The sequence below is a fragment of the Choloepus didactylus genome, chromosome 21 (genome assembly GCF_015220235.1).
Source record: "Choloepus didactylus isolate mChoDid1 chromosome 21, mChoDid1.pri, whole genome shotgun sequence".
Classification (NCBI taxonomy): Eukaryota; Metazoa; Chordata; class Mammalia; order Pilosa; family Megalonychidae; genus Choloepus; species Choloepus didactylus.
The window spans coordinates 1,203,213-1,325,967 of NC_051327.1; the positions used below are offsets into that span (position 1 = coordinate 1,203,213).

General features: G+C 42.2%; 1 protein-coding gene and 1 pseudogene across 1 annotated transcript; one reads left to right on the top strand and one right to left on the bottom strand.

Moving 5' to 3' along the window:
- Positions 1–17,712: 17,712 nt before the first annotated feature.
- Positions 17,713–121,591, bottom strand: CACNG3 (calcium voltage-gated channel auxiliary subunit gamma 3). The gene is made up of 4 exons (XM_037815287.1): positions 120,816–121,591; positions 28,206–28,289; positions 23,144–23,284; positions 17,713–18,757 (listed from the first exon to the last, which is right to left on the bottom strand). Exons 1-4 carry the CDS (start codon positions 121,024–121,026, stop codon positions 18,246–18,248), a joined length of 948 nt encoding a protein of 315 aa, XP_037671215.1. The 5' UTR covers positions 121,027–121,591; the 3' UTR covers positions 17,713–18,245.
- Positions 34,833–35,212, top strand: LOC119518206 (annotated as a pseudogene).
- Positions 121,592–122,755: the final 1,164 nt, after the last annotated feature.

Consider the following 122,755-nt stretch of genomic DNA (forward strand, 5'->3'; position numbering starts at 1 on the left):
TCTGGGCTAGGTTCAGAAGGCCTGGATGTATGTTTCTAGAGAAAGTGATTGATCAAAGAAATAGAGAGAATGCACTTCTGGCAAATTAGAAAGAATTGCATGCTAAGATATGCCTAGAAATATGGAGAATGTATTTCTGGCTGGACAAAAGAAAGCTCTTTATTTGGCAAATATTTATTAAGAACCTGCTATGGGCCAGTTACTTCTTTTAGTGCCAGGGTTATGGCAGGAAATTACAGACCTCATGGAGTTGTGTCCCAGCTTAAGGATAATGGGGGAGCAAGGGACCAGAGGAAAATGTAAGCATGTTTGGGGCTGAAGAATTTTAGACATGAGCAATGAACATGATTAGAATTCTTCAAAGTAGAATTGCAGGAAGTGATGAAAGGCTCTGGATCCCTGATCTTGGCTAGAAAAGGGAAGAGAGAAATACTGAGAGCCCATCCTCAGGGACCATGGAGAGGAGTGTAGAGGGGTTCTCCCCAGCTCCTGGGCAGGGGTTGGGGAGGGATTAGAGTGAGCAAGGGGAATGTCACCTAGTTCGGTAACTGGGAATAGGTTCTTCAAGGAGATGTACTGAAGCATTGTGGGGAGAAGGGTTGTGTGAGCTCTCAAGCAAGCTTGCCTCCTGGGATCCTGGTGCTTAGTGGGATCCAAGGTTTTAGGATACAGGAAGACACAGAATAATGTACTGCTTATAGGTGTGTGGTTTGAAATCAAGTAGACCTGGGTTCAAGTTGGGGTCTGCCACTTGCTGTATGTGTGACCTTGAGAAAGTTTTCAACTTTCTCCTCAGATTAAGCCTTCAGTTTCTTCATGTTTAAAATGGGGACAGTGTGATAGCTTGTTGTATGGATTTCACAGGAAGATGCACACACATATGTGTGTGTGTGTGTGTGTGTGTGTATACGTGCCTGGCATTTTCATTATCCTTACACACTGTTTGCAAAACATCTCCCTCCTCTCCGTGGTCTGATTCCAGCTGAATCTTGAGAGCCTCTGCAAGGAGACTTGCCTCTTCCTCCTCACTGTTGTGGCTCCTGTCCAGATGTCCAGGGCTGCTAAGGGTCCACTCAGCTGGGCAGGGGCTCCTGGCTGCCTCTCTGTGTCCTTGCACTGTGAGGCCTCTTTTCACTTTGTTTTTAAATATTTCCCGAAGCTCTAATTGCTACACTTCCTCAAATGTTTTTAATACAGGCAATCAGTGACTACTGCAATTAGGAAGACCTAATTACCATCAGCATTCTTCTCTTTCTCTCAGAAACCACCACTGGAACAGTCACAAATAAACCTTAATGAAGACCAAAGATCTTTTCTCCAGTCTGAAGCCATTTGTAATCATGATCTCTTATTGTCAAAGCCGGCAGGCAGAGGAGTCCTTTGAAGGACTGTTACATATTCAGCAGCAGCGGAGGCAGCGTCAGCAGCGGCAGCGGTAGTGGCAGCAGCGGTAGTGGCAGTGGCAGTGGCAGCAGCGGCAGGAGAGAGGTGTGGGGGCCTGGGAGGCTGTGGCCTGTGCAGGCGGCTGGGAGGGCTTGCTCTCAACCTCTTGCTCTTGTGTTCTTATTTATTTATTTGGTAGATAAATTCCTAAAGCTACTCTTTTTTTCCCTCCAGCTTCTTAGTGTATGGTTTTTTTCTTCAACTTTTAATCTTTTTTGAACTTTTAATTTTGAAATAATTTTGAAATAATTTTTAAAAATAATTTGCAAAAATAGTTCAAACCTCATACAGAGAACTCCAAAATACCCCCCACCCAGGTACCCAGATCCACCAAATTTTAACATTCTATCTATCCATCTCCATCTCAATCTCTCTCTCTCTCCCCTAAACATTTGAGATAGGTTGTATTCATTAGGCTCCTTAAACATTGTCACTTGTTAAAAACAAGTTGTTGATGTATAGCATATGAATGGTTATATGCACAAATCTTAAGTGTAAAATTTGATGACTTTTAAAATATATGAAGACCTCATATAGCCAGCATTTAGATCAACAGATAGAATGTTTCCAACATCCTGGAAGGCTGTTTCATGCCCTTCTGTGGTGTTTCAGTCAGGGTTGAGTTAAATAAGCAGAATCATGAGTGTTATTGAATAAGAAATTATAAGAATTAGACCTTAGACAATTGTGAGTGGAACTGGAGAATTAACAGTCCAGGTAAGGAAGTAGGGGATCAGAGAAAAGGTGTTCAGCAGCTGTCCTGAATCACTGACTGGGTGAACCAGTCAGCACTTGCAAGGAAGTCTGGAAGCTGGTCACCTGCAGCTGCAGGAGCGGGAGCACAAAGGGGGCTGGCATGGAACCATGGAAGTTGTTGGCTCTTCATAGCTCCTGCCTCTGTGAATCCACAGTGAAGCATCTGGTGGTGGATTGGGGTCACTGTTGATCAGTAAGTCCAGCATCCAGGAAGAAGAGTTAGACACAGCCTGGGGAAGAGCGAGGGCAAACCAGAACCTGCCAGCACCTCTGTACCTGTCTCTCACGTCCTCGAACCAACAACCAACAATGACATTTAGAGCACAATGGCTGCTGCTTCATACCCACTTCCCACATCTCACACAACTTCAGCTTTGGCAACTCAACCTGGATCCATACACAGAAGGGAATTCTGGGAAACCCAGCCCCCAGTGTAACCAAGGTGACAGAAGAATCCAGCGCATATAGAAAAATGTTTGTGTCCATAAATATGACTCGTGGGTTGTGTCCTCCAGCTGCAAGACTATAGCCCCCTTGAGACTCTTGATATTCTGGTTCCATGACACCTAATACAATGCCTTTCACATGATTGGTGAGGGGAAGTGATCTCCAGCCACTCCTCATTCCTGTCTCCATCTCTTTCCAAGAGAGTGAATACTGATAGAATTGGGTCAAATTCAGTTATTATGAATCAACTTGGAATTCACAAGGGCTGTAGAGGTAAGACCAGTGGTTCCAACGTTGGCTATACAATGGAACCATCTGGAGAGCTTTACGAACTGCTGAGGCCTGGGTCCCACCCCCAGAGACTCTGATATGATTGGTCTGGGCCCTGGGATTACAAACATCTCTTCAGATGACTCTAATGGCAGCCAAGGTTGAGAACCACTGCTCTTACCTCTTTTCTCCTCAGCACTCATTGCTTTTGCCTCAATGACCAATTGGGTTTAAGAGCTGGGACCAAGGTGGGTGTGAGAGGCTTCCCTTACGCCTTAATTAAGCCCAAGTCACCTTTTCTCAGTTGGCCAGAGATTCCTGCATGGGCTAAAATTCTCCCCTCCTTTTACCCCACAGTTGTGAGGGGAATCCACATGGTCCTGGGAGAAACCGAGCATCTGGATCAGGGTACTCAGCATAGGCTGTATATAAAATCCCTTGGGACTTAAAAAAAGTAGGCTTGCCTGGGTCCTACCTAAGGCCAGTTGAATCACTCTCAGGTAGAGGAGTGGATCCTGGCATAGGTATTTTTATTTTATATGATTTTGCATATTTTACAGATTGAAAAATTGAATTATAATATATTACAATAAAGTACACAAATCTTAAGTGTACAACTCAATGAATTTTTACATAAATATATGAACTGTGTGTCACCACCTAGATGAAACTATTGAACGTTCCTAACTCCCCTTTATGGCCTTCCCAGGCAGTAACCCCTCCTACCCCACCAGAATAGGGTACCACTCTTCTGACTTCTAACACCCTATGTTATTTTTGCCTGTTCTTGAACTTCATATAAATAGAGCCATACAGAATGTACTCTTTTGGATCCACCTTCTTTTCCTCAACATAATGACTGTGAAATTCATCCATGTTGTTGGGGGCAGTGGTAATTCATTCAGTTGTATGAATATACCACAATTTATTGATCTGTTCTATTGGTGATGGAAATTTGGTAGTCATACTGAAAGCTTCTACAAACATTTTGTCCATATTAATTAGTCCATATTAATTTTTGTGTGTGTGTGTACTTGTTTTTCCTAGGCATATACTTAGTGGAATTGTTGGGTTATAGGGCAAGTATATGCTTATGTTCATAGGTGCTTTTGTGTTTTTTTTGTAAAGGCCCTAAAGTGGTTCTAATGTTTAGCCAGAGTTGAGAATCACTGATCTGGATGGGTAAGTAAAGGTACTTCCAATAAATGTGGGGTTGTGTCATAATAAAATCCATGTTAAGAAAGGGGTAGCTGTGTCTTTAGTGTAATAAAGCCAGATTTGTTACTTCTCAAGGAATAAGGACAAAGGTCAAGTCATAAAAGATGAACACATTTTTCAGCCAGTAAGCCTAAAAGAGGGTGGTTTTCAAAAGGAAACTAACCTCATATCTGATTTCCATTTCAGTAGGAGAAAACAATCCACAGCCTGAATAGAAAAATCCACACCCCCATCTTTCCTTGTACCCTTTTTGTGAAATCAGGACTCTTCTCTTTACCTTAAAAAAACAGAAGAAAGTAATTAAAGCTCACCCTCCCCACCAGCAGAAAGAGCAGAGGAGAAATCTTCTCATATCCAGACACCTGAGATGGCAGATTTTGCCACACATGGGAGCCAGGGAGATTGGGGCTTTTTTATTATGGGGGTGGGGGAAGGCACATCCCTGCTGAAGGAAAGAATCTGTGGACCATTGGACAGATTTCAGAGTTGGAAGGAAAATAAAGGGAGTGTTAGTGGACAAAGGAGAGGAATTTCTCTAAGCCTTAGGCATTTCTGCTTGGACTGAAAGAACACACATTTGTTTCCCTCTCTCTTGCTTCAATTTACACCTGAATGGTTTACCTCCATCCATGTCTTTGTTTCTAGCCTCTTAGAAAGGGGCAGATGGGTTGTAATCTCTGGAGCAAGGTCCCTCAGGCAGATGAAATCATAACACCTAAGGCTGTCTCTGAAGATAACCCAGCTTTGTTCTATGCAGCAGATACCAGGCCAGAAATTAGAGTTATTTCTCTGCCTTAGCGGGATGGGTAACAGAAGGGCATGTGAACACTCCTAGGAAGAGGAAATCTCCTATGAGTCACAAAAGGCCTTTTTGTTGCGATTCTCTGGGCCCCTCTGGAGGAATCAAGCTCTATTCTCTGGGAAGGGAAAGTAAGAGCAGTTGGACTTTAAGGATCAAATAGGAAAAGCTTCCAGGAGTCTGTGGGACTTCCTAGAAACAATCCAGGCTACTGCTACCTTTAAAATGTGGATAGCTCCATTGTCGTGGAAAAGCATAATGAGAGAACGTTTTTCATTTTTAACTTTTTATTGTAGTAACATAAACAACTCAAAACAGTGTTGTGTTATCATCACCAACAGAGAACTTTTTAGTGCCTAAAGGAGATGCTCTTGGATGAATCCCTGGGCTGGATAGGATAGTGGTCAGGGGTCAGCAAGGGGTGACTACCTGAACCCCACCAGCCACAGAACTTCTGGGATGCCTGGTACCTTGGGGTGGGATGGTGATGGCTCCAAGATGCAGCCTGGTGTATGGCACTCTTGGGTGAGTTCAGCCCTGTTGGAGTGGAAGCATTCTTTGGAACTGTCATCTCTTGAAGGGTGATACTGATTAGTGCAGGGAGCTGGACCCCTGAGACATCATGACAGCTGGGGAGAGATGAAGGATATTCTACATCAAATGGCCAACCATGTGTGACCATGAAGGATGGATGTTGACAATGCGCAGGTAGAACACCAAGGCATGGAAGTGGTTTTCCTACCCCCTTTGAAGCCTACCCAATGACCCCATCTGTCCTTTCCTCCAAATCTGCTACCCCTCCCCAACAAATAATAAATCCTGGTCCCCCTAGTCTGTTCCACATGTAAAATCTGCCATCTCAGGTGTCTACCGAATAAAAGAAGATTTCTCCACTGCTCGCTTTGCTGGTGGGGAGGGATAAGCCCTGATCTCTATTTCTCATGGTTTCTCAAGGTGGAGAGAAGGAAGGGTCCTCTTTTTCCAGCTGGGAAAAAGGTGGTAGTCCCACTCCGGTTGTTACTTCTTTTCTCCAAAAACAAATGAAATCAGATACTATTGGCTTTCCTAAGGATTGATTTCCTATTGAAGACCACCCCTATTTAGTCGACCTAAAAAAACTATACAGGGGAACATGTTAAAAAAAGGAGAGAGGTATGGGCTTAAGCCAGCTTTAAGTTATTTGGGAGAAATAAAAGACATAACTGTACTTGCTCTTACCCAATGTTGTGAAATATTTAAAATCCAATGAGGCTAATACTAATACAATTATTGAGAAATATGAAAGTGTTAACATTTCAGAAGCCTGATGCCACCAGGGCCTAATATTAATCAAGAGGAAGCACAATATTCAAAAGGAATTGGAATGAACTGGGCAGCTTTAAACCTCCTTTGTGCTTCAAAGCAGACTCCGACATTATCTTCTCAAGGTGGAATGGCCTCCATTTGCATAATGTCTTTCTTTTTGTTCCTTCCGTTGTCCCAACTAATTGCTTCAGACCGCTCAACCTCTGCTATTTCCCCTTTCTTTCTTGACAATAATGATTTATGGTCCTTTTCCCTCTTGATGTGCAAAATGTTGATAATTTGAGACACTTCAGAGACACATGACTTAGCTTGAATCTCCCACATCTGGGATGGTGATATTGACCATGTAGTGCCAGATAAAGGATCAGGGAAGGGGAGAGACACCCCAGCTCCCTCTGGCTTCCTTTTTAATGGAAGCGTCTCCTTCTGTGATGGGAGAGCAAGGGTTTAAAGAAAATATTGTAATATTTGGATTTTAAAATCTGCCTGGAAGTTCCCATTCTTGAAATAGGGTTGGGGTGGGGATTGCCCACATCCTTGTGGTAAATAAAATCTCCTAAACTTATGTGTTTTCTGCCTTCTCAAAATTGTCCTGGGACCTCAAGGGTCAAGAATACTTGGATTGGGGGCAGATGGGGCTAGTATTTGGTAACTACATAATAAGTTATTGTTCATTAAGCACCGACTGTGTTAAGGGCCATGCAGGCATGGTCTTGGTTTAATCCTCAACTAATGAGGTGTTTTCTGTTGTTAACCCCCATTTGCAGCCAAGGAAAATGAGGCTCTTCCAGGCAGATGTAGGTTTTCCTATGGTAGTTTTGGCCACATGACTTGTTTGGATGAATGAAACATCATTCATCAGGAATGATGTGTATCACTTATAGGTAGAAAGAGTTTAGAGCCAATCTATCACTCTTTCTTTTGTCCTTGTCATTTTGACCAACAATGTTCACAAGGTGGAGCTTCTATCAGCTTGAGTCTCCTAGAGTGGGCAGCATGAGCAGAGCCCCAGTGTACCATGCTGGACACATAGCATGTGTTTTCAGTTGCTGATACCTCAGGGTTGTTTGTTCCCACCATATAACCCAACCTATCCTGATTACCCCATTTTACAGAAGAGGAAACTGAGGCCAGAGGGGTTAAGTAACTTGCTTAGTACATGGCAGTAAGAAGGAACGATGTCGTGAAACATATGATAACATGGATGAACCTTGAAGACATAATGCTGAGCAAAATAAGCCAGGCACAAAAAGAGAAATATTATATGCTATCACTAATGTGAACTTTGAAAAATGTAAAACAAATGGTTTATAATGTAGAATGTAGGGGAACTAGCGATAGAGAGCAATTAAGGAAGGGGGAGCGATAATCCAATAAGAACAGATGAGCTATCGTGGGTAAATTTAACATTCTGGGAATGCCCAGGAATGACTATGGTTTGTTAATTTCTAATGGGTATAGTAGAACAAGTTCACAGAAATGTTGCTATATTAAGTTACTTTCTTGGGGTAGAGCAGGAACTGTTGGAAGTAAAGTAGTTATCTTAGGTTAGTTGTCTTTTTCTTACTCCCTTGTTAGGGTCTGTTTGAAATGTTCTTTTATTGCATGTTTTTTTTAAATTTTTTAAATTTTTTATACAGTTGATTTAAAAAAAAAGAGTTAATTAAAAAAAAAAAAAAAAAAAAAACAAGGAAAAAAATACACCGACCCCCCTTGAGGAGCTGGTGGGGAATGCAGGGGTATTGGCCTGCCCCACCTCTATGGTTGCTAACGTGCTCACAGACATAGGGGAATGGTGGTTTGATGGGTTGAGCCCTCTACCACAGGACTTGCCCTTGGGAAGATTGTTGACGCAAAGGAGAAGCTAGGCCTCCCTGTACTTGTGCCTAAGAGTCTCCTCCCAAATGCCTCTTTGTTGTTCAGATGTGGCCCTCTCTCTCTAGCTAAGCCAACTTGGCAAGTGAATCACTGCCCTCCCCCCTACGTGGGATATGACACCCAGGGGAGTGAATCTCCCTGGCAACGTGGAATATGACCCCCGGGGAGGAATGTAGAACTGGCGTCGTGGGATGAAGAATATCTTCTTGACCAAAAGGGGGAAATGAAAGGAATTGAAATAAACTTCAGTGGCAGAGAGATTCCAAAACCAGCCGAGAGGTCACTCTGGTGGGCACTCTTTTGCACAATATGGACAACCCTTTTTAGGTTCTAATGAATTGGGGTAGCTGGCAGTAGATACCTGAAACTATCAATCTACAACCCAGAACCCATGAATCTTGAAGATGATTGTATAGAAATATAGGTTATGAGGGGTGACAGTGGAATTGGGAAAGCCATAAGGACCACACTCCCCTTTGTCTAGTTTATGGATGGATGAGTGGAAAATGGGGGAAGGAAAAAAACAAACAACAAACAAACAAAGGCACCCAGTTTCTTTTTTACTTTAATTGCTCTTTTTTTGCTTTAATTATTATTCTTGTTATTTTTGTGTGTGTGGTAATGAAGGGGTCAGGGATTGATTTTGGTGATGAATGCACAACTATGTAATGGTACTGTAAACAATCGAAAGTACAATTTGTTTTGTATGACTGCATGGTATGTGAATATATCTCAATAAAATGAATAAAAAAAAAAAAAAACAGGTAACAGGGCTGTCTCCCAGAACCCAAAAGGATGAATACAGTAAGTCCTCCTCAACAATCAGAAGCTGGGAATTGAATATAATCAGCAATCTCTGTTCTTCCTTTATAAAAAAAAAAAAAAAGTCACACAACTAATAAATGGTGGAAACAGAATTCAAACTCAACCAGTCCTTGTTGTCTAGCAACCTCAAATGACTCAGGTTGCCATCCCTTCTAAGGTCTACTTTTAGAACTAGAGAAAGTTCCCCATCCTTAGATCAGTGGTTCTCAATTAGGAACAACTTTTGGCCTTCCCCTCCCCAGGGACATTTGGCAATGTCTGGAGACATTTTTGATTGTCGTATCTGGGGGAGTTGTTGCTACTAGGTTCTCTTGGATAGAAGCCAGGGATGCTGCCAAATGTCCTACAATGCACAGGACAGCCCCGCCCCTCTTCCCCCCACCCCCCATAACAAAGAATTATCCTTTCCTAAACGTCAATAATGCCACTGTTGAGAAACCCTGCTATAGCCTAAATTCCTCTGTTGCTTAAGATAGACACAGTTGGTTTCTTTTGCTTGCAACCAGAAGACTTGGATGGGTTGTTATGAATTAGTTAATTAATTAATTGAAAACAGTGAGGTGTCAGTTCTGGGAATGGTCTTATTTGACATTTGTCTAACCGATCTGGAGGAGTGAGTGGTGATAGCTCCACATTTGCTGATGACACTTAGCTGTGCCAGGTAGTGAAATGCCAAGCCACTGGTGATAAGCCGCAGGAAGATATCACCAGGCTGTGTGAGTGGGCAGAGGAGTTGCCAAGGATGAGCTTCAGTGTGGGCAAGTACAAGGTGCTGTGTTTGGCAAAAAATAATCCAAGCTATACTTAGAGGTTGCAAGAGGATGGAATGGGATAGAAGAAAATGAATAAAAATTTAAAGGACCCCAGATAGTCCTACTTGATTATAAGACTCACTTGAGCTCTACCTAACAGTACAGATGCCGAGGCCCCTGCCCCGGAGATTCTTGATCAAGAGGTCTGCATTTCTACTATTCAGAACTGCTATTTATTTTCTGCAGAATTGCAGACCCAGTGTTGCCAGATTTTCTGATTTTTAAGAGAAGCCAGAAATCCTAGCTTATATGTATAGGTTATGTGTAAATTCCCTGTTTTTGGTAACTTTTAATTTTGATGTAATTTCAAACCTATAGACAAAATTGCAAGAAAGGTAAAAGAGCTCCTATATACCCTTTGCCTAGATTCACCAGCTGTTAACATTTTGCCCTATTTGCTTTATCATTTTAAGTTACCAAGTTTTAAAAACACCCTATGGATCAAGAAGTTTGTGACTTCTGATGCCTGGACCCACCTCAAACCAAATTAAGTAATCTCAGGGGTGGGACCTGAGTGTTTGTATTTTTTAAAATTTCCTCTAGGTGAGGCTAATGTTCCGTTAGGGCTGATAATTGGCCAGCCTTGGTTTTACATGGTAATTCCATTCCCTTTACTTGTGGTTAGCTTAGGGGTAGACATGGGACCCAATTCTGGCCAGTGAAAATTAGAGGAAAGTTTAATGGAGTGCTTCTGCAAAAGTGTCTTCGCTCATAAGAGACACAAGAAAGTAACAGTTATCCTTCTGCTGTATGTTGTATCTGGATATAATGAGATACTGGCCTATGGAAGCATGGAAAAATGGAAATAACTTGGGTCCTTGAATTTATCTTTAAGCTGCTGAATTAACTAAACTTGGGGCAGATTTCTTTTCATGGTGGGTACATTTTTCTTGTTTAAGCTGTATGATGGTGATGGCTATCATTTGTCTCTTTAAAGAACTCCCCAGCATGGATGACATTCTTCAGCACCCCTTCCCCTGGCATCTAGGTGGAACTCTATAACTAGTTTTCACTAATGGAATGTGACCTGAAGTGTGTTATTTCTGATGATTAAGTTTAGGTACATGATCTTTCACCTTCTCACCACCACCACCCCATCTTCCTCCCATCTACCAGGTGGCTGGCACCAGGACAACTTTGAAGCCACAAGTTGGCAGAGCTACAAGACAGAATCACTGTTTGGAGGAGAGCTGCTCAGCCAGGAGCATCTTCATTGGGCTTTGCATGAGCAAGAAATAAACATTTACTGTATTCAGCCCCTGATATTTGATGATTTATTTGTTATGAAAGTATAGCCTAGTCTACCCTAACTAATACAAGCTAATTAAGTCAGAGTTGCCTGTTACTTGCAGCCAAAATCATCTTACCTAAAGTCCTAAAGAAGGACCCATTATATCCAGATCACCATCTCAAAACTGGACTTTGTTTGTTTGTTTTCCATTTTGTTTTGTTTTGTTTGCTTGTTTTTTAATTTTCAAAGAAGCAATCAGCACTGTGTGAACTTATCCTAATATCCAGGAGTTGCTTGCTTTCAGCCTGGTAACTTGGCCTTGCCATTGCTTTTATGGTGGCTTTGATAATTTATCAAATTTTTGATAATTTGATAATCCTCAGGCACTGCCACTTGGTTTCTGGTTCTCTCTCTGTCTTCACTCTTTTCTGAACTGAACTTGCTTTGAGGTTTTGTTCTCCTTTTTATAAACATCCTGACTATTACACATGCCAGTCTAGCCCAGATGCCCTGCTGTCCCTGAGAGGGACTCTCAGCTGCCCTCACACAGTTGCATGTTCTCCGGTTTTAGAAGTTTATGAAGGTGCAAGTACTAGTCACTGTTCATTTGGTAATTAGGAACAGAAACCCACTCAGGTTTACTCAAAGAAAGGGGAGACTGTTGAAGGGATGCAGAGAAGGTGTCCCAGGGATCTGAGAACTGTATCTCCCTTGTGAGGTTTCTGCTTTCCCCTAAACAGTTCTTAACGCATTCTAATTCTTTCCTTCCTTCATTCAGATATTTCAGCTCCTACTAAGTGAATGGCTCTATAGTAGGCATGGAGGATACAGTAGAGAACCAAATAGTCAAAGGACCCTGCTCTCAAAGAACTTGGGCTCTACTGGAAAAGTCTGCAATAAATAAATAAAACAGATACACACAAACTAAAGTATTTCAGTTTTGAGCTGTCAAGGAAATAAGTATGGACCATACTAAAGAATAAGGGGGACACCTACTTTAAAGAGTTGGGTGAAGAAAGTCCTCCGAAGAGGAGACATGTCAGCTGAGACCAAAGGATAGGAAGTAGCCAGTCGTATGAAGAGCTAGAAGAAATTTCAAGCAGAGGGAATAGCAGGTGCAAAAACGTTGAGGCAGTAACATGTTTGGTTTTTCCAAGGAACTAACTGAAAAGGAAGGACAACAAGACTGGAGTGTAGAGAGCAAGATGAAAATAGCATAGAATAAGGTTGGGTAGGTCAGCACGCACGTGATGATGCAAGACTGTCAAGACAATTGCAAAAATTTGGATTTTGTTTAAGCAAGGAGAAGCCATTGCAGGATTGTCCTCTCTTTACCAAACAGTTCCTCATAACTTCAGCTTGCAGTTGGCTCATTGTGGCTGTCTTGGTTCCAAGCCTACCTCATATCCTTTCCATTCTATCACAATTGCCTTCTGCATCTCTTAGTTAAAATTCTCAGTAGAGATCATCTAATTCACCCCATGTGTCTTTTGGAGTCTGTATTAGTTAGGGTTCTCTATGGAAACAGAATCAATGAGAGGTGTCTCTGACTATCAAATTTGTAAAAGTGACTCACACAACTGTGGGTATGCACGAGTCCAAATTCTGTAGAGCAGTCAGCAAACTGTCAACTCCAAGGAAGATGTCCAATGAACTCCTCAGGAAACAAACCAGCAACTTCGATGAACTCCTCAGGAAATGCTTCACTGGGCAGCCAAAGAAGAAGTGAAGGTCCTCTATCTGTCTCGCTTATAAGTCTTCAACTGATTAATTGGATTAAATCCAGCCAATTGCATTCTCTCATTGTGGAAGACATGCCCTTCGGTGAGTCATCAGTAACAGCTGCAGCCAATTGACTGATGATTTAATAAACCAGCCTGTTGGTTTATTAACCAGCCACTAATGTCCTCACAGCAATTGTTAGGCCAGTGTTTGCTTGACCAGACAGCTGGGTACAATCACCTGGCCAAGTTGACACATGAACCTAACCATCACAGAGTCCAATCAAAAATCCTAGGCCATTGGTCACCCATGAATGGATTGATTGACATTTTATCAGGCACAATCTGTGATCCAATTATCTGTGGCTGTAGATAGGGTCATGTCAGAACATGGTCATGTCTGCCAAGTAAGGACTGTGGATGAAAAATGCAATGATACACATGCTTAAGGAACTATTTCAGAGATAAGATTTAGGAAACTTGTATTTAACTGGGTGTCTAATGTATTAAACTTCTAAAACTATATATTAAATTAGGTGTAATTTGTCTGTGGTAGATTGAATTATGTACCCTGTGGTAGGTTGAATTATACACCCCAGAACAACAGGTTCTTAATCTTAATCTCAAACCTGTGGGTTTGAACCCATTATAAATAGGACTTTTTGAAGATGTTATTATTAGTTGACTTGTGACCAACTGAGTCAGGATGGGTCTTAATCCTATTACCGGGGGCCTTATAAGGAAAAAGCCATGGGGAGGAGCCAGAAGCAAGAGGTCAGCAGGAACCCAGAAGAGAAAGGAGAGGACATCACCCTATGACGGGAAAGCCAGAGACTGCTGGCAGCCAGAATGCTACCAACCTGGGGAGGAAGCAAGACTTTTAGCCTCTGAAACTGTGAGCCAATAAATTCCCATTGTTTAAGCCAAACCATTGTGCAGCATTTATGATAGCAGCACTGGCAAAAAGACAGTGTCCCTGATTTTAACTTTTCATTGGCTTCTGAATCCACTTGGGGTCAAAATCTAAAACCTTATCCTGCCTATAATGCTTATTTTCTGGCTCCAGCTTTCCTTTGAGGTCTCATCTGATGTCGCTCTTCCTCTCACTCCATGTCCTCCAGCATTATAGGTTTTCTTTGGGTCTCTCTTTTCTTTTGGTCTCAGGGCCTTTGCACATGTTATCCCCCCCCCCACCCCCCACACTTCCCTGCTTTTATTTGGGTAACTCTGACTTTTCCTTTAGGTCTGATTCTAAAGGCCACCTCCTCAGAGAAGACGTCCTTGACCCTTCATCAAAATTAGGGACCCCCATTTATATTCCTCAGCGCTTTTTGCACTGTATGTTCCCTTCATGTGATGGTTCAAAATTTAAATGATGTTGATTTGTGGGTTTACTTGTTTAGTATTTGTTTCCCCCACTAGAGTAAGAGTTCCAGGGGATAGTGGTCTTATCTGTTGAGTTTTTGGCTGTTTCTGGCACAGAGTGGGTGTTTGATATATAAGTGCTGGATGAATGAATGCATTAATTAATTAGTGCTAAAATGTGATAGATATGTGGCCTCAGGAGTCAATAAAGACTTCATGGAAGACATGACGCTTGGTCTTGGCCTTGGAGGATAGACAGGGTTTGGAGAGGACAAGAGGAAGTATTTCAGGCAGGGATAAACTTTATCAACAAAGGCAGGGAATTGTGAGTAAAGTTAGCCAGTATAGAGTGTGGACACCAGCCTGGTTAGAGATGTGTGGTTGATGAGATCGGGAAAGGTGGGAAAGGGCTCAAGTGGGAAAAGGTAAATCTGAGAAATATAATGAGTATGAATAATTATAGCTAACACTTATGTGGTGCTAACCATATTTCAAGCACTGTTCTATTGGGGATTGAATCATGTCCCCCATAAAGACATGTTCAAGTCTTAATCTTCATTCCTTCATTTGTGAATAGGATCTTCAAAGAGCCTATTTGGATGAGGTCAAATTCAATCAGGGCAGGCCTTATTCCACATGACTAGACTCCTTATAAGAGAGAGGAAATTCAGAGTCAGTGAGAGAAAGCCACAAAAGAAGACCAAGGAAACATGTCGCCATGTGACAGAAGCGGGCATGCAAGTAAAGGATCCCCAAGGATTGCAGTAAGTCAGCACCAGAATGCTGCAGACTCTAAGAGAAAGCATGGCCTATGATATCTTGATTTTGGACTTCAAACCTCTAAAACCATCAGCCAAACTAAGACAAGTGCATTATGAAGATAAACTCATTTAATCCTCACAAAGAACCTGTGGAATATGTACTGTTTCGTGCCCAATTTACATAAGAGCAGCTGAGTCCCAGGGAGATTACCTTGCCAAAGATCTCATGGCTGGTAATGTGGAGCTGGGATTGAACCCAGGCAGACACAGCTGCAGAGCCTGGGTACTCGAATGCTATTGCCAAACTGCCTCTCTTCTCCCCAACAGTATAAAGGTAGAGGCATGACTTGGCAGAGACCAGCTCTGGGGGTTGCACAGTAGAGAAGCACAAAGGAGAAACCAAAGGGTTGTGGTCTTGGGGACTGCTGTTGCTGGTCCAGAAATGAGTGTGCTGGGAAAGAGAGCTATATTTGGTGGAAAAGGAGATGGAGAACTCAGGGATGGAGCTACACATTGGATAGCCATGAACAGCAAAGCTTAGTAAGTAGTTGTTGCATGGGTTTTGGAGTCAGACAGGTGTGAGTTCCATGACCTGTTTTACTGTCTACTTGCAAGTTTCAATATCTGCACAATGGGTTTAACAATAGTACCTACCACAAAGGTTAAGATTAAATGAGACAAAATAAGAAGTTCATGGCACAATGCTTGGCACACAAGGGGGGCGGGGGCTTATTGAATGTGAATACTCTTCATTTTGGATGATAGGGATTGGCCAGGATACTGGCTGTGGCCTTGGAGTGGTTATATTAATATTTTTTTATGCCGGTAATGTGTCCAGCTGAGCAGTTCTCAAGCAGAGGCACTCTGAGGGCCCAAGCAGGGAGCACATAGAGATGGTACAGGGAGTCTTTCCAGGGCTCAGGTGCCCATTTCTCTCCTCCAGATGCCTGGCCTTCATGGAATGGCTCAATACTTGGCCTCCAGAGCCAGTTAAGCTCCTGGGACTTTTCTCTCCATCCAGATCAGCTCCCCACATACCATGTTTTTGACAGTCTCCCAAGGTGGCAGGCTGCTGTTTCTGCCTCTTCACAGTATTCATCACCTATTTGCTCCAGTTCTTAGATCCTCCCCCCTCCGAGGGTGACTGGAGCAGCTTTTTCCAAGGCGTGGGATGAGATGATTTGACATGGCACACAGCCGCAGCATTATAGATCATCAAATTGCATAGTGAGAAAGTTATTCCCTTTCGAGTTCTCCTTTGATCCTTCTGATTAAGTCAAAGAAAATGGCTTCTGTGGTGCTAGAATATCTTTGACACCTCTCTGACACTGAGATAACATCTTTTATATTTTTTTGTATTTTTTTTTTACAAAATGCAGGTGGCCTTCAGTTCAAGATAGGCGACACATAGAATGTAGTGCAATTGCTTTATTTTCATTGCATTTAGTTTTCCAGTTATCATTTGTTATGGCAGGTAATTCCAGTTTTCTTCTTACAGTGGTGATATAAAAGTTTCCTTCTAATGTATATTTACTGAAGTAGAAAGTGAATAATTTAAAGAAAAACATTAGGTAAATAATCATCAACGTGGTACATGGATAGGAACAATTTCACAGGGATTGTACTCAAATAACTAAGGTTTAGAAAGCGCTGGTCTGGTGGGGAAGCCACTCACCTTAGGAAGCAGAAGGTTTGGATATGGATGTCAATTCTTGGATATCAGTGATAGCTCACTAATCATCTAAGACACTTCTTTGACTCTCTACTTCCTCACCTGCCAAAATGGAAATCCCTACTTCACATGGTTGTTTTCAGGATTCAATGAGATAATTTGATGTATGTGAGCATAATTTGCATGGAATGACTTTTAAGTGTTAAAACAAAATGAAATAAATTGTTTCTAGTCTGCCCCATGCTATAAAATTCACCACATGAGTGTGGACAATGGGAATGAATGATTCCCATTAATGAGAATACAATCTGGGCAAGTCAGGAAACCTCTCTTGCCTCAGTTTCCTCATCGGTGAAATGGGGATATTAATAGTATCTTCTTCATGGAGTCACTGGGAGGATAAAATGAATCAATGTGTCTGTGGCACTAGAACATGGCCTGGCACAGAGCAGTGTTAATAAGTATTAGCTCTTAAGACCATAACCCTGCCCCCTCTTGGGTGGCTGCAGCCCTAAGTGGGAAAGCTCTTTGGAAGTGTGAAGTGCTGGGTGTAAACCAAAAATGCTTGTGAAATTGAATGTTGGCAGAGGTGACATCTATTTCTCATGCTGTCTAATGTCAAATATTCAAATATCCTTCCACTCTCTCTTACCAGAGTCCTCAGATCCTGTGCAAAGTAGATTCTCCCCCTCCCCTGCCCTCAACATAGAATAGTTATCATTCGGCTTTTATCTTCCTGCAACAATGCTCACTCTGCCAAAGAAGCCATCCAAAATGTTAAAAAATATATTATGATTATTTACAATGTGCTAGTCATTTTGCATGTGATATTTTATTTAAACCTCACCACACTATGGAATTGAGTACTATTATCATGTTCCATTTCATAGGTAGGAGACCAAGGCTTAAAAGTCAGGTCCTAGGGCTACTGAGTGCTGGAGCCAGATTTTTGACACCAGCAATCACATGCTCGCCACCGGCCACTCTCCAGGGACTCTGACGTTTGTGGGGAAGACCCTGCTGCTTTCAGGGGTGCAGGGAGATCCCTCTGAGTGGCTAGAGTGTAGCTGAGCACAGCTTAACTTCCGAGAGAGAGACAGAGATAGAGAGAGAGAGAGAGAGAGAGAGAGAGATGAGCCAGTTTGAAGGCAAGGGAGTGAGTTCATGCAGGAAACACCCAGAAGAAACAAAACACCCCCACTCAGTTGGTTACAAGGCAAAACCTTTAATAATATGAGTGCTTATTACATTAGCTGCTTTGGGGCTCTGACATCTTTGATTTCTGGTCATGTTTTTCTAAAATGTAAAGGTGGATACCTCCCTCAGGGCCACCTAGGTGGTTGGTTTCCTGAGGATTTGTGTGGGTGGACAATGGGTACATCTACGCACGCCCTGATGGGGATTCGGGAATCCCCCCAGCCACCACCCTTGACTTTTAGTGAAGTCCTCTTCCAAGGAGGGAAGAATGTGGAGGTCCTTCCAGTAAAGAAGGAAGAAAGGAAAACATCTGGCACAGATACACAGAGAGGAATGACATTAAGGGATTGGCTTGGAGAGTCAGGAATGGAGGGGCCGGGACTTGGGGAGTGAGGGGTAAAGTGTGGGAAAGGGCCGAGTCCATTTGGTTTCATTCTTTATAAAAAGTAATACCATCACTAGGACCATGCCATGCAACCTCAGAGGCATCTCTGTACACTTCCCCAAGGACTGCACTGGCCGCGGGGCAGAGGTCAGAGGTCAGTTCAGACCGGCGTGGTGCGCCTGTTGGCCGGATTATTATGCAGTGAATCTTTGAACTCTTTGGGAGTGGAATTGTGGAACTGTAGAAAAGTGTGGTCCCGGTCAGAGTTGAGGAGGGTCCCCATGGTGATCTTTGAGGGGTCCCGGGAGAGGGTGAACATTGAGATGTCAGTGGAGGGGATGGTGTGGAAGCCTTTGCTGATGGGGGACAGGTCTCGGGATCTGGGTTCTGTGGAGCGAGAGCTTGATCGCCTCCGGAATCTATACCTATAGGGTGGAAGGCGGGCAAAAGTAGACTTCTTCAGGAACTCCGAGTGGGATTTGGCACGTAACTGCTGATGTTTTTCAATATAGATGTGCACAGCCACCACTCCCACAATTTCTGCAATGATGAATGAGAAGGCTCCGAAATAGAAGGACCAGCCATAAGAGTAGCTTTTTTTGGAGTCACGTTGCCCAGGGTCTCCAGCATTTGCTGATATATAAACTATGATGCCGATGATGTTGCTTAAGCCTATGAGAAGGGAAGAGAAAAACCATATCTTTCATAAGCCTTAGAGGTAACTGCAACTTTTAGTCTTGAAATATCTACAGAAAAATTGAGGTAACAGGGAGAGAGGAAAATGGGTTACAGATGGGAAATCCAACCCCAGTGCTCCTATAAGTTCTGTCTCCTGGGAAATGAAGAACTCGGCTGCTCAGTCCCAGGCATTATGTACTAAGAATACATCCTATTCCTACAGTAAAACTGGGCAGAACTCAGAATGCATTTATTTTCCCTTTAGAAGCAATTTATTCTATCAACACTTAATCTTCGGCACTAAGTCATGAGGATAGTAAAATGAACAATATACAGGTCTCTGCCCTTGAGAGACTGACATGTAAATGCAATTACAACAAAATACAGTAGGAGCTGCTCCAGAGACATACATAAAATGGTTCAGGAGCAAAGGGAGAGAAAAAGACTAAGCCACCTCACTTTGAATATAAGGTGACATTAAAACTGGGTCTTGAAAATTCAATAGGGGAGGATCAGGAGATGAGAGCTTATTGCCCTGAAGTGTGAGAGAGGGACTTGAGAATGACTTACTAGGGTTCTAGTGTGGATGATTGGGAGGTTGGTGGCCTCTTGTGCCAGTAGAGAGATCAGAATTAGAGAAAATGAGAGATTTGGGTATACTGAGTAGTTGGAAGTGCTTTGGAGAGTGGAAATGGAGCTGCCCAGTGGACACACATGGATCTGGAGATGCAGTTGAAGAACTCAAGAACACATAGGGAATGGATGGTAGCTTACTGAGTCTTTTTATCTGCAAAGAGCCAGATAATGCTCTAGATGAGGAATTGAGGACCCTGAAGCTGATGTCTCCTGTGGTCAAAGGCTTCAGACTTAACTTCCCCAAGTGCCAACTGAATAACATTGGAAAAGCTGCTCAGCCCTTTGGAAAGGAATTGATTCCCTAAGGAGTAATGAGAAGAAACCACATAATCTGACAGCACAGGGGCTATGTTCTTCTTCAGCCACCTTTCACAAATTATTGCTCTGAAGGGGAAATGTCCCATGTGGTCCCTTTGTTTCAAAGGTCTCCATCAGGGCTTGGTTCCAATAATGATTCATGGAGGGTGGTAAATAACTGTTGGCTATTTACCTGGTGGCAAATAACTATTGGTAAATAGCTATACCAATAGTTGGTAAATAACTATTTCCAGGGGCCTCCTGAGTACCCCATTTCTTGGATATCCCAGATTCTTCCCAGAGACCCTCAAGATCTACTCCTAAATGGTTAAAGCTTGGCATAGCTAGGGCTACAGGACTCTGCTCCAGTGCTACCATTTGAATTGGCTGGTGCAAATACATTAAGGGTTATTAACATTTTGAATATGACTTCTGCCCAAATTCCATGTAGGGCTTGCCCTTGAAGACAGGGCTGGGGTCTGCCCTGTCTCTTATTGGCATTCCCCAGCATAAGCATTCAGCAGGTGGACAGTGAGTCCTAATTGCTTAGTTGTTTCTTCACATGGTGATTGACACAACCAGTCCTGTGTCAGGCTGTAAGAAACCACAGGATGAAAAATGGCTTCTCTTCCTGGAGTGTCAATTTGGCTTGAAGATTAGTAGAGAAGAAACTTTTTTTATATATATTAAAATGAATGTAGATACAATAAGGAGGAGAAAGCAGAATTCATATGAATTTTGAAATGTCTTTGAATTCAAAAGACATTTCAGCAAGCTGAAGGCTGCTTCTAACGATGCCCTCTGACTCCCCAGGGAAGTATTTTCTCTCTCCTCCCTACCAGCAGGAAAATTTTGGCGGCAAAGTTTGAGAAGCCCCAAAAGGTGGTCTTGAAAAGGGTTTAAAAAAAAGAAGTTCAAAGACGGGTTCAGATGTTAGACCAGGTTAAAGGAGGAAGGCAGCCCAGTCAGCTGTTATTTATGGGATGCTTACTGTATGCCAGGCACTGTGCAAAGTCTTTAAGTGCAAATCTCAATTAATCATTGCAACAGCCAGCTTTTTAAAAAATTGCCTCCATTTTACAGATGAGAAAACCAAGACACAGAGAAGATAAGTAATTTCTCAAGTCTACAGCTAGGAAATGGTGGAGGTGGGATTTGAACCCAGGACTGTCTCTTGGCTCCAGGTGGATTTAGATTTCAGTCACAAGGCATAGGAAGAGCAAGATGTGAGTGGGCAATCACGTTGTCTCAGCCCAGACCATAAGCTCTCTGAGAGCAGGGACCAGGTTCATCTGATTCATTGCTATGGCCCCACCCCAACTCCTAGATCAGAGCTCGACCCATAGCAAAAACACAGTGTATACTTGTTGAATGAATGAGTGAATGAATTGGGTTGGCATGAGAATTAAGTGGTACAATGTGTATAATAACAGCTACTATGTATTGAGCACTTACTATATACCAAGCACCACTCTAAGCAACTCAGTTAAGGCTCATAACAGCTTCAGGAGGTGGGTCCATTTTTATCCCCACTTTTCAGATGAAGAGACTGAGGCACAGAGAGGTTGAGTGACTTGTCTGAGGTTACACAGTTGGGAAGTAGTACAGCCAAAATTTGTACCAGGCAGCCTGACTTCAGAACCCATCCTCCTAAGCATTATGCACAATGCCTGGGACATAGTGGGTGTTCAGAAAAGGGCTGTTGACTGTTTGCCTGAAACCACAGAAGCTTAGTGCAGCTGAGCACAAAAAGAGCCTTAGAGAGTATGGAATCCTCCAATCGTTTCATTTTACAGGTGGAAAAACTGAGGCTCCCAGGGTCCCTCGGAGAGATAAGTGGAGGGTCTTAGATTAGATCCCCACCCTCATCAGGGCTCTCAGTTTCCCAGTTTCCCTGTGTCTAATCAGCCCACCATCTCTCTCTTGTGAGAAGAAAGTTGCTGGTGACAAATTCTTCCTTGACAGTCCCCTTGGGGGACAAAATAATGATCTCCTTTTTGTGGGAAACCCTCCTGTCAAGCCCAACACAAGCATCCTCTGGGTCAGTCAGAGCCCAGGAGATCTGTTTCCAAGCCACCAGCGACCAGAATGTGCCTCAAAGCCCTACATGTCCGGGGTTTGCCGGTTTGTGGACTGTCCATACGGAGCACGGTCAGAGGCCCCACTGCCTTTGGGCTAACAACATCCCCCACGGCAAGATGGAACTTTCTCCCTGGTCTGCTGCTTGAATCACTTCCCAGAGACTCAGAGCTGGGTGCAGTCCAACTGCCTCCTTTTACAGAAGGGGGAGTAGAGTGGGGAAGGAACCTGAGCAAGTTCTTAGAGGGGGCCAGGATGCTGCACCTCAGACTTCTGAACTATATTGCTAATGCATCTCTACTACTAAAAAGTAGTATTGTGCTTTCCCGTACCTGGCATTCTGTTTCCTCACAGCGACCCTATGAAGTAGGAACCATTATTATTTCCCATTTTACAGGTGAGGAAACCAAGGTAGGGGGAGTTAATAATGTCCCCAATGGTAGAACTAGAATTCAAATCCAGGAGGACTGGGTGTAACCCCACATTCTCACTTACCATTTTATACCCTCCTTGTTCTCATCCCAATAGATATTCCACCATTATTATACGAAGTTTGAATGTCACCAACAAGAATCAAGATCCCTGCCCCACCCTGATCTTTGCTTCTCTGAAGTTTTCATCTGGCTGAGAGGGGTGGGGAGAGGTGGTAAAGAGATAAAAGGAGGGATGGAAACCCAGAGGAAAAAGAGGAAGGTGAGGAAAGCAGAGGGAGGAGGGAGATAAAGGGAGAAGAGGGTCGGCAGAGAACAGGAACCCCTCTCCAAAGATTGTCTCTTAGCTCCCTTGCTACCCTGTGACTTCTTCTGGCCAAGGCAGCTATTGGTTATAAAGTCTTCCCTGAGAGCATCTGGGGCTGCTGGCCTTCCTTTGTTCCCAGAGATGCTTTGGAAGGTGCAAGGATTTGAGCACTTGAAAGGATGCTAACAATGGTTAACTAGCAAACACATATCTCAAAGTGCCAGAGATAGTGTATTAACAAGTCCAAGTGAACAGAAAGTTGAAAGTTAGACTCCTTAAAAACACACTGCATCAGTCTCTCATGCACACACACACACACAAACCATGATGTGCCCTCCTTCCCTGTATGTGCAAGCACATCCTTAAACACCCTCTTGTTAATCAGTCTTTCACCCTTCCAGCTGACCCTGCCATCCTCCCTCTTCCTCCTCTTTTCTTCATGCCATCCTCTTCTAGAGTTTCAGTATCTTCAGTTCTAATTAAAGTTTCTTGGCCCTTATTCTTGAATAGAAGTTGAATATGTTACTGCTCTTCTCCTGGAGGGAAACCTGGATAGCACTGCTTTGTCCACATGGCCCTGGCTGTGGTTTGGTGCTTGGGGAGATCTCAGGGCTGGGGCCACACACTCACCTGCGGAAACAAAAAAGATGCCCGCGCTGAGGATGACATTGTGCCTGCTGCGGTGGAACTCGCTGGCTGCCACACAGAGCCCGCCAAAGAACAGCAGCGTGACGCTGAGGATGGGGAAGACACTGGAGGCTCTCACAGCCCCTGTGGAGAGAAGGAGAGGGTTCTGCCTGCCCCCAAGACCCACGCATCTGTGGGGAAACAGCACATAAGTGGGAGAACCGAGCCCACACTGGCCACTGATGTGCATGAGTGACTGGGGCAGTGATCAGGACCCTGGGTTTAGAAGCTCCTCCTCCCCTCACTTAGGGTTTAATCCTCTGCAATCACCGTCTTGAGAATCTTAGCAATTTATCTTTGATTTTGTGTTTTGTAAGTGAAGTCTGATGGGACAATGGAGCATGCACTGGGGGCTTGGAGCCTTGACCTACATGAGATTCCCTCCCCAACCTCCCCATCTCCCCACCTCCTCCAGACAGGTTCTCAGTTGTCCACTTCCCTGCCTGCCCACAGTGACTGCTGCTGCCTTCTGCTTCTGGCAGGGGCCTGGGCATGGATGCAGGGTGAGTCAGGGTCAGGCGCAAGCCCCAGGTGCGGTGCCTATAAGGGTCTGTACTCACCCTAGGAGTACTCCCATGCCCAAGGGAGTATGACATTAAATAGCACGTAAAAAACACTGTGACAGGTCAGGGGAGAGATGGCAGAAGAGAGGAAAAACTTCTCCTCTGCCCCTCCCTGCTTTTTGGGCAAGGGTCCAGGGATTTTCATTTCTCATTGGGCCCAACGTGTAGCCAGCCTTGCATCCAGGGGCTTCCATCAAACTCATCTATTTACTGAAAGGCAGAATCTTTCCCAACACACACCTAGATTTGCTGAGTATGGGGTCTGGCAATTAATATGAGTTTAATACCCATTTATTTGCTGAATGAACAAATGAATTTATTTACTCATTGAAAAAAAAATATTTATTGAGCACCTACTAGATGCCAGGCACTGTGCTGGGTGCTGGGGATACAACTAGAGGAACTACCTGAAATGTTTCACAACCAGAAGGGGACAGGCCCAGCCTTTTGGAATGCACACTGGCCAGAGGGCTGAAGTGGGATCCTGGAGGACCCTTATGTTAACTCTTCATTAACATGAAGGGCCCTCTTCATTAATATGGGGAACTGCATGTTGACTCTTTAGTTGCTGGATCATGGAGAGGCCTGAAGTTCCTGGGGGCAGGACCTCATGGTGGGACACCTACTATTTATCAACCAATATGAGAGTATTTCTCTATTCTAAAATCTGCTGTGTCCAGACCAGAGTAGATCAGCTGAATGTGAATTCTGTATTCAGCGATGTACAAAAGAGCCAGAGACCTTGACCTCAATGGAGCTGACAAAATAGAAATAACAGGCAAGACCAGTGGCATACTTTGTGGAGCCTTGTGCAAGACAAAAATGTGAGATTCCTTGTTTCAAAATTATGAAGAATTTCAAGAAGGCAATAGCAGAGCATTAAGCCAAGCAGGGCCCTGTGTGATGGAAAGGTTTGCAATAACCCAGAGGAGAGATGACGGTGTCTTGGGCTTGGGTGGGTGAGAAGTGGTTGAATTTGGGATATATTTTGAAGGTAAAGCTAACAGAACTTGCTGATGGGTTGGCTGTGGGGTGTGAAGCTTGAAAGGACTTGACAATGACTCCAGTATCTGGTGCTTAAGCAACTGAGTGCCTGGAGGTGCCCTTGACTGAAATAGGGCCCGTGGGAAGAGCAGGTGGTGTGTACTGGGGGGAAGGATAGCCAAGTTCACTTTTGGCCACGTTGAGTTCAAAGCTTGATTTACTTACTCAGTGTCAAGGCTTTGACCCAAACTCAACTGTGTTTTGCTGTTTATCCATCTCAAGATGTTTCTATTTGCACAGCAGTGCTCAAACTCCAACTGCAAAGTTCTTTCCACAACCCCATGACTTTTTTTTTCAGTTTCATGAAAAAATTTCCTGACAGTTTGGAAACTGATGTAGCCAATAAAAATTAAGTGGGAGGGATGATGGAGGAGAATGGTGTGTGTGTGTGTTGGGTGTGGGGAGTGGGAGCTGAGAGTCCTCAAGGTGAGGTGGGTGCAGTAAGGTGGGATAACGAGGTTGGAAACTCTCTTCCTTGAGAAATCGAGAAATTGGAGGGAGAGTCTTTGCTTTTGTTTAAAGGTGGCCATCCCAAATCACCCAACATGGGGGTCTAGGCAAACCAGGGTCCTAGATAATTGTCCTCCTTCCCACTCCTGGGCTGCATTGGTGACTTTGGGGAGGTGCTTCAAACTACTTAGAAACCCCGATGGGAGAAGTGAGACTTGGGGGAGGGAAACCTGGCTGTTCTGGGCCGTCCTGGTTTCCTGCCTGCCAGTTCCAGCCCAGGAGTGCTGGGCCAGGCCAGCATCGGAGCCGCCCTGCCCTGCAGATCTCTGCTACCACACAGGCTTGCAGAAGGCAGGGCTGGCTCTGTGGTTCCCTCAGCCCCCATGTCGCAAGGACAATCCCCTCCAAGTAGGCCATAGGTCCTCAGTGGGTCATGGACTTTGCTATGGGCATAGGAAATTTATAATTTCTAAATATTTTCATCTCTGACCTGTGGGCTTCCATTTGGACCCTTGGCCTGGGTCCCACACATTTTAGGGGTGGGTCTGCCTCCAGTGGTTTTAAGCTCCCATTTGGAACTTGTCAACAAACCTTTAAAGGGATAATTTGCTTTGTGTATTGACAGGAATTGTTTGAAGAGTCTATGTAGTAAGTTTAATCAATTAAAAGAGAATGGCTGATTTTCTTTTCCTTTATTTCAAAGGATAGCTACCTTTTGAAATGTGCCAGAAGGAAATGATTTGAATGTTTGAAGCTGTTGAATCATGTTGGTTGTAAAAGTGTATGTTTAAAACCTTTGTGTGGCTATGATATATGTAAATGTGGTTGTTTCCCATGTGGCAACTAATTGATGGTCAGACCCCATTCTTTATGCCACAAAAGAGATGTGAGCAGATCCTGTAGGCTCTGGTTACAGGTGTCTGCCACAGACAGGACATTTTATGCAGTCATGCTCTCCTAAGCTAATTAGAATCTACCCTGTATACCTATTTTAGCCCAGCGGACTCTCTGGGTTTCAAGGGGTGGGGGTAGGAAAATTTGGTGGAGTGTCATTCCACCCCTGGTGTCTGAACAGGACTTTGTGGAGTCCAGAGCTATTTTATTAGGAGTCTCTAGTCAACAGAACCAGTGGACTAGTAAAGATTCTGCTAGAGATTTAAGCTGTAGCTCACTCCAAACAGCAGTTGAGAAAGAGGAAACAGCAGAAAAATCAATGTGCCGAATCCCGGTCCCACTTAGGTTGTGGTCACAATGGGAACCAGCAGCACACACTCGTCTGTGCGGGAGATCCCTGCAGAAACATGCTCTTGGCCCTACGTGGCTGGGCCAGGGATTCCAAAATTCCCAGCAGGAAATCCCTGGGGTGGTGAAGCTGCCTCCTTAACCAGAATCTGATTCTGTGGTTATTGATGAAATACAGATAGAACATGGGACGGGGGGTGAGGTAGGGTGAAAGAAAGGAGGCATCCCCTCCTTCTGGGGGAGAGGGGGGTGAGGCAAGGAATGTGCTGGAAAAGGAACAACCTCCTTGAAGAGCTCAAAATCAGTGCTGCACGTTGTGAAATAGAAGTCACAGTTCTGTTTAGTCTCCAACAGGGCAAACAGCAAAATGTTTCATTACAGTAGGAAAGAAAAACCAAGAAAAACCATGGGTACTTTGGTGGCAACCCACTGGTGTGACTTCAAAGTCATTGTCTTTGAAGAGGTCCAAGTAATCTGTGTCATGCCCAATCTTCTCAAGCTAGATTTATAAATGTGCCCTTTATTCCCCGCACCAAATATTTTTGAACTGCTGGTGTGAGGGATTTGGATAAATTCTAAGTGGAAGGATAAGGAATGGAAAGAGAAATGCTAAGTTAATGATTAGAGGCTCAGATATAGACTCACCAGCCCATTTGCAGACTAGCAGACATGAGCCACCCAAAGACGGAGCTCAAAATTATTTTAATCTTAAAAACACTCTTATTGAGCTATGAGTTACAAACATCATCTGAACAGGATAATTTCTTATGGGTTTTTATTTATAATAGCAGTTTTTAAAACCTTAAGTTTCACATTCCGTTTTATTAAATTAGTCAATGCCTTAAAACTTTCTAGTGAACTTGACACACATTCTTATTGAAGAAATTACATTTAAATCCCAAACCAAGTTTTCTCTGTGCCTGGATAGACATAAGGCCCATGCCTTCTCCAGTCATGTGCAACAAATAGGAGCTAACACATATTGCTCCATTACTGAGTGTTGGGCCTGGGGCTAAGTGCAATGTGCATTAGCTTATTTAATTTTCATGACCTTGCCAGATAGATAATAATACAATCTCCATTTTGGACCCAGAAGAAGAAAATTAAGAGACAGATAAAGCAACTTGCCCAAGATCCAACCCAGCTACTGGGTGTCAGCTCAGTGTAGAAGCCCTGAGTGACCAGACGCCAGGACTCTTGCTTGAATCTGCCACACACAACTGCCACATGCGTCAGTCCGGTGTCATATGCAGGTTATTGACCTTGGGGAAAAACTAAGGAGATACTAGCCCTGCCCCAATAAGATGGAAATTGAAGGGAAGTCAATTCTTTGGATTGTTTTCTATTCTCCCAGGCCTTGCCACTTAGGGCCTTGCCCATTAGCACTTCAAATCAACCCTCTGGGGGAGGGTGAAAACTCGTATTCAATTTGAAGAAAAGTCTTTGGAGTTTCTTCTGAGGAGACTAAAAAGAACCTTTTAGTTTTGACTCATCAACTTTTTTTTTCTTTCCCATTTCTATTCATTGACAAAGAGACTTAGATATTAGAGCCACTCATATGTCTCTGTCTAGTATCACACCACGCTCCCTTCCACTTATTCAGTCCTAGGGATGGGTATTGAGAAGCCTCAGACTCAGAGGAGCTGGGAGATGGCTGGCTCCTCTTCCCTTCCCCCCAGGGGAGACCCGAGAAAGTGGGGACTTACGCAGCAGATACTCAGCTGTATCTTGTTCATAGTCAGCATCTTCAGGGAAGTGATCGATTTTCTTGCACACTCCTCGGAAAGCCCCTGTGGAAACAAATATGGTCCTGAGCCGGGGAAGGGGCAGAGCCCCTGGGGCCCAGCTTGGATCCTCACCCTCCACAGTGAAGATCCAAGACTAGTAGAGGGAATTGAAAAAAAAAAAAAAAAGGAAAAAAGAAAAAGACTGAAATTTTCTGCTTCTATGCTTCTATGGCAAGGTGTTTAGATCTGCTTAGAAGCATGAATAGCTATGAAGCATAATCACCCATATGAGGACCGTATTTTCTTTTATTTCCCCCAATCAGTAAAGGAAAAAGGGAAAAATAGGAAGAATTTAAGTATATTGATTTATCTTCCCAGTCTACACATAAGGAAAATGGGTATCAGAATTTTGCTTGCAAGCACACAGGTAGAGCCCGAGTTCCAATCCAGATCTGCTGAATCCTAAGTGCAGACTCCAGGCATCCAGGAATAGCCTGCCTCCCCCAATAATGCTTGTATCTGACAACTGGGCCCTCCCCATCCCCTTCTCCCTTCTCTCAGGATCACAGCTCACTGTTTTTTGCTGTGTGGCTCACCCCTTCAAGAGTCACAGGATTGCTATAGGCACACCTTGGATGGACTGACTATCAGCATTTTGCATCCTTTCCCTTCTTCTACATCAGCTTGACTTAACTGTTTGTGGGTGTTTGAAAATCAGTAGGTGTTTGTTAAATAGCCAATTAACCAATCTTTGGGGCAGTTAATGGCTCTGCCATTTCCTATAAATGACGGTTTCAGAACTTCTTACCCCAACATAACATAGAATTATGCATTAGCCTCCTTGTTCCTGTCTGGGAAGTCGGCATGGGGGTGAGGAGCAGTGTGGTGTCATGGAAAATGAACACAATTCATAATCAGAGCTGGACTTGTATTTCAGAGCAGTCTTTGTAAGAATTAAATAAGATCGTATATGAAGATGAGCTCATATTTGCAAAGCACTAGGCACATCATAATAATAGCTGTCACTTATCAGATGCATGGGCCAGGCACAAAGCTGAAACTTTAAATTCCTATCTCATTTAATCTTGTCCACTGCCTAGGAGGTAAGGTTATTAATATTGACATTTGATGATGAAGCAACTGAGGATCACAGAAGAGATTACGATATCACAGCTGGCAAATGGTAGAACTGATATTTGAACCCAGGCTCGAAAGCCTATGCTTTTCACCATTTCACTACGAATGGTAGCCTTTACTGTTTTGCTTATTATTTACAATAAGAATGCCTTATATTTAACCCTTAAGCAGGGCTCCAAGCCAGTGGTGTTTCATAATGAATAAGATGGAGTATATAAGTGTCCCCTTGGTTCTGATTATTACTCACAGGCAAAGAATGGACTAAGAAGCAAGAAGGAGGTCCTGGAAAGAGGACTTAAGGACATTCTTGAAAGAAAGACGAACTGATGACTTCTTCTCTGATGTTGCAAAGAGGCCTCTGTTTTTTCTTATTCAGATTTTAGAGTTACATCCACACATTCCTGTTTGTTTTTAAGACCCAACCCTTCTGGTTGGCTGGCTTATGAGATAACAGATAAGTAACGCATTAAGCACTCACTGTACACGAGGCATCATTCTAAGCAATTTACATGTTTTATCTTCTTTATCTCTCAAAACAGCCTTGTGAGGTAACTGGTATTCATGTCCTTAATTTACAGATGAGGAAACAGCTTTAGCAAAGTAAACGACTTGCTCAAGGACACAACTAGTAAGTGATGCACACTCAAGCATCAGTCTGGCCGGCTCCAAAGCCAAAGTTCTTAACCACTATTATGAGTTGCACTTTCCTTACCCAGTTCTAGAGTTGTAAGTAAACCCCCTTGTCAGGCAGCTTTATGATAATTTTTTGGTCCATCCACTGCTATTGACGGTGGCAATCAAGTGGACCAGTGGATTTTCTATCTACCATGGTTTTTCCATGAGTTACATTAGGGATCATGGGACAGGGCAAGGGAGCGGTGGTGGGACCATCACATTATTTTCTGTTTCACATACTCCACAGAAGACTTCATAGGAAGAAAAGGTTCAGCTGAAGATGAAATGTGAGCACTACTGAAACAAACTAGTCAATCATTGTGGGAATAAGGAACTGTAGGCTGTAGGCTTGCCTGCATCTGCTGTGGAATGGAGCTTACCCAAGGTGGCCAAAGGCAGCTTGAAAATGGAACTTAGAACCAGAAAACACCAGTCAGGCCTGGAGAAACACTCGCCAGATTTTAATGGTCCTAAAATATGGGGTAGCCCGCAGTCTAAATCTAGCCTGCCACCTGTTTTTGTACAGCCCATGAGCTAAGAATGGCTTTTACATATCCAAATGGTTGGAAAAAAAAATCAAAAGAACATTATTTTGTGACTTGTAGAAAAATACGTAAAATTCAAATTTTAGTGTCCACAAATAAAGTTTTATTGGAGCACAGCCACACATATTTTCTATGGTTGCTTTTGCCATATGGGTAGCTGCGATAGAGACTGCAAAACTGAAAATATTTACTATCCAGCCCATTAAGAAAAATTTTGTTGACCCATGGTCTAAAGGTGTCCATCTGTGAGGTAGCAAAAGCTGTGAGGGTAAAAGTGGAAAACAAAGGGACGTTTGGGCTTTCCTGGGATCAGAGGTCATTCTAATCCAGGTTGGTGTTCCTAAAGCAGATGATGTCAGTCCTCCAGGGCAAATCTGGGTTGCAGAATGTTTTGTTTTGTTTTGTTTTATGGTGTTTTTTCCTTTTTTCTTTCTTTCTTTCTTTTTTTTTTTTTTTTTTTTTACCAGCAGTGATTTATTGTATAGTTTGTTGTATTTTTAAAAATTAAATGTTGTTGAAATTTAAAAATCAGAATATTTTGCACATAAACATGGATTTGCAGATTTTTGGAAAAAATAAGGATGTGAGCTCTCCAGTTGGCAAAAGTCCCCACCTGGCCACACATTACTTGCCTGGCTCTGAAGACATTTGAGTTTGCAACACCGGAATCAAAATGTGTTTAGTAGGAGCCCAGTCTTTGGAGTCATACTTAGGTATGAATCCTGACTCAGCCACTTACTAATTGTGGGAAGTATGGTGAATTACTTTCCAACCTCAGTTTCTTCTTCTATATAGAATGGAGATAACAATAACCTCACAGAATTGTCATGAGGATTAATTGAGGCAGTAATAGTAGTTTCAGTGCTAGTCGCTCTTCTAAGCACCTTATGTATAACCTTTTTAGTCAGGCAGTGATGTAAAGCACTTAGTACTGTTCCTGGCATACAGTAAGAACTCAATAAATTATAGCTATTAAGCCATTGTTTCTGGTAGGTATGTAGGGTCAGAAGAAACTGTTGGGTATTGAAATGATATTAATGATCTTGAATCCCCAAAACACTGTAAACATGCTGACTACAATTAGAATGTAAACAAATTGAGAAAACATATTTTTGCAACAAGCAGTAACCAGACCTTTGTGCAAGGATATGTTTTGGACTGGCTTGATGCCTGCCAGAGGGACATCCTTTGATAAGAATATTGATGACCAGAGTTCCAAGGCATAAAACCCATGCAAATGCCACTTCAGGGAGCATCAGGTAGAGGCAGATTGATACCCAGTTGCTCTGACTCCTGGTTGCAATGCCAGAGCTGTGCTGGGAGGCTTGCTGCTGTCCTCTCCACACCATAACCAACACCTCCCGCCAACGGCTTCAGACCTTCCACTGATGCCATATTGGACTATTTCCTAAGTCCTCTTGCTAAAGGTACCTGCCTGCCTTGCATTGGCCCTTAGATTGATGGACTTTAGAAACTCCTGTATCCTCTACCTTTAAATGTGTTGTGTGCCCTTGACCTGGTTATTACATATTGGTTGTTTTGGCAGCTTGCAATTAAGCAAACAAATAAACTGCATTGAGCATCCAAACTATAGTTGTGCCAAATCTGCTTTCAATTTGCAATAGTTTCTCAGGTCATTTTATGACAATTTTACAATGCTTACAGAGATACATGATGCCATGGTGAGATCAAGAAAGCAATATACAAGGAAAGGGAATCAACAATTTCCCTGAGGAAGAGTCCGTGCTATAAGGAAGCTGCTGGCACCACAAGTCGTACACTCATCACTTTGCAAAGTGAACCTGGTCATTTGTATAAGGAGCATATTGCTATCTCCCAGAAATAACCACTATTTAGCGTTTCTGTACATTTCTTTCCAGGCTTCCCCCCCTCCACATTCTCATACACAAACGGTTTTACAAAATTGGGATCATGCTGTTCTTCTTCTCACTTACATTTTTTAGATGAGTATTTCCCCATTTCAGTAAATCTAAAAAAATATGATGGAGTTGGACTTGCCCCCAAATTACAGAGGATAGAACCAGGAGAGATATTGAAAACATATACCCTGCAAGAACAAAGTCACAATATAGAGACAAGAATGTCCTACCACCATTTTTATCTAAGGTCCTGGGACAAAGAGAGGCAGAAAGGAGGAACACGGCAAACCAGGAAGAGGGTCATGGCAGTTAGTCTGGAAGACAGATGCAGTGAGTATAGGTGGGAGGGGATTGGACCCTGGGTTAGGGTGGACCTGAGGACTGAGCTGTGAAGATTGGTTGATTCAGCTTTGTTCTTCCTACTCCTACCTCTCCCTCCATCCTTCCCTCCTTCCCTCCCTCCCACCTTCCTTCTTTCTTTCCTTCCTTCCTTCTTTCCTTCCTTCCTCTCCCCAACATTTATAAACACCTGTGGTGTACCCAGTGCTCTTTTATGTGCTAGGGAGTCAATGGTGACCAAAACAGAGAAGATGCCCATCCATCGAACTTATAGATGATAGATTTTCTGGTTTGCTAATGCTGCCATTATGCAAAATACCAGAAATGGTTAGCCTTTTTAAAGGGGGTTTATTTGGTTACAAATTTACAGTCCCAAGACAATAAAAGTGTCCAAACTAAGGCATCAACAAGAAGATACCTTCACTGAAGAATGGCCAGTGGCATCCGGAACACCTCTGTCAGCTGGGAAGGCATGTGGCTGGTGTCTGCTGGTCCAGGATTGTGTTTCAGCTCCTCTCTCAGCTCCTGTGCATCCTTAGCTTAGCATCTCCAAGTGTCCTTCTGTCCACAACTCCAAGCATCTCTGAGCATCTCTAAGCATCAGCAAGCATCTCTTGGAGCATTTTGTCCTCTCCTAGCTTCTCCGGAGCAAACTCTGGGCTAGTATCTCAAAGCATCAGCAAGCATCTGGGTCTCCTGGCTTAGCATATCCCAGGACATTTTCCTCTCTTAGCTTCTCCAGAACAAACTCTCGGCTAGTATCTCAAAGTGTCAGCCAGCACCTCAGGCATTTCTCCTTCCTCTGCTTTCTGTGTGAGCTCCCTTTAAATGACACCAGGAAACTAATCAAGACTACCCTGAATGGATGGGGTCAAATCTCCATGGAAACATTCAATCAAGAGGTCACACCCTAATCCAAGAGATTAAAACTCTGCCCCCACAAGATTGCATTAAAGAATATGGATTTTGGGGAGGCATAATATAGCCAAAATGGCACAATAGACTACTAAATAATAAACACAGTAACCAGGAATGAGGGAAACAAAACAGGTTATGTGACAGTGACTGCTAATTGGGTGGGAACAGGTGACAGGCACCTTTGGATCAGGGAAGGCCTCCCAGAGGAGGAGACATTTGATCGCAGATCTGAATAAAGAGAAGGAACTTGTTATGGGAAGAGTCAGGGGAAGGGCTTTCTAGGCAGAGGGAGCTACAAGAGCCAAGGCTTTAAGGTGGGAGTGAGCTTGGTGAGTTTGAGGAACAGAAGGAAGGCCAATGTGGAGAAAAAGTTCATCCACTGCCCTTCTAGCTGACCCTTCAGCACAAGCATCTCTGGGATAGCTAGGAGATTGGGCTGTACATCGCCCAAGGTCAGTTCCATGTCTTTCTTAGGGTTGGGGGCATCTGGGGGAGCAGCCAGGTTTGGGATGACCTAAAGGATCTCCACAATCCTGAGTAAATTCCAAAACGCAAGGGGAAGTGAGGCTGAAAGGAAAAGTGATGCTTCCAAGATACTTTAGCTGAATGTGGGGTTCAGTGTCCCCATCCTGGGTATTTACTTCCAGATCCCATCAACATGGGCCACCCATCAACACTCACGTAGGGGAAATAAGGCTGCTCAGGTATGAATATTTACAAACAATGTTGGATTTTTTCAATCTGGGGAAAAAGTAGGTTGCCCCTTCTTCAGCAGATGTGCATTTGACCCCAGAGAAATTGGGCAGTATAATTGTAGGAAGACATACTTTGGAACCATCAGTCTTGAGTTCAAATCCTTGCTCCACCACTTACTAATTTACTGGTTTGATGACCTTGGACAAGTTTTTTTTACTCCCCTGTAAAAAGTAGACAACCCCCAAATTGTTCAGAGTATCAAAAGAAATAATTACCCTATCTATTGTTTATTTAGATATATTCTGTGCCAGGGATCAGATTAAGGGCTTTTGTGGGATTCTCAAAACCCTATGAAGCGGAATTTGGGGTATTTTGTCTTTGTGTTCTTTTTAAGTATTTTTGCCGACTTTTCCGCCATGCCTGAACCTGCCAAATCCGCTCCAGCCCCGAAGAAGGGCTCCAAGAAAGCGGTGACTAAAGCACAGAAGAAAGACGGTAAGAAGCGCAGCGCAGCCGTAAGGAGAGTTACTCGGTTTACGTGTACAAGGTGCTGAAGCAGGTCCACCCCGACACCGGCATCTCCTCTAAGGCTATGGGTATCATGAACTCCTTTGTCAACGACATCTTTGAGTGTATCGCTGGCGAGGCATCCCGTCTGGCGCATTACAACAAGCGCTCGACCATCACCTCCAGAGAGATCCAGACTGCTGTTCGCTTGCTGCTTCCCGGGGAGTTGGCCAAACACGCCGTGTCCGAAGGCACGAAGGCCGTCACCAAGCACACCAGCTCCAAATAAATTTTCATACGCATTCTTAAGCCCAAAGGCTCTTTTCAGAGCCACTCAAAAAAAAAAAAAAAAAAAAAAAAAAAAAAAAAAAAAACCCTATGAAGCAAAATGGGGATATGACTTCTATCTGGGGAGAAGGGAAAGTCCTGGCAATGAATGGTGGTGAGGGGACTGCAACACTGTGAATGTGATTAATGCACATTAATTCACATGAATAGTATGCCTGGGAGTGGTAGAAATGAGAAAGTTCAGGTTATATATATGTTTCAACATTATTTTTTTAAAAAGAGCAATTAAAGACACAATGACAATTAGATACAATGCCTGATCTTGGACTGGATCTAATAAGGGAGGAGAAAAGACCCAAAAAGACATTAGTGGGACATACAATAAATGGGAATACAGACTATAAGCCTTAGATCAATGCTAAATTTCTTGAACTTGATAACTGTACTTAAGTTGGTTACATAAGTGAATATCCTTATTCTTATGAATTGTACATGGAAGTATTAAGTGTTCAAGAGGTATAGTGTATGCAACCTGCTCTTAAATGTTCAGAAAATAGATAGATGAGAAACGGGGTGGGGGGAGAGCGAGAGAGAGAGGTGATACATAGAGAGACAGACAGATAGATGAAATGATATGGCAAATGTGGCAAAATGTTAAAATTTGTGAATCCAGGTATCTGGAGCAAAATACATTGGAGTTCTCTGTATGGGTTTTGTATTATTTTTGCAACTGTCCTGTAAATTTGAAATTATTTCAAAACAAAAAGTTAAAAGAAAACCCCTTAAAGCGGGTACTACAATTAGTTATGGAGGGCTCATGTATTCTGGAGCCAGATTGCCTGGATTTGAATCCCTGCTCTGCCACGTGTTAGCTGCATGACTCTGGGCCAGTTATTTAACTTGTGTGTGCCTCAGTTTCCTGATCCGTAAACTGGGAATAATAATAGTACTCATCTCATAGGGTTATTATGGGGATTAGAAGAGTTAATATTTTTTGAGTGCTTTAGAATGATGATTAACACATGCTTAGTATTATGCAAGTGTATGTTAATTCATAAATATATTCATTTATATCTGGGAAAACTGAGGCATAAATCTGAGGTCTTTCTGACCCCAGAGTCTCAGTTCTTAGCAAAATCCTCTTAATACTTTTAACACAGTACTGGGCACAGAGAAGATGGTTAGCAGGGGGCAGGTTTAATGTCATTATCTCTATTTTGGGGGGTGGGGTGAGCAGAAACCTGTGGGAAGCTGGAGATCCTCACACAGACATATATACACATGCAGACCTGTGGATGGGGTACATGCATGTGTGATACACAGGTGGGGACCCCAAGAAGGAACAGAGCTAGCCACTTTCCATGACAAGTTTACCCAAGGGCCAGACCCGGCTTTTCTGAGTCATTTGAAGACAGCACTGCATTTAGTATTATTGGCCTCAAGTAAAGAAACATGGGGCCCAGAGCAGAGATATCTGGGGAAGTGAGAGTGTCATCCAGGGCCCAACCTTTCCAAGTTTCCAGTCTTGTAGGGAGATTCTGAATCAGGGGCAGCTGCTCCCAGACTGTCTCAGAAATAGAACTCTTTCCTCACCTACCACTACTTCCAGTTTGGATGGGAGAGGAGAGGGCATCAGCAGAGCCTCTCCATGGATCTTCTAGGAGGGGTCCTCCATAGTCACCTGCTGTGGATCGTGGAGTAACCCACACTGATGAATCTCTACTCTGCTACATATTAGCCTGATAGTCCTGGGGCAGGCAGGCTTTGGTGACTGGGTCTGTATTAGTCAGATTCTCTAGGGAAATGGAACTGACAGGAAATAGCTGTAAATATTATGAGATTTTATAAAATTGTCTCATGCAACTGTGGAGATGCACAAGTCCAAATTCCGTAGGGCAGGCTGCAAGCTGGGAACGCTAATGGAGGTTTTGTTGTTGTTGTTGTTTTTAATGCAGGTTTTTGATGAATTCCCCAGTAGAAGCTGGCTGGCTGAAGTAGAGATGAAAATTCTCTCTTCTGATTGCTGAAGTCAGCACTTTTCCATTTAAAGCCTTCAAGTGATTAGATAAAACAACTCTCATTGCTGAAGGCAATCTCCTCAGTTGATTGTAGATGTAATCAGCCATAGATGCAATCAACTTACTGATGATTTAAGTTCTCGAAATGTCCTCACAGTAACAATTAGGCCAGTGCTTGCTTGACCAAACAACTGAGCACCATTACCTGGCCAAGATGACACATGAACCCAACCATCACAGGATTCACCCATCCTAACAAAGGGATGTTACTTCTGAGCTGGCTCTGGATAGTTACCCTGTGCTCACAGTGAGGATGGACATCCAGCTCAGCTTCAGTGCCCAGAGCCTGGTCCAGCCCTGACCAGGTGCCCAGCACTTGGCACCTTCTCAGCCATGAATCCAGCCAATGCAAACAAACTCTAGGTCTTAAAAGCCCAGTTCAGCCAAAGACTGAGGCCAACTAGAGACCAGGACTCTGTGTCCAGCGCTGTAGGTCTTTTAAGTTCCCATTGTGATTAGCTTGCTTTGAGATATCAGGAAAGGAGAACAAACATTAAGTTTGTTTATGCCACAAGAGTACTGGGTTAAGAAAGCAAAAACAACCATGTAACTAAGAATGTTTGGGTTCCTGGTGTTATAGCAAATCTTTATTATCTGAGTATAAGGATGCCTTTAAAAAAAGTGGTTCTCTACATCAGCTGCACATGGAATTACCTGGCAAGAAGAGGGAGATTTGAAAAATACCAATGCTTGGCTTCCATCCCCAGAGATTGTTATTTAATTAGTATGGACAACTGGAGTTTCCTATGCTCTCTGGGTGGTTCTAACATGCAGCTAAGGTTGAGGACCATAGCTTTCAGGTGAGGCCACTTATGATAAGGGCTATTATTTCATAGTAAATAATGAAGTCCAAAGATGTGCTTTCAACTTTATTTTGAAAATGGAATTACAATTTATGAAAACACATTTCTTTAGTCTTTAGCCTTATCTTTTCTAACTATGCACTAGGTAAAAAAGTAAGCCATGTTGATATTTTGGAGCATAACTTTTCTGATAAAATTGCATGATGACCTGCTATGAAAACTTCACTTCCCATTTAACTTTCTTAGCAGGATCACAAGTTGGGTCATTTGTGCAAAAAATAATTGAACACTTCATCAGTTTTCACAAGAACCTCTCTTAATTCTTTGATATTCAAATTATTCAATGTGCCTATCATATCATCATTCATGTTGATTTTCTCTTCTTCCATTGTTAACTTTGTGCCCTTCTCCACAACTCATTTACCCATGGTTTGCTTGTCATTCCTGCAGTTCTTCAACACCCCTCTTATCCACTTCATAAAGTCCTACATATTTTGCTAGAAATGCAGTCTCATTTTGCAATAATTTTGCCTCATATTTGCATTGTATTGTCACATGTTGACAACATCTGACAATGAGAGGGAGGCTGCCAAAGACTGAATCACAGAGCTGGAGTGTTAAAAGGTGTGGAGAGGGTGGTGGTTGAGTAGAGACTGACTTTCTGAGTGATCAGGTCATTAATGCACGCGTTCATGTCAAGACAGAGCATGCTTGTCCATGCAACCTTGCGTATGCAGGGATTTGGATAATGAATTCATGGATAATGAGGACCCTGAACTAAACTTGGTCTTTCTGAGTAAGGTGAAGGGCTTGGGATGTAGCAATTGTGGGTCACCACTTCTAATAAGAGAGCAATAGGGAGGGAGTTAATGAGAAATAAACATCCTCTTCTGATGTAACAGAACTGTGGTGATGCACATCCTGATAAGTTCTTTTGTTTAACAGATGTTTACTGAGTTGCTTGTTTTCTCTTAGACACTGCCCTGGGCACTCAGCATTTATCAGTGAACAAAAGAAACCAAGTTCTGGATCTCAAGGCTGTTATAGTCTAGTGGGGAAAGATCCAAAATGAAAATATAAGTAAATGAAACAAATATTTCAGTAAAAAGGAAAAGGTCAGAAGAAGATGGAGGCATAGAGAGGAGTGGAAGCTAGCTTGTCCCCCTGGAACAACTAATAAACAACCAGGAACAACTAGCAAACAACCTGGAATAACTGTGGGAGGACAAATGTGATTGTCCATTCATCATACACCAACCTGTATTGGAAGGAATGCCCAAGACTGCAGCATAAAATCTGTAAGTAAAAACTGTGGATCCAAGCCAGGAGCCCCCTCCCCCAATGGCCCAAACTGCAAAGCCTCATGGTGCTAGAGAACAGCACTCTCCAAGCAAGTGAATATAGCTCAGCTGAGCTCCAGCTGGGGTTTTACTTAACAAGCGTGGACTGCTTAATACAAGCTACGAATCCCCAACAAGCAGACAGAGGCTTTTGGTGACGACTGACCTTGGAGAGCCGGAGGGTGGCTGTGGACTGGCCCTGAAGGGGACTTTCTGTCCCTTTTTTGGCTCAGTGGAGAAAGCCTCATCCATTTTCAGTTCCCAGAGCTCTGACCCAGACAAGGGTGGAGGTAGTACAGGCAGAGAGTCTATTCAAATGTAAATGACCTCTCCCTATGGGGTGTATTTTCCCTAAGAGGAAAGAGGTGTGGCCCAGCTCTACTACCCTCCTTCCATTCAGAACCAGACTCCAGAGCCTGGGGGAAAACAGCCACAGGACACACTTCCTTACACCAGTCTGGAGCTACAGGCTGACAGGTGCCACCTGCTGGGCAGAAAAGCACAGTGACTTGAGGTCTCACAGGCTGCACCAATCTTCTAAGACACACCCTCAGGGAGACGTGATACTATTGCATTCTTCTAAGACCTGAGCCCGTTCTGGTCTTGGAAAACCTGATTGGAGTAACCAAGAAAATCAGATGCCTAGACAACAGAAAACTACAACCTACACTAAGAAAAACAAAGTTATGGCCCAGTCAAAGGAAAAACTTACACTTAAACTGAGATACAGGAATTGAAACAACTAATACTAAATCAATTCAAAAAGTTTAGGGAAGATATGGGAAAAGAGATGAAGCATATAATGAAAACACTGGGTGTACATAAGGTAGAAACTGAAAGTTCCAAAAAACAACTGGCAGGGTCTATGGAAATGAAAGGCACAACACAAGAGATGAAAGACACAATGGAAACATACAATAGCAGATCTCAAGAGGCAGAAGAAAACACTCAGGAACTGGAGAACAATGCACCTGAAAGCCTGCATGCAAACGAACAGATAGAGAAAAGAATGGAAAAATATGAGCAACGTCTCTGGGAACTTAAGGACAAAATGAAATGCAGGAATGTACGTGTCATTGGTGTCCCAGAAGGAGAAGAGAAAGGAAAAGGGGCAGAAGCAATAATAGAGGAAATAATCAATGAAAATTTCCCATCTCTTATAAAAGACATAAAATTACAGAGCCAAGAAGCGCAGAGTACCCCAAACAGAATAGATCTGAATAGGCCTATGCCAAGACACTCAATAATCAGATTATCAAACGTCAAAGATAAAGAGAGAATCCTGAAAGCAGCAAGAGAAAAGTGATCCATCACATACAAAGGAAGCTTTGATAAGACTATGTGCAGATTTCTCAATAGAAACCATGGAGGCAAGAAGGAAGTGGGGTGATACATTTAAGATACTGAAAGAGAAAAACCTCCAACCAAGAATCCTATATCTGGCAAAACTGTCCTTCAAATATGAGGGAGAGCTTAAAATATTCTCTGATAAACAGACAATGACAGAGTTTGTGAACAAGATACCTGCTCTACAGGAAACACTAAAGGAAGCACTGCAGACAAAGGAAAAGACAGGAGTGAGAGGTTTGGAAAACAATTTTGGGAGATAGTAGCACAGCAGTGTAAGTACACTGGTTCACATACAGTCATAGGATGACTATGAGTATGGTAGAAAGAGGAAGATTAGGAGCATGTGGGACATGAGAAGGAAAGAGGAAAGATAAAGACTGGGACTGTATAACTCAGTGAAACCTAGAGTGCTCAATGATTGTAATAAAATATACAAATATATTTTAAAAAATAAAATAAAATAAAAAGGAAAGGTCATTTCAGTACTGATAAGTGCCATGAAAATAATAAAACTGGGAGAGAAATTGGGAGGGGTGACACGAAATTTGGTAGACAGGAGAGTCTTCTTTGGGAAGATGGCCTGAAGGACAACAGAAAGCCATTCTTGGAAAACTTGGGAGAAGTGCATTCCAGATAGAGGAAAACACATGTGCAAAGGCCTGGAGGAAGGATGACACTTAAAGTGATTCAAGACCCAAAAAAGTCAAGGGCAACTGGAGAGAGAGAATGAAGGGCAAAGTGGAATAATACCAGGGCCAAGACACAGCACATGCCAGATCATGGGGCATCGGGGCTTTGTGGGTTGAATCATGCCTCCAGCACCTCGGAATGTGACCTTATTTGGAAATAGGGTTGTTATAGATGGAATTCGACAAATTAAAATGAGGTCATAATGGAGTAAGGTGGGCCCTCAATCTAATATGGCTGGTGTCCTTGTAAGAAGAGGAGAATAAACACAGACAAAGACACAGAGAAAGAAGCTGGCCATGCGATGATGGGGGTGGATGCATCGATGAGCCAAGGAACTCTGGGGCCACTGGAAGTCCAGAGAGAGGTACGCAACCAATTCTTCCCTAGAGACTTTAGAGGGAGCATGGCTCTACTAATGCCTTGTCTTCGGACTTCTATCTTCCAGAACTGTGAGATAATAAATTTCTGTCGTTTTAACCTACTTCATTTATGGTACTTATCCTAGCAAACAAAAACACAGGCCATGGTCAGAAGTTGGAAAGAAGTGTGGCCCATGCTTTTGGACGGCTTTAAGCACATGAAAAGCACAATATAATTTATAGTTTTAAAAAATCTCTTTGGATGCTGGAGCTTGCAGAAGGGCATAAATGGAAGTGCATCTTCAGAGGCATCATTGAAAGCGGTCTTTGAGCCCTTTGCAGAAATAATGGGTTGGGGGGCATAACAGCAGCTAAGTCAGAGTCCAGCCCATCCACCCAGAGGGAGATGCCCAACTGAGTGACTTTCCTGCCTTAGGATTTAATTGGGAGGAGTGGTCAGCCAAGGAACAGATCTGCTTTACTTCTGAAGATCAGCATGATCAGCCCATAGGATGCCTTTGGGTGGTTTGGAGTAAAATATTTTCCCTGGTCCTTAATTATTTAGTTAATTGAGAGCCCAGCTGGAACACCAGCCCAGCTCAGAGCCCAGACCCCAGCCAGTCCTGGACCACAGAACCAAGAGCCCAATCCAGAGCCTAGTCCATCCCAAAGATCAGCCCCAGCCACAGTCCAAGCCCAGAACCTGGAGTCCGAGTCCAGAGCCCATCTTGCCCTAACCTAGAGGGCAGGGAATGTTCGAATTCACCTCTGCAGCCCTGGCACCCAACATAGTGCCTGACCCCTCACAGGTACTAGGGCAGCACTAACCAATTAGGCAGAATAATCATGTGCTTGGGATACCAGTGAGCAGGGGTACAAAGGGAGAGAGACTGAGAGAGAATTGGAAACTATTTGATATTTGACATTTACAATAAAGCATTGAAATAGCATGGAAAAATCAGAAGTTTGTCAATCTTATTTAATAGCTTAGTATTGTTATTTTAATCTTGGATTATCTGTGAGGGTGGAGTGGGCCTCATGATCTTTTTAGTACTGAAAGCTTCTAAAAGTCTTCTTTAGCTTGCAGTGGTAGCATTAAATAGTCGAGAACTCTTCGCATTTTCAGACCATGGAGGCTGCTGTGGCTGTGCCAGTGGCTCTGGGAAGAGGGTTGGATGACAGTAAGGGCGCTGGCAGTGACCCCTTCACCTCTTTTGCTTTTACATGGTGCCCTCTCTCTTCTAGAGGTGTATGGAGAAGTTGGACCCACCTGCATGAGACTTGGGGTCTTGTTTACAAAAAAAGAAAAAGCACATTCTAGGCCCCATACTCAATACACTAAATTAGAGTCTCCATGTTGGGGACCATTAGGTGGCTTTCAATAGGCTCCTCCAGAATTCTAATGCATCTAGAGTTTGAGCCTCTGTAGCAAGGAAGCCCTTCTGACACTGGATAATCAGATAGTCACATGGAACCATCATCACAGCCAGGGAGGATTTGGCCTCTGTGAATATCTGAGACCTTGGCTGGAGGACAGCAAGGTGGGTTCAGGGATTGGAAGGATTTGTAGGGATTGTTATCCCCTCTTAAGAGATTTGGCATTGAGACTACCCAAGACTTGTCTGCGGTCTTCCAACAAGTGAACCTCACAGCCATGGTGAGTCCTGAGACTCTGACCCCAGCTATGAGTTCAGAGCAGGCCCATTCCCTGGATTTCACATTCACAGGTACGAACAGATGGACATTGTTTCCAAAATGAGGCTACGCACATAGTCACGGGCACCCTGACAGATGGGAGGACATTCACCCTGCTGCTTTCGAGGGATGCCTTGGGATTGGACCACACTCTTTGCTTTCTAGATCCTGTAAGTAACATGTGAATAGCTCAATTTTTTTTGTAATGGGATGGGAGGATTGGAGTTCAAGAGGTTAGTTTGGAAACCCTAATTTTGCACTTTATTTTAAAAAATAATCCAGAGGAGTGAAAAAAAAAAGGTGGCATCTAACTCCTGAGAGACCTAGGCTCAGATTTCTGACTCCTGCAAACGCCACAAATATATGCAAAATCAAACCCACCAACTGCAGCCTGTGTTTAGCTGTCAAGTTTTTGACATTTTGTGTTATCCTGATTATGCTCAATGAGAAAGTGAAGAGAGGGGCCCTGGGTCTGCTCCACACTAGCCTGGACTGCTCATTTCAGCCTTCGCTGGCCACCTCTGCCCGGCACTAACGGATTTGCTCCCAAGCAAATCCATCCCAGGCTCTGACATTTATCCAGCGTCTTTTACTCTCTTCTATTCATTAAGCATGGGCAGTTGCCACGGCAACCATTAACTGCACCTGACATCCAGGAATAGTTCTGGCTTTTCGAGCAAACACCACACTGAGATTTAGTTCCGTAAGGTGCAGAGCCCGGCTGCCTCCTTCTAACCTGCCTGACAATCTTGGTGTCCTACTCTGAATCCAATCCCTGCTCTTAGGGCCCAGGGCAGAAGAAAGAAAGGGGGTGGCTCTCCTCTTCCAGATCCCTCATTCTCTCTACCCACTCAGCCACCAGGATCTTTGCTAAATGATGGGGGTGTGGCAGGGTGTGTCTGGGTGGGTTGCATCTAGGGGGAGGAGTGTGTATGATGGGAACGAGATGGAGGGGGGCATCTGGGTTTGTTGGAGTTGGATGTAAATGTATTTCTGAGCAAAGAGAATGTAAATGGGTATTGGTGCCTGTGACCACATGTGTGCATGCTGGGGAGGGTGTGTGCTGGTTTGTGCGGGTGTGTGGGACCTAAACACCCTCTAGCATTTGGTCTCCTCTTACCTCTCCAGTCCTACCTCGTCCCTCTCACTCCTCACATACTATAGCCTACAGCGGAGGTCTCAAACCTTAATGTGCACAAATAACCCAGGCACCCTGTTAAAATGCAGATCCTGAACCAGTAGGTCTCTGGAGAGGCCTGAAATTCTGCTCCTTCTGAGATTTCCAAGTGGCTCTTGGGCGTTGCTGATGCTGCTGGTTGTTGGACCACACTTGGAGTAACTAGGTTTCACCCAGGGGTTCTCAGTCCTGGCTGACCCCAGAATCACTCCAGAAACTTTTCTGCACCAGAATTTCTGGGTGTGGGCCAAGGCACTAGCCTTTTCTAGAAGCTTACCACATAAGTCTAGCATGCAGTGGTTTGAAAACCTTTGCTCTTGCTGCCCTGTCCTCCTGTCTGTCCCTCCATCACACGCTTTATGGCTGTGAGGCCTCTGTGTTTGCTGCTCTCTCTGCCTGGAACACTCTCTTCTGGCCCTTTGCTGAACTGGCTGTTCTTAGCCTTCAGGTCTCCACCTCCCTTGACCACTTCCGGTTCTTCCTCCACAGAGCTTATGATCACATCTGTGCCAGTTTCCTTGATTATATTTATTGCCTCATTTATTTTCTGTGTTCTTCACCAGAATGTAAGTGCCATGGTAATTCAGACATCTTGCACAACACCTGGTAAATAGTAGGTGCTTAATAAATCTTTATTGAATGTCTGTCTGTTGTGTGTGGTGCATCTGAGGGACTCTTTGACAAAGCGGCTTCCTGTTGGATAATAACAAAAATCTCCTGCCCATCTCCAGGTCCTTCTTGCCAAACTTCTCCTTCATTGACTCCCCCCTGCCCCCATGTCAGGGCCTTTGCACATCCATTCTCTCTGCCTCAGATGTGCTTACCATGGATTAAGTCCTACTTATCCTTAAAATCCTACTATAAGTATGTCCTCAGAATGATGCCATCCAATTATTTGCTCCCATGACACCCCGTGATTCTCTTTTGGGAAACATATTATAAATACATAGTGTTTTCGTTTGCTAAAGCTGCCAAAATGCAATATACCATAAATGGGCTGGCTTTTAACAATGGGAATTTATTAGTTTACAAGCTTACAGATCTGAGGCCATGAAAATGTCCAAATCAAGACATCATCAAGGTGATACCTTCTTCCCAAGGATAAGCTGTCAGAGATCCTGGACTCATCTGTCACATGACAAGTCACATGGCAATGTCTGCTGGTCTTTTCCTTCTCTTTCCAGTTTTGTTGCTTCCAGTTTCTGGCATTTGTGGCTTCCTCTCTGTCTCTGTGGCTTTCTCTCTCAGCTTCTGTCTTTCTCTGGATTTCATCCTCTTACAAAGAATTCCAGTAAGAGGATTAAGACCCACCTGTGGCATGCCTCAACAGAAATAACTTAATCAAAAGGTCTCACCCACAATAGCTTTACACCCACAGGAATAGATTAGCTTTAAGAACATGATCTTCTGGGGTCCATTCAGTTTCAAACTACCACACTTATTTTGGGTTTAATGATGTTTCTGTTTATTCCACTATAAATTCCCAGAGCACTTCTCTGTCTTGTTGCCACTGTCTTCCCAGTGCCTGGTACATGGTAGGCTAAATGATACATAGGTTGTTAAATAAACAAATGGATGAATGAATGGTGAGTATCAAGCATTTACTCTGAGGATGGACTCTTCTCTAAGCTTTTTTGTTGGCATCATTTCACTGACCCTTCTTTTACTCCTGAGTCTTCCTGAAGCCTGGGCCCCCTGCTTGCTCTTTTCCTCTTTTCCCCCAAGACTATGACTTTTTTGACATTTTTTTTTTTTTTTTTTTTTTTTTGCTTGGGACCCACGCCATAGAGATTTGCATCTTTCTCCATGAGGAGGATGCTCAAGCTCACGGTACTTTCATCCCTGCCTCTCCATCTGTAGCGCCGCCACTTGCTATCCTGAGTCTCCTGGGTATGCTTCCATTTCTGGCCTGAGTCCAAAACCCAGTGCCTACAATCAGATGTCATTAGCTAGGCTAGTCAGAATCAGGTGGTAGTGGGGAGCGATGCCCCTTGTTGATCATGGAGGCTGAGATCATTGGTCTGTGCCAGGACTCATGGAGTAGAGTGAGGGGGGCATCTGGTCTACCTGCCTGAGGAATATCCATTCTCCCTTCTGAAAACTACCCTGATTCTACTCTAAGGAATGATTTCTCTCCCCTTCAGCCTAGGGATTGGTGGGGGGAAAGGTGCTGACTCCATTGTCAACTCCAGGTGTGGGCATGTGATTCAGTCACGGCCAATCAGAATTCCAAATTCTCCTTGCTGCATTTGGCTAAAGGGTGGGCATGTAGCCTAAATTTGGCCAACCAGCACATTCCATTTCCCAGACCAGAGTGATTGGCTCAGGGATGGACAAGTGACCAAGTTGTCGAGGCAAGGATAGTCCTGGAACCTTGGCTAGAACTGTTGAGAAAGAATATTTTCTATTGGGTTGTTAAGTTAGAGGACTGGAGCTGGAGCTGCCAGTACCACCTCTTGGAGAGGGACAGCTTGAGGGTGAAACCAACACAGAGAATGCAGAGTTGAGAGGTGTTTAAGGTCTCAAATTTGAGAACATCATCTGAGTCACTGGACCCAGTCATGCCTGAATCATGTAAACCTGTGGATATTTCAGTTACGTAAGTCAAAGACCCCTCTAGCTGCTTAAACTGATACAACATGGATTTCTGTCACTTGCAACTGAGAGTTCTCACAAATATAGGCTCACCTTCTTGGAATAGCAGTATCTACTATTTGTTAAACACTAACTATGTAATAATCAATAATAATACTTTTAAACAAATGTGTCAAGCCTGGTTCTAAGCACTTTATATCCAAAACTATGAAGTAGGTACTATTATTATACCCATTTTATTGATGAGGAAACTGAGTCATAGAGAAGTTAATAACTTGCCCAGTGTTGTACATCTAATATGGGGCAGACCCAGGATTCAAACCCAGGCATCTGGTTCAAGAGTCCACGCATGTACCACCATTCCACCTGCTTCACCCTTGACTATACTTACAGAGCTTCGACACACATTATCCTGTTTCATCCTTACCCCACACCTCTTGTTATGATTATATCACAGATGTGCAAATTGAAGCTCTGAGAGGTTAACTATCTGACCCAATTCACACAGCTGGTCAGTGGCAAATTCAGAATTTAAATGCAGGTCTTTCTGGCTCTAAAGTCCGATTGTGCTCCTCAGTGACTAACTAAGCAGACCTCCCCAGACCCCAGTTCCTCTATAGGGACTTCTGTGGGTGTGAGGGTTCTCAACTCTGTCATAACCTCAGGCTGTGCTCTTGTACCCTTTCCTTTCATCCGTAGGAATTGAGAACTTCTATTACTTTCTCTTGATTTCTTGCATAAATGAATGAATGTGCCTCCATCTGAAAAGACTGGACTGATAACAAGCACCTTGAAGCAGTGTCCAGGGTGTGAATTGTTCAGGCATGGCTGGATCCCAGGCCTCAAATTATGTCATCAGGATCTGATCTCTCACCACCTCTGTGCAGCTTCATCTTCCGGCAATTTTCTGAAAAGCTGATGATTGAAGAGACCTGGTGGGCTCCAGAGAAAAGTAGACCTGTCTCCCTGTCTTAGCTTTGCCCCAAGCCCACCCTGCAAGCCTGGGCAACCACATAACTAATACCAGTCCTGGTTTCCACATTTGAGAAATGAAGATCTTCAGCTCTGTCTTTCCTGCCTCGTGGGCTTGCTGTGAGGATCAGTGAGGTAACGGGTGTGAGGTGACCGTAAACTGAGGATCACTGGTCCACAATGCAGGAGCAGCCCTGAGCATTACTCCCTCAGGAGCAGAACTCTCTGGCAAGGGTGAGGCTTGTGCTCAGCAATGCATTCCCAACCTTCCCTGCACCCAGCCCTGGCACCTGGGACTCGAGGCAGGGAGAGCCTGGGCTCTGGAATGAGATGAGAGTCAAGTCTTTGGAGGGATAAAGTAGAGTAATAGTGTGTGACTCTTATGATATATGAACTGATGTCCCCTCATCCTTATTACCAGGTACCTCATGATCCTCACTTTTACCCCAGGGAATGAGAACACCTCAGCAGATGCCGACATGGGCACAAGATGATCCAGACCAGATCCACATGCCAATCCTGTCCCTCAGAATTTAGATGCCTCTCAGGGGAATGAATTGACTGAGATTAGAAATTGGCCGAGATTAAGTTCCTGCCCCTGTCCACTGGAAACAGGACTCAGAAAGGAATTCATTCATTTGCGTTACTTGGTCAATAGCTATTAGCCCCTGACTACATATCAGGCACCATTCTAGGCACTGGGACTGCTGTTGCCTGGCACAAAAAGCATCTCTTAGATTATTCTGGGGGGCTGTGCAGGGAGGACAATCAACAAGTTGTCCCAGATAGTGATCAGAGTGATGAAAAAGTTAAAACAGGTTGACAGAGGATGATGATGGGAGAGGGTGTCTGTGCTGGTTTGAATCCATTATGTCCTATACAAAAGCCATGTTCTTTAATGCAATCTTGTAGGGGAGGAGTTATTAGTCTTTTGACCAGGGTGGAACCTTTTGATTAGATCATTTCCATGGAGGTGCGGACCCTGCCCATTCAGGGTGGGTCTTGATTAGATCATGGGAGTCCTTTAAGAGAGCTCATGGACAAAAGGAGATCAGAGAAGCTGAGAGAGACAGTTTGGAGAGAAGCAAAGAGCTGACACAGACCCAGATGCTTGGAGAAGCTGGGAGATGTAGACAGAAGGATGTTTGGAGATGTTAAGCTAAGAGAGGAAGCCCAGAATTTGCCCCAGAGAAGCTAAGAGAGGACTCCCAGATTCTTAAAGAGAAACACTCCAGGAGAACCAAGCAGAAAGCTGAGAGAAGCTAAGAGAGACAGAAGCCTAGAGCCATTTTGGAGAAAGCCATTTTGAAACCAGAACTCAGGAGCAAAGGACAAGCAGGCACCAGCCACATGCCTTCCCAGCTGACAGAGGTGTTCTGGACACCATCAGCCTTCCTTCAGTGAAGGTATCCTCTTGTTGATGCCTTCGTTAGGATTAATCTGTAACCTAATAAATCCTGTTTATAAAAGCTAATATGGTATTTTGCGTAACAGCAGCATTAGTAAACCATAGCAGTGCCTCTGAGGGGAACGTGTGGCCTGAAAGCTGAAAGGGGAAAGAACCAACCTCATTAAATCAGGGGTGCACACTCCAGGCAGAGGGCAGAGAAAGCACAGGACCCTGGAGTGGGAATAGACTAGCTGCATGGAGGCACCCAAGAACAAGAAGGAATGAGACAGTGGCACAGAAAGCATCTCTTGGATTATCATGTGAGAGATGAAGGCTGAAAGGAGGCCTGAGGCTACTAGAGGGAGGGATTTGTGGGCCATGGAACAGCCACAGAAAGGCATTGACATTTATTTCAAGTATGATGGCACTTCTAGCAGAGAGTGATTCGCTCATGCAATTCATTTTTAAATGACATCTCAAGGGGCAGGGTGGAGAAAGTGTGGAGACAGGGCCAGCCATGCATTCATTCATTCATTCTTCTGGTGAGAGTGATGGTGGCTTGGTCTAAATGGGCCTCCTTGGAGGTGGGAGAAGTAGTCATGTTCAACTAATACAGTTCTTTGAAGACAGGGACAAGAAGACTTGGTGTGTTGGGTATGAGGCATCATGGATGTCTAGGCTTTTGGCATGTGTGACTGGGTAAATAGGGGTACCAGGAAATGAAATGGGAACATGTGTAAGGAACAGGCTTAGGGAGGAGATTAAGTTCATTTGTAGAAGAATATAGCTGCATTTCATACACACTTGCATTTGCGGTCTGACATCTGTATTCACTAGAAATACAAAACAAGAAGATGTGGGTTCAAATCCCAATCCCGCCACTTCTTGTGTGACCTTGGGCAGTTTTCTGTAAGGATGCCAGTATCTTTCTAATAGATTTTGCTGTTGTTGTTTGCCTCTTTGAGAATTAAAGTAATTTTCATAAAGCACCTAGTAAAGTGCCTGACACATACCGGATGCTAAATAAAAATTGTTTTCATTCTTCTTTCCTCTGCCCTTGCAGGCAAGGGTAACACCTCCATTTGCATATTGCTATTTATTAATATCAATCTGTGAAGATGATGATCTTGACTTATTAAGAGTTTCTGTGATCCAGCCTCAATGCCAGTGCTTTAAATAAACACGGAGTCAGAACAGCCTGGGATTGCATTCTCGCTCTACGACTTAATAGCTGTGCATCCTTGGGCAAGTTATTTCACCTCTCTGAGCCTTGGTTTCCACATCTTAAAAGCCATCTTCAGAAGGCTGCCCTGAGTATGTTTAATACAGTATAAGAGCCAAAAGGCTTGGAAATGTCTTAGATGATCCTCAATAGGGGAAAGGTTGAATTCATTGAGGTACGTCCATACTGTGGAACATCAAACAGCTACTGCAGACAATAAGGAAGCTCTGACTATATGGTGTAACCAGGAAAAAACAACCATAAAGGATATATTTTTTTAAAAGGCAAAGATCAGCACGGAAGTCCTCATCCCATTTCTTTAAGGCAAAAAAAAAAGTGAGTGGATTATAAAAGCAATGGTGGCCTTAGGAGTTGGGCATTCACCACCTGAGCATCTGTATACAGGTTATTCCATAGGTTGGTAGCTAAATAGGTAGCTATAGATTTAGATATAGACATAGATCTGGATACAGGTATGTCTCCATAAGCCACAATAGGTTGGGAAGTTTACTTTCAACAGTGATTACCTCTGTGATTTGGGGGCATGGAATTTGATGGCAGAGAGGTTGGAGGCCTTTTGCTTCTTACTCTGTCTTTTTAAAAGTAGATTGTGAGTGAGTTTTGCTTTTTTTGGCTTTATTTTCCTGTATTTGTCAAATTTTAAAATGTTCTAAAAACAGAGGTAATATATAAGAAAATATTTAGCAGAGCACTGCTTGGCACAGGGTTTGCATGCTCAAAGAAGAGGCAACTAAATGGAAGAAAAGAGGCAGTCAAGAGTGTTTGGGGGGGAGGAGGCAGATTAGAAGGCTGAGAGAAACTGCAGCCAGGAAGTTCACAGCCTGGCAGTTTCTGGCATGTATCTGAGGGTGACCCGGGGTTCCTTGGAGGCGCTAATGGGATCACAGAGCTATTCATCTGGGGCACCTGGAGGGTGTCCCCTCTTTCTCACCTATCTAAGGAATGTGTTGATGTGCGAGTTTCAATCCAAGTGGGAGAGTGGGAGTCATCCGCAAGGCTGGGCGTGGAGATGGGGGTGGCCCCGTATGAGTTCCAGCCCTATCACTGACCCCTCCTGGCTCAGGATGGAATCCAGGCTCCACCATTGTACTAGCTGTGTATCCTTGTTAAGTGACCTGAGGCCTCAGTGTTGTCATCTGGAAAATGGGGTAGTCATAGTACTGAGCTCTTAGGGTTATTGTGAGGATTAAATGAGATTGAATAGGGTAATACCTGTGGCTCTATAACTGGCACATAGAAACCCTTGGCTAGACTAGGATGAGTGTATTAGGGTTAGTTTCATTTCTAAGGTCTATAATCCCTTAGCTAAAATTCTGAAATCCTAAAAGTCCTGAAAAATTAAAAATTTCTTGTAGTTTATTTGGCAGCAAAACTGTGAGGTCATCACATGAACTCATTGGACTGGCAGCAAAACCTGACTTGAGCTGATTTGAGAAACTGTTGATGGTCTTTGTATATCTCACTGTGTCTCGTTATAAGTTTTGTTGCAGAGCAATTATTGTATTTGATTACAGGAAGCTGCCTCAGAGGTGTTAAGACATATAGGTAAATGTACCCTATTGCCTTTCTAACATCCAAAACATTCTGAGCATCCAGAACACACCCAAAGCACATCCTTGAGTACTACAGCTAACCATATGCTCCCCAGCCTTTCTCCATATCTTTATAACCATGTTTTAGTATTTGTCTGATAGTTCTCTTTAAATCAGCTCACTTTTTAAAAAACTTAACTTTATTTTAAAAGGAAACTTTCTAACCCAACTGCAAATGGAATGCTAGTACCACTGGTCATAAATAGAAAGCCACTATAAAAATAAATACAAAGGAAACAAAATGGTGTTATTAAATTCCGGTTAGACTCTGTGAATCGAAAAGGAAATGGATTTCCTGCCATGTCTGGGTACCACGGACCCAGCCACAGAGGGCGCCTCCTGCAGCTTAGGGAGTCCCCTGCTGGTGGGGCCGTCCTCTAGCCTTCTCCCTGACAGGATTCAAGCCACTCAGGTTTTTCCACGCTCAAGGAGCAGTATTATCAGCTGCCCTTGTCAGGTGATTAGAGCAGCAGGAATGGGAGAAGAGCCTTCCCGTCCCCACCTGTAAGAGGAAATTCCTCCCGGGTGTAAGACCCTTGGGTCAGTGTTGCTGGGAGACTTTGCCTCGAAGGCTCCATAGTAGAGTGTGGGCTGGAAGTCTGGTAGTTGGTTTTGCCAGAAGGCAGAGCCTCAGGGGCTGGGCACCAGGCAGGAAGCTGGTGTTTGTTCATTCATTCATTCAAAAAGTAGGTACTGATTATGTTGTATATATGTTTCCACAGCTAAAAGAAAAAAGAGTGACAAAAGAGACAATGACAATTAAGTGCAACACATGATCTTGGAATTGGAGCTAATAAAGGAGGAGGAATGGCCCAAGAGGACATGGATGGGACACTTGAAAAAAATGGAATATAGACTGTTTTAGCTTCCTTGGCTGCTCAAGCAAATACCATGCAATGGATTGGCTTAAACAATGGGAATTTATTAGCACACAGTTTTGAGGCCAGGAAAAAATCCAAATCAAGGCATCACCAAGGCAATGCTTTCTTCCCAAAGACTGGCATTCTGGAACCGGCAGACAGTGATCCTTGGTCCTGGGCTTATCTTCACATGGCAATGCACATGGCAGTCTCTCTCTCCTGGCCTCTCTTTTCTCTTCAGGTTCCATTGGCCTTCAGCTTCTTGCTTCTTGTGGCTTTCTCTCTGTCTGAATTTCATTCTGGTTTTAAATGACTACAGTAACAGGATTAAGACCCATCCTGATTGAGGTGGGTCACACCTTAACTGTAATACTCTCATCAAAAGTTCCTACTTAAAAATGGGTTCACATCCCCAGGAATGGATTAAGTTTAAGAACATGTTTTGGGGGGTAAAGAGCTCCAAACCACTACAGACTGTAAGCTGTATACCAATGTTTAATTTCTTGAACTTGATAACTGTACCTAAGGTGGTTACATAAGTGAATATCTTTGCTCTTAGGAAATGTACATGGAAGTATTATGTGTTCAAGGAGTATGATGTATAAAACCTACTCTCAAATGTTCAGAAAACAGATGAGATAGACAGACAGACAGACAGATAGATAGATAGATAGATAGATAGATAGATATGTATGAATAAATAGAATGATATGGCAAATGTGGTGAAATGTTAACTGGTGTATCTGAATATCTGGGACGGGACTATACTGGAGTTCTCTGTATAGGGTTTGTATTATTTTTGCAACTGTTCTGTAAGTTTGAAAGTATTTCAAAACAAGAAGTAAAAAATAAAATTCAAAAAGTATACACTGAGTGCCTGTTCTGTGCATTATGCAAGCTCCAGGGATACAGAAGAACATTAGATGGACAAAGTCCCTGCCTTTGTGGATGTGGGAGAGAGAGAGAAGGAGCAAGATCATTACCATGTGGGAGATGCGCTATGAAGGAAATAAACAAGGTGCCAAGATACACAATCACATAGCGAGGCTAGGGAAACCTCTCAGAGGAGACACCTGAGCTGAGCATGAATGTTAAGAACAAGAAGAGAGCATCCCGCACAGGGGGGCTGGAATCTGCTTCTGATGAGGTCTCCCTCAGGTCAGTGTTTCTCAAACTGCAAGGGACTCAGAATCACCTGGAGGACTTGTTAAAACCCAGATTTCTGAACTCCATCTCCAGAGATTCTGGGGTGGGACTCAAGATTCTGCATTTCCAGTCTCCCAGGAGATGCTAACGCTGTTGGTCTGTTCTGTACACCCCATCTACTCCGCTCACAATGCTGGCTGCCCCAGGAGCTACGTGGGGGAAGCTCTTCACATTCTCACCATCACTGGTGCCATCTACAAAAACATAGATGTTCCCCTCCCTCTCCAGGGTGCAGAGTGACATAGTCTCACCAGGCTTTTAAACCTGAAAACACTCAAGATGATAAAACAATGCTGTGTTCTCTCTGGACCTCACTTTGCCAGAGTCATTCCATGGCCTGAGTAGAAATGAGGAGACCCACCTTCTCCAAGCCTGTGGTTTCAGGATCCAAAGCAGCCCTGCTTGAACCTGCATGTCCCACCCATCCCTATGGACAGCAGCTCCTCCAGTTCCTGCCTGGGTTCCTGGAACAGGCTGAGGAGCACATCCATTCCCTCCTCTCCATCCACCTCACCTCCCATTGTCCAGCTCCTCTGCCATGCATAGTGTAGTCTTGTGGCCTTAGAGTGAGCCAGCCTAGCAGGATAAATAGATGGCTAAGATCTTAGACTCAGGAATCAGCCAACCCTGAGCTTAACACCTGCCTCTGCCCCTTCTTACCCATGTAATTTGGCCAAATGATTCAACATTTCTAAGCTTCAGTTTCCTCAACTGAAAAATCAGGGTTTTTCCTAGGGTTGCTATGACAAATACCACACAATGTGTTGGCATAAATGATAAGAATTTACTGGCTCACAGTTTGGAAGGCTAGGAGTAAAGAAAAAACAAGGCATCAGCAGGACCATGAGTCTGTAGCTTTGTGGTGCTGGCTTGCTGCAATCCTTGGGGTTCCTTGGCTTGCATCCCTACCTCTGTCACATGGCCTCTCCTTCTGGCTTCTTCTCCTGCTCAGTCACCCATGTCTCTGTTTGGGTCTCTTATCATTTAAGGAATGCAGCCATATGAATTAAGGCCTACCCTGATTCAATTTGGTCTCATCTAAATAGATCTTTGAAGATCCTATTCACATATGAGTCTACACCTTAACTAATAATAACATCCTCAAAGGTCCTATTTACAAATAGGTTCACACCCATGGGAACATGTATTAAAACTTGAACATGTCTTTATGGGGGATATGATTTCCATGTTCAACATCAGTTAAATGAGATAGTACAAATAAGGCACTTAGCCTGTCCTTGGGACATGGATATGTGGGCAATAATGATGATAGCTATTATACGGGATAGAGGATCACTTTGTGAGACCCCTCCCTTCACAGGCATTCCCCAGTCAGTCTGAGAAGCTGGCCCTACTTGTCACAATGTCCATGCCCTACATATATAGTGGGCATTTCTCCTGGTATGTGACTCCTTCTGTGTTTTCATCCATATTCCATCATGAGTATACTATGGCTCAGGAAAAGTGAAGTAACTTCTCTAAGTGTGACCCAGCTACATAACCAAGCTGGAATTTGAACCCAGGTCTCTTCAAAATGCCTGCCATTTCCACTCCACATGGGGCCACCACACCGGGATCTGAGGGGATGCCAGACAAACCGGGCAGAGCTATGCCACTCGCTCCCCTGGAGCTAAGAGCTGCCAAGGCACAGTCTGGGTCAGGATGGGAGGCTCCGGGGCTTCTGTAGTGGTGTGGATCCTCAAGGTGCCTTGGCCGGGGCTGCTGCGAGGAGGTCTGGGCAGATGCTCAGAGCACTGTGAAGCCACAGATGAATCAATTCGTTAATGCCCCACTGAGCACATGCCGCTCACTCTGCCGTCTCCGCGGGGGACGTGGAGAAGCAGGCCATGACCTTCCCGCGGGAGCTTTCTGTCTCACTGGGGAGAGAGAACACAGACTCACAAAGTGGAACGCCACATTCAGAGCAGGCAGAGTGCTCAGGTTTCAGAGGAGATCCCAGAAGGCTACGATGTTTAGGCTGGGTCCTGAGGGAAAGGCTGTGTCCCATCCTGAGCCTGGCCACTGGTGTGGGAAAGCACAGGGTATGTTTCAAGAGCTGGCTTAGCCCAGACCGATGGGGAGGGATCTCGCCAGGGACTGGAAGGAGAGGTGAGAAAGGAAGGTTGGGCCTGCTCTTGATGCCTTGCAGAATGGACAGGGTCCAAAGAGCTCCTGAGATTCCCCAAATAGAAACCTCAAGGCTATGGGGGCCTTGAGCAAGGTACTTACACTCTATGAGTGTCAGTTTCCTCCTCTGTTAGATGGGGATAATAATAGTACAAACCCTCCAGCTTTGCTGTAGGATTAGACGAGATAACGCCTGTGAAAGCTCATAGCACGCTGCCTGGTACATAGCACACACTCAATAAATACTAACGATGATGATGAGGATGATGATGGTGAGAGTGATGATTAGAGTAGGAAGAAGTGAAGTGACAGGTGTGTACTGACAGTTGAAGAAGTACACCTGAGAAGTCCAAACCTTCCTTCCTTGGATTCAGAAAAGAACTTTTCCTCCATAAGTGAGATACAGAGATGGGTAAATCTTAGCCAAAAATCCAAAGTAAATCAGCAGTATGACAATGTGGCCAGGCTCAGGATAAGCACTCAATGAATACTCATTGAATTAATGGATTTCCAAAAATAATTCTGAGAGGCGTCAAGGAGGGGCTGGGGATGCTGGATTAGGAAGTGGCAGCAGGAACCGGTGGGTGGGAAGCTTGTTGCTGGAGCCATCTCCTTTGGACTTTCAGGTGGGCAAGGCCATGCCCATGTTCCCGGATCTTCCCTAAGAACCCAGGTGGAAAATAAAAATATCCTGCAGGAAACCACAGCTTCATTATGCGGAGACCTGGGGGACCTCAGCTCTGCAAATGCAGGGACTCGGGCTTCTCCTTAACCATAACACTCAAAGCCCACAGTTCCTATTTTCCACCCCCCATCACCTACCTGGGTTTTCTGATTGTGGGGGCTCCTGGAAGTGGAGATGAGAGGGAGTGTGGGTTGGCAGAGGAGGAGGAGGAAGAGGAGGAGGAAGAAGAAGAGGAGGAGAGGAGGAGGAGGAGGAGGTGAGAGTCCTTGGAGAGTTTGCTGAGTTTCGGAACGGAGCTGCCACATGTCTGCTGGGGAGTCGGTGGGAACACGAGGACATATATATCTATATGTGAGGGCTGAGGCGGCCCACACATGCACACATTTGATGGCTAATAAATCCCATCAGATGTGCTGGAGACTGAGGAAGAGCCCTCTCTCTAAATTTGCCCATGAAGGCAGGGCTTCCTACCTTTCCCACTTCATGGCACACGGGGGAGAAAGATCTAGAGGCCTGGGGCTGCAGTCATCCACTGCCACTGGGCTGCCCCAAGGGGACCCAACGTTGGCATCAGGTGGGCCTCGTGGTGTGTAACCTGTGCAGTCACTTCAAAGGGCCCCTGAGCTTGGCTTAACGCTCTGTTGTTGCTGTCTTGATATTCTTCGTACTTTTTGAACAAGGTCCTTGGTATTTTCCTGTATGCTGCAAGTCCTCCTTGGCATACCACTCACCGGCGAAAGCTCTGCTTTATGGTGTTGTAAGACATGCTAGATACATCTTTCTGGCCAGTTTGATCTTTTTAATGATCCGGAAATGTGTAGAAGAATCAAGACTTTGAAAATACAAAGGTGCTGAAACATTTTTGAGACAGCTCAGGGTAGAAACCATGAGCCTCACTTCTGGAGCCAGACAGCCTGGGTTCAAATCCCAGGCCCTGCCACTTTAAGCCATATGACCTTGGGCAAATCCTTCATCTCTTTGAGCCTCGTTTTTCTCCTTGGTAAGAGTGGACATCCTAATAGGATTTATCTCACAGGGTTGTTGTGAGAAGTAAATGAGTTCATATAATGTCAAGTTCTTAGAATAGTGAAGGTTATATATTTTACTATTATTTAAAAATGGGCAAATTACCATACACACTGTGGTTGCTAATAGTTATTGAGTGCTTACTTGGTACCAAAAGCAACACCATAAGATACATATTATTATTATTGCTCAATTTTTTGCAGATGAGAAAACTGAGACATAGAGAGGATAAGCAACTTGTATGAGGAAGCACAGGTAATAAGTGGCAGAACTGAGCTTAGAATTGAGGTACTCTGGACTTTGTACTCTTAGCACCACACTCTTCTTTGTTATGCAACTCTCCATGGCAGGAGAAGGACATAGGGTGCTCTGATGGGGAGGGAGGAGATGTTGAGTTCAGTTATGGACACATGGAGTTGGAGGGGCTGGTGGGATGTCTGAAGAGGCGTCTGTGGGCTGACTTCACACTCAGACCCGCCTAGAACTGCAGCCCCCCAGCCACAGCAAAAAACACAGCAGGCTGCATTTCTCCTCCGCCTGCTACTACAGAATTCCAGCCACAGATGTTCAGCTCCATCATTCCTTCTTGTTGACACTGATTTCATATTTAGAGCAAATTGGCAAAGGCTGACTCACATTTCTCCAAATCAACCTCCAAATTGTTCAGGTCCAGGGACGCCCAAGGTGATTGGTCACAGTGGGAAACACCCAGGTCTGTGGACAATAGTCCTGGCTTGGAGAAGCAGCGCCTCTCCCCTGGTCCCTCACCCACCATCATTTTATTCACTCATCAAACACTTTTAAAGAGCTTAGAATACGCCAGGCACTTTTAAAAATCACTTTCCATATATTTACTCATTAACAGGGATACTAATCTTGTCCCCATTTTACAGAAGGGAAAATTGAGACCACAGGGGTCAGGTAATTTGCCTCAGGTCCTATAGGTAGTAGGAAGCAGAGCGAGGACTCAGACCCAGGCAGCCTAGCTGTATAGTTTTGCTGTTAACTTTTGCCTCAGACTGTGCCTGAAAGTAGCAGCCCAAGTACTCTGTAGCTGGTTCCCTGCTTCCCAGCACAGAAAACAGAAAACAGCTTGAGAATGCCCTAAGGACTTGCTCTCTTCTCTCCATGCTGGAGAGCTGGCCCAGGAAGAAGGACCCTGAGTGGTCCCTGGTACTTGTTCCCTGCAGGGACACTATAGGCAGTGTGTCCTGGAGGAGGTCTGCTTCCCTCTGAATTCCAGTCACCCTTGAGGGAGTAGCTCCATTAAACTGATCTGTAAAGTCGAGGCTGTGTAGATTGACTGTGAGGCTCAGGACTGGATGTGGGAGCCAGAGAAGCTCTCACGTTCTGTGCATGTTCCTCTTTGGGGAGGAGAACACAGTGTGACATCCCAGCGCATGGATTCTGGAGCCAGATTGCTCAGGCTCAAATCCCAGCACCATCACCTATTAGCTGTGCGACCTTGGGAAAGTCAGTAACACCTCTGTGCCTCACTTTCCCCCAACTGTAAACTGAGAATAAAAACAATACATACCTCAGAGGGTTATTGTGAGGACTGAATGAGGTAATATATATTAAGTGATCAGAATGCTACCGGCCACATAATAAACACTAAGTATAGCTGTTTTTATCATTGGGTCTTCCCTATCTCAGAAAAGTTGACTTCTTGATATCTTTCCCTAACTCCAAAACATTAGTTTGTCAGCAGGTTTTGTCAGCACAGTTTCCAAAATGTGCCCTTGTTTGGAATATTTTTCTCACATTGGTCCAAGCCACCATCATCTCTTTCCTGGATGACTCCAGACCTACATGGTCTCCTTGCTCCCATCTTGCTCATTCCTCTTCCACAGTGACATTTTACAGAGAACACAGTTCATATCACTCTCCTGCTTTGAAGCCCTCCGATAGCTTCCCACCTGAAGTCCCTGCCAGGTGCCATGAGGCCCCTCCATGATCTGATTCTCATCTCCCACCTCTCTCCCCCCTTGGACACTAGGCCTCAGCCAGGCCTGCAGCAAGCACACAGAGCTCTTCCCTGCCTCAGGGCCTTTGTACGTGCCTTCTGCTCTGCCTGGAATGCTCCTCCCCCTCCGCAGTCTCACGTGGCTGGCTTTGTCTTCCCACTAAGGTTTCAACGCAAATGTCACCTCCTCAGAGAGGCTCTTCCCACCTGCTCATGGCAGGCATGATCTGATTTACTCTCTAAGAAGATCATTTACTGTTTTGTGGAGAAATTATTACTTACACAGCATGTTTTTGCACTGTTTCTACCAAGTTCCACCAGACACTCCTGTGTGACAGTACGTGAACTATAATTCATCTGCTCACTCAATGGGCATCGTGCTAAACCAAGACGAATGAATAAGGTGTAAGCCTGCCAGGAGTCACAGCCTGAGCCAGAAGCTTATCCTGTAGTTTTCTCATGTTGAAAGCATTTCACAGCCCATAGTTCTCTGTAGGGATTGAAGTTGCTCATATGGGAGCCAAGAGACCTGGGTTTGAAACCCGGTTCTGACACTCACTTGCTGTGGTATCCTTGGGCAAGTTACCTAACCTCTCTGAACCTCCTTTATGTCACAGCACTGCTGTTGGGAGTAAGAAAAATCAAGTATAGAAAGCATCTAGCACATATTAGGCACTAAATATCATTTGCTTAGTGTTTTCTTTTCCTACCCAAACACTCTTTGGTCCTTTTTTCTTTGTTCAAATGCCTTAACTCTGGGCACATTGGAGAGGTACAGAGCTGAGGTTAAGGGCTTGCACTCAGAGCCTGGCTCTACCATTTCACTAGCCATGTGACCTCAGGCACGTTGCTTGACATCTGTGTCTTAGTTTCTATATTTCAAAATGAGAACAACAACTCATTTGTTGTAAAGCTTACATGAGTGAATTCAGGAAATGTAGTTAGGCCAGTGGTACATAGCAAATGCTTAAAAATAGTTAGGTTTTATCACTGATAATATTAATCAGTTAAGTGCTCCCAGTGGGTTCAGGCCTGGACCAGAATATGTGGGAATTCAAAAGCAGGTGAGACATGGCCCAGCTGCAAGGACAGCCTGTAGAGATGGCAGAGGAAACTGACTACAATGGAGCCATACAAGGAGATGGGTATATCCCTGTTGCAGCCAGCTGCAGGCACTAAAGGAGCAGCCAGCTTCAGGAACAGCACACCCAGGCCATGAGGCAGTAACGACTGGATCCAGCCCTTCCCCCTAGGGAGAGGATAGCTATTATCGATGGTATGGTGAATGGCATGGGGGTGACCCTTCATTGAACCCCCACCACATGTGGTTATTCCACTCTGACTGGCCTTGTTCCTGGGTCCTTGGCTTATCTTTTCATTCAAGTAATATTTTCTGAGAGTCTACAAAGTTAAAGGCCCTGTCTCATGCCCAAGAGTTTCAGGCACAAAGAAATGTTGGCACTACACATGAAGAGTTCAGAGTGCAGTGGGGGAGACAGACCTATCAGCAAACCAACTGCTTCCTCAGATGCAGATGGATGAACACAGGCCTTGCACCATTGGGCCAACAAAGAGAGATTGTAGGACTGCTGGAGGGATGACAGCTTTCCCTGTTCTGGGAGATACAGGAACAGCCTCCCCTGGGAAGTAGAGCCCCAAGATTGCAAAGGATACAATGAGGCTCCACCTGTCTTAGACAAGGCAGGATTTCTTTTCCCGGCCACACATTCCCTGCAACCATTTCATTGTGTTTAGATCCACAGTTCTTCCAGGAAATGCACAGAGAAATGGAAGGGCTTGGATTGCTCTTTCCCTTGCTTGTTTGCTGGGTTCTGTGATGGAGAGATTCTCCGGCATAGCTTGCAGTAGAGAATAGAAGTTCAGTGCCCTGCCTGGGTGTTGTCTTAGGTTGCGTTCCTCAGGACACAGACTCTGACACACAGATTTGCATGCCAGAGACTTATGGGGATAGGCTCCAAGGGACAACACCCATAGTGGGTGAGGGAAGCAGGATTGCATGGAGGGAGAAACTGAACAGTGATGCAGCTGCTATGGTAGACTCAGATAGTCCTATGGGGGCTCTGAAGCTGAGATGACATTTGAGAGATGTTCTGAGTCAGGGTCAGGGGGCTGGGCCTTTGTACTGCCATTGACCTACCATTTGTCATGGAATGCCTCTAGGAAGGGCATGTGACCTGGGCTTGGGCAATTTCCCTGGGCTGAGGGTAATTCCAAAGGAGGGACTCAGCTCTGAGCAGGCACAATCTTGGCAGCTGGGAGAATGAGGGCTGAAGGGGAGATCTTGGTGGTGCACCCTAGTATTGACCACTCATCTCAAACAGACCAAGCAAGTTGACAGTCCTGGCTCTGCTTCTCACTAGTCAAAAGACTTTGGACAAGTCAACCCACTGGAGCCTAATTTTCCCTGTCTGTAAAATGGGAATGAGACCAGCAGGGACCTTGTAGAGCTGGGATGAGGACTGAATGAGGGACTGCAGGGGAAGCTCTAGCACAGGGCTTGGGGGTCATTAATCTTAATAATTAATTAAAAATTAATGAGAGGTCATTATTATTATCACTGTGATCATGCAGAGCCTCACACCTGCAAACTGCAGTATTTGTGTGTCTGGGTAGGATTAGGGGTGGGGTGGGGATGTCCAGGAAAGTTTCTCACAGCTGGGGAGAGTTGAATTTTGAAGAAGCTGTAGTAACTGGCCACATAAGCAAAGGAATGGGGCAAGGGAGGTACAAAGCAGATCAACACAATGTGGTATATACACATAATGGAATATCCCTCAGCCGTAGATAGGAATGAAGTCCTGATACATGCAACGACATGGATGAACTTCCAAGACATCCTGTTGAGTGAAACAAGCCAGATGTAAAACTACAAGCATTGTATGATTTCCCTTCTATGAAATACCTAGAAAAAGCAAATTCGCAGAGACAGAGAGTCGATTATAGGTTACTGGTGGCAGGGAATGTGGGTAGGGGTAGTTATTGCTTAATGGATAGAGAATTTCTGTTTGAGGCGATGAAAAAGTTTGGGTAGTGGATGGCAGTGATGGCAGCATGATAGTGCAGATGTGATCAACACCAGTGAACTGTACACTTGTGGTTAAAATGGGAAATTTGGGGTTGTATTTACGTTACACAATAAAAAGCTGTTTTGTTTTGTTTTGTTTTTAATGGATAGAAGGAATAGTTCAGTGTGAAAAGAGACCACAGACTGCCAGGCGGGCCACGTCTTTGGAGATCGGTGCCAAACACTTTCCACCCTTTATCCCCAACTCCAGCTGTACAGGAAACTGTGGCTTGGTGGCTTTCTGCTCCTGACACTGCCATTCAGCCTTCTCATCTTGCTCAGCATGGTTGCTCCATCAGCCAGAAGGGAAAAAAAGAAGAGCCCAGAAGGAAGAATAGGAATCTCAGGCATTCATTGAGCTAAATAGAAGCCCAGTGAAACTCAAAGAAACCCAAAGGGCAGTGACCACACGGCGGCTCCAAGAAAAGCCCACTGGTGGGATAATTCCTGCTAACGCATGAAGAGCTGTGATGCAGCTGGACGAATGACACCAGGGGCAGAGACCAAAGAAAGCTACCTGGAGGGTTCCACAAAAGGCTCCCACCAACCAGACCTGGTAAATGTGCCAGTCAATTGCCTCAGGTCAGAGAGGAGGCTGAGAGGTTGAGGTCAGCCTGAATCCATCACTTTTTTTTTTTTTTCGCTCACTGTTGACAGTTCAGTCTCTGAGAGCCCCAGTCTCTAGATTCCCCAGAAAGGATGTGCATAAAGATTATTGGAGGAAATTAATAATTAATTTACCAATTAGTTTATTCAAGCACTAACTGAGCATCTAGAATTTGCCAAACATTACCATAATCACTGGGCTGCAGAGACCACAGTGGTGGGTTAAAATTTTCAAAAAATCCCCAGTCTACGCTGTTAGGAAATTTGCTGAGCTGTAGGCTTATGATGTATGTATTTCTCTGTATGAATGTTGCACTTTAATAAAAAAGGTTAAAAATTTCTGAAAAAAAAAGATGATGGTGCCCTTTCCCATGTGTAATTAGGAAAAAAAAAAAACCCTATTCTTAAGATATGCATAAGGAAGTCCAACAAATTCTAGCTTTTTTCCATGACAACTACTTTGATAAAACTTTGAAATATCAACTCTCATTAAAAACTTTTTTCTCTCTCTGCTTCTCCCCACTCATACATATTTTTAAATGTTCTTGCCCAAAGCATGTGCTTAGTTTGTTTACAAATCCAGCACTGTCTGTAAATATCTGTCTTCAAGGAAGTGAAAATCTCATGAAGGAAAACAATCATTCCATACGCAAAGGAGCAGAGAAACAAGTTAACTGCAGGTAGCAATACATGCTATGAAGGAAATAAAATAGCCTAATGGGATACAGAGCTGCTGGGTGATGGGAATAGTCTGGGTGAAAAGGGAAGGCCTTCCTGAGGAGTTGACACTTAAGTAGAGTCCTAGATGACCAGAAGCCAACCATGAGAAGAACTTTCTAGGCAATGGGAACACACGGGTTAGGGGACCTAAGAATTTTCCAGAGTATGAAAAGAGGCCAACAGGACTGGAGTAGATGAGTGAGGTGGGAAAGTGGGAGGTAATGAAACTGGTGAGGTGAGCAAAGCACACACCATGCGAAACAGTTGTTTTTAACCCAGCTTGCACCTTACAACCACCTGGGGAGCTTTAAAAATATACTAGCACCTGGAAAGCACCACCACAGGATGTGGCCCAGGCAGTATGTTTCAAAACTGGGGTTTGTGCAGTCGGGGTGAGAACCACTGGTATGGAGCTAGGTAGCTAGAGTTCAGGAAACCTTTGTGTGCATCCGAATCACCAGAGGCTCTTGTTAAAAATGAAGATTCTGTATTGTTTTGGATTCAGTAACTGCTTGAGTTCTATGATGCACCCAGGTGATACTGATACTGCTCGTCCCAGGACCACACTTGGAAGAGCCGAGTTTTTAGCTGTGATAAGGAGACTTCTCCCTCCTCTCCCCTCCCCTCCCCCATTCTCCCCCCTCCCTCCCTCCTCCCCTCGCCCTCCTCCTGCTCCTTTTTTTTCTTCTTTAAGAGCCATGGAAAGCCATTGGTGAATTTTAAGCCGAAGGATAGCATGACCTTATGGATGTTTTCAAAAGATTGCTCAGACTACAATGTGGAAAATGGATTGGAGGGAGAAAAGAATAGAAGCTGGAAGACCAGTAATAAGGAATAAAAAGGGAAGGCTGAGTAACTTCTGCTTTCCATGCTGCCTGAGACCCTAGGGGCTCTGGGCACTGGGCTAGCAGGAGAAAGAAGTAGAAGCTGACATTGTCCAAGGCCTTGATCTAGACTTCCTCCCTGTGTTCTCTCACTTATACTAACTACCCCGTGAGGAGTAATTCACGTGGTGTTGGCTTTTCAAACTCGTGTCTATTACCCAACCTCAGAGAGGTCTGAGAGCAGAAAATAGGTAAAGAATTGAGGAAGTGCAGAAGACCAGAAAATATATACAATTGTTTTAAACTGTAAGAAAATGATCATTAATGTCTCAATTCTTCTGTTGCCAATTAATATTGCTTTCTTGGGTGAGAGAATACAGACTATGCCAAGATGCAGGAAGGAAGGAGGAGGCCTGATAACTGCTATATGAACAATAACTTCCTCAGTCCCATTCTCTGCCCTGGAAGAGGCCTCCAATCAATCTCCACAGCCCTGAGAAATAGTCATTAGTCAGAAAAGCAAAGAAGTAATGAAGACTGCAGGGGAGGAGGGACGTAGTTGGGCAGGCAGAAGTCCTTCTCTCCCTGCACACTCTCTGTGATTGTTTTGGGCTGTGGGACAGCACACTTCTCCCAAGACTGCATGGGGAAATTGACTGACCTGGGTTGTTTTGCTTCTAATGGTTTGCTAAGTTTTCGTGATAATTCCTGAAACTTCAGAGAATCTAGATTCCAGCTTATCTGGAAACTCATCAGCCCAGGAAAGAAATAAAAGTGAACATTTTCACCAGAGAAAATGACACAATATTAACCACATTTTCTAGTATGTGGGGCTCCTTTTAATATAGAAAGATATTCATGGACCCCACCCCTCCATAATCAAGCTGTCAAATGCTATTTCTATTAGCCAGAGAGTATAGATATGAAGGCCCAAATTGGCAGTCTGTATGTCTTTTTCTGCCAGAGGACATATTTTGGTTGGCTCTTACAATGTTTTGGAAAGATTGACAATCACAGCCAACATTTAAAAATCACAGGAGTTCACACAAAATTTGGTATTTCTGACTTCTTCCAAAAAATCGGAAGGCCTGGCAATAACATGTCCACAACACACAGCCCATGGGATTTCCAGTTTGCCATCGTCCCCCACCACCCACTTCTCTCATTTGTAACCTGCCCAGCCTCTGCAGGTACCTGAGTTTATGACCCTTGTATATAGATTCAGGAGCCCATTGCTTGCCCCATGAGCTCTGTGGCATACTACCTCTTTATCTGGGACTTAAAAGCAGCTTGGAAGCAGCTCAGCTCAAAAGGCCTTAGTCATAGTTTACGAGAACTACACGAAGTAAGAAATAAACATATAGAAATAACCACAGCACTTCACCTGGAGTTCTCTGATGTTACTGGGCCCTGGTTCTCAAATGGGTGTGTTGTGTACACAAATACTTGCAGGTTTTAACTCTCCAGGCAAAAGGAACTGTGAGTCTCTCAGCTAGCATGGATGCCTCATTCTATTCTGAGTGTGTAAAACAATTGGATTAAAATCTGAGTGCAGCAAATGGGTTCAGGGCACCCCCTCCAAAAAAAAAAGATGTTCATGGAAGGAAATATGGCAGTATAAATCAAAAACCTTTCAAATATGTTTATCTTCAGGAAGGGGAAGGCTAGAATGAATCATGACATACTTGATTAGAGTTGAAATATCAGTATGAACTCATGTTTAGCTTGATAGAAATACAGATCAGTAAATATAGAAAAAACATAGCTATGTCTCTATACATGGATTAGTATACACATATTTCTAAGCTCTGTCCACCGAAAGGACCTAGAAGCAATGACACCGCAGTAGCAATGAACACATCCAGGACCCAGATCTTGGTTTTTAATGCCATTCGCCAATAAAAGGAACTGGGCTGGGGAGGAGAGGAATGGGGAGATAATGTTTAATTGGTATGGGATTTCTCTTTGCGGTGAAGGAAAAGTTTTGGCAATGGATGATGGTGGTGGAGGCACAGAACTGTATACTTCAAAGGGATTAAAAGGGAAATTTTAGGTTGTACATAAATTACCATAAAAAATCCCATAGAACTGTATAACACAAAGAATGAAACCTAATGTAAAAGTAGGCTAAAGTTAATAGCATAATCATCAAAATAATAAACCCTAATGTAAAAGTGGGCTAAAGTTAATAGCATAATCATAATAATATTTTTCCATCAATTGTAACAAAAGAATCACACTATGCAAAATATTAGTATTAGGGGAAACTGTGTGTGAGAGTGGGGTATTATGAAAACTCTATGCTTTCTGCATGATTTTTATGAAAACCTATTACTGCTCTAATAAAAAAATAGAGTGGTGTGACATATTTAAGGTACTGAAAGAGAAAAACTGTCAGCCAGGAATTCATTATCTGGCAAAACTGTCCTTCAAAAATGAGGGAGAGTTTAAAATATTCACAGATAAACAGAAACAGAGTTCATCAACAAGAGACCTGCTTGAGAACTACTAAAGGGAATTCTTCAGGCTGAAAGAAAAGACAGGAGAGAGAGGTTTGGAAGAGAGTCTAGAAATGATGATTTTCAGTAAGGGTAATTATAAGGGTAAAAAGAGAGACAAAAATAAGATATGACATATAAAGCCAAGGGATAAAATGGTTGAAGTAATACTGCCTATACAGTAATATAATTGAATGTTAATGGATTAAACTCCCCAATCAAAACATACAGATTGGCAGAATGGTTAAAAAATTTGATCCATCTATATGCTGTTTACAAGAGACTCACCTTAGTACCAAGGACATAAATAGGTTGAAAAGGAGAAGTTGGAAAAAGATATTCCACACAAATAGTGACTGAAAAACAGCTGGGGTAGCTATACTAATGTCAGATGAAACAGATTTTAAATGCAAAACTATTATAAGAGACAAAGAAGGACAAGTATATATTAATAAAAAGGGCAATTCACCAAGAGGAAATTACAATTATTAATATTTATGCATCTATCCAGGGTGCTCCAAAATACAAGAGGTAAACACTGGCAAAACTGAAGGGAGAAATAGATGTCTCTATAACAATAGTTGCAGACTTCCATACACAACTCTCTTCAATAGATAGAACATCTAGATGGAGGATCAATAAGGAAACAGAAAACTTGAATAATATGATTAATGAACTAGACCTAACAGACATATACAGAACATTGCACCTAAAACAGGAGGATATACATTCTTCTCAAGTGCACATAGATCATTCTCAAGAAAAGACCAAATATTGGGTCACAAAACAAGTCTCAATAAATTTAAAAAATTGAAGTTATACAAAGTACTCTCTCTGATAATTATGAAATGAAGCTGGAAATACATAACAGGAGGAGAACCAGAAAATTAACAAATATATGAAGGCTAAACAACACACTCTTAAACAATCAGTGGGTCGGAGAATAAATTGCAAGAGAAATAAGTAAATATCTGGAGATGAATGGAAATAAGAACACAATGTATCAAAATTTATAGGATGCAGTGTTGAGAGGGAAATTTAAAACCCTAAATACCTATATTAATAAACAAAAATCAAAGACCTAACTGCACACGTGGTGGACTATATAAACAAACAAACAAACCAGAAAACTAATCCCAAAGCAAGCAAAGAAAAAAAAATAAAAATACTAGAACAGAAATAAGTGAAATTGAGAATTAAAAAACAATAGAATCAACAAAACCAAAAGTTATTTTTTGAGAAGATCAATAAAATTGACAAACTCATAGCTAGACTGACAAAGAAAAAAAGAGAGAAGATGAAAATAAATAAAATCAGAAATGAGAGGGGGGACATTACTACTGACTCCACAGATATAAAAAGGATCACAAGAGGATAGTATGAAAAAGAGTGTGCCAACAAATTAGACAATTTGGATGAAGTTGACAAATTCCTAGAAACACACAGGCAACCTACACTGACTCTAGCAGAAATAGAAGACCTCAATAGACCAATTACAAGTAAAGATATTGAATCAGTCATCAAAAACCTCCCAATAGAGAAAAACCCAGGACCAGATGGCATCATAGGTGAATTCTACCAATCATTCCAAGAAGAATTGATACCAATCCTGCTCAAACTCTCCCAAAAAATTGAAGAGGAGGGAAAACTACCTAACTCATTATATGAAGCCAACATCATCCTATACCAAACTCAGACAAAGATACTACAGGAAAAGAAAATAATAGACCAATAACTCTAATGAATATAGATGCAAAAATCCTTAACAAAATACTTGCAGATTGAATCCAACAACACATTAAAAGAATTATACAACATGATCAAGTGGGTTTTACCCCAGGTGTGAAAGGGTGGTTCAACACAAGAAAATCAATTAATGTAATATATTACATTAGCAAAATAAAGGGGGAAAACTGCATGATCATCTCTATGGACACAGAAAAGGCATTTGACAAAATCCAGTATCCTTTCTTGATAAAAACACTTCTAAAAATAAGAATAGAAGGGAGCTTCCTCAATATGTTAAAGGGCACATATGAAAAACCCACAGCTAACATCGTACTCAATAGTGAAAGACTGAAAGCTTTCCCTCTAAGATCTGGAACAAGACAAGGATGTGCACAGTCACCAATGTTATTCAACATTGTGCTAGAAGTTCTAGCTACAATAATTAGGCAAGAAAAAGAAATAAAAGGCATCCAAATTGGAAAGGAAGATGTAAAACTTTCACTATTTGAAAATGACATATCCTATGTATAGAAAGTCCCCAGAATTCCATAACAAAGCTACTAGGTCTAATAAACAAGTTCAGCAAAGTGGTAGGATACAATATGAACATTCAAAAATCAGTAGTGTTTCTATACACTAGTAATGAGCAATCTGAGAAGGAAATCAAGAAAATAATTCCATTTACATTAGCAACTAAAATTATCAAACATCTAGGAATAAATGTAATCAAGGATGTAAAGGACTTGTATGCAGAAAACTACAACAACTGCTAAAAGAAATCAAAGAAGACCTAAATAAATGGAAGGGCATTCTGTGTTTGTGGATTGGAAGCTAAAAGAAATCAAAGAAGACCTAAATAAATGGAAGGGCATTCTGTGTTTGTGGATTGGAAAACTAGATATTGTTAAGATGTCAATTCTACCCAAATTGATTTACAGATTCAATGCAATCCCACTCAAAATTCCAACAGCCTACTTTGCAAAAAATGGAAAAGAAAATTATCAAATTTATTTGGAAGAGTAAGGGGCCCTGAATAGCCAAGAGCATCTTGTAAAGGAAGAAAGAAGTTGGAGGACTCATACTACCTGACTTTAAAGCATATTACAAAACTACAGTGGTCAAAACAGCATGGTACTGGCATAAAGATCTATTGACCAATGGAATTGAATTGACAGTTCAGAAATAGACCCTCACATCTGTGGTAAATTGATTTTTTTTAATTAAATTCAATTTTATTGAAATACATTCACACACGATACAATCATCCGTGGTATACAATCAACTGTCCACGGTATGATAACATAGTTATGCGTTCATCACCACAATCTATCTCTGAACATTTTCCTTACATCAGAAAGAACCAGAACAAGAATAAAAAATAAAAGTGAGAAAAGAACACCCAAATCATCCCCCCCATCCCACCCCATTTGTCCTTTAATTTTTATCCCCATTTTTCTACTCATCCATACACTAGATAAAGGGGGTGTGATCCACAAGGTCTTCACAATCACACTTTCACCCCCTGCAATCTACATTATTATATAATTGTCTTCAGGAGTCCAGACTGCTGGGTTGGAGTTTGGCAGTTTCAGGTATTTACTTCTAGTTATTCCAATACATTAAAACCTAAGAGGTGTTATCTATATAGTGCATAAGAATGTCCACCAGAGTGACCTCTCGACTCCATTTGAAATTTCTCAGCCACTGAAACTATTTTGTCTCATTTTGCATCCCCCTTTTGGTCAAGAAGATACTCTCAGTCCCACGATGCTGGGTCCACATTCATCCCCGGGAGTCATATTCTGCATTGCCAGGGAGATTTACACCCCTGGGAGTCGGGTCCCACGTAGTGGGGAGGGCAGCGAGTTCACCTGTCGAGGTGGCTCAGTTAGAGAGAGAGAGAGGGCCACATCTGAGCAACAGAGAGGTACTCAGGGGGAGATTCTGAGGTACAATTATATGCAAGTTTAGCCTCTCCTTTGCAGTAACGAGCTTCATAAGGGCATGTCCCATGATCGAGGGCCCAGCACATCAAACCGCCAGTCCCAATGTTTGTGACAACATCAACACCAGTCCAGGTGAGGAAGTCCAACACATCCGCACCTTCCCCCAGATCCTCGGGGTGGGGAGGGGGAGGCTGTAAATATATTTTTTATTAACTGCCCAAATTACTCTGGGATGTGTCACTATTTCACTCCAGCCTATACTAACCCACCACATCTCACTTCCTATTCAAAGTTTCATGCAATTGTGGTGTTTGAACAAACCAACTATAGAGTTGTACCGTTTAGAAAATTTAGATCCTGTACCAAATAGATATCTCTTCCCTTGGTGTCATATGGAAGTTGAAGTTTTAAAACACAGTCAGTTTTGACCTTTACCCTTTGGCCTGGCTGGTCAATTGATTTTTGACAAGGCTGCCAAGTCCACTTAACCGGGACAGAAGACTCTTTTCAACAAATGGTGCTGGGAGAACTGGATATCCATATCCAAAATAATGAAAGAGGACCCTTATCTCATACCTTATACAAAAATTAACTCAAAATGGATCAAAGACCTAAATCAAAGACAAGTCTATAAAATTCCTAGACGAAAATGTAGGGAAGCATCTTCAAGATATGGTGGTAGGCAATGGTTTCTTAGACTTTATACCCAAAGCACAAGCAATGAAAGAAATAGTAGATAAACGGGACTTCCTCAAAATTACAAACTTTTGTGCTTCGAAAGACTTTCTAAAGAGAGTAAAAAAGGCAGCCTACTCAATGGAAGAAAATATTTGGAAGCCACATATCCAATAAGGGTTTAATATACAGAATATATAAAGAAATCCCACAACTCAACAAGGAAAAGACAAACAACCCAATTTAAAAATGGCAAAAGACTTGAATAGACACTTTTCCAAAGAAGAAATACAAATGGCTAAAAAAACACATTAAAAGATGCTCAACATCACTAGCTATTGGGAAATGCAAATCAGAACAATATCGTTTCACACCTATTAGAATGGCCACTATTTTGAAAAAAAACAGAAAACTACAAGAGTTGGAGAGGATGTTGAGAAATAGGAACACTCATTCACTTTTCTTGGGAATGTAAAATGGTACAGCTTCTGTGGAATACAGTTGGCAGTTCCTTAGGAAGCTGAGTATAGAATTGCCATATGATCCAGCAATCCCTCTGCTCTGAAAAGCAGGAAAACACACAGACATTTGCACAATGATGTTCACAGCAGCATTGCCAAATGATGGAAACAACCCAGGTGTCCATCAGTTGATGAATGGATAAACAAAATGTAGTAAATACATACAATGGAATATTATTCCTCTGTAAGCAGGAATGAAGTCCTGATGCATGTGACAACACAGATTAACCTTGAAGACATTATGTTGAGTGAAATAAGCCAGATGCAAAAGGACAAATATTGATCTCACTAATATGAACTAATTAAAAAAAGCAAGCACATAGAGTTAGAATCCAGAATATAGGTTACAGAGATAGAATGAGGGTAGAGAATGGGGAACTGATGTGTAATTTGTGCAGAATTTTTAAGTACATTGATTGTAAATGTTTGGAGATGAATAGAGATGATGGTAGCCCATTATTGTGAGTATAATTAACAGCACTGAATTATGTGTGTGATGTGGTTGAAAGAAGTTTAGGGTCGTGTATATTACTAGAAGGAAAGCTAGAGAATAAAACAGGGGACTGGATAACATAATGAACCTTGTTGTGGACAATGACTGGTTAACAGCACAAATATAAGAATGTTGTTTCATGAACTAGAATAAGGTGTTAACAATGGAGTGGTAAATGGGAAAAAATACACCTAATCCAAACTATGGACTATAGTTAACAATAATATTTTACTATTTATCAGTTGTAACAAAGGTACCACACCAATACTAAGTGTCAATAATAAGGGGATATAACAGGTTGGGGTTTTTTTTCTTTTTGGGGTAATGAAAATGTTCTAAATGTTCTAAATGTGGTGAATACACAACTGTCTGAATATACTTCCAGCCATTGGGTGTAAAGTTTGGATGGATTTGCATGGTGTGTGAATATATCTCAATAAACTGTTTCTAAAAAAAGAAATATCAAAACAAAACAAACAAATAAATAAAAATAAGAAGTGACAGCTTCCTGGACTAGGGCAGGGAATATACAATATGAGCCTGGAGCATTTTGTAGTGCCAGGAAGCCAAGGAAGTGCTCAAAATACAAACATAGAAATATGTCGAAGAGACACAGGAAACATCTAAAAGGGCTCCCAGTGGCCAAAGATGGGACAATTTGAGTGACAAAATAAATTAATGTAGGATTGAATTATAGTCCAAAGTGTAAAATAAATATCTGAGTCCATATTGATATAAATAAATGATTGAATTAAAAAATAAATGGGGAGAATAGACAAATCTTCCATACAGAAGAATTCCAAATAATGTATGTAGATACTCCCCTCTTAAGGAGGTGCAACATAATTCCCCACTCCTTAAGTATTGGCTGCACATGGTGAAATCCTTCGAAAGAAAGAATAATAACAAAAACTAACTCAATCTGGTGATCAAGGTCAACTTCATCCCTGATAAGTCACGTGGACAGCACGTACCCTTAATTTATTCTGTTGGGAATGGCACTTTATCTCTGTGGTCTCCCTCCCCCAAACCCACAACCACATTGAGGAACATTCTACAAAATACCTGGTCAGGATTCCTTGAAACCGTCATGGTCATGAAAAACAGAGAGAGTCTGAGAATCGTCAAAGCCTAGAAAAGCCTAAGGAGACATGACAACTAAATGTAATGTTGGATCTGGATGGGCTCTTGGAATAGCAAAAGGACTATTGGGGAAAAAAAAATAAGGAAATCTGAATAAAGTATGGACTGTAGTTAATAATAGTGCATCAATATTGGTTTATTAGTTGTGACAAATATATCACACTAATGTAAGATCTTAGAGGAAATTGGGGTTTTGGGGAACTCTCATATTATTTTAGCTTTTCTGTAAATTTAAAACTATTCTAAAATAAAAGGTTCATTTTAAAATACATTCACCTTTCAATTCAGTAATTTCAGTTCTAGAAATTCCATCCTAAAGAAATTATTATGAAGATGTGCAAGGATTTATTTACAAATATGTACATATATATATAAATATATATATAGTCACATATGTATATGTGTGTATGGTTATTGTTTTTATTTGGAAGCAACTTAATAACAGGGTTAAATAAATATAAACAAATTATGATACATCAGACAATGAAATTCTATCCAGTTATTAAATATTATGGTGTAACATATATGATGTGGAAAGGATATCACGATGTTTTCATTAATGACAGAAGTACATGTACAAAAAAATGTCCAGTATAATCCCTTTTTGGTTCAAAATAAGGATAACTACAAAAAGTAGAAAATGTAAATACATTTATATTTCCTGGGGTTATCTCTGGGTGAAGAGAATATGAGGAAAATTATTACTTTTTACTGTCAAACTAATTTTTATTTTCTAGGTTTTCTATGGTGAATAATGTACTGTTTCTGTGGTAAAGAAAAAAGCAACTGTATAAAATAAAAGATGCCACAGGACTCCAGGTCCAGGCTGTGGACCTCTACTCGGCCCTCTGTGACAAGCTGCTTTGGGGTGGGATCCAGTCTTCTTCCTTTCTCAAGGCCGCTAGAAAAACCAAGGAGGTCCTTTTCCTTGCAATGGTTTCTTTTTTTGCTGACCACATTTGGGGGTCTGGGAAACAGAGAACATGGCAGCTCACGTGGGAATGCAGAGATCCCTTATAGAGCTCTGCGCCTGCTTCCTCCTGTGCATTAATCTCCGCTGCCTTTCTTAGGTCACTCTCAGAGGTTGGAGTCTCAGAGACTGCAGCAGGTCAGAGCTAGGTTGCTCAAACTGCAGTTCAAGAGTGGTTTCCATGTTTGCTCAGCTGCTGAGTCTAGGGGATGCTTCTACTTGCCTGGGAAACAATAGGTCCTCAGTAAACAGTGTTGAGTGAGTGAGTGAGCAAACGATTGGCTCCATTCTCTGTTCTAGTCTTCTCTCATTTACGGGCCCAACTTGTGAGGGTTTTTGTTTGTTTTGGGTTTGGGGGGCCCTTTCCCTGTAGCCAGCGATCCCCCTCTGGCTGCACACTCAGCTCCTGTCCCAGTTTGTTGGCCAGTTACAGGTCAGGGCCATTCACAGACCTAAAATGACCTGCAGACTCTGAATGAAAGCTGAAGCCCTTTCTGGCCCAGGGTATCACCTCCTCCAGATTTGTGGCCCACATGGGCATCAACCAGCCCCATCTTCCTCCCGTTAACGATATTTTGAGAATACTGGTTTTATAATAGAAAGCTACTTTAGTTATCCAGACACAATAATAGCTGACATGAATACCAAGGAATGAAGAGGGTTAATTTATTTAATATCTTCACTTAAGAGAAAAGTTAAGGGAGGCTGTAGATCTTGAAATATCCCCAGGATGAGCACACATCCCTAGCAAGCCCAGAACTTCCTTTCCAGAGAAGCATTTTGGAGTGTCTTCAGAGATAACAGCAGTATTGCCACAGCCCCCTGAGCTTCTTTGCAGCTCTTATCTCAACTGTAATTAATTAATTTTTTGTGTGCACAGCTGTGTATCTGGTTTCGGAGAGGCTTAATTTTGTTTTCTGCAAGACAGACGGTTGATATGTAGTTCTGGAAGAGCTGCGGGTTTGGAAGGCAAATTTACAGAAAGAGACAAAGGTGCGAAGTTTTGGAAACCTGTCAGGTCAAACTGGCCCGGCTAATGGTGTGGGAGTGCAAAACGAACCCCAAATGCAAGTCACCACAAAGGTGGAAAGAGACAAGACCAGAGGGCTGGCCTTCTGGACCACGCCATCCTGGGGCCAGAATTGGGCATGAATCCAGTCTTATTCTGGTATAATGTGCCTCACGTAAAATCATCTTCCTTTTAGAGGCAGCAAAGCCTAGCAATTAAAGGTGATGGATCTTGAGCCAGATGGTCTAGGTTCAAACCCTGGCTCTGGCACTTATTAGGTGTGACCTGCAGGGGTACTTAACATCTCTGAGCCTCAGTTTTCTCATCTGTAAAGTGGAGATAATCCTAATTTACCTCTTAGAGTTTTGGGTTTTTTTAAGGATTAAATGAGTTAATGTGTGAAACATGCTTGGAACACTCACTCAGTCACTCAATAAATGCCAGTTGTTTTTATTATTCACACATGAGAGAATCACAGCTGCCTCGGTAGAAATGGCCCTGTCTCTAAGACTGAGCTCTAACTACCATCAGTGCCAGTAGTAGCTAATTGAGGCTCTTTTGGGGTTTCCCTGTTCCCCAGCAGGGATGCCAGGTGGCTTGGCAGTTTGGAGTCCCATCTCAGTGGCTATTGTGACTTAACACAGCTTCTGGAGGGTGCACCTGAGCTTCATTTCAAGCTACAAGTCTGGAGAAAACTGGACTGACTGCTTGGACCCCAGGTTGTAACCTGAAGACTTGTGAAGAGGACTGGCAGGTGGAGGTCTAGGACTTGGAATCACTCAGTTCAGACTGCACTGGCATACCTGTCTTCCCCCCATGCAGGCAAGGGCAGTTGCCATTCGCACCTGGTTCATCCTTCTATCTCCTGTATTATCCCAGTGCCTGGCACCTGGGGAACACTCAATAACTATCACTTGAATGAATGAATAAAGTGCATTGTAGTTCTCAAAGTACTTTAACACCGAGCATCTCACTTAGTTCTCACAATAGTCCTGTGGAATATGGTGGGCAAGAATTACTTTTCTAATGTTTCCAAATAAACTGTCACAGGACTCATAACTGGCAGGACCAGGATGAGATTCCAGGTCTCCCTTCCTTTGGATGACTCCTTGTTCTATCTACTAGAGCATGCTGCTTCCAAAACATTTTTGTTTGTCTATTTGTTTTGCCAGGAGCCAAGCAGAATATGGTTTCATCAGCATCGTGAGCTCAGACTTTTTGGAGTGTATAAAGTCACTTGCCCTCCTTGCCAAGTGTCCCCTGGCTATAAAGACAATTATCCCCTCCAATGCCCTGGAACCTGGACCTTCTGCCCCTTCAGTGCAAACAGACTTCTCCCTCAGCCTGTGGGCAGCATAAATGAGCAGCAGTTGGGAACCCGCAGCTTTGGCACAAGGCTGCTCTTGCTGTCGGCAGACATCCTATAGTGTCCCTTTGCACTGGCTAATTCAGGGGATTTCTCATTCTCAAGCCAAGAAAATGTTTGCCCCGCTGCCTGGAGGGGAAACTTTCTGGTGCTTTTCTCCGATGCCCTCTCTTAGCTCTCTAAGAGTTTGCAGATAAGCAAAAGGAAGAAATTTTGCCACATGGATTTGCCATCCTGCTCCTGCCTACAACCAGGTATGGAATAGGTAGGTTTGCAGGAAGAATACATCTTTTCAGAAGCAGCAAACTTCCTCAGAAGAGATATAACGCAAGAGCAGTTTTCTATGAAAACACATTCCTGCAGCTGAGATAGAGGCTGGAGAATAGACGAAGAACCGGGGGATTGGAAAGCTCCTGATCCAAGGATGTTTTTCTACCCATAAAGGTCCCAGGATGCAGGATGCAGGGTCCCAGGATTGAGAGTGGACTTCCGCCTTTCTGGAACCTCCACGGCATTTTTAGCAGGCACTCAAAACATCCGTTCATTGATGGTGGGCAGGTAGGTTTGCCTCTCTTGTCCTCAGCTTTTTCAAGATGCAACTGAAATGAAACCAGATCAGAGGAACAACCAAATCTCCATTACAGAATATTTCCCTGTTAGTTGTAAAGGGTGTCCAAGAATCTTATTCCCAATAATAGTTTAAGTTCTGGGGTGTGCAAATGAGGTACTTTTAATCTTTATAAATGAGACCAGGTTCTACTCTCCCTCCATTGTATTCTGATATACTTTCTTGAGTGAGAGGGGAAACAGTGGAACAAACAGCTGTATTGTTATCCATTTTACAGATGAGGTCACCAAGGATCCTGACAGTTCAGGATCTCACAGTTGCTAAGTATAAAGCCAAGATTCAGAGGCAGGCAGTGTGGCTCCCTAGCCCATGCTCTTAACTGGCTCTCAAGTAGAGAGACAAGGATAAAGAGAAACACAGACTGAACACCAGGGTTGAGGGGCCCTTGAGGTTGACTACTTCAGTCCTCTCATTCGGTAAAGAAGGAAACAAGAACCCAACAGAATATGATTTATTTCAGGACACAATAAATTAGGGCAGAGCTGAGACAAGAACCAAGATTCTGGCTCTTCCAACAGAGAAGACTTTAAATATTTTCTTTCCCAAGACCTTAAATCCAAGGGACAAGAGCTTCTTGACTTGGGCAAGGACCCAGGTCCAGAGTGGCCAAGATCTGAAAGACCACATTTATAGAAGCAATCATCCAGATGTTCTTGCTAGACAGATGCTTGGTACCAAATAGACTAAACATCCAAATGATTCAATAAAATTTTCACTTCCTTCCTGCTGGCTTTCAGGTCTTCTGATCAAACACTTTGGTTTGGTTTTCCTTTCCCGCACATAGGTCTCCACATCCCCTCTGACTCTTCCTCATCCCCCTTTTGGCATGGGGGAGTTTAGGCTCTTTTCCCTAATCCATTTTTCAGGATTATTTTTTGCTTCATTCTGGCTTAGATTTTACCCAAATTTTTTAGGACTGACTCAAAGGAAAAAGCATTTTGTTAAAATAGCTGCGTTGCTTTTAAACAATTTGTCCTCCTACTCACTTTTTCTTTTTGGAAGACAGAAACTGAATATAGATTTGTGGGAGCGAGATAAAGAGGGAACTGGAGAAGAGGAGTAGAGAGGAAGAAGGGGAGATGAGAGAGAGTCTGGGGAGAGGGGCTAGGAGAGAGCAGAAGAGGGGAGGGCAGGGCTGAAAGGAATGCGAGCCCCAGGATGATGCAAGGAAATGAGCCAGGACCCTTTTCCATCTCTGGTTGTCTACAGGCTACAACCTACACCTGAAGACAAGGCCTTGTTGATGTCAGAAAGGAATCAGTGCCCAGTTCCCCACTGATCCACTGTCCCTAAAAATGTAGTTTCATTTAACAAAGGGAAGGAAGGCACCTCTCTGGCCCCCTGAAGAGGGCCTGGGAAGCTGATAGCCTAAACCCAGATGGAACAGACTGAACTCAACACCAGATTTCCTGCTGACTCTATTTCCCCATTCATGATGTCCCATGAGGAACAATTGAAAAATCGAGCTGTTTGGCACAGCGGGAGGACAGTACATGCATATTCAAATCCCTTCCTTCCGGCTCTAAACTTAGCTGCCACCTTGCTCATCCTGAATGCCTTCCTCCTCTGCTTGCCCCATTATCCTCTCCACCTATGCCCAGAAGTCTGTCTCATCTGTCACCCCCATGTCTTTACCTTATCAGTAACTACCCCTCATTTACCTTCAGTATCTCTCTCCACACTGGTTCATCCTAAACAAACCCATTCCTTTCTGCCTCTCTTCAAAATTATATCCTACTTAACCCTTTCCTGCATCCCTCCAACTGTCTTCAGTTTCTTGATTTCCATTCACTCCTCCATAACAACAAGTAACAATTGGGTTGGCTTTACTGTGTTCAACACATCTTGCATGTCCTAAATCATTTAAACCTTATCGCAACTATTTAATATGATATCAGCACTTTTATTATCTCTTTCCCTTTTTTCTTCAGCAGATGAAGAAATTGAGGCACAGAGGAGTTGAGTAATTTGCCCAGGGTTACACAGCTAGTTAGTGGAGGAAGCAGGCATTGAACCCAGACAAGTTTGACTCCCTATGCCATGCTCTTAACCTTGAAGCCATAATAACTCAACCCTACGCACCTGGCTTTCACCAATACCATTTTTCTAAGAAGGATCCTGAAATGGTCTTTCATTCAGACCCAGGTCCTTGTAAGGAACTTTGTCTTCTCCCAAAAGATATTGCTTCCACCCCTCACTTGAGTATCTGCTTAAGACTATGGGTTTGTACTCAATTGAGAAGAAAAAATAGTTACAGTTGAACATTTTCTGGAGAGTACATTCTTTAAGTGCACTGTCACACAATGGTTATCAGAAGTCTGGTTGAGAGGAATGATGGCTGGGGAGGACTGCACAACAAGCAGACCATCCACTTTCCTGGGTATTTTGAAGCCAGACCAACAGTGATGTCAACAATAAAAGCAAAAATGGCCACTGAGTTCTAGCTACGTACAAAGACTATGCTAAGTGCTTTACCAATTATCTCATTTAACTTCCATAACAACCCTATGGAGGAGGTACTATTATTTTGTCCCAGGAAAGTGAAATGATTTGCCTGAGATCACTCAGCTACAAGGTGGCAGAGCTAGGACTCAAACCCAGAACTGTCTACTTCAGTAAACGCCCTAAGCACTGTGTAAACTTGCTTGGAGATTTTGCCATCAGTCCATGTTAAGGATGCAATGTTTTGCTATATAAAACATCATCCTCTTAGGATGGGATGCATTACTATCTGATCTTTGTACCAAGGAGAGTGGTGTTTATCTACAAATTCTAAAATTAATTTATTTTACCTACAATTTGTTGTGCACTTACTAAGTGCACAGCATGGTGATACATACTTTACATATATAATTTAATTTTAACTTCAAAATAATCCCTGGCTTCATTACAAGTGAAGAAACTGAAACTTGGTAAGATTAAGCGATTTGTAACAAGGATAAACCACAGACCCTGTTTGCGAGCCCAGGTCAGCCTGACTCTGAGTCCACTTAGCCATTGGTTTTCCTGCTATACTTAGCACTGTGGACATGCAATTAATGAGGCTTCCCTTTAGTCAAGGGGCTGCTAGGAAGCTTGATTTACAGCCAACTTTATTAACCATCCTTAGCAGGAATGTATTTATTATAATATGCATGTTTAGATTCATTCTTGGCCCTACTTTGTCCCTCCCATCTGTCCCTTCAATAGCCCCATTTAAAAAACTCACCTATCTTGTCTTATTTTGTGTACTTAGAAATCTTCTTAAATCATCTCTGGAACAAAATAAGTATAAATCAACAAATAAATATATTAATTTTGAATTAATATTCTGACACATAGTAGGTGTACACCGTATCAGTGATGCTCTTTGTCCTAATCTCATTTCTGCATTGCTGGGTTTCAGGCCTCTCTGATCACCCCAGGACTGGACTTCCCATCATTCTTACTCACTGCCCCAAATCTCTCTTTGCTCTTGAGCTTTCTCTGCTAATAAATTACAGTCAACATCATTGAATATTTCCCATGTTCTCGGTACTGTGCAAAGCACTTTACAAGAATTAACTCACTTGATCCCCACAGCACCTCCATCAGGTAGTTGCTATCACCACTTTACTAATGAGGAAACTGAGGCACAGAGGAATTAAGTAACTTGAGTAAGAGCCTACAGTTTGTAAGAGGTGGACCTGGGCCTGCAAATCCAGGCAGTCTGTTTCCATAGCCTGAATCCTTAACCATTGTCCTCACCAGCAATGAGGGTCCTTCGGAGGGTAAAGGGGCAACCTTCACGTTCTAATCCTAGAGTGACTCCAAGAGCAAGCTCTGCAGGTAGCTAGAAGGGAGGCCAGGACCCGGCAGGAAGGGCTTCCTGTGAGTGGGTGGCCACCCATCGTGCGGATGGCTCAGGCCCACAGGCTCATCAAAGCCCTCTGAAATGCAAGGCTCCCACTCTTGTCAAATTGAACCAGCTTTGCAGATTTCAGTTTCAATCCTGCCAACTTGAAAGTTTTAGCATTTCAGCTGTTTCAGAATTATAAAAGCCTACAAATGTTAAGGTGCTTTTTTTAGAGTTAAAAAAAAAATGTGTCTTTCCCCACCATCACATAACAATCTGAAGAGAATTTTTTTGCAGATTCTTGCCAAATGTGTATTTTTAAAGATTGCATTTGGCCAAAGACCAGGAGTGGAAAATCTGAGAGGAAACTTGAGGAAGTTCTAAGGTACATTCATAGAGGAGGAGAGGGGAAGCTCTTTCCTTTCTGAAGAGCCCTGGGTGGAGGCTGTGCATTTCAGTTTTCTTGCTACGTTTATCGACAGAGTACTTCCTTAGGACACCGACACTTGAGCTGGTTGGGTGGCCCAGAGGACAAGGAAGACCACTGCTGCTGCTTGAAAAGCTCCCAGCCCGACAGCAACCATTACGAAGAGCCAGATGGTCCTTTGGTGGACAAAGTTACCACACCAATTGCATCAGGTGCCAGATCATTTCTCTCTAATTAAGTGTCTGGGGTGTGTGTGTGCATGTTTATTTGTCACAGACTCTTCCCCAGTGTGAATCAGCTCAATCATCATTTTGCAGTGTTTCAGCTTCAGATTGCAAACATCCACCAACAAATAGGAGCCTTGCTTTCTAACGAGCTGGGGATGTGTGGAAAATAGAATCACTCACAGTAATAGTGAGCCACAGATGTTCCATGGAGACAGCAGGCTGTGCCAAGCACAGACTGTATATATATATGGCCACAAGACAGGATGCAGTATCTTGCTGTGAAAGTGCTGCCCACAGAGCCCTCAGACATGAAGACAGACAGGGATGGGATCTGGTTTCTTCTTAACCTGTGCAGCATCATGATACTATGTTTGAAAGAGGTTCAGACACTTCCATGTTTAAATTTGAATAACTGCTGCAAAGGCCTTCGCTTCCAAACAAGAAGAAGAAATGCTTCCAAGTCATCAGGCAGAACTGGGTTCACATCATGGCTCTACCACTTATTAACTGGGTGCCCTTGACAGATTACTTAACCTTTTGGAACCTCAATTTTCTCATCTGTAATAGGACTGACCTCTTGGGTTTTTGTGAGGATTAAATGAGATAGTGCAAATAAAGCTCTTAGCATAGGGCCTGCTCATAGTAAATGTTCAATCAACAGTAGCTATCATCAATATCATCCTCTTTGTCCTCCTCTTCCTCCTCATTGCTAGCTCTGCAATCCTAGCAAAGTTACCTTGACATGGCCAAGTTTCGTTTTCTCCCCTATAAAATGGGAATAATGATGCCTACTTCACAGTGTTGAGTTAATGTTTAAGTTCCAGAACAGTCCTGACACATCTACATGTGAATTCTTTTTCCTCCTTCCCTTATCAGGCCTCAGTCTTACTTTAAAACACCATCAAATCTAATTACTGAGCATCAGTGTTTGAAACAATATTCTGTACATTTCCTCAGTGTCCTGTAAGAGAAGAGGCATAGATGTTGACCTGTCCCAAAGATGATGATGCGCTAGTAGGTAAGACAGGACACAGAGCAGGATGGTTAGGCTGCCATGGAGACCATGAGGCTTAGAGAGTTTCCAGAAAATTTCTCAAGGTCAACAACTTGGTTTCCAACCCAAGTCTCTCTGACTCCAGAGTCTACATCTTCAACCTGACTATCTATAGCCTATCATGAGAGAATGGAGAGAGATCAAGGCAAGTGTTCCCACTAAAACTCTGCAGTTTTTTTTTTTTTTTTTTTAATTGTTTCATTTCTCTGCTTTGAGGAAGAAAGAGAGAAGAAGAGAGACAGAAAGAGAGAGAGGAAAGCTGGGTTTCACACAGGGGCAAGGAAACCTATTCGCTATGGCCTATTGGGGAGTCCACAAGCTCCCTCAGTTCCCTCTGAATAGGGAAGGCCCTACCTGGTGGTCAAGATCATTGCAATCTCCTGACAAAAGTATATTCCTCCATCAGTAGGAGACAAAGCTTGACCCCTGCCATTGTTCAAGGTGAATGTCAGAGTTCACATCACCTTGAGTTCTAACAAAACAGCAATGGTATTTTCACATTACAGTGAGAGCAAAATGAAAAGACATTCACTTAAAGCACTAGCATATTGTGTGGGAAACACTTGACACATGGCATTGTCATTTTTATTGTTCTCAGAGCAGTGTCCCCCAGGGACTGGCATGGTGGTGGCAACTGAAACTCACGGCTCATATTTGAGCTTCCAACTCTTTCTAGGGGGTCTCCTTTCAAGGCAAAACTCTCTGAACTTGTGGGAGAGGGTTATTTCAATAATTGAAATATTTGACTGGTTAACATTCCCCCTTTGCTACAATCTTTTAGTACAACAATCTGTCAATATCTAATAAGATTAAAACCCCACACTGCTATTGATCCAGCAATCACATTTTTGGTAATCTGTTTCATAAAAATAAAAGCCTCAATGAATGAAGAAGCATATATAAAATTCACCCACCCCACCCCCCAAAACACACACACACACACACACACACACACACAAAGAAAGAAACTGGAAACAAGTTGAATGCCCATTAATAGGCAAATGATTGAGTGAACTGAAGTGATTCCATTGTATGGAGCATTATGATGTAGCTTTTAAAAGATCAAGTAAGATCTGTATCTATCAACCTGGAAGGATACTCATGATAAATTAAGGGACAAAAGCAAGTGGCAGAGTAATATCTGTCATGTGATTCAATTCTTTAAAAGTAAACAACCCCCCTTCCCATGTGCATGTGTTCATGTGTTTTGAATACAGAGGAGGGTGTGGAGAAAAACATCTAGCAGTAACATTGTCTACCCTAGAGTGGGGTGGGGAGGGGCAGGGTGGAACTGGAGCAGAGTATATTATTACTTCTTCTTTTCTATTTTTGGATAGTTTCACTGGTTGTGGTGAGCACATTACTCTTATAATTTTTGAAGAGGAAACTTAAAGAATCTGCATTTACAGATTAAAAAATAATGGTGTGAGGTAACCTTGTGATGTAGGAGATCAGATAAATAAGGAAGGATCCCCCTCCACCCCAACACCACCATATCCTACGTCCTTAAGGGCAAGGACCACATCTTTTCAACTTTTTATCTCTAAGACCAGCACAGAGTAAGCATTCGATGAGTGCCAAATACCTGAGCAAATAACATTTACCCAGCCAGAGTTAGGGCACCTGGCCCTTCAGCAAACTCCCTGACCCTAAAGTGTTTAAACTCAGGTGAACCTTTTTGATGGTGATCATACTTAGCTATTTCTTTACCACAGAGCTATGTTCTTGGGCTTTTTCTGTCCTCTGCTTTTATCAGTGACATGAGTGAGAATCAAAGTGGCAAACTAGCAAATTACATTGGCAGATGACATTCAGCTGTGTGGTCTGGTGGCTTTAATGGATGGCAGTTAGGATCCCAAAAAAGGATCTTTTCACATTAGAACATGTCAACCCCAACAAGATGCAATTTTAAATCTGGGTTAAAAATCTCAAGAGCAGAAACTTCTTGTTCAAAATGGCATTTGGCTAGCTGCCTTCCCAGCTTCTTAAAAAGTACACAGAACCACAGAAAGAGGTGAAAACTCACAGTTTAAAAATTAATTGCATAATCTTGGAAGAAATGACACCAATTATAAATGCAGTTTGAGATGAAATGATAAAACAGAGAGGAAAAAAATTGGAAGAAAAGCTATAAGCATTTACTCTGGTCAACTCTGTACTATACTAAAACATTTGTACATTTTCTAAGAATTGAATGGTTTTCTAGGAAAAAAAGTGAATTCAGAAAAAGGCCTGGATAGACTATTAACCCATGTAAGATATGAAAGAAGTTGTCAAAGAACTACTTTCAAAAAGTCCCCAGGCCCAGAGGGTTTTATAGGAAAATTTCCAGGTTGTTTAATGTATTTTAGAGCATAGAAAACAATTTCATCAAGCTACCATAACTCTGATATCAAATCTAATGAAAATAATAATCAAAAGCAAGCTACAGACTAATTTCATTGACAAATATATAGAAAAAAATCCTAAATTATTTATTAGCAAATCTATGTCAACTTTATATTACCAAAAATACAATATGCCCCCAAAGGTTTTATTACAAGAAAGAAAAGTAGTTTCTAATGTGAAAGGCATTAATACAACTTCTTCTATTAACAAGTCAAAGGAAAAAAGCTTGCAATCACAATAGATATCAAAACATTTAAACCTCCATACCTGATTAAAATCCCTAGTTAGCTGGACATTGCTAGAAACATCCATAGCATGAGAGAGAGAGCCTATATAAACCAACAGCAAATACCATGCTCCTTGGTGGATCTCTGGAGCAGTTGTTCACTTTAGGAGGAGGAAGAATCACCTAAGGAGTTTGCTAAAATGCAGACTGCTGGTCTTGTATAAATCCCAGGATTTATACAAGGATGCTAATGCTTCTAATGCAGTCAATCTGTAACCACGCTTAGAGACCAACTGAGGGGCATTACCATTACAGATACGAGCAAAAGTTGGCACTAATAAGAAAGTTACAAAAGCTTATAAATAGATAATTACAGATAATAGCTTCCTTATATGTCAGTAATACTACCCACTTAGGAAATATCCTGGAAAATGCCACGCATTAGTATTATAACCAAAAATATAAATGCTACTTAGAAATCATATAATCAATATGCACAGGACTTGAACAAGGAAAACTTGTTCAAGTCAAAACTTCCCTAGAAGACATAAAAGCAAAGGTCAATAAATGGGAGATACATTACATTTTTAAATGGAAAGTCTCAGTGTTCTAGAAATATTGATTGTGCCCAAATAAGTTATTAATTAAATTTTTACTAACATTCCAGTTTTTTGGGGGGCAACTTGAGAGCTTGGTCAGAAAATTCACCGGGAAAGTAAAAAACAGAAGGACTGAGTAGATATTGATAGGGAAGCTTAAGGAGAACATGCCCTTGTAGTATTGAGTTTTAAAAAGCTACATTATTCAAACAGCAGTACGGTAGACTCTCAGAAATAGAAATACAGATTAAAATAAAAGAATAGAAAGTTCAAAAAGAGATGATTATATATATGTGTATATGTAATATATATGTGGATTTATTATATAAATGTATGCATATTTAATAAAAGGTAAAAGTCATAATTCAAATAAATATGGATGAGTCATTTAATAAATATTTTAATTTACAGTTAAAGTCACTGGGGGCAACTCTGTGTCCAAGTTCTTGGAATTCTAATATATTTCCTAAAACAAACACAGGAGGAAAGTAACAAGGAGGCAGCGCAGAGGTAAAACATTCAGGATTAGCCTGTAATAAGCCCAATACAAATCTCCAGGCCTGTGTGGCTTCCTGAATATTTACTAAGGACGTAGGCTACATTATTACTGGGTTGGAAATGACTGGCATGGTGTTCTAGTCCCCATCCCACTGTTTACTTGTTGTTTGACTTTGAGCAAATCATTCAATTCACTTGAACCTAATTTTCCACATTGGAGAATGAGGATATTGCTCCTAGGACCTACCTGACTTACTCAGAAAAGGGTTATGAGGAAAAATGAAAGCCCTCTTTCATAATCATGAAGTGTTGAGCTCATGGATATCTGGTAGCACTATCCTAATTTAGGGTGGTATCATAGTGTAGTGGTTAAGAGCACAAGCTTTGGTTGCATGATGGCTACATCACCTGGAAATGAGATTTCACCTCTCTGTACATGGTTTTTTTCATTTACCAGCTGTTGATCCTTGGGCAGTTCACTTAACCTCACTGTATCTTATTTCACTTGACCAAAACTGTCTTAACATCCCCTTAGACTGCTTTAACTACGCCTTGGCTTGACAAAACATTGGGTAGGCTTCTGCTGACTCCAGGCCCCTGGCCTCTCTCTTACCCTGGCCCTTATACTATTCAACCACTGGACAGACATTTAACTAGAAAGCTCCTTATCTCTCTTTTCCTCTCTCCCAGGCCTTACAGGCTTCAGGTGACCAGATTACCACAAAGGAAAATGTTCCAAACCAAGTGGTCCTAATCGCAAACTCAGTAAATCCCTCACCCATCTCAGTGGAACCAAACAGTCCTAGCTGCAACCTCAGTAATCCAAACGCCTGGTGCCTTTTCACTAACGTACTTCAGCCTTTAAAAAGATTGCTGTCCTCTGTTTCAATGGAGTTAAGCTCAGACTTGGTTTCCGTTCTCTCTCCCCTGCTATAGTAGTCCCTGAATAAAGTCATCCTTGCCTAATTAACATTGTCTGGTGAGGTTTTTTCTTTGACACACTCGTCATTAAAAGGGTGTTACCAGTAGTACCTACCTCATAGGATTGTTGTGAGGAGCAAATGATTAAGCATATACATTGCTTAGAGCAGTGTAGTAACTGATCAATAATGCTTGTTATTACCATAATTATCTCTGGGGATCTATGCCTCTCCCACTCCAAGGTGGGAGTACATGACTCTGGCCTAAGCCAGTCAGCCTTGTGAGACTCCTTGTCTACAGTGACTGGTTCAATAACAGACATGTAATCACGTAATCATTCTGGATTAAACAGAAGAATATAACGCTGAGAGCTCTTGTTAGCCATCCTGTATCGATGAACCTCCCATCCATTTCTCTGAAATGGAGTCTACAGAGGAGGAGCAGAGAAGAGAATGGGGAAAGAAATAATGTACTTGTGAATTTGATCCCTACGACAATTTATTCCTTGACTATTCAGTTATGGGAGTCCATAAGGGTTCCCCGTCCACCCACCCCGTTTCTCCTTAGGTCAGTTAGAATCAGGTTTTCTGTCACTTGCAGCTGAATGAATTCTAGGTGATACAACAGTATTAATGTACTATTATGATCTCAGAAAAAAATTTCCCAAATTCTCCAGAACAGATAGGGTCTTGTTATTAATAAAAGTTTGCATCTAATACACTTTTTTTTTTTTATCATCATTTTATTGAGATATAATCACATACCACGCAGTCATACAAAACAAATTGTACTTTCGATTGTTTACAGTACCATTACATAGTTGTACATTCATCACCTAAATCAATCCCTGACACCTTCATTAGCACACACACAAAAATAACAAGAATAATAATTAGAGTGAAAAAGAGCAATTGAAGTAAAAAAGAACACTGGGTACCTTTGTCTGTTTGTTTCCTTCCCCTACTTTTCTACACATCCATCCATAAACTAGACAAAGTGGAGTTTGGTCCTTATGGCATTCCCAATCCCACTGTCACCCCTCATAAGCTACATTTTTATACAACTGTCTTCGAGATTCATGGGTTCTGGGTTGTAGTTTAATAGTTTCAGGTATCCACCACCAGCTACCCCAATTCTTTAGAACCTAAAAAAGGTTGTCTAAAGGGTGCGTAAGAGTGCCCACCAGAGTGATCTCTCGGCTCGTTCTGGAATCTCTCTGCCACTGAAGCTTATTTCATTTCCTTTCACATCCCCCTTTTGGTCAAGAAGATGTTCTCCATCCCACGATGCCGGGTCTACATTCCTCCCCGGGAGTCATATTCCACGTTGCCAGGGAGATTCATTTCCCTGGGTGTCTGATCCCACGTAGGGGGGAGGGCAGTGATTTCACCTTTCAAGTTGGCTTAGCCAGAGAGAGAGGGCCACATCTGAGCAACAAAGAGGCATTCAGGAGGAGACTCTTAGGAACAAATACAGGGAGGCCTAGCCTCTCCTTTGCAGCAACCGTCTTCCCAAGGGTAAAACTTATGGTAGAGGGCTCAACCCATCAAACCACCAGTCCCCTATGTCTGTGGTCATGTTAGCAACCATGGAGGTGGGGTAGGCGAATACCCCTGCATTCTCCACAGGCTCCTCAAGGGGGCACTACATCTTTTTTTTTTTTTTCCTTGTTTGTCTTTTTTTCTTTTCTTTTTTTTTTTTAACTTTCCCTTCTTTTTTAAATCAACTGTATGAAAAAAAAAGTTAAAAAGAAAACAAACATACAATAAAAGAACATTTCAAAGAGACCATAACAAGGGAGTAAGAAAAAGACAACTAACCTAAGATAACTGCTTAACTTCCAACATGTTCCTACTTTACCCCAAGAAAGTTACATAATATAGCAACATTTCAGTGAACTTGTTCCTACTACATCCATCAGAAATTAACAGACCATAGTCATTTCTGGGCATCCCCAGAACGTTAAATAGCTTATCTGTTCTTCTTGGATTATTGTTCCCCCTTCCTTAATTGCTCTCTACTGATAGTTCCCCTACATTCTACATTATAAACCACTTGTTTTACATTTTTCAAAGTTCACATTAGTGGTAGCATATAATATTTCTCTTTTTGTGCCTGGCTTATTTCGCTCAGCATTATGTCTTCAAGGTTCATCCATGTTGTCATATGTTTCACCAGATCGTTCCTTCTTACTGCCGCATAGTATTCCATCGTGTGTATATACCACATTTTATTTATCCACTCATCTGTTGAAGGACATTTGGGTTGTTTCCATCTCTTGGCAATTGTGAATAATGCTGCTATGAACATTGGCGTGCAGATATCTGTTCGTGTCACTGCTTTCCGATCTTCCGGGTATATACCGAGAAGTGCAATCGCTGGATCGAATGGTAGCTCTATATCTAGTTTTCTAAGGAACTGCCAGACTGACTTCCAGAGTGGCTGAACCATTATACAGTCCCACCAACAATGAATAAGAGTTCCAATTTCTCCACATCCCCTCCAGCATTTGTAGTTTCCTGTTTGTTTAATGGCAGCCATTCTAACCGGTGTTAGATGGCATCTCATTGTGGTCTTAATTTGCATCTCTCTAATAGCTAGTGAAGCTGAACATTTTTTCCCATTGAGTTGGCTGCCTCTTTACCTTTTTGAGAAATTCCTTTGAGGTACAGAAACTTCTAAGCTTGAGGAGTTCCCATTTATCTATTTTCTCTTTTGTTGCTTGTGCTTTGGGTGTAAAGTCTAGGAAGTGGCCTCCTAATACAAGGTCTTGAAGATGTTTTCCTACATTATCTTCTAGGAGTTTTATGGTACTTTCTTTTATATTGAGATCTTTGGTCCATTTTGAGTTAATTTTTGTGTAGGGTGTGAGGTAGGGGTCCTCTTTCATTCTTTTGGATATGGATATCCAACTCTCCCAGCCCCATTTGTTGAAAAGACCATTATGGCTCAGTTCGGTGACTTTGGGGGCCTTATCAAAGATCAGTCGGCCATAGATCTGAGGGTCTATCTCCGAAATCTCAATTCGATTCCATTGATCTATATGTCTATATTTGTGCCAGTACCATGCTGTTTTGGCAACTGTGGCTTTATAATAAGCTTCAAAGTCAGGGAGTGTAAGTCCTCCCACTTCGTTTTTCTTTTTTAGAGTGTCTTTAGCAATTCGAGGCATCTTCCCTTTCCAAATAAATTTGATAACTAGCTTTTCCAAGTCTGCAAAGTAGGTTGTTGGAATTTTGATTGGGATTGCATTGAATCTGTAGATGAGTTTGGGTAGAATTGACATCTTAATGACATTTAGCCTTCCTATCCATGAACATGGAATATTTTTCCATCTTTTAAGGTCCCCTTCTATTTCTTTTAGTAGAGTTATGTAGTTTTCTTTGTATAGGTCTTTTACATCTTTGGTTAAGTTGATTCCTAGGTACTTGATTTTTTTAGTTGCTATTGAAAATGGTATCTTTTTCTTGAGTGTCTCTTCAGTTTGTTCATTTCTAGCATATAGAAACATTACTGACTTATGTGCATTAATCTTGTATCCCGCTACTTTGCTAAATTTGTTTATTAGCTCTAGTAGCTGTATCGTCGATTTCTCAGGGTTTTCTAGATATAAGATCATATCATCTGCAAACAATGACAGTTTTACTTCTTCTTTTCCAATTTGGATGCCTTTTATTTCTTTGTCTTGCCGGATTGCCCTGGCTAGCACTTCCAGAACAATGTTGAATAACAGTGGTGACAGCGGGCATCCTTGTCTTGTTCCTGATCTTAGAGAGAAGGCTTTCAGTCTCTCACCATTGAGTACTATGCTGGCTGTGGGTTTTTCATATATGCTCTTTATCATGTTGAGGAAGTTTCCTTCAATTCTTACCTTTTGAAGTGTTTTTATCAAAAAGGGATGTTGGATTTTGTCAAATGCTTTTTCAGCATCTATTGAGATGATCAGTTGATTTTTCCCTTTCGAGTTTTTAATGTGTTGTAATACATCGATTGTTTTTCTTATGTTGAACCATCCTTGCATGCCTGGAATGAACCCCACTTGGTCATGTTGTATGATTTTTTTAATGTGTCTTTGGATTCGATTTGCAAGTATTTTGTTGAGGATTTTTGCATCTATATTCATTAGGGAGATTGGCCGGTAGTTTTCCTTTTTTGTAGCATCTTTGCCTGGTTTTGGTATTAGATTGATGTTAGCTTCATAAAATGAGTTAGGTAGTGTTCCATTTTTTTCAATGTTTTGAAAGAGTTTGAGTAAGATTGGTGTCAGTTCTTTCTGGAAAGTTTGGTAGAATTCCCCTGTGAAGCCATCTGGCCCTGGGCATTTATTTGTGGGAAGATTTTTGATGACTGATTGGATCTCTTTGCTTGTGATGGGTTGGTTGAGGTCTTCTATTTCTTCTCTGGTCAGTCTAGGTTGTTCATATGTTTCCAAGAAATTGTCCATTTCTTCTACATTATCCAGTTTGTTGCCATACAGTTGTTCATAATATCCTCTTATAATTTTTTTAATTTCTTCAGGATCTGCAGTTATGTCACCTTTTTCATTTATTATTTTGTTTATATGGATCTTCTCTCTTTTTAATTTTGTCAGCCTAGCTAGGGGCTTGTCAATCTTGTTGATCTTCTCAAAGAACCAACTTTTGGTGATATTTATCATCTCTATTGTTTTTTTGTTCTCTATGTCATTTATTTCTGCTTTAATCCTTGTTATTTCTTTTCTTGTACTTGGTTTAAGATTGGTTTGCTGTTCATTTTCTAGCTTCTTCAGTTGATCCATTAGTTCTTTGATTTTGGCTCTTTCTTCCTTTTTAATATATGCGTTTAGTGCTATAAATTTCCCCCTTAGCACTGCTTTTGCTGCATCCCATAGGTTTTGGTATGTTGTGTTCTCATTTTCATTCGTCTCTATATATTTAGCAATTTCTCTTGCTATTTCTTCTTTAACCCGCTGATTGTTTAGGAGTGTGTTGTTTAACCTCCAGGTATTTGTGAATTTTCTAAGTCTCTGATGGTTATTGACTTCTAATTGTATTCCATTGTGGTCAGAGAATGTGCTTTGAATAATTTCAATCTTGTTAAATTTATTGAGGCTTGTTTTATGTCCCAGCATATGATCTATTCTGGAGAAAGTTCCGTGAGCACTAGAAAAGTATGTGTATCCTGGTGATTTGGGATGTAATGTCCTGTATATGTCTGTTAAATCTAATTCATTTATCAGATTGTTTAGGTTTTCAATTTCCTTATTGGTCTTCTGTCTGGTTGATCTATCTATAGGAGAGAGTGATGTGTTGACGTCTCCCACTATTATTGTGGAAACATCAATTGCTTCCTTTAGTTTTGCCAGTGTTTCTCTCATGTATTTTGTGGCACCTTGATTGGGTGCATAGACATTTATGATTGTTATTTCTTCTTGCTGAATTGCCCCTTTTATTAGTATGTAGTGGCCTTCTTTGTCTCTCAAAACATCCCTGCATTTGAAGTCTATTTTATCTGAGATTAATATTGCTACACCTGCTTTCTTTTGGCTGTAGCTTGCATGAAATATTTTTTTCCATCCTTTCACTTTCAGTTTCTTTGTGTCCCTGTGTCTAAGATGAGTCTCTTGTATGCAACATATTGATGGTTCATTTTTTTTGATCCATTCTGCGAATCTATATCTTTTAATTGGGGAGTTTAATCCATTTACATTCAACGTTAAAACCGTGAAGGCATTTCTTGAATCGGCCATCTTATCCTTTGGATTATGTTTGCCATATTTTTCCCTCTCTCTATTAATATCCTTTATTGTACCCATACCGAATCTCTTTAGTACTGAACCTTTCTCCAAGTCTCTCTGTCCTGTCTTTGTTTCTCTGTCTGTAGGGCTCCCTTTAGTATCTCCAGTAGGGCAGGTCTCTTGTTAGCAAATTCTCTCAGCATTTCTTTGTCTGTGAAAAATTTAAGCTCTCCCTCAAATTTGAAGGAGAGCTTTGCTGGATAAAGTATTCTTGGCTGGAAATTCCTCTCACTCAGAATTTTAAATATATCGTGCCACTGCCTTCTTGCCTCCATGGTGGCTGCTGAGTAGTCACTACTTAGTCTTATGCTGTTTCCTTTGTATGTGGTGAATTGCTTTTCTCTTGCTGCTTTCAGAACTTGCTCCTTCTCTTCTATGTTTGACAGTGTGATCAGTATATGTCTCGGAGTGGGTTTTTTTGGATTTATTCTATTTGGAGTTCGCTGAGCATTTATGATTTGTGTATTTATGTTGTTTAGAAGATTTGGGAAGTTTTCCCCAACAATTTCTTTGAATACTCTTCCTAGACCTTTACCCTTTTCTTCCCCTTCTGGGACACCAATGAGTCTTATATTCGGACGTTTCATATTATCTATCATATCCCTGAGGTCCATTTCGAGTTTTTCAATTTTTTTCCCCATTCTTTCTTTTATGCTTTCATTTTCCATTCTGTCATCTTCCAGATCACTGATTCGTTGTTCAGCTTCCTCTAGTCTTGTACTATGAGTGTCCAGAATCTTTTTAATTTGGTCAACAGTTTCTTTAATTTCCATAAGATCATCCATTTTTTTATTTAGTCTTGCAATGTCTTCTTTATGCTCTTCTAGGGTCTTCTTGATTTCCTTCATATCCCGTACTATGGTCTCATTGTTCATCTTTAGTTCTTTGAGTAGCTGCTCTAGGTGCTGTGTCTCTTCTGGTCTTTTGATTTGGGTGCTTGGGCTTGGGTTATCCATATCGTCTGGTTTTTTCATATGCTTTATAATTTCTGTTGTTTTTGGCCTCGTGGCATTTGCTGAACTTGATAGGGTTCTTTTAGGGTTTGTAGACCTATTGAAGTCCTTATCTCTAATTTATCAGATCTACAGCTTCGTGGAGTACACTTTCTCTAACTAACCAGCAGGTGGCGTCCACGAGCCACCTGTTCTCCACAAGCCAGATCTCCCCTGCTTAGCCTTTTTGGTGAGTGGGGGAGTGAGTCTTGTGGGGCCCAATTGGTGTACCAAGCTTGCGTGTGTAGTTGGTGTTGCCTGCCCTGTATGTGGGGCGTGTTTCTGGGCAGTCGGGGAGGGGGGGTGGCCCTAACAATCAAATCTCCCTGATGATCCTAGAGTTTTAAAGCTGCTGCAATAGTCTAATCCTTCAGTTCAGTCCTGCCACAGTTTGTCTCTGCCACTGACCCACAAGTCTTTGGTATTGGCGTATGGCTCCTGAGACTTGCAAGTGGGCCCCTCTTCCAGGCTGTGCACCCCGGGTCCTCTGTTGAGGGATGACTGTGCTATGTCACAGGTGAGTGCCGTCCCCCCAGGGCAGTTCTGGGCTGCTGGGCTGTATAGGGAGGCTCCCAGTCTGCTCAAATGATGGCTGAATGGGGCTTTGTTAATTCACACTGTTCCACCTTCCCAGCTCTGGGACATTCAGCTGAGGTTGCAGGGAAGGCTAATGTTCACGCCCAGTTTTGTGGTGTGTGCCTGTTATTTGAAGCACTTCCGTCACACTGGGTTGTCTGGGGCAGCTCTGGGCTATGGGGCTGGCGATGGGCAGGAGTGTTTCCTGTCCACCAGGATGGTGGCTGTGAGCGGACACCCCCCTTTTCTTGGGAAGTTGTGTTGTTTAGTGAATTTTCTCAGCCACTGGATTATTGCCTTTTGTCTCAGAGCTCTCTTAGTTCTGCTCTTGACTTGACGTGCCCAAATTGCAATTCTTTGAAGCTTTCTGTATTGAGCTTCTTAGAGTAATTGTTTTAGAAAAAGCAAAAAGGATTTAAAAAAAAAAAAAAAACGGCCCTCCTCAGAGATCTAATGGGTTATTGAAATGCTAATAGACAAAGCAACCAGGGCCATTAAGGAAAGGTGCACAGGGCAGAGAGATCAGCTTTGCTTCGGGATTTGCATATGCACCTCAAGGCCTGAGCTCCGCCCTTCCCCTTTCTGTGTTCACCAGAAATCCAAAAATCCTCTGCTTTTATTTTGGAGTTTTTCGTGTTGTTTTTTTTCTATGCCTGTCTCCTCTCTGCTGGGCTGGCTGCTCTCAGAGTCTCTGGTGTCTGGTCTCAGTCTATCTATGGTTGGAGTTTGAATCAGTAGAATGAGTTTTCGATAAGAGCAGCCACTGCAGTTCTCCCTTCTCCTTCCCGGAGCTGACAGCCCCTCCTCCCCCGGGACTGAGCCTGGCAGGGAGGGGCGCGGGTCCCCTGGCCGCAAAAACTTACAGATTTCGTTGATCTCAGCAGTTCCACGTTTTCATGAGTGTTGTATGAAGTATGCCCAAAGACAGATTGCTCTGTGGTGTCCAGTCCACGCAGTTCCTGGCTTTTTACCTACTTTCCTGGAGGAGGAACTAAAACTTACAGCTCACCAGTCTGCCATCTTGCCCCGCCTCCCTTCTCTGCCTTTAAAACCGTTAAATATTGACCTATACTCTCGTCGGGGGCTTTGAGCGCTTCCTTGCACCGCGGGCTGTTTCTCCGCGTCTCACGGGGCGTCGGGGCGTGGGAGCGAGGTTCACGTGGTCTTTCCCTGCAGGGTCATCTCAGTGCTGGGCCTGGCCTGGCCCCTGGGCGGGACGGTCTACGTGGCCGCCCTAATACACTTTTCATCTTCAAAGAGTATGTGTCACACAATCATGAAAAAGGATACTTCATATAAATTATGGGCATTTTAAGGAGAAAACAACATTGCCCTTTTCCAAATTCTGGTTGAGAGCACAGAACTAGAGACAAGTCAAGAGCTTCAAGCCCATGACCTTCAAGCAGCAGCCCCAGGGCTGGGATGGAAATTAGCCAGAAACCATCATTTCAAATTTCAAAAGGTCACCATTATGAAAAGACTTTTTTAATATTCACCCAAAACCAGATGATAAGTCAGAGATGGAAGGAATGGGGTCTGAGATGATGGTTACGCACAACTTGCTTTCCACGATCCAGTAAACTCTGTCTGTGCCCAATTAGAATGGAAGTGACCTCTTGATGTTGCATTCAGATTTTTAACAGTTCATCTGTCACACAGAACCTCATCTCATGACCTTTCACTGGTTGCTTCTAATACAATTAGCAGAGGTTGGAATATACATACTTGACTATCTCCTGATCAAGAAGTACAGCCATGTATATAAGGAAGTAATTACACAAGGTGTCCCTTATGGGTCCTAGGCCATTGGTACTCTCACCTGAATGTTAGATAGGAAGTTGCAAACTCAGTATTTTCAAAACTGAACTTACAAACTTACCCCACAAACCTTCCATCAGTAAAAGGCATTACCGTCAGTCCAAAGGTTAAAGCCAGAAACCCAGGGGTCCCCTGACATCATTCTCATTCTCCCTCACTCTTCACATACAGCAATCAGGGAGTTCTGTTGATTCCAGCTTTTAAGCATCTCCCAAAGCAATGGCCAATGTCTCCATTACCTCTGCCCCTCCCTAAAATGGGAATCCATCAGTGCTCCTGGATTCTTGCATTGGCCTTCCATTTGCCCTTCAACTTTCTCAATCTATTATCCACACTCCAGCCAGAATGAGCCTCAAAAATGAAAATTCGATCGCATCAGATGTGTAAACTCCCATTTTAAACCTTCCAAAGGCTCCCCATTGCCCCCAGAATATAGTCTAAGTTGACATGTTTTCCAAGACTCTGTATAATATTGCCCCATCTGCTTCTCCATTGTCAATTCTTGCCATTCTCTGCATTCACCCCATTTCCGAATTTGGACTTCGCTCCAACCATTACTGAACAGTTTGGTTTCCTTATTATGCCCTGCTCTCTCTAGCTTCCAGGCCTTTGTAGGTGCTGTTCTATCTTCCTGGGACACTATCCCATCCCTTCATCTCTCTAACTCTTGTTCATCCTTCAGCTCTCATGAGATTTATATTTTTCTTTTGGAAGATTTTTTCTCAGTCCAGGGAGGCAGCTTCACGATTAAGTGGGAAAGCCATGGAGTCAGATCTTTTGAGTTCAAATTCTATCTTGGATAATAGCTAGGTATATGACCCAGGCCAGTTACTTAACCTCTTTGTGTGTAAGTTTTCTTGTTTGTAAAATGGGGTTGGCAAGTGTTGTTAAAAGGGTTAAATGTGATCATGCAAATTGCTTAGCATGGTAGTTGGCACATAAACTCTCAAAAATATTAGATATTATTATTATTGCTATAGATTGATGTTCTCAAAGCCTCTATCTTTGGTACTATTCTCTTATTTTCCACACCCTTATTGGAGGTTCTTATTTTCATTCAAGGCTTTACCTTTTACCACTGACAATTTCAAAATGTACATTTCCAGATCAGATCTCCTTCCAAACTTATAGCGTCTTGTCTTACCAGGGTTATTGCAATAGCTTCCTGGCTTATCTTCCTGCTCCACTATTATGTCTCTAAAATATGTGTTTCCACTTGGCACAACACTATACTTTTAATAAAACATCAATTCAGATCACATCGCTTCTCTGCTTAAAACCCTTCAATGGCTTCTCATTACCTTTAGATCAGAGTTTCTCAAGCTCAGTATTATTGACATTTGGGGCCGATAATTCTGTGTCTGTCCTGCACATTGCAGGATGTTTAGCAGCATCCCTGAACTCACCCACTAGATGCTAGTAGCACATCCCCAGTTGTGACAACCCAGTGTCTGCAGTTATTGCCGAATGTCCTTTGGGGGACAAAATCATTCTGTTCAGAACCACTGCCTTAGAATAAACAGCAGATTCCTCATGATAACATAAACTTCAAGGTCATTCCCTAGGTCATGAGCTCATCCTTGGAGTTGGCACTGCAGTCAGCTCTACCCAAACCACATGGACTGAGAATACGGAGACATGGTAACCCGTAAAGAAATCAGGATACTGTTACCAGAGGAAGGGGAAATGGGTGTGGGCCATCAAAAGAGTAAACAGAAACAGACATTCTTTGAATAATACCCAGGTCTCCCTTCTACTTCCCATTCTTCTCTGTATCCCAGTGCCTAGCACTGGGATTGGTGCTAGAGAAATGTTTGTTCACTGCCTGCCTAATAGTCCCTTCCATTCCCTAAACTCTCCATCCTCACATACAGCCTCTTTTAATTACATTTTAGAAGGTGGCCAATTTATAAATTTAAACCCATATCCACCAAAAACCTGAGGAATTGCTTTATATGTAAGAAAACTAACACACCACTAGATACTGTGCTTTCAACTCTGTTGAGGGATGACTCAGCTTTGTCCATGCTCACAAACAAAGACACAAGACGTGACTTGAGGCCCCGTCAAACTTTATACCAGCAGGGTCATTTTAATCAGACACCTCTTTCAGTGCCTGCTGAGATCTCACGTTACCTGTTATATTGTTTAGCAACGACTGAACAATGGCTTAGCTCAGCTATAACTAAAGGGAACAGAGACGAGACCCCTCCAAGGGGCCAAGTTTCAACAACCATTGAAGGAGAAGAAACAGAACTAGAAGGAAATCTTCTGACAAAAGTATGAAAATGGTTCCTCCAGTTTTTCTACTCAATCATTTGAAGTTTGTCAACAGAATTAAAATACAGCTTTAGCAGCTGTTCTCCAACTTTTTGGTCTCAGGACTCCCTTACATTTGTAGTAATTATTGAGCTTTTGTTATGTGGGTAATATCTATCAATGTTCCTGTATCAGAAATTAAAATGGAATTAAAAATTAAAAATATTTATTTGTTAATTAATTTAAAAATAATAAACTCAACTGTGCATTAACATAAATAACATATTGATATAAAAATAGCCATTATTTTCCAAAACAAAAAAAAATAGAAGAGTGGCATTTATTTTTACATTTTTACTTATTTCCTTAATGTCTGGTTTAATAAAAGTTAAATTCTCATGTCCTGATTCTGTATTTGATCTGAAATGTTTGTTTAGTTGAAGTATATGTAGAAAATCTAGCCTCATACAGGTATGTGCTTGGCAAAAAGAGGAGTATTTGAAGAGCAATTTCAGATAATTGTGGCTATTCTTCTTTACTACTACACTAAAAATCAACAAGTGGTTGTTTCTTAAAGGCTAATTACAGTGTGGAGTCAAACTATATCAATTAACTTTTCATGTTCTAGTATATTAAAACCCATGGTGCTAGCTCTGCTTTGAATGGATCTTTTACCCATACATTATTTTGTAACATCATACACAGGTCACTTGGAAAATATTGGTTCACTGAGTCATACAGATATTGGCACAATTCATTACACAACATAAAAAAAAACACATTTGTTCAAGGGGCTGTACTGTTTTGTATACAGCACGTCCCCCAGAAAAAGCCACATTCTTTGATACAATCTTGTGGGGGCAGATGTATTACTGTTGATTAAGTTGGAACATTTGGATTAGGTTGTTTCCATGGAGATGTGCCCCACCCAACTGTAGGTGATAACTCTGATTAGATAATTTCCATGGAGGTGTGGCCCTGCCCATTCAGCATGGGCCTTGATTAGTTTACTAGAGCACTAAAGGAGCTCAGACCAAAGGAGCGAGCTTGCTGCAGCCACAAGGGACACTTTGAAGAATGCACAGGAGCTGAAACGCAACCTAGGAGCAAGCAGATGCCAGCCATGTGCCTTCCCAGCTAACAGAAGTTTTCTGGATGCCATCGGCCATCCTTCAGTGAAGGTACCTATTGTTGATGCCTTACCTTGGACACTTGGCCTTAAGACTGTAACTTTGTAACCAAATAAACCCCCTTTCTAAAAAGCCAATCCATTTCTGGTATTTTGCTTGATGGCAGCATTAGCAAACTGGAACAGGGGCAGATAGAAGTTTTCCAAAATTGTAATTTTCTCTTGAAACTCTGAATTGGCAGCAAATACTGTCAAATGCTTTCCTTGAAGTGACAGGCTCACTAAGCTCATTTTTGAGAAAATGTCTGCCAAATTCCCACATCTGAATAACCATAATTTTTCTGTCTAGCAAATATGGTGTTTCATAACAGAAAGTAGCTAGTTCAGCTCGCAACTCAGGAGCATAAGTGCTTTCCTTGAAACCACCAGTGTACTTTGGTTTGCAGCAGAAGGGCTTCATGTGCACTTCCCATTTTGAAACAAAATATTAAGAGTCAAGTGCTCAAGGTTTGAGATTTAATAAAATTAATAGTTTTATACTGCTTCATCAAACACATATTAAAGCAAATCTAGCATTTTCTTTCACTGTGAGTGAATGGAGTTGAAGAACACAGGGACTCCTAGTACAATTTGATGCCACTGCCTTGATTTGTACTAAGAGGCCAGCAGTTTTTTCCCACCATTGCTTTTGCACCATCAGTGCAAATACCAATACAAGGGTACTAAGGGCCAGCAGTTTTTTCCCACCATTGCTTTTGCACCATCAGTGCAAATACGAACACAGGGAAAAGAGCAAATAGCATCTTAGTTTTACTTTGGAAATAGTTTTGAGTTTTCAGACCCCCTGAAAAGTGTCTTGGGAAGCTGCCCTTCACCCCAGGGGTTGAGAGACCAGTTTGAGAAAGCTGGGTTATAGAATCAGATTTAAGGTCATGGGTTTCAAGATTTTAAAAACCTGTTTGAACACTACCTCTACCACTTGCTAGCCATGAAAATTTCTCTGAGTCTCCATTTTCTAATCAATAAAATGGATATAGTACCACATAGGGCTCTCAAGAAGAATAAGTGATATGATGCATATAAGCATTCAATATGCATTCATTGTTGTTATTTATTAAGTACTAATGGTACCCCAATGCAACTAATCTAGAGGGTATTATAAAATAGAGATTCCCTAAGGTTTTGACCAATCTCATCTCTCATTAACAAAAATCAGATTGGACATCCCCACCAAAGACCCTGCATCTGGTTTCCTGGTAGGGTGTCCATCATTTGGATCATTGGCATTGCTTCAGTCTTTTTGGGGGCTTCTGAAGATTCTTGGCAACTAACAGGTTAATTGCAGCCCAGAGGAATCCCTGTTTTTGGTAGAGTAATGCAAATGGGAAGATTCTGTCTGATCTAGTTCTTACAAGAAAATAATAACCAACACAAAATTAGTACTTAATGTTTTAAGTGTTGTACAAATATCAACTCACTAAATACACAGAAACTCTATGAGATAATAGGTTTCAAGGTTACAAGGATAACCCCCATTTCATAGATGAGGAAACTGAGGCTCACAAAGGATAAATAACTTGCCCAAAATCACACAGCTATAAATGGTAGAACTGGGGTTTGAATCCAAGCAATCTGGCTCTAGAGGCTGAGTTCTTAACTACTACAGAGCACTGAGGAAGCAGAAATAATAAGGGAAGGAGTGAATTAGCCAGAAGTGTCCTTTCCCTACCAAGCACTTGTGTTTAAAAGCCTAATTTTCCTCTGAAATGAACTAGGAAAACACACTTTGAGTCGATCAGCAACTGCAAGAAAAATGGAAAACTTCACCAGAAAGCTCAAATGGGTTGCCAACAAATATATGTGATTCTGAGCAACTGATTAAGAAAGGAGACTCTATTTGGACAATTTCCTTTAAATGACCCAGAGATTGTGATATTGAAACCACAGAGAAAGAAATGTAATCATAGAAAACAACTTACTTTGCATTGAACAATATCTACATCACCACCACCACCACCACCACCATCATCATCATCATCATCATCATGTTCATTGGTTTTCAAACTTCAGAATCAACCAATAGCTCAAGCATGGAAAACTTCATTAGAGCTATGGAATAGAATGTAAATGAAATGAATCTTGACAACAAAAAAGCAAAAATACAACTGACAGACATGGGCAGGTGGAAGGGGAGATGTGGACATCCCCATTTTATAAAGTGGGAAGCTTAGAAATGGTATCTAAGGTGGATGGAAAAAGAAATTAAGATTTATGTTATTATTTAGAAATATAATTAATATGGAGGGTAGAATGAGTTAGCTAAATCCTTACCTATCACAGTAGGAAGACAATAGATTATATAAGTCATGAAATGGTGATTAACATATTATTTACAGCTATGACCGTAACCCAGAAGAACTGAATAAAATATGTTAAAAAAAAAAAAAAGCATGCTCTGAAAGCAGGATTGGGAGTTGGGAGGGGTGGGCAATGGATCACTGCTTGTCATTACAAGCCCTTCTATGTGATTTGATTTTTAAAATAGTATGCATGATTAAATGTCTTAATAAATTGTAAGATAATTTTTAAAAAGCATTTGAGTAAATTATGAAGAATTTGAACTTGAAGAAAAAATATACCCTCTCTAATCTCTTAGACTTGGGAAAGCAGAAAATTAAGGAAATGATATTTATTAGATATTCACCAAGTTGGAAGTAGCAATTATTTGGGTGAAGGAGGATGAGATTGTGATGAGGGTGTGAGGGTACATGGGAAATCTTGCCTTATCTATTCTAAAATTTTATATTGAGAATGCATTTTTGAATTACTTTTGTATTAAAAAGTTATTTAATTAAGAAAATAGAATAGGAAAAACATGCCACTCCAAAGAACAAGATAAAAATGAAATATGTAGGATTTTTTTTTAAAAAAAGAAACTTCAAAAATAGAAAAGAGATAGATGTGTAATGACTCAATTTGTCTTCATGGATTTCTAGGCGTAGGCTATTTTCCTGTTCTCTTTTCCCTCTGCTTAAGGATAAGACACCAGGAGATCTGGATTCATTTCTACTCCAGCCCCTAGCTCTTAGGAGAGGTCAGTTCTACTCTGTGTAGCCTACATGAATCTTTTTGTGTATTTGGCAAATGTGTTTTGGGCACCTACTCCAGGCCAGGGACCTTGGGGCTACACAAGCCCTAAGAGAACATTTCTCCCTAACTAATCCTGGACCCCCTACTCTATGCTCAGGAGCATCCTGCACTGCTCACCCAGGGGAACTTAGTATCTTCCCTAGTAATTCTAAGTTTGCAAAGACCTTGTCTGTCTTATTCATTGCTGAATCCTCAGCATCTAGCACAATGTCTGACATGTAGGAGGCACTCAAACACTCGTAGGCCAGGGAACCCAGGCTGGAGTTCCCCCCAAAAAAATCCCTCACTTCACATCTCCTATTGGATTTCCAGGCTGAGTAGAGGGACCTGCATGGGAAAAGATGTCAGCATGAGTTGGAGAAGGGTAAGAATCTGAGGATTAGGAAGGGACTACCAAAAAGAAACCATGGTTCCAAGTGCTCTGCAAGATTTGGTAAGCATTTATAATTTTTACATCATTGTCATTTTTTTTCACCCCTTTTCCTAAAGCAGTAAGGGATCATGAGCTTGTCTTCAGAGGAAGAAAGAAGACAATGCTGAGGAGATGTTATCCCACTGTGCCCCCTCTAAGAGAAGGGCAGCCATGGGGTGGGGTGAAAACTTTAAAAACAAAAGGCAAAGTTCTTGTCTGCAGGAAGCAAAAGTGGTCACAGGACAAGAAACTGCTTCCCTCCAGAAGCTAATAATGCAACTAAGAAGACTTTGACTTGGCAAACTCAAGAACACGCCATTCCTAGGCTCCAAATTCTCCAATGGTTTCCAGTTTATTCAGAGAAAAAGTCAAAGTCCTTACAACTTCTTATAAGACCCTACATGATCTGGCCCCTAGTATCCTTAACTGATCTGCTTCTCTCCTTGCTCCCTACTCTTCAGCCACACTATCTTCATTACTTCCACCTCTAGGTCTCTACACTTGCTGTCCTCTTGTCTGGAATGCTCAAGAGCCACTTGGCTTGGTCCCCCACCTTCCTCACATTCTGGGATAACTATCACCTTCTCCAGGAAGTCTACCTTGATCACACTATTTACAACTTCGTGCCCATACCCACTCCAGCACATCTTATTTGCTTTAGGACACTTTGGTGGGTGGAAGTCTGTAGCCGTGGGCTAGAGCTCTCCACCTCCTAAACCAATGAGATGTCTCTGCAGCTGTAGGCCAAGGGACTCTAACTGGAAAATCATCTTGAGGAGTGGCCTAGACCTAATTTCCCTTGGTGCAGAACTTACCTCTTGGAACTCAACCCTGCTGTCTCTCCCTGCTTAGGAGCTAAGCCATCACTCACTAGAGAGTGAAAAAGCAGAAAAGAGCAATTACTGTGCTGTGCAACAGAAATTTGCCTCAGATTAACATCATTGCCTTTAAATCAAAAAGATGTATCAAATCAGATCTTTTTATTTTTCACTAAATACCCTAAAGCATTTCAATAACATGACAGATTCATCTTTGGTGAAAAGTAATATTTTGGAAAATCAGGACTTACTTGGTAGTGTATGTGTATTAAGGCATTTAAAGCTGCTGAATGACAAATTTGTTCTGCTGTCCTATAATTTGCAAAGGGTCATGCAATGATTTGCTCTAAATATGCATCTATATTAACTTCTCTGTGGTAAAACCGATTTCCACAGGTGACAGTAAAATTTTGTGATGGATGAGGTAATGGAAGATACCTCAACACTTAGCCGTGATTTTTTTGAATCACTTTAACTGGTGGGTAATACTATATTGCAGGACAGCCATGCATGATGCTGAGCAGCATATGCTGCAGAATACAAAGGAAATTTCATTTCCTAAACATGCAGGTGACCAAATATATATATATATAGAAACTACAAGGGATGCAAACAGTGTCTTCTGGATTTGTGCACAATATGTCCACATAACATGCATTTTCTTTAGTCATTCCCTAAGTTTAAACCCAGGAAATTGAGAGAATTTTAGAATCAGATGGTTGAACTACTCTGGGTGGAAAAAATTGGAAAATAAGGATGGAAAAATAATGTTGAGATTTTCAAGACTGGAAAGTAGATTCCCTTAAACTACAGGTTGCTGAATTACAAACAATTGTAGCCAGAATTCCAGAATATATTAAGCGTGTGGTTTGCAAGCACTTAGGAGCAGAACAGTGATCACCAGGGCTTTGCATGGGCTCACAGGAGAAGCTCATAGGTAACTGTATTGCCCTCCCTCCAGCAACAAATTCAACATATATTTTTTTGCTCTCCTACTATCTGCCAGGCTTTGGTCCAAAGGATTCTAGATGGTGATTCTGGGAAATGTGGTGGATAAAGAGAATTTGGATGACAGCAAGGTATTTGATGATGTTTCTTACAACAGGCAGGTTAAAAGGTGGATTGATGGTGTCAGGTCTAACCTGTCTTAATCTCATTTCAGCTGCCAGTCCCAAGGTCAGTAAGAACCAGACTGATGGTACATGAGTTTATTGCATGTCTGGTAGGTACTTGTTGCTCTTGGAGATGGTTTGGGCCTCTAAATGCCACAGGAAGAATAGGCTACAGATCCCCAAGTAACACAGTTATCCAAGCCAGAGATCAATGAGGGGGATCCCTGGCTCCTGCTTGACACAGAGTCTAACGTTCAAAGAAGTCAAATAAATCATGTGTCCAAGATTACTCATCAGGAAGGGAGGCAGCCATGAACCTAGCGACAGTCCCAAATTTGCAAACACCTTAACCCCTATGTAGGAAATGCTGGAATCTCTGATAGTTTGCTGACCTGTTTCCAGTCAAACTCATTAGGAATGAAGCTGTTCCTCTCACTCCCAAATGATTGTTGTTGACTTTTTTTTTTTTAATTTTTATTTTTAAATAAATTCAAACTTACAGGAACAGTTGTAAAAACAATACAAACCCCATACACAGAACTCCAGCATACCCCGACCCCCTCCCCTGATGCTCCAATCCACCAACTTTAACATCGTGTCACACCACCATTTCTTTCTTTCCCTCCCTCCCTCCCTATCTATTATCCATCGTCTATTGCTCTGTCTTCTGAATATGAGAGCAAGCTGCACACATCCTTGAACAAACACTTTAATTCACATATATAATTCCCATGAACAAGAACATTCTTTTATGCAATCACATTAAGCACAGCTAAGAAGTTCAAGAAATTCAACATTGATACAAAGCTTACATTCTATATTTCCTTTTTTTCCTTATGTCCCAGCTGTGTCCCTTTGAGCCTCCTCTTCTCCATCCGCAGATCCCATCCAGGATCATCATTGGCATTTAATTGTCATTATATATTTAGACTGTCTTTTTTTTTTTTTTTCAATTGTGGAAACATATATACAGCCTAAATCTTCCCATTCCACCCCCTCCCTAGGATTCCATTAGTGGGATTAATCACATTTAGAGTGTTGTAATGCTATCACCTTCCCACCTTCCATTACTAGAAATTTCCCTTCACCCCAAACAGAAACCCTACACTCATTTCTTAACTCCCCATTGCCCCTTCCCCCATTTCTCGTAACCCATACTCCACTTTTCATCTCTATGGTCATATTCTCTGATACTTTCTTTGTGTTTAGATTGGTGTTGAGTTTTGGTTTTAATTTACATTTGGTCCCCAGAAGTGGTGTTTCTTTGCCACTTAGTGCTACAATGTCTAAATCTTGTTGGCATTACCATTTCTCTTCCTTGACCTTGCCTTCTGGATTTGGAATAAAACTTGGCAAAGGTAGGGTTATCTTTTTTCCACCCTATTTTCAAACATCGAATGGTTCAATTCAGAGCCAATGAGTGACACCAAGCTTTCCTTGATATGGGGATGGGCAGGTCAGAGAAGACCCACCCCACCAGGTCTAGATCCTGAAAAGTGTGATGGTTAGAATGAGGCTTCTGGTGCAGGTTCAAGATTCAGTCCAGCAACCACTTGATGGAGAGATATTGTGTAAATTATTTCACCTCTCTGAGTCTCAGTCTTCTTCTTGGTGAAAAAGGGCTATGAGCAGTACACAGGGCTATTATGAAAATTATTTGGGACTGTTTGTGTTAAGCACTTAGCCAAGTGCCTGGCCTACAGTTAATGAAAGGTGATGCACAGGGGTAACACTCATGGATTCTGGAGCTTGGGTTTGAATTCCAGCTCTGCCTCTTACTAACCATGTACCTTTCTGGGTTTCCATTTCCTCATTTGTATAATGGAAGTAATAGAAGCATCTGCCTCCTGGGGAAGTCATGAGGATTAAATAATATTTGCAAAATGCTTACTTAGAATAGTGCCTGGCATATAGTAAGTATTTGTTAAATGAAGAAAATGAATAAATAATAAATGCTCTGGGGCTAACAGAAATGAGCATTCAATCTGGTACAATAACTGAAGCTTGGCACACAGTAGATATTTATTAAGTGTTAGCTATTTATTATTTTACTATTTCCTTGGTACTTCTTTCTGGAGTTCTTATGGCCCACTCTCTCCTTCTACAGCTTTCTTGGAAGCAGCAGCCAGGATCCATGTTAGCATCTCACCTGCTTATTGATCCCAGGAAGAAAGGAAAACTTACCCTGGGAGCAGGCCGCCTCAGCCAAACCCAGGAAGTAGGACACTGGGGAGTCTTCTGCATAATGGGGAGCTCCCGTAGGCTGGAGAGCTTCTAGCACTAGACTTTGAAGTCACTCTTCTGAAAGATTTTGGAGAAAACTTCAGTAGACCCTCAAAATATTAGCAAAATCCTGAATTCTTCTTCTTCATCTCTGTTTTTTTCTTTTTTTTTTTCCTCAATTTTCTCTGTCTGTTCTTCTCCTTGCCCCATAAATGTTAATGATACCTAGGATTCTTTTTATTTCCCCTCTTTGCAGTCTTTAGATTTTCTTAACATTTCTTATGTATTTTCACTTCTTTAATTACCATCTATGTTTGGATGATAATAAATGTCATCCCAGGTTTTACCTCTGTCCTAAGCCCTATGTTATTTATTCTTAGCAGTTTGGGAGTGTGAGAATCTTCCCAGAAAAGTGCCCATTCATACAATATTTTTCATGAAGTTTAAGGGGGTGTCATGAACATACTAGACCTTATCCATAGAGTTATATGGATGAGTATGTCTATCTAGATTTCCAATACTAATTGCCTCTTGTAGACAACTTCTTCACCCTCACCCAATCTAATAAGTAATCATGTTTTATGGAGTCTACCTTCAAATACCTCCCTACTTGCCCTATCTTTTCACTGCCAGTGGAAACACTGACTTCCAAGGCTTTCTTCTTTTGCTGCTCTAATGGATACTGTTCCCTGTTTCCCAAGTAGGGACTACCTTTCCCTGGAGCCCATCGGAGAGTGTAGGATTGTATTGACTTTCAAATTCTCCATATCTCAAAAGAGGGTGAGGATTTTCTGGGGAAAGAACTTAGAGTTATCCAGAAAAGAAAAGAGGACTCAATAGAATACATGATTAGGTGAAGAGTCTATGATAACAGCGAACAGAGCAAAGAAAAAGAAAGCAATTCAATACTCTTGGAAAAACAGAGTATTTATAGAAATAAAATGTCAATTATAGTATCCTACATGTCTCTGTAGGAAAATAGAGCAGAAGTCAGAAAATTTTTTCTGTAGAGGGCCAGATAGTAAATATGTTAGGCTTTGTGGGTCAACCAGCAAAACCAAGCATTCTATGTAAGTACTTAATATAACAAGAGAGAAAAAAATTCTATAAAGTTTTATTGACAAAATTTATAATTTATAGATTCTGAAATTTGAATTTAATATTTCACATATCATGAAATATTATTATTCTTTTGATATTTTCACCATTAAAACATGCAAAAATCTTTCTTAGGAAGATCTGAATAAATGGAGAGAGAATCCATTTTCATGAATCACTCCCTAACTCAACATTCTTAAGATGTCAGTTCTTTACAACTTGATCTATACAGTCAATGCAAGTCCAATAAAAATCCCAGCAGGTTATTTTGGAGATATCAACAAACTGATTGTAAAGTTTGTATGGAGGGGCAAAAGACTCAGAGTAGCCAACACAAGACTGAAGAAGGACAAAGTCAGAGGACTGACCTACCAGATTTCAAGACTTACTAAAAGCTACAGTAATAAAGACAGTGTGGAATTGGTGAAAGAATAGGCAAGAAGATCAATGAAACAGAATAGAGAGCCCAGAAATAGACCCACACAAATAGTCAACTAATCTTTGACAAAGGAGCAAAAGCAATTTAATGGAGAAAGGATAGTCTTTTCAACAAATGGTGCTGGAACAATTTAACACCTACATACAAAACTAAATAAATAAATAAATAAATTGAGACCTACACTTTTCACAAAAATTAACTCAAAATGGATCATAGACTTTAATGTAAAATGAAAGGCTATAACATTTCTAGAAGGTACCATAGAAAATCTAGGTGACCTTGGGTTTGGCCCATGGTTAGCATGATCCATGAAAGAAAAAATAAAGTTGGACTTCATTAAAAATAAAGTTCTGCAAAAGCTATTGTAAAGAAAATGAAAAAATATGCCACAGACTGGGAGAAAATATTTTCAAAACGCATAGCTGATAATGGACTTGTATCCAAAATATACAAAGAACTCTTAAAACTCAACAAGAAGAAAATGAACAACCCAATTAAAAAGTGGGAAAAAGATCTGAACAGACACCTCACCAGAGAAAATATGCAAATGGAAAATAATCAAATGAAAAGATACTCAATGTCACATGTCATTAGGGAACTGCAAATTAAAACAACAAAAAGATGCCACAACTTACCTATTGGGATTGCTAAAAAAACAAAACAAAACAAAAAAAACGATAATACCAAATGCTGGGGAAGATGTGAAGCAACAGGAACGCTCATTCATAGCTTGTGGAAATGAAAAATTGTACAGCCACATTGCAAGATAATATGGCAGTTTATTACAAAAGTAAATATAGTATTACCACATGATCCAGCAATCATGCTGTGCTGGTTTGAATGTATTATGTCCCCCAGAAAAAGCCATATTCTTTGATGCAGTCTTGTGGGGCAGACGTTTTGGTGCTGATTAGATTTGCATGGAAATGCACCCCACCCAACTGTAGGTGATAACTCTGATGAGATATTTCCATGGAGGCATGGCCCCACCTATTCAGGGTGGGCCTTGATCAATGGCGACATATAAATGAGCTGATGGGCAGAGGGAACTCAGTGCAGCTAAGAGTGACATTTTGAAGAGGAGCTACAGCCAAGAGGGACACTTTGAGGAAAGCACAGGAGCTGCAGATGAGAGACATTTTGAAGATGGCCATTGAAAGCAGACTCTTGCTCCAGAGAAGCTAAGAGAGGAAGAGTGACGTTTTTGAGGAACTGCAGCCTAGAGAGGAGCGTCCTTGGAGAAAGCCATTTTGAAACCAGAGCTTTGAAGCCGATGCCAGCCACATGCCTTCCCAGCTAACAGAGGTTATCCAGACACCATTGGCCATCCTCCAGTGAAGGTACCTGATTGCTGATGTGTTACCTTGGACACTTTACGGCCTTAAGACTGTAACTGAGTAACCAAATAAACCCCCTTTTATAAAAGCCAATCCGTCTCTGGTGTTTTGCATTCTGACAGCATTAGCTAACTAGAACACATGCTCCTAAGTATTTATCCAAATGAGTTGAAAACATGTCCACCCAAAAACTTGCACATGGATGTTTATAGCAGCTTTATTCACAATTGCCAAAAACTGGAAGCAACCAAAATGACAGTCAAAAGGTAAAGGGATAAACACACTGTGGTACATCCATACAATGGAAAATTATCCAGCAATAAAATGAAGTGAGTTATCAATCACAAAAAAGACATGGAGGAACCATAAATGCATATTTCTTAGTGAAAGAGGCCAGCCTGAAAAGACAACATACTGTATGAGTCCAACTAAATGATATTCTGGAAAAGACAAACTATAGAGACAGTAAAAAGATATAAATTATGTTTACTGTATTTATTTGGGTGTCATGGTAGGGATCATGCCATACATAGTATTAAAACAAAATAAAAAGTTTTGTATTACACAGACACTTCTGGCTGCTTCCAGAGACACTATAAGAAATTGCCACCTAATTATGGAGGGAATAATTGTCCTGGCAGTGTGTCTATATTCAGTTAAGATGAGAGATGGGCATGAAGGTAGCAAGAAAGAAATTTCTCATTTCATGCTCAAGAAGGTAGTATATTGCCAGCACCTTCTCCTTCTCTATTAATACATTCAAATATTTATTTAGTACTTACTATATGCCATAGTTGCCAAGGGTTGAGGGAAGGGGAAGCAAAGAGTAAGTTAAAAATAGGAGAGCAACACCTTTTACAATACTGTAATAGTGAATATATGACATCATGCATTTGTTGAAATCCATAGAACTGTACAACACAGAATGAATTCTAATGTAAACTATGGACTTAAATTAATAATTATATGTCAATACTGATTCATCAGTTGTAACAACTGTACCATACTAAAGTAAGATGTCAATAAAAGAGTGAGCTTTGAGCAGGCTAGAGAGGGGATTTATGGGAATTCTCTCAATTATCTGCTCAATTTTCTGTAAAACTAAAGCTTCTCTAAAAAATAAAGTCAACTACTTTTAAAAATAACCTCAGCTCAAGGGTCATACAAAACTAGGCAGTGGTCCAGGTTTGGCCCATGGGCTGTAGTGTGCCAATTCCTGAGATATAGTTACACATGATAGTAATATATACATCATTGAGTTTTCAACTTTTAGAATCTCAGAGACAAAGCATGGATGACATGTATCCTGTTTATTGATGACTCTCAACTTAGTTTTAGTCTCAACATGCAGCAGTTTTATTTTGGCTTTCAACTGTTATACTAAATCCCTCATTTTCTTAATGATATTTTGGGCAGATTTCATAACTCTCCATTTACTTTTGTCTGTTAAAACTTCCAGTTGTGTTTAAAACTCCCAACTGCATATTTGATTCAAAGCTCTATCTTTTCTCCTCACTCATTTAGACTCTAGAATATTCAGTATGTTGTGGTAGGGAGCAGGGAGAAAGAAAAGACAAAATGTCATTTCACTTAACTGTGTGAGGTTGCAAACCTTTCTAGTCTGTCATTACTGTTTCTCTAACTAGCACTGACTATCTGTGCTTCCCGTGTGCAGGCATCTACATGTCGACATCCTTGTGGAGGCATCTGCATGGGTTATTTGGAGGAAACACTTCCCTGACATGGGATATGAGTCCTTAGTACAGTCTTTTTTCATCCCACTTTGGTTCCCACCATTGGCAACAGACTACCTTTTGTTGCTGGGATTGCAGCTGGCTCATACAGTATCCTCTGAACATTTTTAAAGGTCCTCCTTCCTTTGGATGGATGCAGTTTTGGACTAAGGTGTATGATTTGGTGAGTGGAGCATGGGCTCTTTCAGTATCTGCTTGGCCCCTAGGCCAGGCAGCCTTGTGCAGGGCAGCAATTACACAAACATCATGCAGCCCTGGTTAGTGACCTCTTGCCTAACGGGCTGTTTGCTAGGGTGGGATACTAACAAAATGGCTTAGTCTCAGCTATCTGCCACCAAAGTCACTCCAACTCACCATTCTGAACAGTCTGCCTCATTGCCATTCTCTCTCTCAGCCCTGTTATTCCCCTCCAGCTCTCTTGCAGAGGGAGGCACCTGAGCAGATGAGCAGTTTGCTGCCTAGGCAAGTGTCCAGCCCAGGAATGAGATGCCAGCCTCTCTCCTGTCCAGGCACTCTACGTCTTTACGAATGATTTTCTTGGAGCAACAGGTACATAATATAGAAACTAAAAGTACTGGGAGGAAGAGGAGAAGAGGGAGTAGTGGTCTGGAAACCTAACTTACGATTTGTCCTAGCAAGAAGTCAACTGGATATTGTCTAAAATTAATGAATCAAGAACTAATGGTCAACATTTTATTTAGTTATGAAGGAATGAATGAACTGCAAGGAAAACTGAAAGAGAAAAAGTTGAATGTGTTTGCTCTTTTTGTTTTCCCATTTACAGGAGGTTAAGCTCCTTCCAGGTTCTTGCAGCTGGGAAATGGCAGGAACCAGGTAAGAATCCAGATCGACCTGACCCCAAAGCCCCCGATGTCATCTAATATTCTCTGTGATCTCTCATAAATTATTAAAGGCCCATTAGTTCCCAGTGCCTATCTTTGAAAAAGCAGGCTCTTGCAAGGTCATGGTCAGGGGTAGTGGGGTAAAAAGGGGTAGAAAAACTACTTGGGAGTTTTCTAAGCTTCTCTTTAATCTCAGAAGCATTGGCTGCATTGGGTGTACTTCTGCATGTCAAAGTATAATTTCCAAATTGTTAAAAACCTAATTAATTCATAGCGAGTTTGTGCCAAGTTTTATTTAACTCATCAGTGAGGGAGCTAGCAAAATGACAAAGCTGGTTCAAAGGAAAATATTATATATTTTTTTCAGTGAAAAAATTTCTGAAATAAAATTGCTCAATTATATACCAAATTAATTCATGTCTTAGAGGATGATAAATCCACAACATTTAGGGTCATCTCCTTTACTGAAGAGAAAACATTTGCCTCCCTATTGAACAAAAAAATCATATGCATCTTCCAATTTTCTCCAAGTTAACATCTAACTAAACAGCAATTGGGTCAAATCAGTTATTGAAGCTGAGTCAAACAAGGTCACATTCCCCTAGAGAATTAGATGATCTTCAGGTAAGCTTGATAGATAATGCTCTACGAGAAGACTAAAAGGAAACAGTCATCTTTTTTGTCTGATTTCCTTGTTTTATTTTTTTCTTGACACACACTAGTAATCCACACTAGTCACCCAACCTTTGAATGCAGGTCACTTGCCTCTATTCTAATCCAGAAGATAAAATTTCAAGTGATGAAACAAACAGTATTATTTTCAAAGATTCTGCTTCCTAAAATGGGTAGAATCCTAGAATCAGACAATAGAAACCTGGGCCTGAGGTAGAAAAAAAGAGGAATAGTTCCTTTCCACCAATGATGACAAAACTAGGGGTAAGATTCAAAATATTTAACAACCAGTAGAGCAAAAGACCAGTTCATCAGAATGGAGGCTGCCTTAGGGCTGCCTCAGGGTGGCCCCTGCTGTGCAGGGTCTTAATCCTTTTTTTTGACAGATCTTAGGGAGGTCTAGGAGGTCCCAGGAAGGGCTAAAGTAGCTGAGGTGGGAGTGGAGGGTGGTTGAAGACTTGGGCCAAATCCTATTTACTGATAGGCTGGGAAGTATTGCAACATGTTAACAACCAGTATGGCTATATGGTCCTATTCTGGCTGAATATCTGCCTTGCTCATGCCTTGACTTCTATCACATCCCCAAACCTGGCCAGCCCCACAAACACAGTCATGCTCCCACACTCTGGTCACTCATTCCCATTTTGTCTTTAGAATCCAGCCCACCTCTCTCTCCTATCTCCCTCTTGGGTCTTAGAGGAGAGGAGAAAAACTTCAGGGAAAGGAACAAGGAGGTCAGGAGTAGGTAAGACAGAAAGAGAGCTCTGGCATATTCTGCACCCACATCTAAGGGAAGATGCAGCATTAAAGCTAGGACTGGAGGAGTAGAAGGGACTACTTGGTGCTGTTCCTGAGTTCTAGGGATATAGCAGTGTCCCAAACAGATGAGAATCCCTGTCTTCATAGAACTTCTATTCTACTGGGGGGAGATGAGTTATGAAGTCTATGAGTTAGCTTGTGTGAAAGCACCTATCACAGGGTTTGGCACATAGAAAATGCTTAACCAATGTTATGTCCTTCTCTGATCCCCATCCTCAACCACATCCTTGCAGCTTCCTCAAAGGCTTCTGAATGCATAAATAAAGCTGGAACCCCATCTGGCTGAAAAAGTCAACCATCTGGGGATTTGGAAATATGGGGGAACTTCTAATGAGTGAATAGTTCTTTCTGTTTTTCAGCCAGATGTTTGGTGTCATCCAGGCCCATCTGTAGGAAGAATAGCTGTTTGTTGAACCTCTTCCATAATTTTGTTTCCCATACTAAAATTCAAAGTGAGGTTTCTTTTCTTGTTAGGTAATTTTTTAAGGAATTGAAAAAGTGACTACTGACTAATGAAGAGCAATTCAGGAATCAAATTTGGATTAAAATACCATTTTATATCATACCCAGGGCTCAAAACTGGAAGTATTGGGCCAAATGCAGCTGGAAAATGAGGTTGGTTTGGCCAGCACAGTGTTTTTAAAAAGTTGAATTAATTGTCAACATCTCAAAAATCAAGAGATTTTATATAAAAATCCGGATTTCTGGCTTTCTTTTGCTTCCAATATTGGACTGCATTTGATGCACATTTCCCTAGGGTAAAAATCAACTCAAGCCAAGTAGTAGCTGCCTTTTGAATGGGGCTTATCTTCCCCCATTTGCCACAGTCCCCACCACTCCTCATTTTTCCCACACTGAGACCATGTTTCAGTTACCATTTATCTTTTCAAATCCCTTACTTTTCCCCACATAGAATTTAGTTATGAGAACTGTGAAATGCTTGTTTCACACTTTATATTACCTGCCTGGTCCATGTGAACATTTGGGTTTGTTACTCCCCAATCTTGTTTGAAGCTCTCATTTTAGAATCAGGTAAATTGAAGTTCAGAAGAAGAAAGCGACATGCACAATTTACATAATTGTTAGTGACAGACATGTGATTAGCACGCAGGGCTCCTTGCTAGTAGTCCAGTGGCCTTTCCACTTTCTTAATACATCGCTTTGATTGCTTCTAGGACTTCAAGAGTTTTTCTTAATAAGTCACACATTGAACGTGTTCTCATTCAAACTCACATGCTGCTGTTGAAAACACACGGCAGGTTGGGGTACTACTTTGTGAATGCCTTGCATGCTTTCCAGATAATGAGTCAGGCATTCGTTTTGGTTTCTCAGTGTGGGTGTCTCTACATAGGTCGATTGTTTTTTCATTCAAAACGTGTCCTTTGCTGCCTCTGAGTTTGTGCCTGTCTGGTGGCTCCTGCACCCCTGCAGATGCTACATAAGGCAGTCTGAATGTTCTGAGATCTGGGCCTTCTGAATGGAAAAACCCATGTGTCTGGGCATTTTCACGAGCTAATGTTTGTACTGGTAGCAAACTATTCATGGGAACGTGAATTAATGTTCTCTACAAATGCTCTGAAAGCAACATGGCTTAGATTATGAATTGCCTGAGTTCAAATCCCAGCTCTGCTACTTTTAGGTGCCCAAGATGTGACCTTGGGCAAGTTATGTAACATCTCCAGGCCCCAGTTTCCTCACTTGTAAAATGACAGCAACAATAGTACTGACACAGTTGACCTTCTGTGAAGATGAGTCCTAGCACATAGTAATTGTTACACATAAAAGACATTCTTGTGGGTTATAGAAATGAAAACTGGAAACATCCTTACTCTCACATGATGTGATGATCCTTAACACACATAGGCACTCCCAGGCCCATACTCAATGAATGTTGGTTTTGACATTATAATTGCTTGGAGGAGGGACTTTTAAAAAATTCAGATTCCAGAGATCTACTCCAGACCTATGGAAGCAGGGAACCTAGGTGTGCAGTCTGAGAATCTATTTTTTTAAAAGCTCCTCATGTGATTCTGATGATTAGCCAAGTTTGGGAACAATTAATGTCATTTCCATATACTTGAATATCTTTGGTAGGGGAAAACTCATCACCTCCTAAACCATTCCACATTGGAGAGTAATTTATATTGAGGTAAAACCTATTTTCCTCTGGTTACTACTTCTACCCCCTGGAGGCCACATAGAACATTTCAAACCTTTCTTCCATCTGACAGCCCTTCAGATATTTGCAGACAGCTGTCATGTCCCTCCTGAGTATTCTCTTCTTTTGCACAAAATAGCCACATTCTCTCATGGCTTTTAAAAAGTATGGTAGAACTGACTCTTCTAATTTGATCCTTAAGAAAATTGAGCTACAAGACTCCCCTTTGACACTTAAAAGACCAGAAAATGAGGATTTTGAGGCTCTGGGATAGACAGGAAATGTTGAATGAGAGACAGTTGTAAACCTTCATTCCAGCAGAGGATGGAAATGCCTAGGATACATGCTGCTTACTGCATGTGTCTTCCCATGCAGAACTCAGGGGCTCTAGCAAATTCCTTGAACACTTGATGTATTCAGTACATGAAAACATACATATCTTAGCTTCAAATTTCAGCCAGGCTCATCTAGGTATTGGTTTTGTGGGTTTATACATAACTAAAAATTCATTGTGAATTATTAAGATTGTGTGTCTTACTGTACCTAATACTTCAAAAAATGTAAAACAATTATAGCTGAGATAAGTTTTAGGGAGTCTGCAACAATTTTCTCAAAAGGATTCACCTGCCCAGGGACACATTTTAAATTTGCCCAATTCTTTCTTTTTTTTAAAAAAAGTCTAATTCGTTCTTGATTCAATTTTCACTTCTCCCACTAAGGCCAGAGAATTCCTGGGTGGGGTTACAGTCTCTGTACAAATTGTAGGTGTAAGGCATGATGCTAGAGGAAAGAGAAACCATCTGTTGAGAAACTTGGAACAAGGTTTCAGGAATTTTAGACTCTACTTTTGCTCTGACAGATTTTTTTTTCATAAAGCATGATGGAGGAAGCCAAACTTGATGCTTAATTGTGCATTCCCAGGTTTAGCTCCAAGAGGCTGAAGAATTGTAAATGACTGAAACATGGTATAACATCAGTGCCACTTGGGCCCGAGGGGAGCCTCAAGCTTTTTTTATGCCATCCCTAGAACCATGTAAGCATCAAAACATCCACCAAATCACAGATTTGCAAAGGATAATCCAATTCTTTGTTGCCCATCTATGTAAGGGAATTCTGGGGTTTCTCTGAAGTGTATGGCTTCACCATACATGATCAAAAATGATCACATATATTAATATTTTTGTCAATTTTAGAAAAATAATTATAGAATTTCTGCCTGGATAGTGTTATTCCAACCTAATCATTTACCATATTCATAAACTCAGGGTTGGAGGGGGTAAATGTCATTGCCAAGGTCATACAGCAAGTATGGAACATTATCCAGGTCTTCTAATTTCAAGTCAGTGGTCCTTTTTTGCATTTAAAGTAGCCCTTTCATGCCTGGGCTTCCCACCAGTTGCAAATTTGCATGGGAAACAGAATCAATTGTAGTAGTGCTTCAGTCAGGAGAGCAGTTGTTCAGAATGTCAGGACATGGGAAGAAGGCCAGAGAATGATGCAATATTACACTAGCAAGTGATGTCATAGCATGATTTCCTAAGTAATTTACATAAATGCAAGTTCCCAAGAAGCTCTGACAAAAGCCAGCCAGTGGGAATGCAGGAATGGAGAACCAATGGCAAGCAGGGGAGGGGAGCACAGAGGAAATCCAGATTTCCTTGCCCATCACAGTAACAAGCTCCTCTGATTCCTCAGAAGCCTGAGAAAACTCTGTACTGGCCCTCTAATCCAGTGACTTCCCTCAGCCTTCCAGGCTCCAAAGGGCTTTGATTTTCTTCTTTATCTTTCTTTTTACTCCTACTGACATCAGGCATTGCCCAATGATGATCAGAGTGACTCCTGGTGTGGTGAAAACAAGTTTAATAGTGAGACAGGCCACCCAAGAGCTTAACAGTGTAAGATTTGTCTGTCTTCTTAATTATAATTTATAACTAATACTTTAATTTCTAAAATTTAGAACCTATAACCTGTGATTTGGGGAAAATTGATCTTATGGAAATATCTTAGAAATCTGTTTGTTGGGTTTGGAGATGATTTAGGAAAGAAGACAAGTAGATTCTGGATACCAAGATTTCACAGTTGTTTTTATCCAAAATATTGAAGCATGTATTAATAAGAAAGTTTTCTTAAAATTGTGTATGTGTGTGTATGGTGGGAAAGGCTCACATGTGTTACCCAGGAACTGGCTGATAACAGAAGTTCATGAAAATATCTAGGTAGATCAAACTCAGAAGAAACTAAGACTATGTTGAGAAATAAGAGAATATCTCAGAGAGCACCATGCCAATTCAGAGAGTTTCTCTCTCTCTTTCCCTCCCTTTCCCCAACTCCCCCCCACTACCCCATCACTGGAATACAATTTAAGCAGATCTAAAGACCCCATCCCAAGTAAGAGATCAAAGCAGTTCACAGTATGCCTAAGGATTTTGGATTTGAAGACTTTTCTCAACTGCAGAAGCTACATAGAGTGCCAAGAAATCTTATACCATGAAGCTCATTCCAGAAACAATCATCAGCAAACCCAACCCCTTCATCCCACACAGCGTCAGTCTTGCTGGGAACAGAGTCTGGACACCTGTGCATTCTTAGCAATAATTTGAACTATTCCTCTTTCCCCATCACCGCCTCCATCTCCCCAAACACCCACCAGAATATCAGAAACTGGATTATCTGGAGCCATTGAGAGGAATTTGTAAATACCTTCTAGGCAGCAGGTCCTCCACAGCCCCGAATGGGTCATTACTTCTTCATTCTTCCTGCTGGTTTCATTATCACTTGTAGATTTAGTCCTGCACACACCTCTGGAATATAACCAGTAGTCCGTGCCCACTGCAATGGTCATTAAACTAAAAGCTGCAAAGGCTCCCACAGTGGTGATCAACATCTGGATACCTCTGTCACACATCCTCATAATTCTTCATGGTACTCTGGACTGCTGGGGGTTGGAGGGAGAGGTTCAGTGCCAGAGGGGAAAATCACTCTGCAGCTGGCTAACCTAGGGCAGGCTCTTCCAACAATTCAGGTCTCCTTTTGTCAGCATCCACAGGGACTTTGGGAACGCTGGGATTTCCTGTCTGGAGCTCTCTCCAGTTCCCCGGGTCGCCTATGGCCCTCGGAAGGGTGCAGGCTCCAGGGGTTTGGTCCACATCACTGCTGCCTTGTGAGGTTCCCTGGGTTCCTTTCATTCCTCACGAGCTTGGTAAGGATGAGGGTCCGTGCAGGACATGGCTCCCAAGCTGGGAGCTGCCAGCTCGGTCTGAGATGCGCCTGGCTCCTCACAGCCCCGGGAGACTCAAAGCAAAGAAATCCAGAGAGGTCTGTGTGTGTGTGCGTGCGTGCCTGTGTGTGCGAGCGCGTGTGCTGGGGGTGAGGGCGGATGGCAAAAAATAGCACTGCTGGGAGGCGAGTCGCTGAGAAGAGTGTTCACTGCTTCCCCAGCCTCCCAGGAAAGCTCTCCGCCTGCTCCCGACACCCCCGCTCAAACTGGAGAAAAGACAGTCCTGGGGCGGGGGCCGGGTGATTTCACTGGAGGGCAAAGGTCTGCCGTGCTGAAGGGACAGCTCTCGCCTGTTGCCCCGCCTCCGCCTCCCCAACGCCCAGGCGTTAAGGTCTGTGGTGCTGAAGGGACAGCTCCCTTTCTGCAGCACCCCCTCCCCTCCTGGCCTTTTTAGAGCCCGAACTGGAGACCTGGGGTGCTAAAGGGACAGTCCCCGCCGTCCCCCCGTCTCTTCCCAGGGCAGCTAGCCGGTTCGGCTCTGCCCACTCCAGCCCACGCTCCGCGCAAAGTTTCGGGAGCCCAGGGCAGTCAGCACCCCGGCCCCTAGGCGTTTCCGCACGACCCTGTCCCTCCGCTCTGGGAAGGGTTAAGGAAAGGGGAAGGAGAAAGAAGCCCGCAGCGCACTCTGGCGCTCTCTAGGCTCCCACCCAACGCGGCGTTTTTTTCCCCTCCATTGAGCCAGGCAAGTTTGCCTTTTGCCGCGGGCGCCTTGAAGCCCACTAAGGAGAAAAGACCCGGAAGACCAAGTCTTCTTAAAAGGAACGGCAGCCCCGAGAGACGGTTCTGTGGGTCACTTGAGTGTACAAAAAGTGCAGTTACAGGTGCATCTGTGTATAGTCAACCTCAATTTGGTTCCCCAGAAAACAAACCAATATGTCTACCCTCCTTTCTCTGGAGCTCTGGTGTACACCAGAGACGACTGCTCAGATCAGACCCTGAACTGTTCGTGTACATTTGATCACGTACTCCTAAAAGATTAAAGGAGCTAAATTTATATAAACTCTATTTTACACATCCCAGGGACTTTGAGCAGATGAACGTGAGATTTTGGTCTTGGAATGCACCTCATGTATTTTAACACCCCTACATTAGAGGGTCTGGTGGATTAAAGGTAAGGGTGACACTGAGAATGTCAGATCCTTTCCAAAGAACCCTGGCATGTTCATTTGTTAACATCCAATTCAGACCATGAGGAAGAGGAAGTTAAGTCTGTCTTCCTTGTTAGTCCAAAGTGCAAATGACATTGCACACCTGACAGTTAATGAGAGTCTCCCTCGAAAATAGCCAATGCTGCAAAGGATTGGCATGTAAATAACTTTTTATTACTATGTGTTCTGGTTTATTTGTGGGCACACACTGAGTT

Coding starts and splice junctions, on each gene's coding strand:
- CACNG3 (XM_037815287.1), bottom strand. CDS start 121,026: ATGAGGATGTGTGACAGAGGTATCCAGATGTTGATCACCACTGTGGGA. Junction 28,290..120,815: donor GAGGACCTGCTGCCTAGAAG/GTATTTACAAAT, acceptor TTGTTTCCACAG/GGGCTTTCCGAGGAGTGTGC. Junction 18,758..23,143: donor CATCTTTTTTGTTTCCGCAG/GTGAGTGTGTGG, acceptor CCCTTCTCATAG/GCTTAAGCAACATCATCGGC.